Source organism: Pseudorca crassidens, chromosome 11 (genome assembly GCF_039906515.1).
Source record: "Pseudorca crassidens isolate mPseCra1 chromosome 11, mPseCra1.hap1, whole genome shotgun sequence".
Classification (NCBI taxonomy): domain Eukaryota; kingdom Metazoa; phylum Chordata; class Mammalia; order Artiodactyla; family Delphinidae; genus Pseudorca; species Pseudorca crassidens.
The window spans coordinates 30,838,610-30,978,561 of record NC_090306.1 but is presented as its reverse complement, the minus strand read 5'-3'; positions in this window follow the sequence as shown (position 1 = coordinate 30,978,561).

Genomic DNA, 139,952 nt, shown 5'->3' with positions numbered 1-139,952 from the left:
GAACAGCCTCAGGACAGCATTTCGGGTGAGTCCGACTTTGTCATGGCCCTTGTGTGAGCTGCCGTGGGAAAGCACTGTGCTTTGAATACTTCGAGGACCTCGTACCTGAAGTCACTCTGCCCGAGGAGAAAGTCAGCATCTTACCACGCCGTGTCGCTAACGGCAGGCCCAGCACGAACACAGGCCTGGAAGTAAGGCCCCGAGTGGCGGTGCAGAAGCGGAGGCGTGCAGCAGTTTCCATGAGGCGGTGGCCTCGGCTCTGGGCACCTTCAACGGCAGCAGGGTTTTCTGGACACCTAGGAGGCTGGCGCGGGCCCCCTGTTCCCGGCAGGAACACTGAGTACCGCCAGGCCCACCTGGGTCTGCTAAGCATCATCCAGGCCCGTAGCCCTTTAGAGCCCCTCTGTGTATGCCGATCGTAGGGAAACGCGCTGCACTCCCCTTGGGAGCAGCGTAAGGTACTCAGCACTCGCACACGTTCACGGACACCGTTCTGGCACGTCCCACATGGCGTCGAAGTCTTACGCATTACCCTAGGCTGAGCTGAACTCAGAGAAACCCTCGGCTTCGCAGTCCACCTAGGACCTCCTGCCTGAAGTCACCGTGCCTCCCAGAGAGAGTCGGCTTGCATTCTTAGTGCCATGTACGTCCCCTTCCTCCTGTGGCACTGCAGGCTTTGAATAGCCACAGGCCCAGAGGAGCAGCTACGGCGTTCCTTGGTTGAAGCAGTTCGCTTGATGCAGAACACCCTACTTCGAGAAGTTGATTCAGGGAAGGAAACTCAGGGTGACGTGTGTCTCTTTGGGCTTGTGAGAAACCACGGGGATGTCTGCTGAGTGCGCCCACGGAAACGGGGGCCTGCTGCAAGTAGCCTTGCTTTCCCGTTTGGAAGGCTGCGTTCATGCTGCCTTGAAGCTACCTGACATTCCCTGCTCTCGACAGGCCTGTTAGCCCTGTCAGAGTGCTTCGGGGAACGTTATGAGTCTGCTCTGTCTAAACCAGGTGCTTCCATGGCCGCGGCTCTTGTCCGCCTGCCAAGCTCTAGAGCTAGAGGGAACCTCAACGTGACAAGTTGCCTCCAGCGTAGGCCCCTAGTAGCCGTGCAGAAAGGGAGGCAGGCAGCTGTCTCCATGAGTTCTCAGTCGCTTAGAGGCTTTATTTTAAAGGAAGTAGTACACTTTGGAGGACTCCTAGGCCCCTCGGGTATGCATCACTTTCCCTCCAAGTTCACCGAGTACCTCCAGACCCCTGTGGGGCGGCTGAGCACTTCGAGGCCCATTGGTTGAACCCCCCCACCCGCGGAGGCCCTCTGTGCGTGCCGCGCGATGGGCTACACACTGGACGTCCCGCGAGGAGCGCTACATTTCCAGAGCCCTTGAACAGCCTCAGGACAGCATTTCGGGTGAGTCCGACTTTGTCATGGCCCTTGTGTGAGCTGCCGTGGGAAAACACTGTGCTTTGAATACTTCGAGGACCTCGTACCTGAAGTCACTCTGCCCGAGGAGAAAGTCAGCATCTTACCACGCCGTGTCGCTAACGGCAGGCCCAGCACGAACACAGGCCTGGAAGTAAGGCCCCGAGTGGCGGTGCAGAAGCGGAGGCGTGCAGCAGTTTCCATGAGGCGGTGGCCTCGGCTCTGGGCACCTTCAACGGCAGCAGGGTTTCCTGGACACCTAGGAGGCTGGCGCGGGCCCCCTGTTCCCGGCAGGAACACTGAGTACCGCCAGGCCCACCTGGGTCTGCTAAGCATCATCCAGGCCCGTAGCCCTTTAGAGCCCCTCTGTGTATGCCGATCGTAGGGAAACGCGCTGCACTCCCCTTGGGAGCAGCGTAAGGTACTCAGCACTCGCACACGTTCACGGACACCGTTCTGGCACGTCCCACATGGCGTCGAAGTCTTACGCATTACCCTAGGCTGAGCTGAACTCAGAGAAACCCTCGGCTTCGCAGTCCACCTAGGACCTCCTGCCTGAAGTCACCGTGCCTCCCAGAGAGAGTCGGCTTGCGTTCTTACTGCCATGTACGTCCCCTTCCTCCTGTGGCACTGCAGGCTTTGAATAGCCACAGGCCCAGAGGAGCAGCTCCGGCGTTCCTTGGTTGAAGCAGTTCGCTTGATGCAGAACACCCTACTTCGAGAAGTTGATTCAGGGAAGGAAACTCAGGGTGACGTGTGTCTCTTTGGGCTTGTGAGAAACCACGGGGATGTCTGCTGAGTGCGCCCACGGAAACGGGGGCCTGCTGCAAGTAGCCTTGCTTTCCCGTTTGGAAGGCTGCGTTCATGCTGCCTTGAAGCTACCTGACATTCCCTGCTCTCGACAGGCCTGTTAGCCCTGTCAGAGTGCTTCGGGGAACGTTATGAGTCTGCTCTGTCTAAACCAGGTGCTTCCATGGCCGCGGCTCTGGTCCGCCTGCCAAGCTCTAGAGCTAGAGGGAACCTCAACGTGACAAGTTGCCTCCAGCGTAGGCCCCTAGTAGCCGTGCAGAAAAGGAGGCAGGCAGCTGTCTCCATGAGTTCTCAGTCGCTTAGAGGCTTTATTTTAAAGGAAGTAGTACACTTTGGAGGACTCCTAGGCCCCTCGGGTATGCATCACTTTCCCTCCAAGTTCACCGAGTACCTCCAGACCCCTGTGGGGCGGCTGAGCACTTCGAGGCCCATTGGTTGAACCCCCCCACCCGCGGAGGCCCTCTGTGCGTGCCGCGAGATGGGCTACACACTGGACGTCCCGCGAGGAGCGCTACATTTCCAGAACCCTCGAACAGCCTCAGGACAGCATTTCGGGTGAGTCCAACTTTGTCATGGCCCTTGTGTGAGCTGCCGTGGGAAAGCACTGTGCTTTGAATACTTCGAGGACCTCGTACCTGAAGTCACTCTGCCCGAGGAGAAAGTCAGCATCTTACCATGCCGTGTCGCTAACGGCAGGCCCAGCACGAACACAGGCCTGGAAGTAAGGCCCCGAGTGGCGGTGCAGAAGCGGAGGCGTGCAGCAGTTTCCATGAGGCGGTGGCCTCGGCTCTGGGCACCTTCAACGGCAGCAGGGTTTTCTGGACACCTAGGAGGCTGGCGCGGGCCCCCTGTTCCCGGCAGGAACACTGAGTACCGCCAGGCCCACCTGGGTCTGCTAAGCAACATCCAGGCCCGTAGCCCTTTAGAGCCCCTCTGTGTATGCCGATCGTAGGGAAACGCGCTGCACTCCCCTTGGGAGCAGCGTAAGGTACTCAGCACTCGCACACGTTCACGGACACCGTTCTGGCACGTCCCACATGGCGTCGAAGTCTTACGCATTACCCTAGGCTGAGCTGAACTCAGAGAAACCCTCGGCTTCGCAGTCCACCTAGGACCTCCTGCCTGAAGTCACCGTGCCTCCCAGAGAGAGTCGGCTTGCGTTCTTACTGCCATGTACGTCCCCTTCCTCCTGTGGCACTGCAGGCTTTGAATAGCCACAGGCCCAGAGGAGCAGCTACGGCGTTCCTTGGTTGAGGCAGTTCGCTTGATGCAGAACACCCTACTTCGAGAAGTTGATTCAGGGAAGGAAACTCAGGGTGACCTGTGTCTCTTTGGGCTTGTGAGAAACCACGGGGATGTCTGCTGAGTGCGCCCACGGAAACGGGGGCCTGCTGCAAGTAGCCTTGCTTTCCCGTTTGGAAGGCTGCGTTCATGCTGCCTTGAAGCTACCTGACATTCCCTGCTCTCGACAGGCCTGTTAGCCCTGTCAGAGTGCTTCGGGGAACGTTATGAGTCTGCTCTGTCTAAACCAGGTGCTTCCATGGCCGCGGCTCTTGTCCGCCTGCCAAGCTCTAGAGCTAGAGGGAACCTCAACGTGACAAGTTGCCTCCAGCGTAGGCCCCTAGTAGCCGTGCAGAAAGGGAGGCAGGCAGCTGTCTCCATGAGTTCTCAGTCGCTTAGAGGCTTTATTTTAAAGGAAGTAGTACACTTTGGAGGACTCCTAGGCCCCTTGGGTATGCATCACTTTCCCTCCAAGTTCACCGAGTACCTCCAGACCCCTGTGGGGCGGCTGAGCACTTCGAGGCCCATTGGTTGAACCCCCCCACCCGCGGAGGCCCTCTGTGCGTGCCGCGCGATGGGCTACACACTGGACGTCCCGCGAGGAGCGCTACATTTCCAGAACCCTCCAACAGCCTCAGGACAGCATTTCGGGTGAGTCCAACTTTGTCATGGCCCTTGTGTGAGCTGCCGTGGGAAAGCACTGTGCTTTGAATACTTCGAGGACCTCGTACCTGAAGTCACTCTGCCCGAGGAGAAAGTCAGCATCTTACCATGCCGTGTCGCTAACGGCAGGCCCAGCACGAACACAGGCCTGGAAGTAAGGCCCCGAGTGGCGGTGCAGAAGCGGAGGCGTGCAGCAGTTTCCATGAGGCGGTGGCCTCGGCTCTGGGCACCTTCAACGGCAGCAGGGTTTCCTGGACACCTAGGAGGCTGGCGCGGGCCCCCTGTTCCCGGCAGGAACACTGAGTACCGCCAGGCCCACCTGGGTCTGCTAAGCATCATCCAGGCCCGTAGCCCTTTAGAGCCCCTCTGTGTATGCCGATCGTAGGGAAACGCGCTGCACTCCCCTTGGGAGCAGCGTAAGGTACTCAGCACTCGCACACGTTCACGGACACCGTTCTGGCACGTCCCACATGGCGTCGAAGTCTTACGCATTACCCTAGGCTGAGCTGAACTCAGAGAAACCCTCGGCTTCGCAGTCCACCTAGGACCTCCTGCCTGAAGTCACCGTGCCTCCCAGAGAGAGTCGGCTTGCGTTCTTACTGCCATGTACGTCCCCTTCCTCCTGTGGCACTGCAGGCTTTGAATAGCCACAGGCCCAGAGGAGCAGCTCCGGCGTTCCTTGGTTGAAGCAGTTCGCTTGATGCAGAACACCCTACTTCGAGAAGTTGATTCAGGGAAGGAAACTCAGGGTGACGTGTGTCTCTTTGGGCTTGTGAGAAACCACGGGGATGTCTGCTGAGTGCGCCCACGGAAACGGGGGCCTGCTGCAAGTAGCCTTGCTTTCCCGTTTGGAAGGCTGCGTTCATGCTGCCTTGAAGCTACCTGACATTCCCTGCTCTCGACAGGCCTGTTAGCCCTGTCAGAGTGCTTCGGGGAACGTTATGAGTCTGCTCTGTCTAAACCAGGTGCTTCCATGGCCGCAGCTCTTGTCCGCCTGCCAAGCTCTAGAGCTAGAGGGAACCTCAACGTGACAAGTTGCCTCCAGCGTAGGCCCCTAGTAGCCGTGCAGAAAGGGAGGCAGGCAGCTGTCTCCATGAGTTCTCAGTCGCTTAGAGGCTTTATTTTAAAGGAAGTAGTACACTTTGGAGGACTCCTAGGCCCCTCGGGTATGCATCACTTTCCCTCCAAGTTCACCGAGTACCTCCAGACACCTGTGGGGCGGCTGAGCAACTTCGAGGCCTATTGGTTGACCACACCCACCACCCCCGGAGGCCCTCTGTGCGTGCCGCGCGATGGGCTACACACTGGACGTCCCGCGAGGAGCGCTACATTTCCAGAGCCCTCGAACAGCCTCAGGACAGCATTTCGGGTGAGTCCGACTTTGTCATGGCCCTTGTGTGAGCTGCCGTGGGAAAACACTGTGCTTTGAATACTTCGAGGACCTCGTACCTGAAGTCACTCTGCCCGAGGAGAAAGTCAGCATCTTACCACGCCGTGTCGCTAACGGCACGCCCAGCACGAACACAGGCCTGGAAGTAAGGCCCCGAGTGGCGGTGCAGAAGCGGAGGCGTGCAGCAGTTTCCATGAGGCGGTGGCCTCGGCTCTGGGCACCTTCAACGGCAGCAGGGTTTCCTGGACACCTAGGAGGCTGGCGCGGGCCCCCTGTTCCCGGCAGGAACACTGAGTACCGCCAGGCCCACCTGGGTCTGCTAAGCATCATCCAGGCCCGTAGCCCTTTAGAGCCCCTCTGTGTATGCCGATCGTAGGGAAACGCGCTGCACTCCCCTTGGGAGCAGCGTAAGGTACTCAGCACTCGCACACGTTCACGGACACCGTTCTGGCACGTCCCACATGGCGTCGAAGTCTTACGCATTACCCTAGGCTGAGCTGAACTCAGAGAAACCCTCGGCTTCGCAGTCCACCTAGGACCTCCTGCCTGAAGTCACCGTGCCTCCCAGAGAGAGTCGGCTTGCGTTCTTACTGCCATGTACGTCCCCTTCCTCCTGTGGCACTGCAGGCTTTGAATAGCCACAGGCCCAGAGGAGCAGCTCCGGCGTTCCTTGGTTGAAGCAGTTCGCTTGATGCAGAACACCCTACTTCGAGAAGTTGATTCAGGGAAGGAAACTCAGGGTGACCTGTGTCTCTTTGGGCTTGTGAGAAACCACGGGGATGTCTGCTGAGTGCGCCCACGGAAACGGGGGCCTGCTGCAAGTAGCCTTGCTTTCCCGTTTGGAAGGCTGCGTTCATGCTGCCTTGAAGCTACCTGACATTCCCTGCTCTCGACAGGCCTGTTAGCCCTGTCAGAGTGCTTCGGGGAACGTTATGAGTCTGCTCTGTCTAAACCAGGTGCTTCCATGGCCGCAGCTCTTGTCCGCCTGCCAAGCTCTAGAGCTAGAGGGAACCTCAACGTGACAAGTTGCCTCCAGCGTAGGCCCCTAGTAGCCGTGCAGAAAGGGAGGCAGGCAGCTGTCTCCATGAGTTCTCAGTCGCTTAGAGGCTTTATTTTAAAGGAAGTAGTACACTTTGGAGGACTCCTAGGCCCCTCGGGTATGCATCACTTTCCCTCCAAGTTCACCGAGTACCTCCAGACACCTGTGGGGCGGCTGAGCAACTTCGAGGCCTATTGGTTGACCACACCCACCACCCCCGGAGGCCCTCTGTGCGTGCCGCGCGATGGGCTACACACTGGACGTCCCGCGAGGAGCGCTACATTTCCAGAGCCCTCGAACAGCCTCAGGACAGCATTTCGGGTGAGTCCGACTTTGTCATGGCCCTTGTGTGAGCTGCCGTGGGAAAACACTGTGCTTTGAATACTTCGAGGACCTCGTACCTGAAGTCACTCTGCCCGAGGAGAAAGTCAGCATCTTACCACGCCGTGTCGCTAACGGCACGCCCAGCACGAACACAGGCCTGGAAGTAAGGCCCCGAGTGGCGGTGCAGAAGCGGAGGCGTGCAGCAGTTTCCATGAGGCGGTGGCCTCGGCTCTGGGCACCTTCAACGGCAGCAGGGTTTCCTGGACACCTAGGAGGCTGGCGCGGGCCCCCTGTTCCCGGCAGGAACACTGAGTACCGCCAGGCCCACCTGGGTCTGCTAAGCATCATCCAGGCCCGTAGCCCTTTAGAGCCCCTCTGTGTATGCCGATCGTAGGGAAACGCGCTGCACTCCCCTTGGGAGCAGCGTAAGGTACTCAGCACTCGCACACGTTCACGGACACCGTTCTGGCACGTCCCACATGGCGTCGAAGTCTTACGCATTACCCTAGGCTGAGCTGAACTCAGAGAAACCCTCGGCTTCGCAGTCCACCTAGGACCTCCTGCCTGAAGTCACCGTGCCTCCCAGAGAGAGTCGGCTTGCGTTCTTACTGCCATGTACGTCCCCTTCCTCCTGTGGCACTGCAGGCTTTGAATAGCCACAGGCCCAGAGGAGCAGCTCCGGCGTTCCTTGGTTGAAGCAGTTCGCTTGATGCAGAACACCCTACTTCGAGAAGTTGATTCAGGGAAGGAAACTCAGGGTGACCTGTGTCTCTTTGGGCTTGTTAGAAACCACGGGGATGTCTGCTGAGTGCGCCCACGGAAACGGGGGCCTGCTGCAAGTAGCCTTGCTTTCCCGTTTGGAAGGCTGCGTTCATGCTGCCTTGAAGCTACCTGACATTCCCTGCTCTCGACAGGCCTGTTAGCCCTGTCAGAGTGCTTCGGGGAACGTTATGAGTCTGCTCTGTCTAAACCAGGTGCTTCCATGGCCGCGGCTCTGGTCCGCCTGCCAAGCTCTAGAGCTAGAGGGAACCTCAACGTGACAAGTTGCCTCCAGCGTAGGCCCCTAGTAGCCGTGCAGAAAGGGAGGCAGGCAGCTGTCTCCATGAGTTCTCAGTTGCTTAGAGGCTTTATTTTAAAGGAAGTAGTACACTTTGGAGGACTCCTAGGCCCCTCGGGTATGCATCACTTTCCCTCCAAGTTCACCGAGTACCTCCAGACCCCTGTGGGGCGGCTGAGCACTTCGAGGCCCATTGGTTGAACCCCCCCACCCGCGGAGGCCCTCTGTGCGTGCCGCGCGATGGGCTACACACTGGACGTCCCGCGAGGAGCGCTACATTTCCAGAGCCCTCGAACAGCCTCAGGACAGCATTTCGGGTGAGTCCGACTTTGTCATGGCCCTTGTGTGAGCTGCCGTGGGAAAACACTGTGCTTTGAATACTTCGAGGACCTCGTACCTGAAGTCACTCTGCCCGAGGAGAAAGTCAGCATCTTACCACGCCGTGTCGCTAACGGCACGCCCAGCACGAACACAGGCCTGGAAGTAAGGCCCCGAGTGGCGGTGCAGAAGCGGAGGCGTGCAGCAGTTTCCATGAGGCGGTGGCCTCGGCTCTGGGCACCTTCAACGGCAGCAGGGTTTCCTGGACACCTAGGAGGCTGGCGCGGGCCCCCTGTTCCCGGCAGGAACACTGAGTACCGCCAGGCCCACCTGGGTCTGCTAAGCATCATCCAGGCCCGTAGCCCTTTAGAGCCCCTCTGTGTATGCCGATCGTAGGGAAACGCGCTGCACTCCCCTTGGGAGCAGCGTAAGGTACTCAGCACTCGCACACGTTCACGGACACCGTTCTGGCACGTCCCACATGGCGTCGAAGTCTTACGCATTACCCTAGGCTGAGCTGAACTCAGAGAAACCCTCGGCTTCGCAGTCCACCTAGGACCTCCTGCCTGAAGTCACCGTGCCTCCCAGAGAGAGTCGGCTTGCGTTCTTACTGCCATGTACGTCCCCTTCCTCCTGTGGCACTGCAGGCTTTGAATAGCCACAGGCCCAGAGGAGCAGCTCCGGCGTTCCTTGGTTGAAGCAGTTCGCTTGATGCAGAACACCCTACTTCGAGAAGTTGATTCAGGGAAGGAAACTCAGGGTGACGTGTGTCTCTTTGGGCTTGTGAGAAACCACGGGGATGTCTGCTGAGTGCGCCCACGGAAACGGGGGCCTGCTGCAAGTAGCCTTGCTTTCCCGTTTGGAAGGCTGCGTTCATGCTGCCTTGAAGCTACCTGACATTCCCTGCTCTCGACAGGCCTGTTAGCCCTGTCAGAGTGCTTCGGGGAACGTTATGAGTCTGCTCTGTCTAAACCAGGTGCTTCCATGGCCGCGGCTCTTGTCCGCCTGCCAAGCTCTAGAGCTAGAGGGAACCTCAACGTGACAAGTTGCCTCCAGCGTAGGCCCCTAGTAGCCGTGCAGAAAGGGAGGCAGGCAGCTGTCTCCATGAGTTCTCAGTCGCTTAGAGGCTTTATTTTAAAGGAAGTAGTACACTTTGGAGGACTCCTAGGCCCCTCGGGTATGCATCACTTTCCCTCCAAGTTCACCGAGTACCTCCAGACACCTGTGGGGCGGCTGAGCAACTTCGAGGCCCATTGGTTGACCACACCCACCACCCCCGGAGGCCCTCTGTGCGTGCCGCGCGATGGGCTACACACTGGACGTCCCGCGAGGAGCGCTACATTTCCAGAGCCCTCGAACAGCCTCAGGACAGCATTTCGGGTGAGTCCGACTTTGTCATGGCCCTTGTGTGAGCTGCCGTGGGAAAACACTGTGCTTTGAATACTTCGAGGACCTCGTACCTGAAGTCACTCTGCCCGAGGAGAAAGTCAGCATCTTACCATGCCGTGTCGCTAACGGCAGGCCCAGCACGAACACAGGCCTGGAAGTAAGGCCCCGAGTGGCGGTGCAGAAGCGGAGGCGTGCAGCAGTTTCCATGAGGCGGAGGCCTCGGCTCTGGGCACCTTCAACGGCAGCAGGGTTTTCTGGACACCTAGGAGGCTGGCGCGGGCCCCCTGTTCCCGGCAGGAACACTGAGTACCGCCAGGCCCACCTGGGTCTGCTAAGCAACATCCAGGCCCGTAGCCCTTTAGAGCCCCTCTGTGTATGCCGATCGTAGGGAAACGCGCTGCACTCCCCTTGGGAGCAGCGTAAGGTACTCAGCACTCGCACACGTTCTCGGACACCGTTCTGGCACGTCCCACATGGCGTCGAAGTCTTACGCATTACCCTAGGCTGAGCTGAACTCAGAGAAACCCTCGGCTTCGCAGTCCACCTAGGACCTCCTGCCTGAAGTCACCGTGCCTCCCAGAGAGAGTCGGCTTGCGTTCTTACTGCCATGTACGTCCCCTTCCTCCTGTGGCACTGCAGGCTTTGAATAGCCACAGGCCCAGAGGAGCAGCTACGGCGTTCCTTGGTTGAGGCAGTTCGCTTGATGCAGAACACCCTACTTCGAGAAGTTGATTCAGGGAAGGAAACTCAGGGTGACCTGTGTCTCTTTGGGCTTGTGAGAAACCACGGGGATGTCTGCTGAGTGCGCCCACGGAAACGGGGGCCTGCTGCAAGTAGCCTTGCTTTCCCGTTTGGAAGGCTGCGTTCATGCTGCCTTGAAGCTACCTGACATTCCCTGCTCTCGACAGGCCTGTTAGCCCTGTCAGAGTGCTTCGGGGAACGTTATGAGTCTGCTCTGTCTAAACCAGGTGCTTCCATGGCCGCAGCTCTTGTCCGCCTGCCAAGCTCTAGAGCTAGAGGGAACCTCAACGTGACAAGTTGCCTCCAGCGTAGGCCCCTAGTAGCCGTGCAGAAAGGGAGGCAGGCAGCTGTCTCCATGAGTTCTCAGTCGCTTAGAGGCTTTATTTTAAAGGAAGTAGTACACTTTGGAGGACTCCTAGGCCCCTCGGGTATGCATCACTTTCCCTCCAAGTTCACCGAGTACCTCCAGACACCTGTGGGGCGGCTGAGCAACTTCGAGGCCTATTGGTTGACCACACCCACCACCCCCGGAGGCCCTCTGTGCGTGCCGCGCGATGGGCTACACACTGGACGTCCCGCGAGGAGCGCTACATTTCCAGAGCCCTCGAACAGCCTCAGGACAGCATTTCGGGTGAGTCCGACTTTGTCATGGCCCTTGTGTGAGCTGCCGTGGGAAAACACTGTGCTTTGAATACTTCGAGGACCTCGTACCTGAAGTCACTCTGCCCGAGGAGAAAGTCAGCATCTTACCACGCCGTGTCGCTAACGGCACGCCCAGCACGAACACAGGCCTGGAAGTAAGGCCCCGAGTGGCGGTGCAGAAGCGGAGGCGTGCAGCAGTTTCCATGAGGCGGTGGCCTCGGCTCTGGGCACCTTCAACGGCAGCAGGGTTTTCTGGACACCTAGGAGGCTGGCGCGGGCCCCCGTTCCCGGCAGGAACACTGAGTACCGCCAGGCCCACCTGGGTCTGCTAAGCATCATCCAGGCCCGTAGCCCTTTAGAGCCCCTCTGTGTATGCCGATCGTAGGGAAACGCGCTGCACTCCCCTTGGGAGCAGCGTAAGGTACTCAGCACTCGCACACGTTCACGGACACCGTTCTGGCACGTCCCACATGGCGTCGAAGTCTTACGCATTACCCTAGGCTGAGCTGAACTCAGAGAAACCCTCGGCTTCGCAGTCCACCTAGGACCTCCTGCCTGAAGTCACCGTGCCTCCCAGAGAGAGTCGGCTTGCGTTCTTACTGCCATGTACGTCCCCTTCCTCCTGTGGCACTGCAGGCTTTGAATAGCCACAGGCCCAGAGGAGCAGCTCCGGCGTTCCTTGGTTGAAGCAGTTCGCTTGATGCAGAACACCCTACTTCGAGAAGTTGATTCAGGGAAGGAAACTCAGGGTGACCTGTGTCTCTTTGGGCTTGTGAGAAACCACGGGGATGTCTGCTGAGTGCGCCCACGGAAACGGGGGCCTGCTGCAAGTAGCCTTGCTTTCCCGTTTGGAAGGCTGCGTTCATGCTGCCTTGAAGCTACCTGACATTCCCTGCTCTCGACAGGCCTGTTAGCCCTGTCAGAGTGCTTCGGGGAACGTTATGAGTCTGCTCTGTCTAAACTAGGTGCTTCCATGGCCGCAGCTCTTGTCCGCCTGCCAAGCTCTAGAGCTAGAGGGAACCTCAACGTGACAAGTTGCCTCCAGCGTAGGCCCCTAGTAGCCGTGCAGAAAGGGAGGCAGGCAGCTGTCTCCATGAGTTCTCAGTCGCTTAGAGGCTTTATTTTAAAGGAAGTAGTACACTTTGGAGGACTCCTAGGCCCCTCGGGTATGCATCACTTTCCCTCCAAGTTCACCGAGTACCTCCAGACACCTGTGGGGCGGCTGAGCAACTTCGAGGCCTATTGGTTGACCACACCCACCACCCCCGGAGGCCCTCTGTGCGTGCCGCGCGATGGGCTACACACTGGACGTCTCGCGAGGAGCGCTACATTTCCAGAGCCCTCGAACAGCCTCAGGACAGCATTTCGGGTGAGTCCGACTTTGTCATGGCCCTTGTGTGAGCTGCCGTGGGAAAACACTGTGCTTTGAATACTTCGAGGACCTCGTACCTGAAGTCACTCTGCCCGAGGAGAAAGTCAGCATCTTACCACGCCGTGTCGCTAACGGCACGCCCAGCACGAACACAGGCCTGGAAGTAAGGCCCCAAGTGGCGGTGCAGAAGCGGAGGCGTGCAGCAGTTTCCATGAGGCGGTGGCCTCGGCTCTGGGCACCTTCAACGGCAGCAGGGTTTCCTGGACACCTAGGAGGCTGGCGCGGGCCCCCTGTTCCCGGCAGGAACACTGAGTACCGCCAGGCCCACCTGGGTCTGCTAAGCATCATCCAGGCCCGTAGCCCTTTAGAGCCCCTCTGTGTATGCCGATCGTAGGGAAACGCGCTGCACTCCCCTTGGGAGCAGCGTAAGGTACTCAGCACTCGCACACGTTCACGGACACCGTTCTGGCACGTCCCACATGGCGTCGAAGTCTTACGCATTACCCTAGGCTGAGCTGAACTCAGAGAAACCCTCAGCTTCGCAGTCCACCTAGGACCTCCTGCCTGAAGTCACCGTGCCTCCCAGAGAGAGTCGGCTTGCGTTCTTACTGCCATGTACGTCCCCTTCCTCCTGTGGCACTGCAGGCTTTGAATAGCCACAGGCCCAGAGGAGCAGCTCCGGCGTTCCTTGGTTGAAGCAGTTCGCTTGATGCAGAACACCCTACTTCGAGAAGTTGATTCAGGGAAGGAAACTCAGGGTGACCTGTGTCTCTTTGGGCTTGTGAGAAACCACGGGGATGTCTGCTGAGTGCGCCCACGGAAACGGGGGCCTGCTGCAAGTAGCCTTGCTTTCCCGTTTGGAAGGCTGCGTTCATGCTGCCTTGAAGCTACCTGACATTCCCTGCTCTCGACAGGCCTGTTAGCCCTGTCAGAGTGCTTCGGGGAACGTTATGAGTCTGCTCTGTCTAAACCAGGTGCTTCCATGGCCGCGGCTCTGGTCCGCCTGCCAAGCTCTAGAGCTAGAGCGAACCTCAACGTGACAAGTTGCCTCCAGCGTAGGCCCCTAGTAGCCGTGCAGAAAGGGAGGCAGGCAGCTGTCTCCATGAGTTCTCAGTCGCTTAGAGGCATTATTTTAAAGGAAGTAGTACACTTTGGAGGACTCCTAGGCCCCTCGGGTATGCATCACTTTCCCTCCAAGTTCACCGAGTACCTCCAGACCCCTGTGGGGCGGCTGAGCACTTCGAGGCCCATTGGTTGAACCCCCCCACCCGCGGAGGCCCTCTGTGCGTGCCGCGCGATGGGCTACACACTGGACGTCCCGCGAGGAGCGCTACATTTCCAGAGCCCTCGAACAGCCTCAGGACAGCATTTCGGGTGAGTCCGACTTTGTCATGGCCCTTGTGTGAGCTGCCGTGGGAAAACACTGTGCTTTGAATACTTCGAGGACCTCGTACCTGAAGTCACTCTGCCCGAGGAGAAAGTCAGCATCTTACCATGCCGTGTCGCTAACGGCAGGCCCAGCACGAACACAGGCCTGGAAGTAAGGCCCCGAGTGGCGGTGCAGAAGCGGAGGCGTGCAGCAGTTTCCATGAGGCGGTGGCCTCGGCTCTGGGCACCTTCAACGGCAGCAGGGTTTTCTGGACACCTAGGAGGCTGGCGCGGGCCCCCTGTTCCCGGCAGGAACACTGAGTACCGCCAGGCCCACCTGGGTCTGCTAAGCAACATCCAGGCCCGTAGCCCTTTAGAGCCCCTCTGTGTATGCCGATCGTAGGGAAACGCGCTGCACTCCCCTTGGGAGCAGCGTAAGGTACTCAGCACTCGCACACGTTCTCGGACACCGTTCTGGCACGTCCCACATGGCGTCGAAGTCTTACGCATTACCCTAGGCTGAGCTGAACTCAGAGAAACCCTCGGCTTCGCAGTCCACCTAGGACCTCCTGCCTGAAGTCACCGTGCCTCCCAGAGAGAGTCGGCTTGCGTTCTTACTGCCATGTACGTCCCCTTCCTCCTGTGGCACTGCAGGCTTTGAATAGCCACAGGCCCAGAGGAGCAGCTACGGCGTTCCTTGGTTGAGGCAGTTCGCTTGATGCAGAACACCCTACTTCGAGAAGTTGATTCAGGGAAGGAAACTCAGGGTGACCTGTGTCTCTTTGGGCTTGTGAGAAACCACGGGGATGTCTGCTGAGTGCGCCCACGGAAACGGGGGCCTGCTGCAAGTAGCCTTGCTTTCCCGTTTGGAAGGCTGCGTTCATGCTGCCTTGAAGCTACCTGACATTCCCTGCTCTCGACAGGCCTGTTAGCCCTGTCAGAGTGCTTCGGGGAACGTTATGAGTCTGCTCTGTCTAAACCAGGTGCTTCCATGGCCGCAGCTCTTGTCCGCCTGCCAAGCTCTAGAGCTAGAGGGAACCTCAACGTGACAAGTTGCCTCCAGCGTAGGCCCCTAGTAGCCGTGCAGAAAGGGAGGCAGGCAGCTGTCTCCATGAGTTCTCAGTCGCTTAGAGGCTTTATTTTAAAGGAAGTAGTACACTTTGGAGGACTCCTAGGCCCCTCGGGTATGCATCACTTTCCCTCCAAGTTCACCGAGTACCTCCAGACACCTGTGGGGCGGCTGAGCAACTTCGAGGCCTATTGGTTGACCACACCCACCACCCCCGGAGGCCCTCTGTGCGTGCCGCGCGATGGGCTACACACTGGACGTCCCGCGAGGAGCGCTACATTTCCAGAGCCCTCGAACAGCCTCAGGACAGCATTTCGGGTGAGTCCGACTTTGTCATGGCCCTTGTGTGAGCTGCCGTGGGAAAACACTGTGCTTTGAATACTTCGAGGACCTCGTACCTGAAGTCACTCTGCCCGAGGAGAAAGTCAGCATCTTACCACGCCGTGTCGCTAACGGCACGCCCAGCACGAACACAGGCCTGGAAGTAAGGCCCCGAGTGGCGGTGCAGAAGCGGAGGCGTGCAGCAGTTTCCATGAGGCGGTGGCCTCGGCTCTGGGCACCTTCAACGGCAGCAGGGTTTTCTGGACACCTAGGAGGCTGGCGCGGGCCCCCGTTCCCGGCAGGAACACTGAGTACCGCCAGGCCCACCTGGGTCTGCTAAGCATCATCCAGGCCCGTAGCCCTTTAGAGCCCCTCTGTGTATGCCGATCGTAGGGAAACGCGCTGCACTCCCCTTGGGAGCAGCGTAAGGTACTCAGCACTCGCACACGTTCACGGACACCGTTCTGGCACGTCCCACATGGCGTCGAAGTCTTACGCATTACCCTAGGCTGAGCTGAACTCAGAGAAACCCTCGGCTTCGCAGTCCACCTAGGACCTCCTGCCTGAAGTCACCGTGCCTCCCAGAGAGAGTCGGCTTGCGTTCTTACTGCCATGTACGTCCCCTTCCTCCTGTGGCACTGCAGGCTTTGAATAGCCACAGGCCCAGAGGAGCAGCTCCGGCGTTCCTTGGTTGAAGCAGTTCGCTTGATGCAGAACACCCTACTTCGAGAAGTTGATTCAGGGAAGGAAACTCAGGGTGACCTGTGTCTCTTTGGGCTTGTGAGAAACCACGGGGATGTCTGCTGAGTGCGCCCACGGAAACGGGGGCCTGCTGCAAGTAGCCTTGCTTTCCCGTTTGGAAGGCTGCGTTCATGCTGCCTTGAAGCTACCTGACATTCCCTGCTCTCGACAGGCCTGTTAGCCCTGTCAGAGTGCTTCGGGGAACGTTATGAGTCTGCTCTGTCTAAACTAGGTGCTTCCATGGCCGCAGCTCTTGTCCGCCTGCCAAGCTCTAGAGCTAGAGGGAACCTCAACGTGACAAGTTGCCTCCAGCGTAGGCCCCTAGTAGCCGTGCAGAAAGGGAGGCAGGCAGCTGTCTCCATGAGTTCTCAGTCGCTTAGAGGCTTTATTTTAAAGGAAGTAGTACACTTTGGAGGACTCCTAGGCCCCTCGGGTATGCATCACTTTCCCTCCAAGTTCACCGAGTACCTCCAGACACCTGTGGGGCGGCTGAGCAACTTCGAGGCCTATTGGTTGACCACACCCACCACCCCCGGAGGCCCTCTGTGCGTGCCGCGCGATGGGCTACACACTGGACGTCTCGCGAGGAGCGCTACATTTCCAGAGCCCTCGAACAGCCTCAGGACAGCATTTCGGGTGAGTCCGACTTTGTCATGGCCCTTGTGTGAGCTGCCGTGGGAAAACACTGTGCTTTGAATACTTCGAGGACCTCGTACCTGAAGTCACTCTGCCCGAGGAGAAAGTCAGCATCTTACCACGCCGTGTCGCTAACGGCACGCCCAGCACGAACACAGGCCTGGAAGTAAGGCCCCAAGTGGCGGTGCAGAAGCGGAGGCGTGCAGCAGTTTCCATGAGGCGGTGGCCTCGGCTCTGGGCACCTTCAACGGCAGCAGGGTTTCCTGGACACCTAGGAGGCTGGCGCGGGCCCCCTGTTCCCGGCAGGAACACTGAGTACCGCCAGGCCCACCTGGGTCTGCTAAGCATCATCCAGGCCCGTAGCCCTTTAGAGCCCCTCTGTGTATGCCGATCGTAGGGAAACGCGCTGCACTCCCCTTGGGAGCAGCGTAAGGTACTCAGCACTCGCACACGTTCACGGACACCGTTCTGGCACGTCCCACATGGCGTCGAAGTCTTACGCATTACCCTAGGCTGAGCTGAACTCAGAGAAACCCTCAGCTTCGCAGTCCACCTAGGACCTCCTGCCTGAAGTCACCGTGCCTCCCAGAGAGAGTCGGCTTGCGTTCTTACTGCCATGTACGTCCCCTTCCTCCTGTGGCACTGCAGGCTTTGAATAGCCACAGGCCCAGAGGAGCAGCTCCGGCGTTCCTTGGTTGAAGCAGTTCGCTTGATGCAGAACACCCTACTTCGAGAAGTTGATTCAGGGAAGGAAACTCAGGGTGACCTGTGTCTCTTTGGGCTTGTGAGAAACCACGGGGATGTCTGCTGAGTGCGCCCACGGAAACGGGGGCCTGCTGCAAGTAGCCTTGCTTTCCCGTTTGGAAGGCTGCGTTCATGCTGCCTTGAAGCTACCTGACATTCCCTGCTCTCGACAGGCCTGTTAGCCCTGTCAGAGTGCTTCGGGGAACGTTATGAGTCTGCTCTGTCTAAACCAGGTGCTTCCATGGCCGCGGCTCTGGTCCGCCTGCCAAGCTCTAGAGCTAGAGCGAACCTCAACGTGACAAGTTGCCTCCAGCGTAGGCCCCTAGTAGCCGTGCAGAAAGGGAGGCAGGCAGCTGTCTCCATGAGTTCTCAGTCGCTTAGAGGCATTATTTTAAAGGAAGTAGTACACTTTGGAGGACTCCTAGGCCCCTCGGGTATGCATCACTTTCCCTCCAAGTTCACCGAGTACCTCCAGACCCCTGTGGGGCGGCTGAGCACTTCGAGGCCCATTGGTTGAACCCCCCCACCCGCGGAGGCCCTCTGTGCGTGCCGCGCGATGGGCTACACACTGGACGTCCCGCGAGGAGCGCTACATTTCCAGAGCCCTCGAACAGCCTCAGGACAGCATTTCGGGTGAGTCCGACTTTGTCATGGCCCTTGTGTGAGCTGCCGTGGGAAAGCACTGTGCTTTGAATACTTCGAGGACCTCGTACCTGAAGTCACTCTGCCCGAGGAGAAAGTCAGCATCTTACCATGCCGTGTCGCTAACGGCAGGCCCAGCACGAACACAGGCCTGGAAGTAAGGCCCCGAGTGGCGGTGCAGAAGCGGAGGCGTGCAGCAGTTTCCATGAGGCGGTGGCCTCGGCTCTGGGCACCTTCAACGGCAGCAGGGTTTTCTGGACACCTAGGAGGCTGGCGCGGGCCCCCTGTTCCCGGCAGGAACACTGAGTACCGCCAGGCCCACCTGGGTCTGCTAAGCAACATCCAGGCCCGTAGCCCTTTAGAGCCCCTCTGTGTATGCCGATCGTAGGGAAACGCGCTGCACTCCCCTTGGGAGCAGCGTAAGGTACTCAGCACTCGCACACGTTCACGGACACCGTTCTGGCACGTCCCACATGGCGTCGAAGTCTTACGCATTACCCTAGGCTGAGCTGAACTCAGAGAAACCCTCGGCTTCGCAGTCCACCTAGGACCTCCTGCCTGAAGTCACCGTGCCTCCCAGAGAGAGTCGGCTTGCGTTCTTACTGCCATGTACGTCCCCTTCCTCCTGTGGCACTGCAGGCTTTGAATAGCCACAGGCCCAGAGGAGCAGCTACGGCGTTCCTTGGTTGAGGCAGTTCGCTTGATGCAGAACACCCTACTTCGAGAAGTTGATTCAGGGAAGGAAACTCAGGGTGACCTGTGTCTCTTTGGGCTTGTGAGAAACCACGGGGATGTCTGCTGAGTGCGCCCACGGAAACGGGGGCCTGCTGCAAGTAGCCTTGCTTTCCCGTTTGGAAGGCTGCGTTCATGCTGCCTTGAAGCTACCTGACATTCCCTGCTCTCGACAGGCCTGTTAGCCCTGTCAGAGTGCTTCGGGGAACGTTATGAGTCTGCTCTGTCTAAACCAGGTGCTTCCATGGCCGCGGCTCTGGTCCGCCTGCCAAGCTCTAGAGCTAGAGGGAACCTCAACGTGACAAGTTGCCTCCAGCGTAGGCCCCTAGTAGCCGTGCAGAAAGGGAGGCAGGCAGCTGTCTCCATGAGTTCTCAGTCGCTTAGAGGCTTTATTTTAAAGGAAGTAGTACACTTTGGAGGACTCCTAGGCCCCTCGGGTATACATCACTTTCCCTCCAAGTTCACCGAGTACCTCCAGACCCCTGTGGGGCGGCTGAGCACTTCGAGGCCCATTGGTTGAACCCCCCCACCCGCGGAGTCCCTCTGTGCGTGCCGCGCGATGGGCTACACACTGGACGTCCCGCGAGGAGCGCTACATTTCCAGAGCCCTCGAACAGCCTCAGGACAGCATTTCGGGTGAGTCCGACTTTGTCATGGCCCTTGTGTGAGCTGCCGTGGGAAAGCACTGTGCTTTGAATACTTCGAGGACCTCGTACCTGAAGTCACTCTGCCCGAGGAGAAAGTCAGCATCTTACCATGCCGTGTCGCTAACGGCAGGCCCAGCACGAACACAGGCCTGGAAGTAAGGCCCCGAGTGGCGGTGCAGAAGCGGAGGCGTGCAGCAGTTTCCATGAGGCGGAGGCCTCGGCTCTGGGCACCTTCAACGGCAGCAGGGTTTTCTGGACACCTAGGAGGCTGGCGCGGGCCCCCTGTTCCCGGCAGGAACGCTGAGTACCGCCAGGCCCACCTGGGTCTGCTAAGCAACATCCAGGCCCGTAGCCCTTTAGAGCCCCTCTGTGTATGCCGATCGTAGGGAAACGCGCTGCACTCCCCTTGGGAGCAGCGTCAGGTACTCAGCACTCGCACACGTTCACGGACACCGTTCTGGCACGTCCCACATGGCGTCGAAGTCTTACGCATTACCCTAGGCTGAGCTGAACTCAGAGAAACCCTCGGCTTCGCAGTCCACCTAGGACCTCCTGCCTGAAGTCACCGTGCCTCCCAGAGAGAGTCGGCTTTCGTTCTTACTGCCATGTACGTCCCCTTCCTCCTGTGGCACTGCAGGCTTTGAATAGCCACAGGCCCAGAGGAGCAGCTACGGCGTTCCTTGGTTGAGGCAGTTCGCTTGATGCAGAACACCCTACTTCGAGAAGTTGATTCAGGGAAGGAAACTCAGGGTGACGTGTGTCTCTTTGGGCTTGTGAGAAACCACGGGGATGTCTGCTGAGTGCGCCCACGGAAACGGGGGCCTGCTGCAAGTAGCCTTGCTTTCCCGTTTGGAAGGCTGCGTTCATGCTGCCTTGAAGCTACCTGACATTCCCTGCTCTCGACAGGCCTGTTAGCCCTGTCAGAGTGCTTCGGGGAACGTTATGAGTCTGCTCTGTCTAAACCAGGTGCTTCCATGGCCGCGGCTCTGGTCCGCCTGCCAAGCTCTAGAGCTAGAGGGAACCTCAACGTGACAAGTTGCCTCCAGCGTAGGCCCCTAGTAGCCGTGCAGAAAGGGAGGCAGGCAGCTGTCTCCATGAGTTCTCAGTCGCTTAGAGGCTTTATTTTAAAGGAAGTAGTACACTTTGGAGGACTCCTAGGCCCCTCGGGTATGCATCACTTTCCCTCCAAGTTCACCGAGTACCTCCAGACACCTGTGGGGCGGCTGAGCAACTTCGAGGCCCATTGGTTGACCACACCCACCACCCCCGGAGGCCCTCTGTGCGTGCCGCGCGATGGGCTACACACTGGACGTCCCGCGAGGAGCGCTACATTTCCAGAGCCCTCGAACAGCCTCAGGACAGCATTTCGGGTGAGTCCGACTTTGTCATGGCCCTTGTGTGAGCTGCCGTGGGAAAGCACTGTGCTTTGAATACTTCGAGGACCTCGTACCTGAAGTCACTCTGCCCGAGGAGAAAGTCAGCATCTTACCACGCCGTGTCGCTAACGGCACGCCCAGCACGAACACAGGCCTGGAAGTAAGGCCCCGAGTGGCGGTGCAGAAGCGGAGGCGTGCAGCAGTTTCCATGAGGCGGTGGCCTCGGCTCTGGGCACCTTCAACGGCAGCAGGGTTTTCTGGACACCTAGGAGGCTGGCGCGGGCCCCCTGTTCCCGGCAGGAACACTGAGTACCGCCAGGCCCACCTGGGTCTGCTAAGCAACATCCAGGCCCGTAGCCCTTTAGAGCCCCTCTGTGTATGCCGATCGTAGGGAAACGCGCTGCACTCCCCTTGGGAGCAGCGTAAGGTACTCAGCACTCGCACACGTTCACGGACACCGTTCTGGCACGTCCCACATGGCGTCGAAGTCTTACGCATTACCCTAGGCTGAGCTGAACTCAGAGAAACCCTCGGCTTCGCAGTCCACCTAGGACCTCCTGCCTGAAATCACCGTGCCTCCCAGAGAGAGTCGGCTTGCGTTCTTACTGCCATGTACGTCCCCTTCCTCCTGTGGCACTGCAGGCTTTGAATAGCCACAGGCCCAGAGGAGCAGCTACGGCGTTCCTTGGTTGAGGCAGTTCGCTTGATGCAGAACACCCTACTTCGAGAAGTTGATTCAGGGAAGGAAACTCAGGGTGACCTGTGTCTCTTTGGGCTTGTTAGAAACCACGGGGATGTCTGCTGAGTGCGCCCACGGAAACGGGGGCCTGCTGCAAGTAGCCTTGCTTTCCCGTTTGGAAGGCTGCGTTCATGCTGCCTTGAAGCTACCTGACATTCCCTGCTCTCGACAGGCCTGTTAGCCCTGTCAGAGTGCTTCGGGGAACGTTATGAGTCTGCTCTGTCTAAACCAGGTGCTTCCATGGCCGCGGCTCTGGTCCGCCTGCCAAGCTCTAGAGCTAGAGGGAACCTCAACGTGACAAGTTGCCTCCAGCGTAGGCCCCTAGTAGCCGTGCAGAAAGGGAGGCAGGCAGCTGTCTCCATGAGTTCTCAGTCGCTTAGAGGCTTTATTTTAAAGGAAGTAGTACACTTTGGAGGACTCCTAGGCCCCTCGGGTATGCATCACTTTCCCTCCAAGTTCACCGAGTACCTCCAGACCCGTGTGGGGCGGCTGAGCACTTCGAGGCCCATTGGTTGAACCCCCCCACCCGCGGAGGCCCTCTGTGCGTGCCGCGAGATGGGCTACACACTGGACGTCCCGCGAGGAGCGCTACATTTCCAGAGCCCTCGAACAGCCTCAGGACAGCATTTCGGGTGAGTCCGACTTTGTCATGGCCCTTGTGTGAGCTGCCGTGGGAAAGCACTGTGCTTTGAATACTTCGAGGACCTCGTACCTGAAGTCACTCTGCCCGAGGAGAAAGTCAGCATCTTACCATGCCGTGTCGCTAACGGCAGGCCCAGCACGAACACAGGCCTGGAAGTAAGGCCCCGAGTGGCGGTGCAGAAGCGGAGGCGTGCAGCAGTTTCCATGAGGCGGTGGCCTCGGCTCTGGGCACCTTCAACGGCAGCAGGGTTTTCTGGACACCTAGGAGGCTGGCGCGGGCCCCCTGTTCCCGGCAGGAACACTGAGTACCGCCAGGCCCACCTGGGTCTGCTAAGCAACATCCAGGCCCGTAGCCCTTTAGAGCCCCTCTGTGTATGCCGATCGTAGGGAAACGCGCTGCACTCCCCTTGGGAGCAGCGTAAGGTACTCAGCACTCGCACACGTTCACGGACACCGTTCTGGCACGTCCCACATGGCGTCGAAGTCTTACGCATTACCCTAGGCTGAGCTGAACTCAGAGAAACCCTCGGCTTCGCAGTCCACCTAGGACCTCCTGCCTGAAGTCACCGTGCCTCCCAGAGAGAGTCGGCTTGCGTTCTTACTGCCATGTACGTCCCCTTCCTCCTGTGGCACTGCAGGCTTTGAATAGCCACAGGCCCAGAGGAGCAGCTACGGCGTTCCTTGGTTGAGGCAGTTCGCTTGATGCAGAACACCCTACTTCGAGAAGTTGATTAAGGGAAGGAAACTCAGGGTGACCTGTGTCTCTTTGGGCTTGTGAGAAACCACGGGGATGTCTGCTGAGTGCGCCCACGGAAACGGGGGCCTGCTGCAAGTAGCCTTGCTTTCCCGTTTGGAAGGCTGCGTTCATGCTGCCTTGAAGCTACCTGACATTCCCTGCTCTCGACAGGCCTGTTAGCCCTGTCAGAGTGCTTCGGGGAACGTTATGAGTCTGCTCTGTCTAAACCAGGTGCTTCCATGGCCGCGGCTCTGGTCCGCCTGCCAAGCTCTAGAGCTAGAGGGAACCTCAACGTGACAAGTTGCCTCCAGCGTAGGCCCCTAGTAGCCGTGCAGAAAGGGAGGCAGGCAGCTGTCTCCATGAGTTCTCAGTCGCTTAGAGGCTTTATTTTAAAGGAAGTAGTACACTTTGGAGGACTCCTAGGCCCCTCGGGTATGCATCACTTTCCCTCCAAGTTCACCGAGTACCTCCAGACCCCTGTGGGGCGGCTGAGCACTTCGAGGCCCATTGGTTGAACCCCCCCACCCGCGGAGTCCCTCTGTGCGTGCCGCGAGATGGGCTACACACTGGACGTCCCGCGAGGAGCGCTACATTTCCAGAGCCCTCGAACAGCCTCAGGACAGCATTTCGGGTGAGTCCGACTTTGTCATGGCCCTTGTGTGAGCTGCCGTGGGAAAGCACTGTGCTTTGAATACTTCGAGGACCTCGTACCTGAAGTCACTCTGCCCGAGGAGAAAGTCAGCATCTTACCATGCCGTGTCGCTAACGGCAGGCCCAGCACGAACACAGGCCTGGAAGTAAGGCCCCGAGTGGCGGTGCAGAAGCGGAGGCGTGCAGCAGTTTCCATGAGGCGGAGGCCTCGGCTCTGGGCACCTTCAACGGCAGCAGGGTTTTCTGGACACCTAGGAGGCTGGCGCGGGACCCCTGTTCCCGGCAGGAACACTGAGTACCGCCAGGCCCACCTGGGTCTGCTAAGCAACATCCAGGCCCGTAGCCCTTTAGAGCCCCTCTGTGTATGCCGATCGTAGGGAAACGCGCTGCACTCCCCTTGGGAGCAGCGTAAGGTACTCAGCACTCGCACACGTTCACGGACACCGTTCTGGCACGTCCCACATGGCGTCGAAGTCTTACGCATTACCCTAGGCTGAGCTGAACTCAGAGAAACCCTCGGCTTCGCAGTCCACCTAGGACCTCCTGCCTGAAGTCACCGTGCCTCCCAGAGAGAGTCGGCTTGCGTTCTTACTGCCATGTACGTCCCCTTCCTCCTGTGGCACTGCAGGCTTTGAATAGCCACAGGCCCAGAGGAGCAGCTACGGCGTTCCTTGGTTGAGGCAGTTCGCTTGATGCAGAACACCCTACTTCAAGAAGTTGATTCAGGGAAGGAAACTCAGGGTGACCTGTGTCTCTTTGGGCTTGTGAGAAACCACGGGGATGTCTGCTGAGTGCGCCCACGGAAACGGGGGCCTGCTGCAAGTAGCCTTGCTTTCCTGTTTGGAAGGCTGCGTTCATGCTGCCTTGAAGCTACCTGACATTCCCTGCTCTCGACAGGCCTGTTAGCCCTGTCAGAGTGCTTCGGGGAACGTTATGAGTCTGCTCTGTCTAAACCAGGTGCTTCCATGGCCGCGGCTCTGGTCTGCCTGCCAAGCTCTAGAGCTAGAGGGAACCTCAACGTGACAAGTTGCCTCCAGCGTAGGCCCCTAGTAGCCGTGCAGAAAGGGAGGCAGGCAGCTGTCTCCATGAGTTCTCAGTCGCTTAGAGGCTTTATTTTAAAGGAAGTAGTACACTTTGGAGGACTCCTAGGCCCCTCGGGTATGCATCACTTTCCCTCCAAGTTCACCGAGTACCTCCAGACACCTGTGGGGCGGCTGAGCAACTTCGAGGCCCATTGGTTGACCACACCCACCACCCCCGGAGGCCCTCTGTGCGTGCCGCGCGATGGGCTACACACTGGACGTCCCGCGAGGAGCGCTACATTTCCAGAGCCCTCGAACAGCCTCAGGACAGCATTTCGGGTGAGTCCGACTTTGTCATGGCCCTTGTGTGAGCTGCCGTGGGAAAACACTGTGCTTTGAATACTTCGAGGACCTCGTACCTGAAGTCACTCTGCCCGAGGAGAAAGTCAGCATCTTACCACGCCGTGTCGCTAACGGCACGCCCAGCACGAACACAGGCCTGGAAGTAAGGCCCCGAGTGGCGGTGCAGAAGCGGAGGCGTGCAGCAGTTTCCATGAGGCGGTGGCCTCGGCTCTGGGCACCTTCAACGGCAGCAGGGTTTCCTGGACACCTAGGAGGCTGGCGCGGGCCCCTTGTTCCCGGCAGGAACACTGAGTACCGCCAGGCCCACCTGGGTCTGCTAAGCATCATCCAGGCCCGTAGCCCTTTAGAGCCCCTCTGTGTATGCCGATCGTAGGGAAACGCGCTGCACTCCCCTTGGGAGCAGCGTAAGGTACTCAGCACTCGCACACGTTCACGGACACCGTTCTGGCACGTCCCACATGGCGTCGAAGTCTTACGCATTACCCTAGGCTGAGCTGAACTCAGAGAAACCCTCGGCTTCGCAGTCCACCTAGGACCTCCTGCCTGAAGTCACCGTGCCTCCCAGAGAGTCGGCTTGCGTTCTTACTGCCATGTACGTCCCCTTCCTCCTGTGGCACTGCAGGCTTTGAATAGCCACAGGCCCAGAGGAGCAGCTACGGCGTTCCTTGGTTGAGGCAGTTCGCTTGATGCAGAACATCCTACTTCGAGAAGTTGATTCAGGGAAGGAAACTCAGGGTGACCTGTGTCTCTTTGGGCTTGTTAGAAACCACGGGGATGTCTGCTGAGTGCGCCCACGGAAACGGGGGCCTGCTGCAAGTAGCCTTGCTTTCCTGTTTGGAAGGCTGCGTTCATGCTGCCTTGAAGCTACCTGACATTCCCTGCTCTCGACAGGCCTGTTAGCCCTGTCAGAGTGCTTCGGGGAACGTTATGAGTCTGCTCTGTCTAAACCAGGTGCTTCCATGGCCGCGGCTCTGGTCCGCCTGCCAAGCTCTAGAGCTAGAGGGAACCTCAACGTGACAAGTTGCCTCCAGCGTAGGCCCCTAGTAGCCGTGCAGAAAGGGAGGCAGGCAGCTGTCTCCATGAGTTCTCAGTCGCTTAGAGGCTTTATTTTAAAGGAAGTAGTACACTTTGGAGGACTCCTAGGCCCCTCGGGTTTGCATCACTTTCCCTCCAAGTTCACCGAGTACCTCCAGACCCCTGTGGGGCGGCTGAGCACTTCGAGGCCCATTGGTTGAACCCCCCCACCCGCGGAGGCCCTCTGTGCGTGCCGCGCGATGGGCTACACACTGGACGTCCCGCGAGGAGCGCTACATTTCCAGAGCCCTCGAACAGCCTCACGACAGCATTTCGGGTGAGTCCGACTTTGTCATGGCCCTTGTGTGAGCTGCCGTGGGAAAGCACTGTGCTTTGAATACTTCGAGGACCTCGTACCTGAAGTCACTGTGCCCGAGGAGAAAGTCAGCATCTTACCACGCCGTGTCGCTAACGGCACGCCCAGCACGTACACAAGCCTGGAAGTAAGGCCCCGAGTGGCGGTGCAGAAGCGGAGGCGTGCAGCAGTTTCCATGAGGCGGTGGCCTCGGCTCTGGGCACCTTCAACGGCAGCAGGGTTTCCTGGACACCTAGGAGGCTGGCGCGGGCCCCCTGTTCCCGGCAGGAACACTGAGTACCGCCAGGCCCACCTGGGTCTGCTAAGCATCATCCAGGCCCGTAGCCCTTTAGAGCCCCTCTGTGTATGCCGATCGTAGGGAAACGCGCTGCACTCCCCTTGGGAGCAGAGTAAGGTACTCAGCACTCGCACACGTTCACGGACACCGTTCTGGCACGTCCCACATGGCGTCGAAGTCTTACGCATTACCCTAGGCTGAGCTGAACTCAGAGAAACCCTCGGCTTCGCAGTCCACCTAGGACCTCCTGCCTGAAGTCACCGTGCCTCCCAGAGAGAGTCGGCTTGCGTTCTTACTGCCATGTACGTCCCCTTCCTCCTGTGGCACTGCAGGCTTTGAATAGCCACAGGCCCAGAGGAGCAGCTCCGACGTTCCTTGGTTGAAGCAGTTCGCTTGATGCAGAACACCCTACTTCGAGAAGTTGATTCAGGGAAGGAAACTCAGGGTGACCTGTGTCTCTTTGGGCTTGTTAGAAACCACGGGGATGTCTGCTGAGTGCGCCCACGGAAACGGGGGCCTACTGCAAGTAGCCTTGCTTTCCCGTTTGGAAGGCTGCGTTCATGCTGCCTTGAAGCTACCTGACATTCCCTGCTCTCGACAGGCCTGTTAGCCCTGTCAGAGTGCTTCGGGGAACGTTATGAGTCTGCTCTGTCTAAACCAGGTGCTTCCATGGCCGCGGCTCTTGTCCGCCTGCCAAGCTCTAGAGCTAGAGGGAACCTCAACGTGACAAGTTGCCTCCAGCGTAGGCCCCTAGTAGCCGTGCAGAAAGGGAGGCAGGCAGCTGTCTCCATGAGTTCTCAGTCGCTTAGAGGCTTTATTTTAAAGGAAGTAGTACACTTTGGAGGACTCCTAGGCCCCTCGGGTATGCATCACTTTCCCTCCAAGTTCACCGAGTACCTCCAGACCCCTGTGGGGCGGCTGAGCACTTCGAGGCCCATTGGTTGAACCCCCCCACCCGCGGAGGCCCTCTGTGCGTGCCGCGCGATGGGCTACACACTGGACGTCCCGCGAGGAGCGCTACATTTCCAGAGCCCTCGAACAGCCTCAGGACAGCATTTCGGGTGAGTCCGACTTTGTCATGGCCCTTGTGTGAGCTGCCGTGGGAAAACACTGTGCTTTGAATACTTCGAGGACCTCGTACCTGAAGTCACTCTGCCCGAGGAGAAAGTCAGCATCTTACCACGCCGTGTCGCTAACGGCACGCCCAGCACGAACACAGGCCTGGAAGTAAGGCCCCGAGTGGCGGTGCAGAAGCGGAGGCGTGCAGCAGTTTCCATGAGGCGGTGGCCTCGGCTCTGGGCACCTTCAACGGCAGCAGGGTTTCCTGGACACCTAGGAGGCTGGCGCGGGCCCCCTGTTCCCGGCAGGAACACTGAGTACCGCCAGGCCCACCTGGGTCTGCTAAGCATCATCCAGGCCCGTAGCCCTTTAGAGCCCCTCTGTGTATGCCGATCGTAGGGAAACGCGCTGCACTCCCCTTGGGAGCAGCGTAAGGTACTCAGCACTCGCACACGTTCACGGACACCGTTCTGGCACGTCCCACATGGCGTCGAAGTCTTACGCATTACCCTAGGCTGAGCTGAATTCAGAGAAACCCTCGGCTTCGCAGTCCACCTAGGACCTCCTGCCTGAAGTCACCGTGCCTCCCAGAGAGAGTCGGCTTGCGTTCTTACTGCCATGTACGTCCCCTTCCTCCTGTGGCACTGCAGGCTTTGAATAGCCACAGGCCCAGAGGAGCAGCTCCGGCGTTCCTTGGTTGAAGCAGTTCGCTTGATGCAGAACACCCTACTTCGAGAAGTTGATTCAGGGAAGGAAACTCAGGGTGACGTGTGTCTCTTTGGGCTTGTGAGAAACCACGGGGATGTCTGCTGAGTGCGCCCACGGAAACGGGGGCCTGCTGCAAGTAGCCTTGCTTTCCCGTTTGGAAGGCTGCGTTCATGCTGCCTTGAAGCTACCTGACATTCCCTGCTCTCGACAGGCCTGTTAGCCCTGTCAGAGTGCTTCGGGGAACGTTATGAGTCTGCTCTGACTAAACCAGGTGCTTCCATGGCCGCGGCTCTTGTCCGCCTGCCAAGCTCTAGAGCTAGAGGGAACCTCAACGTGACAAGTTGCCTCCAGCGTAGGCCCCTAGTAGCCGTGCAGAAAGGGAGGCAGGCAGCTGTCTCCATGAGTTCTCAGTCGCTTAGAGGCTTTATTTTAAAGGAAGTAGTACACTTTGGAGGACTCCTAGGCCCCTCGGGTATGCATCACTTTCCCTCCAAGTTCACCGAGTACCTCCAGACACCTGTGGGGCGGCTGAGCAACTTCGAGGCCCATTGGTTGACCACACCCACCACCCCCGGAGGCCCTCTGTGCGTGCCGCGCGATGGGCTACACACTGGACGTCCCGCGAGGAGCGCTACATTTCCAGAGCCCTCGAACAGCCTCAGGACAGCATTTCGGGTGAGTCCGACTTTGTCATGGCCCTTGTGTGAGCTGCCGTGGGAAAACACTGTGCTTTGAATACTTCGAGGACCTCGTACCTGAAGTCACTCTGCCCGAGGAGAAAGTCAGCATCTTACCACGCCGTGTCGCTAACGGCAGGCCCAGCACGAACACAGGCCTGGAAGTAAGGCCCCGAGTGGCGGTGCAGAAGCGGAGGCGTGCAGCAGTTTCCATGAGGCGGTGGCCTCGGCTCTGGGCACCTTCAACGGCAGCAGGGTTTCCTGGACACCTAGGAGGCTGGCGCGGGCCCCCGTTCCCGGCAGGAACACTGAGTACCGCCAGGCCCACCTGGGTCTGCTAAGCATCATCCAGGCCCGTAGCCCTTTAGAGCCCCTCTGTGTATGCCGATCGTAGGGAAACGCGCTGCACTCCCCTTGGGAGCAGCGTAAGGTACTCAGCACTCGCACACGTTCACGGACACCGTTCTGGCACGTCCCACATGGCGTCGAAGTCTTACGCATTACCCTAGGCTGAGCTGAACTCAGAGAAACCCTCGGCTTCGCAGTCCACCTAGGACCTCCTGCCTGAAGTCACCGTGCCTCCCAGAGAGAGTCGGCTTGCGTTCTTACTGCCATGTACGTCCCCTTCCTCCTGTGGCACTGCAGGCTTTGAATAGCCACAGGCCCAGAGGAGCAGCTCCGGCGTTCCTTGGTTGAAGCAGTTCGCTTGATGCAGAACACCCTACTTCGAGAAGTTGATTCAGGGAAGGAAACTCAGGGTGACCTGTGTCTCTTTGGGCTTGTGAGAAACCACGGGGATGTCTGCTGAGTGCGCCCACGGAAACGGGGGCCTGCTGCAAGTAGCCTTGCTTTCCCGTTTGGAAGGCTGCGTTCATGCTGCCTTGAAGCTACCTGACATTCCCTGCTCTCGACAGGCCTGTTAGCCCTGTCAGAGTGCTTCGGGGAACGTTATGAGTCTGCTCTGTCTAAACCAGGTGCTTCCATGGCCGCGGCTCTGGTCCGCCTGCCAAGCTCTAGAGCTAGAGGGAACCTCAACGTGACAAGTTGCCTCCAGCGTAGGCCCCTAGTAGCCGTGCAGAAAGGGAGGCAGGCAGCTGTCTCCATGAGTTCTCAGTCGCTTAGAGGCTTTATTTTAAAGGAAGTAGTACACTTTGGAGGACTCCTAGGCCCCTCGGGTATGCATCACTTTCCCTCCAAGTTCACCGAGTACCTCCAGACACCTGTGGGGCGGCTGAGCAACTTCGAGGCCTATTGGTTGACCACACCCACCACCCCCGGAGGCCCTCTGTGCGTGCCGCGCGATGGGCTACACACTGGATGTCCCGCGAGGAGCGCTACATTTCCAGAGCCCTCGAACAGCCTCAGGACAGCATTTCGGGTGAGTCCGACTTTGTCATGGCCCTTGTGTGAGCTGCCGTGGGAAAACACTGTGCTTTGAATACTTCGAGGACCTCGTACCTGAAGTCACTCTGCCCGAGGAGAAAGTCAGCATCTTACCACGCCGTGTCGCTAACGGCACGCCCAGCACGAACACAGGCCTGGAAGTAAGGCCCCGAGTGGCGGTGCAGAAGCGGAGGCGTGCAGCAGTTTCCATGAGGCGGTGGCCTCGGCTCTGGGCACCTTCAACGGCAGCAGGGTTTCCTGGACACCTAGGAGGCTGGCGCGGGCCCCCTGTTCCCGGCAGGAACACTGAGTACCGCCAGGCCCACCTGGGTCTGCTAAGCATCATCCAGGCCCGTAGCCCTTTAGAGCCCCTCTGTGTATGCCGATCGTAGGGAAACGCGCTGCACTCCCCTTGGGAGCAGCGTAAGGTACTCAGCACTCGCACACGTTCACGGACACCGTTCTGGCACGTCCCACATGGCGTCGAAGTCTTACGCATTACCCTAGGCTGAGCTGAACTCAGAGAAACCCTCGGCTTCGCAGTCCACCTAGGACCTCCTGCCTGAAGTCACCGTGCCTCCCAGAGAGAGTCGGCTTGCGTTCTTACTGCCATGTACGTCCCCTTCCTCCTGTGGCACTGCAGGCTTTGAATAGCCACAGGCCCAGAGGAGCAGCTACGGCGTTCCTTGGTTGAAGCAGTTCGCTTGATGCAGAACACCCTACTTCGAGAAGTTGATTCAGGGAAGGAAACTCAGGGTGACCTGTGTCTCTTTGGGCTTGTGAGAAACCACGGGGATGTCTGCTGAGTGCGCCCACGGAAACGGGGGCCTGCTGCAAGTAGCCTTGCTTTCCCGTTTGGAAGGCTGCGTTCATGCTGCCTTGAAGCTACCTGACATTCCCTGCTCTCGACAGGCCTGTTAGCCCTGTCAGAGTGCTTCGGGGAACGTTATGAGTCTGCTCTGTCTAAACCAGGTGCTTCCATGGCCGCGGCTCTGGTCCGCCTGCCAAGCTCTAGAGCTAGAGGGAACCTCAACGTGACAAGTTGCCTCCAGCGTAGGCCCCTAGTAGCCGTGCAGAAAGGGAGGCAGGCAGCTGTCTCCATGAGTTCTCAGTCGCTTAGAGGCTTTATTTTAAAGGAAGTAGTACACTTTGGAGGACTCCTAGGCCCCTCGGGTATGCATCACTTTCCCTCCAAGTTCACCGAGTACCTCCAGACCCCTGTGGGGCGGCTGAGCACTTCGAGGCCCATTGGTTGAACCCCCCCACCCGCGGAGGCCCTCTGTGCGTGCCGCGCGATGGGCTACACACTGGACGTCCCGCGAGGAGCGCTACATTTCCAGAGCCCTCGAACAGCCTCAGGACAGCATTTCGGGTGAGTCCGACTTTGTCATGGCCCTTGTGTGAGCTGCCGTGGGAAAACACTGTGCTTTGAATACTTCGAGGACCTCGTACCTGAAGTCACTCTGCCCGAGGAGAAAGTCAGCATCTTACCACGCCGTGTCGCTAACGGCACGCCCAGCACGAACACAGGCCTGGAAGTAAGGCCCCGAGTGGCGGTGCAGAAGCGGAGGCGTGCAGCAGTTTCCATGAGGCGGTGGCCTCGGCTCTGGGCACCTTCAACGGCAGCAGGGTTTCCTGGACACCTAGGAGGCTGGCGCGGGCCCCCTGTTCCCGGCAGGAACACTGAGTACCGCCAGGCCCACCTGGGTCTGCTAAGCATCATCCAGGCCCGTAGCCCTTTAGAGCCCCTCTGTGTATGCCGATCGTAGGGAAACGCGCTGCACTCCCCTTGGGAGCAGCGTAAGGTACTCAGCACTCGCACACGTTCACGGACACCGTTCTGGCACGTCCCACATGGCGTCGAAGTCTTACGCATTACCCTAGGCTGAGCTGAACTCAGAGAAACCCTCGGCTTCGCAGTCCACCTAGGACCTCCTGCCTGAAGTCACCGTGCCTCCCAGAGAGAGTCGGCTTGCGTTCTTACTGCCATGTACGTCCCCTTCCTCCTGTGGCACTGCAGGCTTTGAATAGCCACAGGCCCAGAGGAGCAGCTCCGGCGTTCCTTGGTTGAAGCAGTTCGCTTGATGCAGAACACCCTACTTCGAGAAGTTGATTCAGGGAAGGAAACTCAGGGTGACGTGTGTCTCTTTGGGCTTGTGAGAAACCACGGGGATGTCTGCTGAGTGCGCCCACGGAAACGGGGGCCTGCTGCAAGTAGCCTTGCTTTCCCGTTTGGAAGGCTGCGTTCATGCTGCCTTGAAGCTACCTGACATTCCCTGCTCTCGACAGGCCTGTTAGCCCTGTCAGAGTGCTTCGGGGAACGTTATGAGTCTGCTCTGTCTAAACCAGGTGCTTCCATGGCCGCGGCTCTTGTCCGCCTGCCAAGCTCTAGAGCTAGAGGGAACCTCAACGTGACAAGTTGCCTCCAGCGTAGGCCCCTAGTAGCCGTGCAGAAAGGGAGGCAGGCAGCTGTCTCCATGAGTTCTCAGTCGCTTAGAGGCTTTATTTTAAAGGAAGTAGTACACTTTGGAGGACTCCTAGGCCCCTCGGGTATGCATCACTTTCCCTCCAAGTTCACCGAGTACCTCCAGACACCTGTGGGGCGGCTGAGCAACTTCGAGGCCCATTGGTTGACCACACCCACCACCCCCGGAGGCCCTCTGTGCGTGCCGCGCGATGGGCTACACACTGGACGTCCCGCGAGGAGCGCTACATTTCCAGAGCCCTCGAACAGCCTCAGGACAGCATTTCGGGTGAGTCCGACTTTGTCATGGCCCTTGTGTGAGCTGCCGTGGGAAAACACTGTGCTTTGAATACTTCGAGGACCTCGTACCTGAAGTCACTCTGCCCGAGGAGAAAGTCAGCATCTTACCACGCCGTGTCGCTAACGGCAGGCCCAGCACGAACACAGGCCTGGAAGTAAGGCCCCGAGTGGCGGTGCAGAAGCGGAGGCGTGCAGCAGTTTCCATGAGGCGGTGGCCTCGGCTCTGGGCACCTTCAACGGCAGCAGGGTTTCCTGGACACCTAGGAGGCTGGCGCGGGCCCCCGTTCCCGGCAGGAACACTGAGTACCGCCAGGCCCACCTGGGTCTGCTAAGCATCATCCAGGCCCGTAGCCCTTTAGAGCCCCTCTGTGTATGCCGATCGTAGGGAAACGCGCTGCACTCCCCTTGGGAGCAGCGTAAGGTACTCAGCACTCGCACACGTTCACGGACACCGTTCTGGCACGTCCCACATGGCGTCGAAGTCTTACGCATTACCCTAGGCTGAGCTGAACTCAGAGAAACCCTCGGCTTCGCAGTCCACCTAGGACCTCCTGCCTGAAGTCACCGTGCCTCCCAGAGAGAGTCGGCTTGCGTTCTTACTGCCATGTACGTCCCCTTCCTCCTGTGGCACTGCAGGCTTTGAATAGCCACAGGCCCAGAGGAGCAGCTCCGGCGTTCCTTGGTTGAAGCAGTTCGCTTGATGCAGAACACCCTACTTCGAGAAGTTGATTCAGGGAAGGAAACTCAGGGTGACCTGTGTCTCTTTGGGCTTGTGAGAAACCACGGGGATGTCTGCTGAGTGCGCCCACGGAAACGGGGGCCTGCTGCAAGTAGCCTTGCTTTCCCGTTTGGAAGGCTGCGTTCATGCTGCCTTGAAGCTACCTGACATTCCCTGCTCTCGACAGGCCTGTTAGCCCTGTCAGAGTGCTTCGGGGAACGTTATGAGTCTGCTCTGTCTAAACCAGGTGCTTCCATGGCCGCGGCTCTGGTCCGCCTGCCAAGCTCTAGAGCTAGAGGGAACCTCAACGTGACAAGTTGCCTCCAGCGTAGGCCCCTAGTAGCCGTGCAGAAAGGGAGGCAGGCAGCTGTCTCCATGAGTTCTCAGTCGCTTAGAGGCTTTATTTTAAAGGAAGTAGTACACTTTGGAGGACTCCTAGGCCCCTCGGGTATGCATCACTTTCCCTCCAAGTTCACCGAGTACCTCCAGACCCCTGTGGGGCGGCTGAGCACTTCGAGGCCCATTGGTTGAACCCCCCCACCCGCGGAGGCCCTCTGTGCGTGCCGCGCGATGGGCTACACACTGGACGTCCCGCGAGGAGCGCTACATTTCCAGAGCCCTCGAACAGCCTCAGGACAGCATTTCGGGTGAGTCCGACTTTGTCATGGCCCTTGTGTGAGCTGCCGTGGGAAAGCACTGTGCTTTGAATACTTCGAGGACCTCGTACCTGAAGTCACTCTGCCCGAGGAGAAAGTCAGCATCTTACCATGCCGTGTCGCTAACGGCAGGCCCAGCACGAACACAGGCCTGGAAGTAAGGCCCCGAGTGGCGGTGCAGAAGCGGAGGCGTGCAGCAGTTTCCATGAGGCGGAGGCCTCGGCTCTGGGCACCTTCAACGGCAGCAGGGTTTTCTGGACACCTAGGAGGCTGGCGCGGGCCCCCTGTTCCCGGCAGGAACACTGAGTACCGCCAGGCCCACCTGGGTCTGCTAAGCAACATCCAGGCCCGTAGCCCTTTAGAGCCCCTCTGTGTATGCCGATCGTAGGGAAACGCGCTGCACTCCCCTTGGGAGCAGCGTAAGGTACTCAGCACTCGCACACGTTCACGGACACCGTTCTGGCACGTCCCACATGGCGTCGAAGTCTTACGCATTACCCTAGGCTGAGCTGAACTCAGAGAAACCCTCGGCTTCGCAGTCCACCTAGGACCTCCTGCCTGAAGTCACCGTGCCTCCCAGAGAGAGTCGGCTTGCGTTCTTACTGCCATGTACGTCCCCTTCCTCCTGTGGCACTGCAGGCTTTGAATAGCCACAGGCCCAGAGGAGCAGCTACGGCGTTCCTTGGTTGAGGCGGTTCGCTTGATGCAGAACACCCTACTTCGAGAAGTTGATTCAGGGAAGGAAACTCAGGGTGACGTGTGTCTCTTTGGGCTTGTGAGAAACCACGGGGATGTCTGCTGAGTGCGCCCACGGAAACGGGGGCCTGCTGCAAGTAGCCTTGCTTTCCCGTTTGGAAGGCTGCGTTCATGCTGCCTTGAAGCTACCTGACATTCCCTGCTCTCGACAGGCCTGTTAGCCCTGTCAGAGTGCTTCGGGGAACGTTATGAGTCTGCTCTGTCTAAACCAGGTGCTTCCATGGCCGCGGCTCTTGTCCGCCTGCCAAGCTCTAGAGCTAGAGGGAACCTCAACGTGACAAGTTGCCTCCAGCGTAGGCCCCTAGTAGCCGTGCAGAAAGGGAGGCAGGCAGCTGTCTCCATGAGTTCTCAGTCGCTTAGAGGCTTTATTTTAAAGGAAGTAGTACACTTTGGAGGACTCCTAGGCCCCTCGGGTATGCATCACTTTCCCTCCAAGTTCACCGAGTACCTCCAGACACCTGTGGGGCGGCTGAGCAACTTCGAGGCCCATTGGTTGACCACACCCACCACCCCCGGAGGCCCTCTGTGCGTGCCGCGCGATGGGCTACACACTGGACGTCCCGCGAGGAGCGCTACATTTCCAGAGCCCTCGAACAGCCTCAGGACAGCATTTCGGGTGAGTCCGACTTTGTCATGGCCCTTGTGTGAGCTGCCGTGGGAAAACACTGTGCTTTGAATACTTCGAGGACCTCGTACCTGAAGTCACTCTGCCCGAGGAGAAAGTCAGCATCTTACCACGCCGTGTCGCTAACGGCACGCCCAGCACGAACACAGGCCTGGAAGTAAGGCCCCGAGTGGCGGTGCAGAAGCGGAGGCGTGCAGCAGTTTCCATGAGGCGGAGGCCTCGGCTCTGGGCACCTTCAACGGCAGCAGGGTTTTCTGGACACCTAGGAGGCTGGCGCGGGCCCCCTGTTCCCGGCAGGAACACTGAGTACCGCCAGGCCCACCTGGGTCTGCTAAGAAACATCCAGGCCCGTAGCCCTTTAGAGCCCCTCTGTGTATGCCGATCGTAGGGAAACGCGCTGCACTCCCCTTGGGAGCAGCGTAAGGTACGCAGCACTCGCACACGTTCACGGACACCGTTCTGGCACGTCCCACATGGCGTCGAAGTCTTACGCATTACCCTAGGCTGAGCTGAACTCAGAGAAACCCTCGGCTTCGCAGTCCACCTAGGACCTCCTGCCTGAAGTCACCGTGCCTCCCAGAGAGAGTCGGCTTGCGTTCTTACTGCCATGTACGTCCCCTTCCTCCTGTGGCACTGCAGGCTTTGAATAGCCACAGGCCCAGAGGAGCAGCTACGGCGTTCCTTGGTTGAAGCAGTTCGCTTGATGCAGAACACCCTACTTCGAGAAGTTGATTCAGGGAAGGAAACTCAGGGTGACCTGTGTCTCTTTGGGCTTGTGAGAAACCACGGGGATGTCTGCTGAGTGCGCCCACGGAAACGGGGGCCTGCTGCAAGTAGCCTTGCTTTCCCGTTTGGAAGGCTGCGTTCATGCTGCCTTGAAGCTACCTGACATTCCCTGCTCTCGACAGGCCTGTTAGCCCTGTCAGAGTGCTTCGGGGAACGTTATGAGTCTGCTCTGTCTAAACCAGGTGCTTCCATGGCCGCGGCTCTGGTCCGCCTGCCAAGCTCTAGAGCTAGAGGGAACCTCAACGTGACAAGTTGCCTCCAGCGTAGGCCCCTAGTAGCCGTGCAGAAAGGGAGGCAGGCAGCTGTCTCCATGAGTTCTCAGTCGCTTAGAGGCTTTATTTTAAAGGAAGTAGTACACTTTGGAGGACTCCTAGGCCCCTCGGGTATGCATCACTTTCCCTCCAAGTTCACCGAGTACCTCCAGACCCCTGTGGGGCGGCTGAGCACTTCGAGGCCCATTGGTTGAACCCCCCCACCCGCGGAGGCCCTCTGTGCGTGCCGCGCGATGGGCTACACACTGGACGTCCCGCGAGGAGCGCTACATTTCCAGAGCCCTCGAACAGCCTCAGGACAGCATTTCGGGTGAGTCCGACTTTGTCATGGCCCTTGTGTGAGCTGCCGTGGGAAAGCACTGTGCTTTGAATACTTCGAGGACCTCGTACCTGAAGTCACTCTGCCCGAGGAGAAAGTCAGCATCTTACCATGCCGTGTCGCTAACGGCAGGCCCAGCACGAACACAGGCCTGGAAGTAAGGCCCCGAGTGGCGGTGCAGAAGCGGAGGCGTGCAGCAGTTTCCATGAGGCGGAGGCCTCGGCTCTGGGCACCTTCAACGGCAGCAGGGTTTTCTGGACACCTAGGAGGCTGGCGCGGGCCCCCTGTTCCCGGCAGGAACACTGAGTACCGCCAGGCCCACCTGGGTCTGCTAAGCAACATCCAGGCCCGTAGCCCTTTAGAGCCCCTCTGTGTATGCCGATCGTAGGGAAACGCGCTGCACTCCCCTTGGGAGCAGCGTAAGGTACTCAGCACTCGCACACGTTCACGGACACCGTTCTGGCACGTCCCACATGGCGTCGAAGTCTTACGCATTACCCTAGGCTGAGCTGAACTCAGAGAAACCCTCGGCTTCGCAGTCCACCTAGGACCTCCTGCCTGAAGTCACCGTGCCTCCCAGAGAGAGTCGGCTTGCGTTCTTACTGCCATGTACGTCCCCTTCCTCCTGTGGCACTGCAGGCTTTGAATAGCCACAGGCCCAGAGGAGCAGCTACGGCGTTCCTTGGTTGAGGCGGTTCGCTTGATGCAGAACACCCTACTTCGAGAAGTTGATTCAGGGAAGGAAACTCAGGGTGACGTGTGTCTCTTTGGGCTTGTGAGAAACCACGGGGATGTCTGCTGAGTGCGCCCACGGAAACGGGGGCCTGCTGCAAGTAGCCTTGCTTTCCCGTTTGGAAGGCTGCGTTCATGCTGCCTTGAAGCTACCTGACATTCCCTGCTCTCGACAGGCCTGTTAGCCCTGTCAGAGTGCTTCGGGGAACGTTATGAGTCTGCTCTGTCTAAACCAGGTGCTTCCATGGCCGCGGCTCTTGTCCGCCTGCCAAGCTCTAGAGCTAGAGGGAACCTCAACGTGACAAGTTGCCTCCAGCGTAGGCCCCTAGTAGCCGTGCAGAAAGGGAGGCAGGCAGCTGTCTCCATGAGTTCTCAGTCGCTTAGAGGCTTTATTTTAAAGGAAGTAGTACACTTTGGAGGACTCCTAGGCCCCTCGGGTATGCATCACTTTCCCTCCAAGTTCACCGAGTACCTCCAGACACCTGTGGGGCGGCTGAGCAACTTCGAGGCCCATTGGTTGACCACACCCACCACCCCCGGAGGCCCTCTGTGCGTGCCGCGCGATGGGCTACACACTGGACGTCCCGCGAGGAGCGCTACATTTCCAGAGCCCTCGAACAGCCTCAGGACAGCATTTCGGGTGAGTCCGACTTTGTCATGGCCCTTGTGTGAGCTGCCGTGGGAAAACACTGTGCTTTGAATACTTCGAGGACCTCGTACCTGAAGTCACTCTGCCCGAGGAGAAAGTCAGCATCTTACCACGCCGTGTCGCTAACGGCACGCCCAGCACGAACACAGGCCTGGAAGTAAGGCCCCGAGTGGCGGTGCAGAAGCGGAGGCGTGCAGCAGTTTCCATGAGGCGGAGGCCTCGGCTCTGGGCACCTTCAACGGCAGCAGGGTTTTCTGGACACCTAGGAGGCTGGCGCGGGCCCCCTGTTCCCGGCAGGAACACTGAGTACCGCCAGGCCCACCTGGGTCTGCTAAGAAACATCCAGGCCCGTAGCCCTTTAGAGCCCCTCTGTGTATGCCGATCGTAGGGAAACGCGCTGCACTCCCCTTGGGAGCAGCGTAAGGTACGCAGCACTCGCACACGTTCACGGACACCGTTCTGGCACGTCCCACATGGCGTCGAAGTCTTACGCATTACCCTAGGCTGAGCTGAACTCAGAGAAACCCTCGGCTTCGCAGTCCACCTAGGACCTCCTGCCTGAAGTCACCGTGCCTCCCAGAGAGAGTCGGCTTGCGTTCTTACTGCCATGTACGTCCCCTTCCTCCTGTGGCACTGCAGGCTTTGAATAGCCACAGGCCCAGAGGAGCAGCTACGGCGTTCCTTGGTTGAGGCGGTTCGCTTGATGCAGAACACCCTACTTCGAGAAGTTGATTCAGGGAAGGAAACTCAGGGTGACCTGTGTCTCTTTGGACTTGTTAGAAACCACGGGGATGTCTGCTGAGTGCGCCCACGGAAACGGGGGCCTGCTGCAAGTAGCCTTGCTTTCCCGTTTGGAAGGCTGCGTTCATGCTGCCTTGAAGCTACCTGACATTCCCTGCTCTCGACAGGCCTGTTAGCCCTGTCAGAGTGCTTCGGGGAACGTTATGAGTCTGCTCTGTCTAAACCAGGTGCTTCCATGGCCGCGGCTCTGGTCCGCCTGCCAAGCTCTAGAGCTAGAGGGAACCTCAACGTGACAAGTTGCCTCCAGCGTAGGCCCCTAGTAGCCGTGCAGAAAGGGAGGCAGGCAGCTGTCTCCATGAGTTCTCAGTCGCTTAGAGGCTTTATTTTAAAGGAAGTAGTACACTTTGGAGGACTCCTAGGCCCCTCGGGTATGCATCACTTTCCCTCCAAGTTCACCGAGTACCTCCAGACCCCTGTGGGGCGGCTGAGCACTTCGAGGCCCATTGGTTGAACCCCCCCACCCGCGGAGGCCCTCTGTGCGTGCCGCGAGATGGGCTACACACTGGACGTCCCGCGAGGAGCGCTACATTTCCAGAACCCTCGAACAGCCTCAGGACAGCATTTCGGGTGAGTCCGACTTTGTCATGGCCCTTGTGTGAGCTGCCGTGGGAAAGCACTGTGCTTTGAATACTTCGAGGACCTCGTACCTGAAGTCACTCTGCCCGAGGAGAAAGTCAGCATCTTACCATGCCGTGTCGCTAACGGCAGGCCCAGCACGAACACAGGCCTGGAAGTAAGGCCCCGAGTGGCGGTGCAGAAGCGGAGGCGTGCAGCAGTTTCCATGAGGCGGTGGCCTCGGCTCTGGGCACCTTCAACGGCAGCAGGGTTTTCTGGACACCTAGGAGGCTGGCGCGGGCCCCCTGTTCCCGGCAGGAACACTGAGTACCGCCAGGCCCACCTGGGTCTGCTAAGCAACATCCAGGCCCGTAGCCCTTTAGAGCCCCTCTGTGTATGCCGATCGTAGGGAAACGCGCTGCACTCCCCTTGGGAGCAGCGTAAGGTACTCAGCACTCGCACACGTTCACGGACACCGTTCTGGCACGTCCCACATGGCGTCGAAGTCTTACGCATTACCCTAGGCTGAGCTGAACTCAGAGAAACCCTCGGCTTCGCAGTCCACCTAGGACCTCCTGCCTGAAGTCACCGTGCCTCCCAGAGAGAGTCGGCTTGCGTTCTTACTGCCATGTACGTCCCCTTCCTCCTGTGGCACTGCAGGCTTTGAATAGCCACAGGCCCAGAGGAGCAGCTACGGCGTTCCTTGGTTGAGGCAGTTCGCTTGATGCAGAACACCCTACTTCGAGAAGTTGATTCAGGGAAGGAAACTCAGGGTGACCTGTGTCTCTTTGGGCTTGTGAGAAACCACGGGGATGTCTGCTGAGTGCGCCCACGGAAACGGGGGCCTGCTGCAAGTAGCCTTGCTTTCCCGTTTGGAAGGCTGCGTTCATGCTGCCTTGAAGCTACCTGACATTCCCTGCTCTCGACAGGCCTGTTAGCCCTGTCAGAGTGCTTCGGGGAACGTTATGAGTCTGCTCTGTCTAAACCAGGTGCTTCCATGGCCGCGGCTCTGGTCCGCCTGCCAAGCTCTAGAGCTAGAGGGAACCTCAACGTGACAAGTTGCCTCCAGCGTAGGCCCCTAGTAGCCGTGCAGAAAGGGAGGCAGGCAGCTGTCTCCATGAGTTCTCAGTCGCTTAGAGGCTTTATTTTAAAGGAAGTAGTACACTTTGGAGGACTCCTAGGCCCCTCGGGTATACATCACTTTCCCTCCAAGTTCACCGAGTACCTCCAGACCCCTGTGGGGCGGCTGAGCACTTCGAGGCCCATTGGTTGAACCCCCCCACCCGCGGAGTCCCTCTGTGCGTGCCGCGCGATGGGCTACACACTGGACGTCCCGCGAGGAGCGCTACATTTCCAGAGCCCTCGAACAGCCTCAGGACAGCATTTCGGGTGAGTCCGACTTTGTCATGGCCCTTGTGTGAGCTGCCGTGGGAAAGCACTGTGCTTTGAATACTTCGAGGACCTCGTACCTGAAGTCACTCTGCCCGAGGAGAAAGTCAGCATCTTACCATGCCGTGTCGCTAACGGCAGGCCCAGCACGAACACAGGCCTGGAAGTAAGGCCCCGAGTGGCGGTGCAGAAGCGGAGGCGTGCAGCAGTTTCCATGAGGCGGAGGCCTCGGCTCTGGGCACCTTCAACGGCAGCAGGGTTTTCTGGACACCTAGGAGGCTGGCGCGGGCCCCCTGTTCCCGGCAGGAACACTGAGTACCGCCAGGCCCACCTGGGTCTGCTAAGCAACATCCAGGCCCGTAGCCCTTTAGAGCCCCTCTGTGTATGCCGATCGTAGGGAAACGCGCTGCACTCCCCTTGGGAGCAGCGTCAGGTACTCAGCACTCGCACACGTTCACGGACACCGTTCTGGCACGTCCCACATGGCGTCGAAGTCTTACGCATTACCCTAGGCTGAGCTGAACTCAGAGAAACCCTCGGCTTCGCAGTCCACCTAGGACCTCCTGCCTGAAGTCACCGTGCCTCCCAGAGAGAGTCGGCTTGCGTTCTTACTGCCATGTACGTCCCCTTCCTCCTGTGGCACTGCAGGCTTTGAATAGCCACAGGCCCAGAGGAGCAGCTACGGCGTTCCTTGGTTGAGGCAGTTCGCTTGATGCAGAACACCCTACTTCGAGAAGTTGATTCAGGGAAGGAAACTCAGGGTGACGTGTGTCTCTTTGGGCTTGTGAGAAACCACGGGGATGTCTGCTGAGTGCGCCCACGGAAACGGGGGCCTGCTGCAAGTAGCCTTGCTTTCCCGTTTGGAAGGCTGCGTTCATGCTGCCTTGAAGCTACCTGACATTCCCTGCTCTCGACAGGCCTGTTAGCCCTGTCAGAGTGCTTCGGGGAACGTTATGAGTCTGCTCTGTCTAAACCAGGTGCTTCCATGGCCGCGGCTCTGGTCCGCCTGCCAAGCTCTAGAGCTAGAGGGAACCTCAACGTGACAAGTTGCCTCCAGCGTAGGCCCCTAGTAGCCGTGCAGAAAGGGAGGCAGGCAGCTGTCTCCATGAGTTCTCAGTCGCTTAGAGGCTTTATTTTAAAGGAAGTAGTACACTTTGGAGGACTCCTAGGCCCCTCGGGTATGCATCACTTTCCCTCCAAGTTCACCGAGTACCTCCAGACACCTGTGGGGCGGCTGAGCAACTTCGAGGCCCATTGGTTGACCACACCCACCACCCCCGGAGGCCCTCTGTGCGTGCCGCGCGATGGGCTACACACTGGACGTCCCGCGAGGAGCGCTACATTTCCAGAGCCCTCGAACAGCCTCAGGACAGCATTTCGGGTGAGTCCGACTTTGTCATGGCCCTTGTGTGAGCTGCCGTGGGAAAGCACTGTGCTTTGAATACTTCGAGGACCTCGTACCTGAAGTCACTCTGCCCGAGGAGAAAGTCAGCATCTTACCACGCCGTGTCGCTAACGGCACGCCCAGCACGAACACAGGCCTGGAAGTAAGGCCCCGAGTGGCGGTGCAGAAGCGGAGGCGTGCAGCAGTTTCCATGAGGCGGTGGCCTCGGCTCTGGGCACCTTCAACGGCAGCAGGGTTTTCTGGACACCTAGGAGGCTGGCGCGGGCCCCCTGTTCCCGGCAGGAACACTGAGTACCGCCAGGCCCACCTGGGTCTGCTAAGCAACATCCAGGCCCGTAGCCCTTTAGAGCCCCTCTGTGTATGCCGATCGTAGGGAAACGCGCTGCACTCCCCTTGGGAGCAGCGTAAGGTACTCAGCACTCGCACACGTTCACGGACACCGTTCTGGCACGTCCCACATGGCGTCGAAGTCTTACGCATTACCCTAGGCTGAGCTGAACTCAGAGAAACCCTCGGCTTCGCAGTCCACCTAGGACCTCCTGCCTGAAGTCACCGTGCCTCCCAGAGAGAGTCGGCTTGCGTTCTTACTGCCATGTACGTCCCCTTCCTCCTGTGGCACTGCAGGCTTTGAATAGCCACAGGCCCAGAGGAGCAGCTACGGCGTTCCTTGGTTGAGGCAGTTCGCTTGATGCAGAACACCCTACTTCGAGAAGTTGATTCAGGGAAGGAAACTCAGGGTGACCTGTGTCTCTTTGGGCTTGTTAGAAACCACGGGGATGTCTGCTGAGTGCGCCCACGGAAACGGGGGCCTGCTGCAAGTAGCCTTGCTTTCCCGTTTGGAAGGCTGCGTTCATGCTGCCTTGAAGCTACCTGACATTCCCTGCTCTCGACAGGCCTGTTAGCCCTGTCAGAGTGCTTCGGGGAACGTTATGAGTCTGCTCTGTCTAAACCAGGTGCTTCCATGGCCGCGGCTCTGGTCCGCCTGCCAAGCTCTAGAGCTAGAGGGAACCTCAACGTGACAAGTTGCCTCCAGCGTAGGCCCCTAGTAGCCGTGCAGAAAGGGAGGCAGGCAGCTGTCTCCATGAGTTCTCAGTCGCTTAGAGGCTTTATTTTAAAGGAAGTAGTACACTTTGGAGGACTCCTAGGCCCCTCGGGTATGCATCACTTTCCCTCCAAGTTCACCGAGTACCTCCAGACCCGTGTGGGGCGGCTGAGCACTTCGAGGCCCATTGGTTGAACCCCCCCACCCGCGGAGGCCCTCTGTGCGTGCCGCGAGATGGGCTACACACTGGACGTCCCTCGAGGAGCGCTACATTTCCAGAACCCTCGAACAGCCTCAGGACAGCATTTCGGGTGAGTCCGACTTTGTCATGGCCCTTGTGTGAGCTGCCGTGGGAAAGCACTGTGCTTTGAATACTTCGAGGACCTCGTACCTGAAGTCACTCTGCCCGAGGAGAAAGTCAGCATCTTACCATGCCGTGTCGCTAACGGCAGGCCCAGCACGAACACAGGCCTGGAAGTAAGGCCCCGAGTGGCGGTGCAGAAGCGGAGGCGTGCAGCAGTTTCCATGAGGCGGTGGCCTCGGCTCTGGGCACCTTCAACGGCAGCAGGGTTTTCTGGACACCTAGGAGGCTGGCGCGGGCCCCCTGTTCCCGGCAGGAACACTGAGTACCGCCAGGCCCACCTGGGTCTGCTAAGCAACATCCAGGCCCGTAGCCCTTTAGAGCCCCTCTGTGTATGCCGATCGTAGGGAAACGCGCTGCACTCCCCTTGGGAGCAGCGTAAGGTACTCAGCACTCGCACACGTTCACGGACACCGTTCTGGCACGTCCCACATGGCGTCGAAGTCTTACGCATTACCCTAGGCTGAGCTGAACTCAGAGAAACCCTCTGCTTCGCAGTCCACCTAGGACCTCCTGCCTGAAGTCACCGTGCCTCCCAGAGAGAGTCGGCTTGCGTTCTTACTGCCATGTACGTCCCCTTCCTCCTGTGGCACTGCAGGCTTTGAATAGCCACAGGCCCAGAGGAGCAGCTACGGCGTTCCTTGGTTGAGGCAGTTCGCTTGATGCAGAACACCCTACTTCGAGAAGTTGATTAAGGGAAGGAAACTCAGGGTGACCTGTGTCTCTTTGGGCTTGTGAGAAACCACGGGGATGTCTGCTGAGTGCGCCCACGGAAACGGGGGCCTGCTGCAAGTAGCCTTGCTTTCCCGTTTGGAAGGCTGCGTTCATGCTGCCTTGAAGCTACCTGACATTCCCTGCTCTCGACAGGCCTGTTAGCCCTGTCAGAGTGCTTCGGGGAACGTTATGAGTCTGCTCTGTCTAAACCAGGTGCTTCCATGGCCGCGGCTCTGGTCCGCCTGCCAAGCTCTAGAGCTAGAGGGAACCTCAACGTGACAAGTTGCCTCCAGCGTAGGCCCCTAGTAGCCGTGCAGAAAGGGAGGCAGGCAGCTGTCTCCATGAGTTCTCAGTCGCTTAGAGGCTTTATTTTAAAGGAAGTAGTACACTTTGGAGGACTCCTAGGCCCCTCGGGTATGCATCACTTTCCCTCCAAGTTCACCGAGTACCTCCAGACCCCTGTGGGGCGGCTGAGCACTTCGAGGCCCATTGGTTGAACCCCCCCACCCGCGGAGTCCCTCTGTGCGTGCCGCGAGATGGGCTACACACTGGACGTCCCGCGAGGAGCGCTACATTTCCAGAGCCCTCGAACAGCCTCAGGACAGCATTTCGGGTGAGTCCGACTTTGTCATGGCCCTTGTGTGAGCTGCCGTGGGAAAGCACTGTGCTTTGAATACTTCGAGGACCTCGTACCTGAAGTCACTCTGCCCGAGGAGAAAGTCAGCATCTTACCATGCCGTGTCGCTAACGGCAGGCCCAGCACGAACACAGGCCTGGAAGTAAGGCCCCGAGTGGCGGTGCAGAAGCGGAGGCGTGCAGCAGTTTCCATGAGGCGGAGGCCTCGGCTCTGGGCACCTTCAACGGCAGCAGGGTTTTCTGGACACCTAGGAGGCTGGCGCGGGCCCCCTGTTCCCGGCAGGAACACTGAGTACCGCCAGGCCCACCTGGGTCTGCTAAGCAACATCCAGGCCCGTAGCCCTTTAGAGCCCCTCTGTGTATGCCGATCGTAGGGAAACGCGCTGCACTCCCCTTGGGAGCAGCGTAAGGTACTCAGCACTCGCACACGTTCACGGACACCGTTCTGGCACGTCCCACATGGCGTCGAAGTCTTACGCATTACCCTAGGCTGAGCTGAACTCAGAGAAACCCTCGGCTTCGCAGTCCACCTAGGACTTCCTGCCTGAAGTCACCGTGCCTCCCAGAGAGAGTCGGCTTGCGTTCTTACTGCCATGTACGTCCCCTTCCTCCTGTGGCACTGCAGGCTTTGAATAGCCACAGGCCCAGAGGAGCAGCTACGGCGTTCCTTGGTTGAGGCAGTTCGCTTGATGCAGAACACCCTACTTCAAGAAGTTGATTCAGGGAAGGAAACTCAGGGTGACCTGTGTCTCTTTGGGCTTGTGAGAAACCACGGGGATGTCTGCTGAGTGCGCCCACGGAAACGGGGGCCTGCTGCAAGTAGCCTTGCTTTCCCGTTTGGAAGGCTGCGTTCATGCTGCCTTGAAGCTACCTGACATTCCCTGCTCTCGACAGGCCTGTTAGCCCTGTCAGAGTGCTTCGGGGAACGTTATGAGTCTGCTCTGTCTAAACCAGGTGCTTCCATGGCCGCGGCTCTGGTCTGCCTGCCAAGCTCTAGAGCTAGAGGGAACCTCAACGTGACAAGTTGCCTCCAGCGTAGGCCCCTAGTAGCCGTGCAGAAAGGGAGGCAGGCAGCTGTCTCCATGAGTTCTCAGTCGCTTAGAGGCTTTATTTTAAAGGAAGTAGTACACTTTGGAGGACTCCTAGGCCCCTCGGGTATGCATCACTTTCCCTCCAAGTTCACCGAGTACCTCCAGACACCTGTGGGGCGGCTGAGCAACTTCGAGGCCCATTGGTTGACCACACCCACCACCACCGGAGGCCCTCTGTGCGTGCCGCGCGATGGGCTACACACTGGACGTCCCGCGAGGAGCGCTACATTTCCAGAGCCCTCGAACAGCCTCAGGACAGCATTTCGGGTGAGTCCGACTTTGTCATGGCCCTTGTGTGAGCTGCCGTGGGAAAACACTGTGCTTTGAATACTTCGAGGACCTCGTACCTGAAGTCACTCTGCCCGAGGAGAAAGTCAGCATCTTACCACGCCGTGTCGCTAACGGCACGCCCAGCACGAACACAGGCCTGGAAGTAAGGCCCCGAGTGGCGGTGCAGAAGCGGAGGCGTGCAGCAGTTTCCATGAGGCGGTGGCCTCGGCTCTGGGCACCTTCAACGGCAGCAGGGTTTCCTGGACACCTAGGAGGCTGGCGCGGGCCCCTTGTTCCCGGCAGGAACACTGAGTACCGCCAGGCCCACCTGGGTCTGCTAAGCATCATCCAGGCCCGTAGCCCTTTAGAGCCCCTCTGTGTATGCCGATCGTAGGGAAACGCGCTGCACTCCCCTTGGGAGCAGCGTAAGGTACTCAGCACTCGCACACGTTCACGGACACCGTTCTGGCACGTCCCACATGGCGTCGAAGTCTTACGCATTACCCTAGGCTGAGCTGAACTCAGAGAAACCCTCGGCTTCGCAGTCCACCTAGGACCTCCTGCCTGAAGTCACCGTGCCTCCCAGAGAGTCGGCTTGCGTTCTTACTGCCATGTACGTCCCCTTCCTCCTGTGGCACTGCAGGCTTTGAATAGCCACAGGCCCAGAGGAGCAGCTACGGCGTTCCTTGGTTGAGGCAGTTCGCTTGATGCAGAACATCCTACTTCGAGAAGTTGATTCAGGGAAGGAAACTCAGGGTGACCTGTGTCTCTTTGGGCTTGTTAGAAACCACGGGGATGTCTGCTGAGTGCACCCACGGAAACGGGGGCCTGCTGCAAGTAGCCTTGCTTTCCTGTTTGGAAGGCTGCATTCATGCTGCCTTGAAGCTACCTGACATTCCCTGCTCTCGACAGGCCTGTTAGCCCTGTCAGAGTGCTTCGGGGAACGTTATGAGTCTGCTCTGTCTAAACCAGGTGCTTCCATGGCCGCGGCTCTGGTCCGCCTGCCAAGCTCTAGAGCTAGAGGGAACCTCAACGTGACAAGTTGCCTCCAGCGTAGGCCCCTAGTAGCCGTGCAGAAAGGGAGGCAGGCAGCTGTCTCCATGAGTTCTCAGTCGCTTAGAGGCTTTATTTTAAAGGAAGTAGTACACTTTGGAGGACTCCTAGGCCCCTCGGGTTTGCATCACTTTCCCTCCAAGTTCACCGAGTACCTCCAGACCCCTGTGGGGCGGCTGAGCACTTCGAGGCCCATTGGTTGAACCCCCCCACCCGCGGAGGCCCTCTGTGCGTGCCGCGCGATGGGCTACACACTGGACGTCCCGCGAGGAGCGCTACATTTCCAGAGCCCTCGAACAGCCTCAGGACAGCATTTCGGGTGAGTCCGACTTTGTCATGGCCCTTGTGTGAGCTGCCGTGGGAAAGCACTGTGCTTTGAATACTTCGAGGACCTCGTACCTGAAGTCACTGTGCCCGAGGAGAAAGTCAGCATCTTACCACGCCGTGTCGCTAACGGCACGCCCAGCACGTACACAAGCCTGGAAGTAAGGCCCCGAGTGGCGGTGCAGAAGCGGAGGCGTGCAGCAGTTTCCATGAGGCGGTGGCCTCGGCTCTGGGCACCTTCAACGGCAGCAGGGTTTCCTGGACACCTAGGAGGCTGGCGCGGGCCCCCTGTTCCCGGCAGGAACACTGAGTACCGCCAGGCCCACCTGGGTCTGCTAAGCATCATCCAGGCCCGTAGCCCTTTAGAGCCCCTCTGTGTATGCCGATCGTAGGGAAACGCGCTGCACTCCCCTTGGGAGCAGAGTAAGGTACTCAGCACTCGCACACGTTCACGGACACCGTTCTGGCACGTCCCACATGGCGTCGAAGTCTTACGCATTACCCTAGGCTGAGCTGAACTCAGAGAAACCCTCGGCTTCGCAGTCCACCTAGGACCTCCTGCCTGAAGTCACCGTGCCTCCCAGAGAGAGTCGGCTTGCGTTCTTACTGCCATGTACGTCCCCTTCCTCCTGTGGCACTGCAGGCTTTGAATAGCCACAGGCCCAGAGGAGCAGCTCCGACGTTCCTTGGTTGAAGCAGTTCGCTTGATGCAGAACACCCTACTTCGAGAAGTTGATTCAGGGAAGGAAACTCAGGGTGACCTGTGTCTCTTTGGGCTTGTTAGAAACCACGGGGATGTCTGCTGAGTGCGCCCACGGAAACGGGGGCCTACTGCAAGTAGCCTTGCTTTCCCGTTTGGAAGGCTGCGTTCATGCTGCCTTGAAGCTACCTGACATTCCCTGCTCTCGACAGGCCTGTTAGCCCTGTCAGAGTGCTTCGGGGAACGTTATGAGTCTGCTCTGTCTAAACCAGGTGCTTCCATGGCCGCGGCTCTGGTCCGCCTGCCAAGCTCTAGAGCTAGAGGGAACCTCAACGTGACAAGTTGCCTCCAGCGTAGGCCCCTAGTAGCCGTGCAGAAAGGGAGGCAGGCAGCTGTCTCCATGAGTTCTCAGTCGCTTAGAGGCTTTATTTTAAAGGAAGTAGTACACTTTGGAGGACCACTAGGCCCCTCGGGTATGCATCACTTTCCCTCCAAGTTCACCGAGTACCTCCAGACACCTGTGGGGCGGCTGAGCAACTTCGAGGCCTATTGGTTGACCACACCCACCACCCCCGGAGGCCCTCTGTGCGTGCCGCGCGATGGGCTACACACTGGACGTCCCGCGAGGAGCGCTACATTTCCAGAGCCCTCGAACAGCCTCAGGACAGCATTTCGGGTGAGTCCGACTTTGTCATGGCCCTTGTGTGAGCTGCCGTGGGAAAACACTGTGCTTTGAATACTTCGAGGACCTCGTACCTGAAGTCACTCTGCCCGAGGAGAAAGTCAGCATCTTACCACGCCGTGTCGCTAACGGCACGCCCAGCACGAACACAGGCCTGGAATTAAGGCCCCGAGTGGCGGTGCAGAAGCGGAGGCGTGCAGCAGTTTCCATGAGGCGGTGGCCTCGGCTCTGGGCACCTTCAACGGCAGCAGGGTTTCCTGGACACCTAGGAGGCTGGCGCGGGCCCCCTGTTCCCGGCAGGAACACTGAGTACCGCCAGGCCCACCTGGGTCTGCTAAGCATCATCCAGGCCCGTAGCCCTTTAGAGCCCCTCTGTGTATGCCGATCGTAGGGAAACGCGCTGCACTCCCCTTGGGAGCAGCGTAAGGTACTCAGCACTCGCACACGTTCACGGACACCGTTCTGGCACGTCCCACATGGCGTCGAAGTCTTACGCATTACCCTAGGCTGAGCTGAACTCAGAGAAACCCTCGGCTTCGCAGTCCACCTAGGACCTCCTGCCTGAAGTCACCGTGCCTCCCAGAGAGAGTCGGCTTGCGTTCTTACTGCCATGTACGTCCCCTTCCTCCTGTGGCACTGCAGGCTTTGAATAGCCACAGGCCCAGAGGAGCAGCTCCGGCGTTCCTTGGTTGAAGCAGTTCGCTTGATGCAGAACACCCTACTTCGAGAAGTTGATTCAGGGAAGGAAACTCAGGGTGACCTGTGTCTCTTTGGGCTTGTGAGAAACCACGGGGATGTCTGCTGAGTGCGCCCACGGAAACGGGGGCCTGCTGCAAGTAGCCTTGCTTTCCCGTTTGGAAGGCTGCGTTCATGCTGCCTTGAAGCTACCTGACATTCCCTGCTCTCGACAGGCCTGTTAGCCCTGTCAGAGTGCTTCGGGGAACGTTATGAGTCTGCTCTGTCTAAACCAGGTGCTTCCATGGCCGCGGCTCTGGTCCGCCTGCCAAGCTCTAGAGCTAGAGGGAACCTCAACGTGACAAGTTGCCTCCAGCGTAGGCCCCTAGTAGCCGTGCAGAAAGGGAGGCAGGCAGCTGTCTCCATGAGTTCTCAGTCGCTTAGAGGCTTTATTTTAAAGGAAGTAGTACACTTTGGAGGACTCCTAGGCCCCTCGGGTATGCATCACTTTCCCTCCAAGTTCACCGAGTACCTCCAGACCCCTGTGGGGCGGCTGAGCACTTCGAGGCCCATTGGTTGAACCCCCCCAACCGCGGAGGCCCTCTGTGCGTGCCGCGCGATGGGCTACACACTGGACGTCCCGCGAGGAGCGCTACATTTCCAGAGCCCTCGAACAGCCTCAGGACAGCATTTCGGGTGAGTCCGACTTTGTCATGGCCCTTGTGTGAGCTGCCGTGGGAAAGCACTGTGCTTTGAATACTTTGAGGACCTCGTACCTGAAGTCACTCTGCCCGAGGAGAAAGTCAGCATCTTACCATGCCGTGTCGCTAACGGCAGGCCCAGCACGAACACAGGCCTGGAAGTAAGGCCCCGAGTGGCGGTGCAGAAGCGGAGGCGTGCAGCAGTTTCCATGAGGCGGAGGCCTCGGCTCTGGGCACCTTCAACGGCAGCAGGGTTTTCTGGACACCTAGGAGGCTGGCGCGGGCCCCCTGTTCCCGGCAGGAACACTGAGTACCGCCAGGCCCACCTGGGTCTGCTAAGCAACATCCAGGCCCGTAGCCCTTTAGAGCCCCTCTGTGTATGCCGATCGTAGGGAAACGCGCTGCACTCCCCTTGGGAGCAGCGTAAGGTACTCAGCACTCGCACACGTTCACGGACACCGTTCTGGCACGTCCCACATGGCGTCGAAGTCTTACGCATTACCCTAGGCTGAGCTGAACTCAGAGAAACCCTCGGCTTCGCAGTCCACCTAGGACCTCCTGCCTGAAGTCACCGTGCCTCCCAGAGAGAGTCGGCTTGCGTTCTTACTGCCATGTACGTCCCCTTCCTCCTGTGGCACTGCAGGCTTTGAATAGCCACAGGCCCAGAGGAGCAGCTCCGGCGTTCCTTGGTTGAAGCAGTTCGCTTGATGCAGAACACCCTACTTCGAGAAGTTGATTCAGGGAAGGAAACTCAGGGTGACGTGTGTCTCTTTGGGCTTGTGAGAAACCACGGGGATGTCTGCTGAGTGCGCCCACGGAAACGGGGGCCTGCTGCAAGTAGCCTTGCTTTCCCGTTTGGAAGGCTGCGTTCATGCTGCCTTGAAGCTACCTGACATTCCCTGCTCTCGACAGGCCTGTTAGCCCTGTCAGAGTGCTTCGGGGAACGTTATGAGTCTGCTCTGTCTAAACCAGGTGCTTCCATGGCCGCGGCTCTGGTCCGCCTGCCAAGCTCTAGAGCTAGAGGGAACCTCAATGTGACAAGTTGCCTCCAGCGTAGGCCCCTAGTAGCCGTGCAGAAAGGGAGGCAGGCAGCTGTCTCCATGAGTTCTCAGTCGCTTAGAGGCATTATTTTAAAGGAAGTAGTACACTTTGGAGGACTCCTAGGCCCCTCGGGTATGCATCACTTTCCCTCCAAGTTCACCGAGTACCTCCAGACCCCTGTGGGGCGGCTGAGCACTTCGAGGCCCATTGGTTGAACCCCCCCACCCGCGGAGGCCCTCTGTGCGTGCCGCGCGATGGGCTACACACTGGACGTCCCGCGAGGAGCGCTACATTTCCAGAGCTCTCGAACAGCCTCAGGACAGCATTTCGGGTGAGTCCGACTTTGTCATGGCCCTTGTGTGAGCTGCCGTGGGAAAACACTGTGCTTTGAATACTTCGAGGACCTCGTACCTGAAGTCACTCTGCCCGAGGAGAAAGTCAGCATCTTACCACGCCGTGTCGCTAACGGCACGCCCAGCACGAACACAGGCCTGGAAGTAAGGCCCCGAGTGGCGGTGCAGAAGCGGAGGCGTGCAGCAGTTTCCATGAGGCGGTGGCCTCGGCTCTGGGCACCTTCAACGGCAGCAGGATTTCCTGGACACCTAGGAGGCTGGCGCGGGCCCCCTGTTCCCGGCAGGAACACTGAGTACCGCCAGGCCCACCTGGGTCTGCTAAGCATCATCCAGGCCCGTAGCCCTTTAGAGCCCCTCTGTGTATGCCGATCGTAGGGAAACGCGCTGCACTCCCCTTGGGAGCAGCGTAAGGTACTCAGCACTCGCACACGTTCACGGACACCGTTCTGGCACGTCCCACATGGCGTCGAAGTCTTACGCATTACCCTAGGCTGAGCTGAACTCAGAGAAACCCTCGGCTTCGCAGTCCACCTAGGACCTCCTGCCTGAAGTCACCGTGCCTCCCAGAGAGAGTCGGCTTGCGTTCTTACTGCCATGTACGTCCCCTTCCTCCTGTGGCACTGCAGGCTTTGAATAGCCACAGGCCCAGAGGAGCAGCTCCGGCGTTCCTTGGTTGAAGCAGTTCGCTTGATGCAGAACACCCTACTTCGAGAAGTTGATTCAGGGAAGGAAACTCAGGGTGACCTGTGTCTCTTTGGGCTTGTGAGAAACCACGGGGATGTCTGCTGAGTGCGCCCACGGAAACGGGGGCCTGCTGCAAGTAGCCTTGCTTTCCCGTTTGGAAGGCTGCGTTCATGCTGCCTTGAAGCTACCTGACATTCCCTGCTCTCGACAGGCCTGTTAGCCCTGTCAGAGTGCTTCGGGGAACGTTATGAGTCTGCTCTGTCTAAACCAGGTGCTTCCATGGCCGCGGCTCTGGTCCGCCTGCCAAGCTCTAGAGCTAGAGGGAACCTCAACGTGACAAGTTGCCTCCAGCGTAGGCCCCTAGTAGCCGTGCAGAAAGGGAGGCAGGCAGCTGTCTCCATGAGTTCTCAGTCGCTTAGAGGCTTTATTTTAAAGGAAGTAGTACACTTTGGAGGACTCCTAGGCCCCTCGGGTATGCATCACTTTCCCTCCAAGTTCACCGAGTACCTCCAGACCCCTGTGGGGCGGCTGAGCACTTCGAGGCCCATTGGTTGAACCCCCCCAACCGCGGAGGCCCTCTGTGCGTGCCGCGCGATGGGCTACACACTGGACGTCCCGCGAGGAGCGCTACATTTCCAGAGCCCTCGAACAGCCTCAGGACAGCATTTCGGGTGAGTCCGACTTTGTCATGGCCCTTGTGTGAGCTGCCGTGGGAAAGCACTGTGCTTTGAATACTTTGAGGACCTCGTACCTGAAGTCACTCTGCCCGAGGAGAAAGTCAGCATCTTACCATGCCGTGTCGCTAACGGCAGGCCCAGCACGAACACAGGCCTGGAAGTAAGGCCCCGAGTGGCGGTGCAGAAGCGGAGGCGTGCAGCAGTTTCCATGAGGCGGAGGCCTCGGCTCTGGGCACCTTCAACGGCAGCAGGGTTTTCTGGACACCTAGGAGGCTGGCGCGGGCCCCCTGTTCCCGGCAGGAACACTGAGTACCGCCAGGCCCACCTGGGTCTGCTAAGCAACATCCAGGCCCGTAGCCCTTTAGAGCCCCTCTGTGTATGCCGATCGTAGGGAAACGCGCTGCACTCCCCTTGGGAGCAGCGTAAGGTACTCAGCACTCGCACACGTTCACGGACACCGTTCTGGCACGTCCCACATGGCGTCGAAGTCTTACGCATTACCCTAGGCTGAGCTGAACTCAGAGAAACCCTCGGCTTCGCAGTCCACCTAGGACCTCCTGCCTGAAGTCACCGTGCCTCCCAGAGAGAGTCGGCTTGCGTTCTTACTGCCATGTACGTCCCCTTCCTCCTGTGGCACTGCAGGCTTTGAATAGCCACAGGCCCAGAGGAGCAGCTCCGGCGTTCCTTGGTTGAAGCAGTTCGCTTGATGCAGAACACCCTACTTCGAGAAGTTGATTCAGGGAAGGAAACTCAGGGTGACGTGTGTCTCTTTGGGCTTGTGAGAAACCACGGGGATGTCTGCTGAGTGCGCCCACGGAAACGGGGGCCTGCTGCAAGTAGCCTTGCTTTCCCGTTTGGAAGGCTGCGTTCATGCTGCCTTGAAGCTACCTGACATTCCCTGCTCTCGACAGGCCTGTTAGCCCTGTCAGAGTGCTTCGGGGAACGTTATGAGTCTGCTCTGTCTAAACCAGGTGCTTCCATGGCCGCGGCTCTGGTCCGCCTGCCAAGCTCTAGAGCTAGAGGGAACCTCAATGTGACAAGTTGCCTCCAGCGTAGGCCCCTAGTAGCCGTGCAGAAAGGGAGGCAGGCAGCTGTCTCCATGAGTTCTCAGTCGCTTAGAGGCATTATTTTAAAGGAAGTAGTACACTTTGGAGGACTCCTAGGCCCCTCGGGTATGCATCACTTTCCCTCCAAGTTCACCGAGTACCTCCAGACCCCTGTGGGGCGGCTGAGCACTTCGAGGCCCATTGGTTGAACCCCCCCACCCGCGGAGGCCCTCTGTGCGTGCCGCGCGATGGGCTACACACTGGACGTCCCGCGAGGAGCGCTACATTTCCAGAGCCCTCGAACAGCCTCAGGACAGCATTTCGGGTGAGTCCGACTTTGTCATGGCCCTTGTGTGAGCTGCCGTGGGAAAACACTGTGCTTTGAATACTTCGAGGACCTCGTACCTGAAGTCACTCTGCCCGAGGAGAAAGTCAGCATCTTACCACGCCGTGTCGCTAACGGCACGCCCAGCACGAACACAGGCCTGGAAGTAAGGCCCCGAGTGGCGGTGCAGAAGCGGAGGCGTGCAGCAGTTTCCATGAGGCGGTGGCCTCGGCTCTGGGCACCTTCAACGGCAGCAGGATTTCCTGGACACCTAGGAGGCTGGCGCGGGCCCCCTGTTCCCGGCAGGAACACTGAGTACCGCCAGGCCCACCTGGGTCTGCTAAGCATCATCCAGGCCCGTAGCCCTTTAGAGCCCCTCTGTGTATGCCGATCGTAGGGAAACGCGCTGCACTCCCCTTGGGAGCAGCGTAAGGTACTCAGCACTCGCACACGTTCACGGACACCGTTCTGGCACGTCCCACATGGCGTCGAAGTCTTACGCATTACCCTAGGCTGAGCTGAACTCAGAGAAACCCTCGGCTTCGCAGTCCACCTAGGACCTCCTGCCTGAAGTCACCGTGCCTCCCAGAGAGAGTCGGCTTGCGTTCTTACTGCCATGTACGTCCCCTTCCTCCTGTGGCACTGCAGGCTTTGAATAGCCACAGGCCCAGAGGAGCAGCTCCGGCGTTCCTTGGTTGAAGCAGTTCGCTTGATGCAGAACACCCTACTTCGAGAAGTTGATTCAGGGAAGGAAACTCAGGGTGACCTGTGTCTCTTTGGGCTTGTGAGAAACCACGGGGATGTCTGCTGAGTGCGCCCACGGAAACGGGGGCCTGCTGCAAGTAGCATTGCTTTCCCGTTTGGAAGGCTGCGTTCATGCTGCCTTGAAGCTACCTGACATTCCCTGCTCTCGACAGGCCTGTTAGCCCTGTCAGAGTGCTTCGGGGAACGTTATGAGTCTGCTCTGTCTAAACCAGGTGCTTCCATGGCCGCGGCTCTGGTCCGCCTGCCAAGCTCTAGAGCTAGAGGGAACCTCAACGTGACAAGTTGCCTCCAGCGTAGGCCCCTAGTAGCCGTGCAGAAAGGGAGGCAGGCAGCTGTCTCCATGAGTTCTCAGTCGCTTAGAGGCTTTATTTTAAAGGAAGTAGTACACTTTGGAGGACTCCTAGGCCCCTCGGGTATGCATCACTTTCCCTCCAAGTTCACCGAGTACCTCCAGACCCCTGTGGGGCGGCTGAGCACTTCGAGGCCCATTGGTTGAACCCCCCCAACCGCGGAGGCCCTCTGTGCGTGCCGCGCGATGGGCTACACACTGGACGTCCCGCGAGGAGCGCTACATTTCCAGAGCCCTCGAACAGCCTCAGGACAGCATTTCGGGTGAGTCCGACTTTGTCATGGCCCTTGTGTGAGCTGCCGTGGGAAAGCACTGTGCTTTGAATACTTCGAGGACCTCGTACCTGAAGTCACTCTGCCCGAGGAGAAAGTCAGCATCTTACCATGCCGTGTCGCTAACGGCAGGCCCAGCACGAACACAGGCCTGGAAGTAAGGCCCCGAGTGGCGGTGCAGAAGCGGAGGCGTGCAGCAGTTTCCATGAGGCGGAGGCCTCGGCTCTGGGCACCTTCAACGGCAGCAGGGTTTTCTGGACACCTAGGAGGCTGGCGCGGGCCCCCTGTTCCCGGCAGGAACACTGAGTACCGCCAGGCCCACCTGGGTCTGCTAAGCAACATCCAGGCCCGTAGCCCTTTAGAGCCCCTCTGTGTATGCCGATCGTAGGGAAACGCGCTGCACTCCCCTTGGGAGCAGCGTAAGGTACTCAGCACTCGCACACGTTCACGGACACCGTTCTGGCACGTCCCACATGGCGTCGAAGTCTTACGCATTACCCTAGGCTGAGCTGAACTCAGAGAAACCCTCGGCTTCGCAGTCCACCTAGGACCTCCTGCCTGAAGTCACCGTGCCTCCCAGAGAGAGTCGGCTTGCGTTCTTACTGCCATGTACGTCCCCTTCCTCCTGTGGCACTGCAGGCTTTGAATAGCCACAGGCCCAGAGGAGCAGCTACGGCGTTCCTTGGTTGAGGCAGTTCGCTTGATGCAGAACACCCTACTTCGAGAAGTTGATTCAGGGAAGGAAACTCAGGGTGACGTGTGTCTCTTTGGGCTTGTGAGAAACCACGGGGATGTCTGCTGAGTGCGCCCACGGAAACGGGGGCCTGCTGCAAGTAGCCTTGCTTTCCCGTTTGGAAGGCTGCGTTCATGCTGCCTTGAAGCTACCTGACATTCCCTGCTCTCGACAGGCCTGTTAGCCCTGTCAGAGTGCTTCGGGGAACGTTATGAGTCTGCTCTGTCTAAACCAGGTGCTTCCATGGCCGCGGCTCTTGTCCGCCTGCCAAGCTCTAGAGCTAGAGGGAACCTCAACGTGACAAGTTGCCTCCAGCGTAGGCCCCTAGTAGCCGTGCAGAAAGGGAGGCAGGCAGCTGTCTCCATGAGTTCTCAGTCGCTTAGAGGCTTTATTTTAAAGGAAGTAGTACACTTTGGAGGACTCCTAGGCCCCTCGGGTATGCATCACTTTCCCTCCAAGTTCACCGAGTACCTCCAGACACCTGTGGGGCGGCTGAGCAACTTCGAGGCCCATTGGTTGACCACACCCACCACCCCCGGAGGCCCTCTGTGCGTGCCGCGCGATGGGCTACACACTGGACGTCCCGCGAGGAGCGCTACATTTCCAGAGCCCTCGAACAGCCTCAGGACAGCATTTCGGGTGAGTCCGACTTTGTCATGGCCCTTGTGTGAGCTGCCGTGGGAAAACACTGTGCTTTGAATACTTCGAGGACCTCGTACCTGAAGTCACTCTGCCCGAGGAGAAAGTCAGCATCTTACCACGCCGTGTCGCTAACGGCACGCCCAGCACGAACACAGGCCTGGAAGTAAGGCCCCGAGTGGCGGTGCAGAAGCGGAGGCGTGCAGCAGTTTCCATGAGGCGGTGGCCTCGGCTCTGGGCACCTTCAACGGCAGCAGGGTTTCCTGGACACCTAGGAGGCTGGCGCGGGCCCCCTGTTCCCGGCAGGAACACTGAGTACCGCCAGGCCCACCTGGGTCTGCTAAGCATCATCCAGGCCCGTAGCCCTTTAGAGCCCCTCTGTGTATGCCGATCGTAGGGAAACGTGCTGCACTCCCCTTGGGAGCAGCGTAAGGTACTCAGCACTCGCACACGTTCACGGACACCGTTCTGGCACGTCCCACATGGCGTCGAAGTCTTACGCATTACCCTAGGCTGAGCTGAACTCAGAGAAACCCTCGGCTTCGCAGTCCACCTAGGACCTCCTGCCTGAAGTCACCGTGCCTCCCAGAGAGAGTCGGCTTGCGTTCTTACTGCCATGTACGTCCCCTTCCTCCTGTGGCACTGCAGGCTTTGAATAGCCACAGGCCCAGAGGAGCAGCTCCGGCGTTCCTTGGTTGAAGCAGTTCGCTTGATGCAGAACACCCTACTTCGAGAAGTTGATTCAGGGAAGGAAACTCAGGGTGACGTGTGTCTCTTTGGGCTTGTGAGAAACCACGGGAATGTCTGCTGAGTGCGCCCACGGAAACGGGGGCCTGCTGCAAGTAGCCTTGCTTTCCCGTTTGGAAGGCTGCGTTCATGCTGCCTTGAAGCTACCTGACATTCCCTGCTCTCGACAGGCCTGTTAGCCCTGTCAGAGTGCTTCGGGGAACGTTATGAGTCTGCTCTGTCTAAACCAGGTGCTTCCATGGCCGCGGCTCTGGTCCGCCTGCCAAGCTCTAGAGCTAGAGGGAACCTCAACGTGACAAGTTGCCTCCAGCGTAGGCCCCTAGTAGCCGTGCAGAAAGGGAGGCAGGCAGCTGTCTCCATGAGTTCTCAGTCGCTTAGAGGCTTTATTTTAAAGGAAGTAGTACACTTTGGAGGACTCCTAGGCCCCTCGGGTATGCATCACTTTCCCTCCAAGTTCACCGAGTACCTCCAGACCCCTGTGGGGCGGCTGAGCACTTCGAGGCCCATTGGTTGAACCCCCCCACCCGCGGAGGCCCTCTGTGCGTGCCGCGAGATGGGCTACACACTGGACGTCCCGCGAGGAGCGCTACATTTCCAGAACCCTCGAACAGCCTCAGGACAGCATTTCGGGTGAGTCCAACTTTGTCATGGCCCTTGTGTGAGCTGCCGTGGGAAAGCACTGTGCTTTGAATACTTCGAGGACCTCGTACCTGAAGTCACTCTGCCCGAGGAGAAAGTCAGCATCTTACCATGCCGTGTCGCTAACGGCAGGCCCAGCACGAACACAGGCCTGGAAGTAAGGCCCCGAGTGGCGGTGCAGAAGCGGAGGCGTGCAGCAGTTTCCATGAGGCGGTGGCCTCGGCTCTGGGCACCTTCAACGGCAGCAGGGTTTTCTGGACACCTAGGAGGCTGGCGCGGGCCCCCTGTTCCCGGCAGGAACACTGAGTACCGCCAGGCCCACCTGGGTCTGCTAAGCAACATCCAGGCCCGTAGCCCTTTAGAGCCCCTCTGTGTATGCCGATCGTAGGGAAACGCGCTGCACTCCCCTTGGGAGCAGCGTAAGGTACTCAGCACTCGCACACGTTCACGGACACCGTTCTGGCACGTCCCACATGGCGTCGAAGTCTTACGCATTACCCTAGGCTGAGCTGAACTCAGAGAAACCCTCGGCTTCGCAGTCCACCTAGGACCTCCTGCCTGAAGTCACCGTGCCTCCCAGAGAGAGTCGGCTTGCGTTCTTACTGCCATGTACGTCCCCTTCCTCCTGTGGCACTGCAGGCTTTGAATAGCCACAGGCCCAGAGGAGCAGCTCCGGCGTTCCTTGGTTGAAGCAGTTCGCTTGATGCAGAACACCCTACTTCGAGAAGTTGATTCAGGGAAGGAAACTCAGGGTGACGTGTGTCTCTTTGGGCTTGTGAGAAACCACGGGGATGTCTGCTGAGTGCGCCCACGGAAACGGGGGCCTGCTGCAAGTAGCCTTGCTTTCCCGTTTGGAAGGCTGCGTTCATGCTGCCTTGAAGCTACCTGACATTCCCTGCTCTCGACAGGCCTGTTAGCCCTGTCAGAGTGCTTCGGGGAACGTTATGAGTCTGCTCTGTCTAAACCAGGTGCTTCCATGGCCGCGGCTCTGGTCCGCCTGCCAAGCTCTAGAGCTAGAGGGAACCTCAACGTGACAAGTTGCCTCCAGCGTAGGCCCCTAGTAGCCGTGCAGAAAGGGAGGCAGGCAGCTGTCTCCATGAGTTCTCAGTCGCTTAGAGGCTTTATTTTAAAGGAAGTAGTACACTTTGGAGGACTCCTAGGCCCCTCGGGTATGCATCACTTTCCCTCCAAGTTCACCGAGTACCTCCAGACCCCTGTGGGGCGGCTGAGCACTTCGAGGCCCATTGGTTGAACCCCCCCACCCGCGGAGGCCCTCTGTGCGTGCCGCGCGATGGGCTACACACTGGACGTCCCGCGAGGAGCGCTACATTTCCAGAGCCCTCGAACAGCCTCAGGACAGCATTTCGGGTGAGTCCGACTTTGTCATGGCCCTTGTGTGAGCTGCCGTGGGAAAACACTGTGCTTTGAATACTTCGAGGACCTCGTACCTGAAGTCACTCTGCCCGAGGAGAAAGTCAGCATCTTACCACGCCGTGTCGCTAACGGCACGCCCAGCACGAACACAGGCCTGGAAGTAAGGCCCCGAGTGGCGGTGCAGAAGCGGAGGCGTGCAGCAGTTTCCATGAGGCGGTGGCCTCGGCTCTGGGCACCTTCAACGGCAGCAGGGTTTCCTGGACACCTAGGAGGCTGGCGCGGGCCCCCTGTTCCCGGCAGGAACACTGAGTACCGCCAGGCCCACCTGGGTCTGCTAAGCATCATCCAGGCCCGTAGCCCTTTAGAGCCCCTCTGTGTATGCCGATCGTAGGGAAACGCGCTGCACTCCCCTTGGGAGCAGCGTAAGGTACTCAGCACTCGCACACGTTCACGGACACCGTTCTGGCACGTCCCACATGGCGTCGAAGTCTTACGCATTACCCTAGGCTGAGCTGAACTCAGAGAAACCCTCGGCTTCGCAGTCCACCTAGGACCTCCTGCCTGAAGTCACCGTGCCTCCCAGAGAGAGTCGGCTTGCGTTCTTACTGCCATGTACGTCCCCTTCCTCCTGTGGCACTGCAGGCTTTGAATAGCCACAGGCCCAGAGGAGCAGCTACGGCGTTCCTTGGTTGAGGCAGTTCGCTTGATGCAGAACACCCTACTTCGAGAAGTTGATTCAGGGAAGGAAACTCAGGGTGACCTGTGTCTCTTTGGGCTTGTGAGAAACCACGGGGATGTCTGCTGAGTGCGCCCACGGAAACGGGGGCCTGCTGCAAGTAGCCTTGCTTTCCCGTTTGGAAGGCTGCGTTCATGCTGCCTTGAAGCTACCTGACATTCCCTGCTCTCGACAGGCCTGTTAGCCCTGTCAGAGTGCTTCGGGGAACGTTATGAGTCTGCTCTGTCTAAACCAGGTGCTTCCATGGCCGCGGCTCTTGTCCGCCTGCCAAGCTCTAGAGCTAGAGGGAACCTCAACGTGACAAGTTGCCTCCAGCGTAGGCCCCTAGTAGCCGTGCAGAAAGGGAGGCAGGCAGCTGTCTCCATGAGTTCTCAGTCGCTTAGAGGCTTTATTTTAAAGGAAGTAGTACACTTTGGAGGACTCCTAGGCCCCTCGGGTATGCATCACTTTCCCTCCAAGTTCACCGAGTACCTCCAGACCCGTGTGGGGCGGCTGAGCACTTCGAGGCCCATTGGTTGAACCCCCCCACCCGCGGAGGCCCTCTGTGCGTGCCGCGAGATGGGCTACACACTGGACGTCCCGCGAGGAGCGCTACATTTCCAGAACCCTCGAACAGCCTCAGGACAGCATTTCGGGTGAGTCCAACTTTGTCATGGCCCTTGTGTGAGCTGCCGTGGGAAAGCACTGTGCTTTGAATACTTCGAGGACCTCGTACCTGAAGTCACTCTGCCCGAGGAGAAAGTCAGCATCTTACCATGCCGTGTCGCTAACGGCAGGCCCAGCACGAACACAGGCCTGGAAGTAAGGCCCCGAGTGGCGGTGCAGAAGCGGAGGCGTGCAGCAGTTTCCATGAGGCGGTGGCCTCGGCTCTGGGCACCTTCAACGGCAGCAGGGTTTTCTGGACACCTAGGAGGCTGGCGCGGGCCCCCTGTTCCCGGCAGGAACACTGAGTACCGCCAGGCCCACCTGGGTCTGCTAAGCAACATCCAGGCCCGTAGCCCTTTAGAGCCCCTCTGTGTATGCCGATCGTAGGGAAACGCGCTGCACTCCCCTTGGGAGCAGCGTAAGGTACTCAGCACTCGCACACGTTCACGGACACCGTTCTGGCACGTCCCACATGGCGTCGAAGTCTTACGCATTACCCTAGGCTGAGCTGAACTCAGAGAAACCCTCGGCTTCGCAGTCCACCTAGGACCTCCTGCCTGAAGTCACCGTGCCTCCCAGAGAGAGTCGGCTTGCGTTCTTACTGCCATGTACGTCCCCTTCCTCCTGTGGCACTGCAGGCTTTGAATAGCCACAGGCCCAGAGGAGCAGCTCCGGCGTTCCTTGGTTGAGGCAGTTCGCTTGATGCAGAACACCCTACTTCGAGAAGTTGATTCAGGGAAGGAAACTCAGGGTGACCTGTGTCTCTTTGGGCTTGTTAGAAACCACGGGGATGTCTGCTGAGTGCGCCCACGGAAACGGGGGCCTGCTGCAAGTAGCCTTGCTTTCCCGTTTGGAAGGCTGCGTTCATGCTGCCTTGAAGCTACCTGACATTCCCTGCTCTCGACAGGCCTGTTAGCCCTGTCAGAGTGCTTCGGGGAACGTTATGAGTCTGCTCTGTCTAAACCAGGTGCTTCCATGGCCGCGGCTCTGGTCCGCCTGCCAAGCTCTAGAGCTAGAGGGAACCTCAACGTGACAAGTTGCCTCCAGCGTAGGCCCCTAGTAGCCGTGCAGAAAGGGAGGCAGGCAGCTGTCTCCATGAGTTCTCAGTCGCTTAGAGGCTTTATTTTAAAGGAAGTAGTACACTTTGGAGGACTCCTAGGCCCCTCGGGTATGCATCACTTTCCCTCCAAGTTCACCGAGTACCTCCAGACCCCTGTGGGGCGGCTGAGCACTTCGAGGCCCATTGGTTGAACCCCCCCACCCGCGGAGGCCCTCTGTGCGTGCCGCGAGATGGGCTACACACTGGACGTCCCGCGAGGAGCGCTACATTTCCAGAACCCTCGAACAGCCTCAGGACAGCATTTCGGGTGAGTCCAACTTTGTCATGGCCCTTGTGTGAGCTGCCGTGGGAAAGCACTGTGCTTTGAATACTTCGAGGACCTCGTACCTGAAGTCACTCTGCCCGAGGAGAAAGTCAGCATCTTACCATGCCGTGTCGCTAACGGCAGGCCCAGCACGAACACAGGCCTGGAAGTAAGGCCCCGAGTGGCGGTGCAGAAGCGGAGGCGTGCAGCAGTTTCCATGAGGCGGTGGCCTCGGCTCTGGGCACCTTCAACGGCAGCAGGGTTTTCTGGACACCTAGGAGGCTGGCGCGGGCCCCCTGTTCCCGGCAGGAACACTGAGTACCGCCAGGCCCACCTGGGTCTGCTAAGCAACATCCAGGCCCGTAGCCCTTTAGAGCCCCTCTGTGTATGCCGATCGTAGGGAAACGCGCTGCACTCCCCTTGGGAGCAGCGTAAGGTACTCAGCACTCGCACACGTTCACGGACACCGTTCTGGCACGTCCCACATGGCGTCGAAGTCTTACGCATTACCCTAGGCTGAGCTGAACTCAGAGAAACCCTCGGCTTCGCAGTCCACCTAGGACCTCCTGCCTGAAGTCACCGTGCCTCCCAGAGAGAGTCGGCTTGCGTTCTTACTGCCATGTACGTCCCCTTCCTCCTGTGGCACTGCAGGCTTTGAATAGCCACAGGCCCAGAGGAGCAGCTCCGGCGTTCCTTGGTTGAAGCAGTTCGCTTGATGCAGAACACCCTACTTCGAGAAGTTGATTCAGGGAAGGAAACTCAGGGTGACGTGTGTCTCTTTGGGCTTGTGAGAAACCACGGGGATGTCTGCTGAGTGCGCCCACGGAAACGGGGGCCTGCTGCAAGTAGCCTTGCTTTCCCGTTTGGAAGGCTGCGTTCATGCTGCCTTGAAGCTACCTGACATTCCCTGCTCTCGACAGGCCTGTTAGCCCTGTCAGAGTGCTTCGGGGAACGTTATGAGTCTGCTCTGTCTAAACCAGGTGCTTCCATGGCCGCGGCTCTGGTCCGCCTGCCAAGCTCTAGAGCTAGAGGGAACCTCAACGTGACAAGTTGCCTCCAGCGTAGGCCCCTAGTAGCCGTGCAGAAAGGGAGGCAGGCAGCTGTCTCCATGAGTTCTCAGTCGCTTAGAGGCTTTATTTTAAAGGAAGTAGTACACTTTGGAGGACTCCTAGGCCCCTCGGGTATGCATCACTTTCCCTCCAAGTTCACCGAGTACCTCCAGACCCCTGTGGGGCGGCTGAGCACTTCGAGGCCCATTGGTTGAACCCCCCCACCCGCGGAGGCCCTCTGTGCGTGCCGCGCGATGGGCTACACACTGGACGTCCCGCGAGGAGCGCTACATTTCCAGAGCCCTCGAACAGCCTCAGGACAGCATTTCGGGTGAGTCCGACTTTGTCATGGCCCTTGTGTGAGCTGCCGTGGGAAAACACTGTGCTTTGAATACTTCGAGGACCTCGTACCTGAAGTCACTCTGCCCGAGGAGAAAGTCAGCATCTTACCACGCCGTGTCGCTAACGGCACGCCCAGCACGAACACAGGCCTGGAAGTAAGGCCCCGAGTGGCGGTGCAGAAGCGGAGGCGTGCAGCAGTTTCCATGAGGCGGTGGCCTCGGCTCTGGGCACCTTCAACGGCAGCAGGGTTTCCTGGACACCTAGGAGGCTGGCGCGGGCCCCCTGTTCCCGGCAGGAACACTGAGTACCGCCAGGCCCACCTGGGTCTGCTAAGCATCATCCAGGCCCGTAGCCCTTTAGAGCCCCTCTGTGTATGCCGATCGTAGGGAAACGCGCTGCACTCCCCTTGGGAGCAGCGTAAGGTACTCAGCACTCGCACACGTTCACGGACACCGTTCTGGCACGTCCCACATGGCGTCGAAGTCTTACGCATTACCCTAGGCTGAGCTGAACTCAGAGAAACCCTCGGCTTCGCAGTCCACCTAGGACCTCCTGCCTGAAGTCACCGTGCCTCCCAGAGAGAGTCGGCTTGCGTTCTTACTGCCATGTACGTCCCCTTCCTCCTGTGGCACTGCAGGCTTTGAATAGCCACAGGCCCAGAGGAGCAGCTACGGCGTTCCTTGGTTGAGGCAGTTCGCTTGATGCAGAACACCCTACTTCGAGAAGTTGATTCAGGGAAGGAAACTCAGGGTGACCTGTGTCTCTTTGGGCTTGTGAGAAACCACGGGGATGTCTGCTGAGTGCGCCCACGGAAACGGGGGCCTGCTGCAAGTAGCCTTGCTTTCCCGTTTGGAAGGCTGCGTTCATGCTGCCTTGAAGCTACCTGACATTCCCTGCTCTCGACAGGCCTGTTAGCCCTGTCAGAGTGCTTCGGGGAACGTTATGAGTCTGCTCTGTCTAAACCAGGTGCTTCCATGGCCGCGGCTCTTGTCCGCCTGCCAAGCTCTAGAGCTAGAGGGAACCTCAACGTGACAAGTTGCCTCCAGCGTAGGCCCCTAGTAGCCGTGCAGAAAGGGAGGCAGGCAGCTGTCTCCATGAGTTCTCAGTCGCTTAGAGGCTTTATTTTAAAGGAAGTAGTACACTTTGGAGGACTCCTAGGCCCCTCGGGTATGCATCACTTTCCCTCCAAGTTCACCGAGTACCTCCAGACCCGTGTGGGGCGGCTGAGCACTTCGAGGCCCATTGGTTGAACCCCCCCACCCGCGGAGGCCCTCTGTGCGTGCCGCGAGATGGGCTACACACTGGACGTCCCGCGAGGAGCGCTACATTTCCAGAACCCTCGAACAGCCTCAGGACAGCATTTCGGGTGAGTCCAACTTTGTCATGGCCCTTGTGTGAGCTGCCGTGGGAAAGCACTGTGCTTTGAATACTTCGAGGACCTCGTACCTGAAGTCACTCTGCCCGAGGAGAAAGTCAGCATCTTACCATGCCGTGTCGCTAACGGCAGGCCCAGCACGAACACAGGCCTGGAAGTAAGGCCCCGAGTGGCGGTGCAGAAGCGGAGGCGTGCAGCAGTTTCCATGAGGCGGTGGCCTCGGCTCTGGGCACCTTCAACGGCAGCAGGGTTTTCTGGACACCTAGGAGGCTGGCGCGGGCCCCCTGTTCCCGGCAGGAACACTGAGTACCGCCAGGCCCACCTGGGTCTGCTAAGCAACATCCAGGCCCGTAGCCCTTTAGAGCCCCTCTGTGTATGCCGATCGTAGGGAAACGCGCTGCACTCCCCTTGGGAGCAGCGTAAGGTACTCAGCACTCGCACACGTTCACGGACACCGTTCTGGCACGTCCCACATGGCGTCGAAGTCTTACGCATTACCCTAGGCTGAGCTGAACTCAGAGAAACCCTCGGCTTCGCAGTCCACCTAGGACCTCCTGCCTGAAGTCACCGTGCCTCCCAGAGAGAGTCGGCTTGCGTTCTTACTGCCATGTACGTCCCCTTCCTCCTGTGGCACTGCAGGCTTTGAATAGCCACAGGCCCAGAGGAGCAGCTCCGGCGTTCCTTGGTTGAGGCAGTTCGCTTGATGCAGAACACCCTACTTCGAGAAGTTGATTCAGGGAAGGAAACTCAGGGTGACCTGTGTCTCTTTGGGCTTGTTAGAAACCACGGGGATGTCTGCTGAGTGCGCCCACGGAAACGGGGGCCTGCTGCAAGTAGCCTTGCTTTCCCGTTTGGAAGGCTGCGTTCATGCTGCCTTGAAGCTACCTGACATTCCCTGCTCTCGACAGGCCTGTTAGCCCTGTCAGAGTGCTTCGGGGAACGTTATGAGTCTGCTCTGTCTAAACCAGGTGCTTCCATGGCCGCGGCTCTGGTCCGCCTGCCAAGCTCTAGAGCTAGAGGGAACCTCAACGTGACAAGTTGCCTCCAGCGTAGGCCCCTAGTAGCCGTGCAGAAAGGGAGGCAGGCAGCTGTCTCCATGAGTTCTCAGTCGCTTAGAGGCTTTATTTTAAAGGAAGTAGTACACTTTGGAGGACTCCTAGGCCCCTCGGGTATGCATCACTTTCCCTCCAAGTTCACCGAGTACCTCCAGACCCCTGTGGGGCGGCTGAGCACTTCGAGGCCCATTGGTTGAACCCCCCCAACCGCGGAGGCCCTCTGTGCGTGCCGCGCGATGGGCTACACACTGGACGTCCCGCGAGGAGCGCTACATTTCCAGAGCCCTCGAACAGCCTCAGGACAGCATTTCGGGTGAGTCCGACTTTGTCATGGCCCTTGTGTGAGCTGCCGTGGGAAAGCACTGTGCTTTGAATACTTCGAGGACCTCGTACCTGAAGTCACTCTGCCCGAGGAGAAAGTCAGCATCTTACCATGCCGTGTCGCTAACGGCAGGCCCAGCACGAACACAGGCCTGGAAGTAAGGCCCCGAGTGGCGGTGCAGAAGCGGAGGAGTGCAGCAGTTTCCATGAGGCGGAGGCCTCGGCTCTGGGCACCTTCAACGGCAGCAGGGTTTTCTGGACACCTAGGAGGCTGGCGCGGGCCCCCTTTTCCCGGCAGGAACACTGAGTACCGCCAGGCCCACCTGGGTCTGCTAAGCAACATCCAGGCCCGTAGCCCTTTAGAGCCCCTCTGTGTATGCCGATCGTAGGGAAACGCGCTGCACTCCCCTTGGGAGCAGCGTAAGGTACTCAGCACTCGCACACGTTCACGGACACCGTTCTGGCACGTCCCACATGGCGTCGAAGTCTTACGCATTACCCTAGGCTGAGCTGAACTCAGAGAAACCCTCGGCTTCGCAGTCCACCTAGGACCTCCTGCCTGAAGTCACCGTGCCTCCCAGAGAGAGTCGGCTTGCGTTCTTACTGCCATGTACGTCCCCTTCCTCCTGTGGCACTGCAGGCTTTGAATAGCCACAGGCCCAGAGGAGCAGCTACGGCGTTCCTTGGTTGAGGCAGTTCGCTTGATGCAGAACACCCTACTTCGAGAAGTTGATTCAGGGAAGGAAACTCAGGGTGACGTGTGTCTCGTTGGGCTTGTGAGAAACCACGGGGATGTCTGCTGAGTGCGCCCACGGAAACGGGGGCCTGCTGCAAGTAGCCTTGCTTTCCCGTTTGGAAGGCTGCGTTCATGCTGCCTTGAAGCTACCTGACATTCCCTGCTCTCGACAGGCCTGTTAGCCCTGTCAGAGTGCTTCGGGGAACGTTATGAGTCTGCTCTGTCTAAACCAGGTGCTTCCATGGCCGCGGCTCTGGTCCGCCTGCCAAGCTCTAGAGCTAGAGGGACCCTCAACGTGACAAGTTGCCTCCAGCGTAGGCCCCTAGTAGCCGTGCAGAAAGGGAGGCAGGCAGCTGTCTCCATGAGTTCTCAGTCGCTTAGAGGCTTTATTTTAAAGGAAGTAGTACACTTTGGAGGACTCCTAGGCCCCTCGGGTATGCATCACTTTCCCTCCAAGTTCACCGAGTACCTCCAGACACCTGTGGGGCGGCTGAGCAACTTCGAGGCCCATTGGTTGACCACACCCACCACCCCCGGAGGCCCTCTGTGCGTGCCGCGCGATGGGCTACACACTGGACGTCCCGCGAGGAGCGCTACATTTCCAGAGCCCTCGAACAGCCTCAGGACAGCATTTCGGGTGAGTCCGACTTTGTCATGGCCCTTGTGTGAGCTGCCGTGGGAAAACACTGTGCTTTGAATACTTCGAGGACCTCGTACCTGAAGTCACTCTGCCCGAGGAGAAAGTCAGCATCTTACCACGCCGTGTCGCTAACGGCACGCCCAGCACGAACACAGGCCTGGAAGTAAGGCCCCGAGTGGCGGTGCAGAAGCGGAGGCGTGCAGCAGTTTCCATGAGGCGGTGGCCTCGGCTCTGGGCACCTTCAACGGCAGCAGGGTTTCCTGGACACCTAGGAGGCTGGCGCGGGCCCCCTGTTCCCGGCAGGAACACTGAGTACCGCCAGGCCCACCTGGGTCTGCTAAGCATCATCCAGGCCCGTAGCCCTTTAGAGCCCCTCTGTGTATGCCGATCGTAGGGAAACGTGCTGCACTCCCCTTGGGAGCAGCGTAAGGTACTCAGCACTCGCACACGTTCACGGACACCGTTCTGGCACGTCCCACATGGCGTCGAAGTCTTACGCATTACCCTAGGCTGAGCTGAACTCAGAGAAACCCTCGGCTTCGCAGTCCACCTAGGACCTCCTGCCTGAAGTCACCGTGCCTCCCAGAGAGAGTCGGCTTGCGTTCTTACTGCCATGTACGTCCCCTTCCTCCTGTGGCACTGCAGGCTTTGAATAGCCACAGGCCCAGAGGAGCAGCTCCGGCGTTCCTTGGTTGAAGCAGTTCGCTTGATGCAGAACACCCTACTTCGAGAAGTTGATTCAGGGAAGGAAACTCAGGGTGACGTGTGTCTCTTTGGGCTTGTGAGAAACCACGGGAATGTCTGCTGAGTGCGCCCACGGAAACGGGGGCCTGCTGCAAGTAGCCTTGCTTTCCCGTTTGGAAGGCTGCGTTCATGCTGCCTTGAAGCTACCTGACATTCCCTGCTCTCGACAGGCCTGTTAGCCCTGTCAGAGTGCTTCGGGGAACGTTATGAGTCTGCTCTGTCTAAACCAGGTGCTTCCATGGCCGCGGCTCTGGTCCGCCTGCCAAGCTCTAGAGCTAGAGGGAACCTCAACGTGACAAGTTGCCTCCAGCGTAGGCCCCTAGTAGCCGTGCAGAAAGGGAGGCAGGCAGCTGTCTCCATGAGTTCTCAGTCGCTTAGAGGCTTTATTTTAAAGGAAGTAGTACACTTTGGAGGACTCCTAGGCCCCTCGGGTATGCATCACTTTCCCTCCAAGTTCACCGAGTACCTCCAGACCCCTGTGGGGCGGCTGAGCACTTCGAGGCCCATTGGTTGAACCCCCCCACCCGCGGAGGCCCTCTGTGCGTGCCGCGAGATGGGCTACACACTGGACGTCCCGCGAGGAGCGCTACATTTCCAGAACCCTCGAACAGCCTCAGGACAGCATTTCGGGTGAGTCCAACTTTGTCATGGCCCTTGTGTGAGCTGCCGTGGGAAAGCACTGTGCTTTGAATACTTCGAGGACCTCGTACCTGAAGTCACTCTGCCCGAGGAGAAAGTCAGCATCTTACCATGCCGTGTCGCTAACGGCAGGCCCAGCACGAACACAGGCCTGGAAGTAAGGCCCCGAGTGGCGGTGCAGAAGCGGAGGCGTGCAGCAGTTTCCATGAGGCGGTGGCCTCGGCTCTGGGCACCTTCAACGGCAGCAGGGTTTTCTGGACACCTAGGAGGCTGGCGCGGGCCCCCTGTTCCCGGCAGGAACACTGAGTACCGCCAGGCCCACCTGGGTCTGCTAAGCAACATCCAGGCCCGTAGCCCTTTAGAGCCCCTCTGTGTATGCCGATCGTAGGGAAACGCGCTGCACTCCCCTTGGGAGCAGCGTAAGGTACTCAGCACTCGCACACGTTCACGGACACCGTTCTGGCACGTCCCACATGGCGTCGAAGTCTTACGCATTACCCTAGGCTGAGCTGAACTCAGAGAAACCCTCGGCTTCGCAGTCCACCTAGGACCTCCTGCCTGAAGTCACCGTGCCTCCCAGAGAGAGTCGGCTTGCGTTCTTACTGCCATGTACGTCCCCTTCCTCCTGTGGCACTGCAGGCTTTGAATAGCCACAGGCCCAGAGGAGCAGCTCCGGCGTTCCTTGGTTGAAGCAGTTCGCTTGATGCAGAACACCCTACTTCGAGAAGTTGATTCAGGGAAGGAAACTCAGGGTGACGTGTGTCTCTTTGGGCTTGTGAGAAACCACGGGGATGTCTGCTGAGTGCGCCCACGGAAACGGGGGCCTGCTGCAAGTAGCCTTGCTTTCCCGTTTGGAAGGCTGCGTTCATGCTGCCTTGAAGCTACCTGACATTCCCTGCTCTCGACAGGCCTGTTAGCCCTGTCAGAGTGCTTCGGGGAACGTTATGAGTCTGCTCTGTCTAAACCAGGTGCTTCCATGGCCGCGGCTCTGGTCCGCCTGCCAAGCTCTAGAGCTAGAGGGAACCTCAACGTGACAAGTTGCCTCCAGCGTAGGCCCCTAGTAGCCGTGCAGAAAGGGAGGCAGGCAGCTGTCTCCATGAGTTCTCAGTCGCTTAGAGGCTTTATTTTAAAGGAAGTAGTACACTTTGGAGGACTCCTAGGCCCCTCGGGTATGCATCACTTTCCCTCCAAGTTCACCGAGTACCTCCAGACCCCTGTGGGGCGGCTGAGCACTTCGAGGCCCATTGGTTGAACCCCCCCACCCGCGGAGGCCCTCTGTGCGTGCCGCGCGATGGGCTACACACTGGACGTCCCGCGAGGAGCGCTACATTTCCAGAGCCCTCGAACAGCCTCAGGACAGCATTTCGGGTGAGTCCGACTTTGTCATGGCCCTTGTGTGAGCTGCCGTGGGAAAACACTGTGCTTTGAATACTTCGAGGACCTCGTACCTGAAGTCACTCTGCCCGAGGAGAAAGTCAGCATCTTACCACGCCGTGTCGCTAACGGCACGCCCAGCACGAACACAGGCCTGGAAGTAAGGCCCCGAGTGGCGGTGCAGAAGCGGAGGCGTGCAGCAGTTTCCATGAGGCGGTGGCCTCGGCTCTGGGCACCTTCAACGGCAGCAGGGTTTCCTGGACACCTAGGAGGCTGGCGCGGGCCCCCTGTTCCCGGCAGGAACACTGAGTACCGCCAGGCCCACCTGGGTCTGCTAAGCATCATCCAGGCCCGTAGCCCTTTAGAGCCCCTCTGTGTATGCCGATCGTAGGGAAACGCGCTGCACTCCCCTTGGGAGCAGCGTAAGGTACTCAGCACTCGCACACGTTCACGGACACCGTTCTGGCACGTCCCACATGGCGTCGAAGTCTTACGCATTACCCTAGGCTGAGCTGAACTCAGAGAAACCCTCGGCTTCGCAGTCCACCTAGGACCTCCTGCCTGAAGTCACCGTGCCTCCCAGAGAGAGTCGGCTTGCGTTCTTACTGCCATGTACGTCCCCTTCCTCCTGTGGCACTGCAGGCTTTGAATAGCCACAGGCCCAGAGGAGCAGCTACGGCGTTCCTTGGTTGAGGCAGTTCGCTTGATGCAGAACACCCTACTTCGAGAAGTTGATTCAGGGAAGGAAACTCAGGGTGACCTGTGTCTCTTTGGGCTTGTGAGAAACCACGGGGATGTCTGCTGAGTGCGCCCACGGAAACGGGGGCCTGCTGCAAGTAGCCTTGCTTTCCCGTTTGGAAGGCTGCGTTCATGCTGCCTTGAAGCTACCTGACATTCCCTGCTCTCGACAGGCCTGTTAGCCCTGTCAGAGTGCTTCGGGGAACGTTATGAGTCTGCTCTGTCTAAACCAGGTGCTTCCATGGCCGCGGCTCTTGTCCGCCTGCCAAGCTCTAGAGCTAGAGGGAACCTCAACGTGACAAGTTGCCTCCAGCGTAGGCCCCTAGTAGCCGTGCAGAAAGGGAGGCAGGCAGCTGTCTCCATGAGTTCTCAGTCGCTTAGAGGCTTTATTTTAAAGGAAGTAGTACACTTTGGAGGACTCCTAGGCCCCTCGGGTATGCATCACTTTCCCTCCAAGTTCACCGAGTACCTCCAGACCCGTGTGGGGCGGCTGAGCACTTCGAGGCCCATTGGTTGAACCCCCCCACCCGCGGAGGCCCTCTGTGCGTGCCGCGAGATGGGCTACACACTGGACGTCCCGCGAGGAGCGCTACATTTCCAGAACCCTCGAACAGCCTCAGGACAGCATTTCGGGTGAGTCCAACTTTGTCATGGCCCTTGTGTGAGCTGCCGTGGGAAAGCACTGTGCTTTGAATACTTCGAGGACCTCGTACCTGAAGTCACTCTGCCCGAGGAGAAAGTCAGCATCTTACCATGCCGTGTCGCTAACGGCAGGCCCAGCACGAACACAGGCCTGGAAGTAAGGCCCCGAGTGGCGGTGCAGAAGCGGAGGCGTGCAGCAGTTTCCATGAGGCGGTGGCCTCGGCTCTGGGCACCTTCAACGGCAGCAGGGTTTTCTGGACACCTAGGAGGCTGGCGCGGGCCCCCTGTTCCCGGCAGGAACACTGAGTACCGCCAGGCCCACCTGGGTCTGCTAAGCAACATCCAGGCCCGTAGCCCTTTAGAGCCCCTCTGTGTATGCCGATCGTAGGGAAACGCGCTGCACTCCCCTTGGGAGCAGCGTAAGGTACTCAGCACTCGCACACGTTCACGGACACCGTTCTGGCACGTCCCACATGGCGTCGAAGTCTTACGCATTACCCTAGGCTGAGCTGAACTCAGAGAAACCCTCGGCTTCGCAGTCCACCTAGGACCTCCTGCCTGAAGTCACCGTGCCTCCCAGAGAGAGTCGGCTTGCGTTCTTACTGCCATGTACGTCCCCTTCCTCCTGTGGCACTGCAGGCTTTGAATAGCCACAGGCCCAGAGGAGCAGCTCCGGCGTTCCTTGGTTGAGGCAGTTCGCTTGATGCAGAACACCCTACTTCGAGAAGTTGATTCAGGGAAGGAAACTCAGGGTGACCTGTGTCTCTTTGGGCTTGTTAGAAACCACGGGGATGTCTGCTGAGTGCGCCCACGGAAACGGGGGCCTGCTGCAAGTAGCCTTGCTTTCCCGTTTGGAAGGCTGCGTTCATGCTGCCTTGAAGCTACCTGACATTCCCTGCTCTCGACAGGCCTGTTAGCCCTGTCAGAGTGCTTCGGGGAACGTTATGAGTCTGCTCTGTCTAAACCAGGTGCTTCCATGGCCGCGGCTCTGGTCCGCCTGCCAAGCTCTAGAGCTAGAGGGAACCTCAACGTGACAAGTTGCCTCCAGCGTAGGCCCCTAGTAGCCGTGCAGAAAGGGAGGCAGGCAGCTGTCTCCATGAGTTCTCAGTCGCTTAGAGGCTTTATTTTAAAGGAAGTAGTACACTTTGGAGGACTCCTAGGCCCCTCGGGTATGCATCACTTTCCCTCCAAGTTCACCGAGTACCTCCAGACCCCTGTGGGGCGGCTGAGCACTTCGAGGCCCATTGGTTGAACCCCCCCAACCGCGGAGGCCCTCTGTGCGTGCCGCGCGATGGGCTACACACTGGACGTCCCGCGAGGAGCGCTACATTTCCAGAGCCCTCGAACAGCCTCAGGACAGCATTTCGGGTGAGTCCGACTTTGTCATGGCCCTTGTGTGAGCTGCCGTGGGAAAGCACTGTGCTTTGAATACTTCGAGGACCTCGTACCTGAAGTCACTCTGCCCGAGGAGAAAGTCAGCATCTTACCATGCCGTGTCGCTAACGGCAGGCCCAGCACGAACACAGGCCTGGAAGTAAGGCCCCGAGTGGCGGTGCAGAAGCGGAGGAGTGCAGCAGTTTCCATGAGGCGGAGGCCTCGGCTCTGGGCACCTTCAACGGCAGCAGGGTTTTCTGGACACCTAGGAGGCTGGCGCGGGCCCCCTTTTCCCGGCAGGAACACTGAGTACCGCCAGGCCCACCTGGGTCTGCTAAGCAACATCCAGGCCCGTAGCCCTTTAGAGCCCCTCTGTGTATGCCGATCGTAGGGAAACGCGCTGCACTCCCCTTGGGAGCAGCGTAAGGTACTCAGCACTCGCACACGTTCACGGACACCGTTCTGGCACGTCCCACATGGCGTCGAAGTCTTACGCATTACCCTAGGCTGAGCTGAACTCAGAGAAACCCTCGGCTTCGCAGTCCACCTAGGACCTCCTGCCTGAAGTCACCGTGCCTCCCAGAGAGAGTCGGCTTGCGTTCTTACTGCCATGTACGTCCCCTTCCTCCTGTGGCACTGCAGGCTTTGAATAGCCACAGGCCCAGAGGAGCAGCTACGGCGTTCCTTGGTTGAGGCAGTTCGCTTGATGCAGAACACCCTACTTCGAGAAGTTGATTCAGGGAAGGAAACTCAGGGTGACGTGTGTCTCGTTGGGCTTGTGAGAAACCACGGGGATGTCTGCTGAGTGCGCCCACGGAAACGGGGGCCTGCTGCAAGTAGCCTTGCTTTCCCGTTTGGAAGGCTGCGTTCATGCTGCCTTGAAGCTACCTGACATTCCCTGCTCTCGACAGGCCTGTTAGCCCTGTCAGAGTGCTTCGGGGAACGTTATGAGTCTGCTCTGTCTAAACCAGGTGCTTCCATGGCCGCGGCTCTGGTCCGCCTGCCAAGCTCTAGAGCTAGAGGGACCCTCAACGTGACAAGTTGCCTCCAGCGTAGGCCCCTAGTAGCCGTGCAGAAAGGGAGGCAGGCAGCTGTCTCCATGAGTTCTCAGTCGCTTAGAGGCTTTATTTTAAAGGAAGTAGTACACTTTGGAGGACTCCTAGGCCCCTCGGGTATGCATCACTTTCCCTCCAAGTTCACCGAGTACCTCCAGACACCTGTGGGGCGGCTGAGCCACTTCGAGGCCCATTGGTTGACCACACCCACCACCCCCGGAGGCCCTCTGTGCGTGCCGCGCGATGGGCGACACACTGGATGTCCCGCGAGGAGCGCTACATTTCCAGAGCCCTCGAACAGCCTCAGGACAGCATTTCGGATGAGTCCGACTTTGTCATGGCCCTTGTGTGAGCTGCCGTGGGAAAACACTGTGCTTTGAATACTTCGAGGACCTCGTACCTGAAGTCACTCTGCCCGAGGAGAAAGTCAGCATCTTACCACGCCGTGTCGCTAACGGCACGCCCAGCACGAACACAGGCCTGGAAGTAAGGCCCCGAGTGGCGGTGCAGAAGCGGAGGCGTGCAGCAGTTTCCATGAGGCGGTGGCCTCGGCTCTGGGCACCTTCAACGGCAGCAGGGTTTTCTGGACACCTAGGAGGCTGGCGCGGGCCCCCTGTTCCCGGCAGGAACACTGAGTACCGCCAGGCCCACCTGGGTCTGCTAAGCAACATCCAGGCCCGTAGCCCTTTAGAGCCCCTCTGTGTATGCCGATCGTAGAGAAACGCGCTGCACTCCCCTTGGGAGCAGCGTAAGGTACTCAGCACTCGCACACGTTCACGGACACCGTTCTGGCACGTCCCACATGGCGTCGAAGTCTTACGCATTACCCTAGGCTGAGCTGAACTCAGAGAAACCCTCGGCTTCGCAGTCCACCTAGGACCTCCTGCCTGAAGTCACCGTGCCTCCCAGAGAGAGTCGGCTTGCGTTCTTACTGCCATGTACGTCCCCTTCCTCCTGTGGCACTGCAGGCTTTGAATAGCCACAGGCCCAGAGGAGCAGCTACGGCGTTCCTTGGTTGAGGCAGTTCGCTTGATGCAGAACACCCTACATTGAGAAGTTGATTCAGGGAAGGAAACTCAGGGTGACGTGTGTCTCTTTGGCCTTGTTAGAAACCACGGGGATGTCTGCTGAGTGCGCCCACGGAAACGGGGGCCTGCTGCAAGTAGCCTTGCTTTCCCGTTTGGAAGGCTGCGTTCATGCTGCCTTGAAGCTACCTGACATTCCCTGCTCTCGACAGGCCTGTTAGCCCTGTCAGAGTGCTTCGGGGAACGTTATGAGTCTGCTCTGTCTAAACCAGGTGCTTCCATGGCCGCGGCTCTGGTCCGCCTGCCAAGCTCTAGAGCTAGAGGGAACCTCAACGTGACAAGTTGCCTCCAGCGTAGGCCCCTAGTAGCCGTGCAGAAAGGGAGGCAGGCAGCTGTCTCCATGAGTTCTCAGTCGCTTAGAGGCTTTATTTTAAAGGAAGTAGTACACTTTGGAGGACTCCTAGGCCCCTCGGGTATGCATCACTTTCCCTCCAAGTTCAACGAGTACCTCCAGACACCTGTGGGGCGGCTGAGCAACTTCGAGGCCCATTGGTTGACCACACCCACCACCCCCGGAGGCCCTCTGTGCGTGCCGCCCGATGGGCTACACACTGGACGTCCCGCGAGGAGCGCTACATTTCCAGAGCCCTCGAACAGCCTCAGGACAGCATTTCGGGTGAGTCCGACTTTGTCATGGCCCTTGTGTGAGCTGCCGTGGGAAAACACTGTGTTTTGAATACTTCGAGGACCTCGTACCTGAAGTCACTCTGCCCGAGGAGAAAGTCAGCATCTTACCATGCCGTGTCGCTAACGGCACTCCCAGCACGAACACAGGCCTGGAAGTAAGGCCCCGAGTGGCGGTGCAGAAGCGGAGGCGTGCAGCAGTTTCCATGAGGTGGTGGCCTCGGCTCTGGGCACCTTCAACGGCAGCAGGGTTTTCTGGACACCTAGGAGGCTGGCGCGGGCCCCCTGTTCCCGGCAGGAACACTGAGTACCGCCAGGCCCACCTGGGTCTGCTAAGCAACATCCAGGCCCGTAGCCCTTTAGAGCCCCTCTGTGTATGCCGATCGTAGGGAAACGCGCTGCACTCCCCTTGGGAGCAGCGTAAGGTACTCAGCACTCGCACACGTTCACGGACACCGTTCTGGCACCTCCCACATGGCGTCGAAGTCTTACGCATTACCCTAGGCTGAGCTGAACTCAGAGAAACCCTCGGCTTCGCAGTCCACCTAGGACCTCCTGCCTGAAGTCACCGTGCCTCCCAGAGAGAGTCGGCTTGCGTTCTTACTGCCATGTACGTCCCCTTCCTCCTGTGGCACTGCAGGCTTTGAATAGCCACAGGCCCAGAGGAGCAGCTACGGCGTTCCTTGGTTGAAGCAGTTCGCTTGATGCAGAACACCCTACTTCGAGAAGTTGATTCAGGGAAGGAAACTCAGGGTGACGTGTGTCTCTTTGGGCTTGTGAGAAACCACGGGGATGTCTGCTGAGTGCGCCCACGGAAACGGGGGCCTGCTGCAAGTAGCCTTGCTTTCCCGTTTGGAAGGCTGCGTTCATGCTGCCTTGAAGCTACCTGACATTCCCTGCTCTCGACAGGCCTGTTAGCCCTGTCAGAGTGCTTCGGGGAACGTTATGAGTCTGCTCTGTCTAAACCAGGTGCTTCCATGGCCGCGGCTCTGGTCCACCTGCCAAGCTCTAGAGCTAGAGGGAACCTCAACGTGACAAGTTGCCTCCAGCGTAGGCCCCTAGTAGCCGTACAGAAAGGGAGGCAGGCAGCTGTCTCCATGAGTTCTCAGTAGCTTAGAGGCTTTATTTTAAAGGAAGTAGTACACTTTGGAGGACTCCTAGGCCTCTCGGGTATGCACCACTTTCCCTCCAAGTTCACCGAGTACCTCCAGACCCCTGTGGGGCGGCTGAGCAACTTCGAGGGCCATTGGTTGACCACACCCACCACCCCCGGAGGCCCTCTGTGCGTGCCGCCCGATGGGCTACACACTGGACGTCCCGCGAGGAGCGCTACATTTCCAGAGCCCTCGAACAGCCTCAGGACAGCATTTCGGGTGAGTCCGACTTTGTCATGGCCCTTGTGTGAGCTGCCGTGGGAAAGCACTGTGCTTTGAATACTTCGAGGACCTCGTACCTGAAGTCACTCTGCCCGAGGAGAAAGTCAGCATCTTACCATGCCGTGTCGCTAACGGCAGGCCCAGCACGAACACAGGCCTGGAAGTAAGGCCCCGAGTGGCGGTGCAGAAGCGGAGGCGTGCAGCAGTTTCCATGAGGCGGTGGCCTCGGCTCTGGGCACCTTCAACGGCAGCAGGGTTTTCTGGACACCTAGGAGGCTGGCGCGGGCCCCCTGTTCCCGGCAGGAACACTGAGTACCGCCAGGCCCACCTGGGTCTGCTAAGCAACATCCAGGCCCTTAGCCCTTTAGAGCTCCTCTGTGTATGGGCAGCGAAGGGAAACGCGCTGCACTCTCCTTGGGAGCAGCTTAAGGTACTCAGCACTCGCACACGTTCACGGACACCGTTCTGGCACGTCCCACATGGCGTCGAAGTCTTACGCATTACCCTAGGCTGAGCTGAACTCAGAGAAACCCTCTGCTGCGCAGTCCACCTAGGACCTCCTGCCTGAAGTCACCGAGCCTCCCAGAGAGAGTCGGCTTGCCTTCTTACTGCCATGTACGTCCCCTTCCTCCTGTGGCACTGCAGGCTTTGAATAGCCACAGGCCCATAGGAGCAGCTACGGCGTTCCTTGGTTGAAGCAGTTCGCTTGACGCAGAACACCCTACTTCGAGAAGTTGATTCAGGGAAGGAAACTCAGGGTGACCTGTGTCTCTTTGGGCTTGTGAGAAACCACGGGGATGTCTGCTGAGTGCGCCCACGGAAACGGGGGACTGCTGCAAGTAGCCTTGCTTTCCCGTTTGGAAGGCTGCGTTCATGCTGCCTTGAAGCTACCTGACATTCCCTGCTCTCGACAGGCCTGTTAGCCCTGTCAGAGTGCTTCGGGGAACGTTATGAGTCTGCTCTGTCTAAACCAGGTGCTTCCATGGCCGCGGCTCTGGTCCGCCTGCCAAGCTCTAGAGCTAGAGGGAACCTCAACGTGACAAGTTGCCTCCAGCGTAGGCCCCTAGTAGCCGTGCAGAAAGGGAGGCAGGCAGCTGTCTCCATGAGTTCTCAGTCGCTTAGAGGCTTTATTTTAAAGGAAGTAGTACACTTTGGAGGACTCCTAGGCCCCTCGGGTATGCATCACTTTCCCTCCAAGTTCACCGAGTACCTCCAGACCCCTGTGGGGCGGCTGAGCACTTCGAGGCCCATTGGTTGAACCCCCCCACCCGCGGAGGCCCTCTGTGCGTGCCGCGCGATGGGCTACACACTGGACGTCCCGCGAGGAGCGCTACATTTCCAGAGCCCTCGAACAGCCTCAGGACAGCATTTCGGGTGAGTCCGACTTTGTCATGGCCCTTGTGTGAGCTGCCGTGGGAAAGCACTGTGCTTTGAATACTTCGAGGACCTCGTACCTGAAGTCACTCTGCCCGAGGAGAAAGTCAGCATCTTACCATGCCGTGTCGCTAACGGCACGCCCAGCACGAACACAGGCCTGGAAGTAAGGCCCCGAGTGGCGGTGCAGAAGCGGAGGCGTGCAGCAGTTTCCATGAGGCGGTGGCCTCGGCTCTGGGCACCTTCAACGGCAGCAGGGTTTTCTGGACACCTAGGAGGCTGACGCGGGCCCCCTGTTCCCGGCAGGAACACTGAGTACCGCCAGGCCCACCTGGGTCTGCTAAGCAACATCCAGGCCCGTAGCCCTTTAGAGCTCCTCTGTGTATGCGCAGCGTAGGGAAACGCGCTGCACTCCCCTTGGGAGCAGCGTAAGGTACTCAGCACTCGCACACGTTCACGGACACCGTTCTGGCACCTCCCACATGGCGTCGAAGTCTTACGCATTACCCTAGGCTGAGCTGAACTCAGAGAAACCCTCTGCTTCGCAGTCCACCTAGGACCTCCTGCCTGAAGTCACCGAGCCTCCCAGAGAGAGTCGGCTTGCCTTCTTACTGCCATGTACGTCCCCTTCCTCCTGTGGCACTGCAGGCTTTGAATAGCCACAGGCCCAGAGGAGCAGCTACGGCGTTCCTTGGTTGAAGCAGTTCGCTTGACGCAGAACACCCTACTTCGAGAAGTTGATTCAGGGAAGGAAACTCAGGGTGACCTGTGTCTCTTTGGGCTTGTGAGAAACCACGGGGATGTCTGCTGAGTGCGCCCACGGAAACGGGGGCCTGCTGCAAGTAGCCTTGCTTTCCCGTTTGGAAGGCTGCGTTCATGCTGCCTTGAAGCTACCTGACATTCCCTGCTCTCGACAGGCCTGTTAGCCCTGTCAGAGTGCTTCGGGGAACGTTATGAGTCTGCTCTGTCTAAACCAGGTGCTTCCATGGCCGCGGCTCTGGTCCGCCTGCCAAGCTCTAGAGCTAGAGGGAACCTCAACGTGACAAGTTGCCTCCAGCGTAGGCCCTTAGTAGCCGTGCAGAAAGGGAGGCAGGCAGCTGTCTCCATGAGTTCTCAGTCGCTTAGAGGCTTTATTTTAAAGGAAGTAGTACACTTTGGAGGACTCCTAGGCCCCTCGGGTATGCATCACTTTCCCTCCAAGTTCACCGAGTACCTCCAGACCCCTGTGGGGCGGCTGAGCACTTCGAGGCCCATTGGTTGAACCCCCCCACCCGCGGAGGCCCTCTGTGCGTGCCGCGCGATGGGCTACACACTGGACGTCCCGCGAGGAGCGCTACATTTCCAGAGCCCTCGAACAGCCTCAGGACAGCATTTCGGGTGAGTCCGACTTTGTCATGGCCCTTGTGTGAGCTGCCGTGGGAAAGCACTGTGCTTTGAATACTTCGAGGACCTCGTACCTGAAGTCACTCTGCCCGAGGAGAAAGTCAGCATCTTACCATGCCGTGTCGCTAACGGCACGCCCAGCACGAACACAGGCCTGGAAGTAAGGCCCCGAGTGGCGGTGCAGAAGCGGAGGCGTGCAGCAGTTTCCATGAGGCGGTGGCCTCGGCTCTGGGCACCTTCAACGGCAGCAGGGTTTTCTGGACACCTAGGAGGCTGGCGCGGGCCCCCTGTTCCCGGCAGGAACACTGAGTACCGCCAGGCCCACCTGGGTCTGCTAAGCAACATCCAGGCCCTTAGCCCTTTAGAGCTCCTCTGTGTATGGGCAGCGAAGGGAAACGCGCTGCACTCTCCTTGGGAGCAGCTTAAGGTACTCAGCACTCGCACACGTTCACGGACACCGTTCTGGCACGTCCCACATGGCGTCGAAGTCTTACGCATTACCCTAGGCTGAGCTGAACTCAGAGAAACCCTCTGCTGCGCAGTCCACCTAGGACCTCCTGCCTGAAGTCACCGAGCCTCCCAGAGAGAGTCGGCTTGCCTTCTTACTGCCATGTACGTCCCCTTCCTCCTGTGGCACTGCAGGCTTTGAATAGCCACAGGCCCATAGGAGCAGCTACGGCGTTCCTTGGTTGAAGCAGTTCGCTTGACGCAGAACACCCTACTTCGAGAAGTTGATTCAGGGAAGGAAACTCAGGGTGACCTGTGTCTCTTTGGGCTTGTGAGAAACCACGGGGATGTCTGCTGAGTGCGCCCACGGAAACGGGGGACTGCTGCAAGTAGCCTTGCTTTCCCGTTTGGAAGGCTGCGTTCATGCTGCCTTGAAGCTACCTGACATTCCCTGCTCTCGACAGGCCTGTTAGCCCTGTCAGAGTGCTTCGGGGAACGTTATGAGTCTGCTCTGTCTAAACCAGGTGCTTCCATGGCCGCGGCTCTGGTCCGCCTGCCAAGCTCTAGAGCTAGAGGGAACCTCAACGTGACAAGTTGCCTCCAGCGTAGGCCCCTAGTAGCCGTGCAGAAAGGGAGGCAGGCAGCTGTCTCCATGAGTTCTCAGTCGCTTAGAGGCTTTATTTTAAAGGAAGTAGTACACTTTGGAGGACTCCTAGGCCCCTCGGGTATGCATCACTTTCCCTCCAAGTTCACCGAGTACCTCCAGACCCCTGTGGGGCGGCTGAGCACTTCGAGGCCCATTGGTTGAACCCCCCCACCCGCGGAGGCCCTCTGTGCGTGCCGCGCGATGGGCTACACACTGGACGTCCCGCGAGGAGCGCTACATTTCCAGAGCCCTCGAACAGCCTCAGGACAGCATTTCGGGTGAGTCCGACTTTGTCATGGCCCTTGTGTGAGCTGCCGTGGGAAAGCACTGTGCTTTGAATACTTCGAGGACCTCGTACCTGAAGTCACTCTGCCCGAGGAGAAAGTCAGCATCTTACCATGCCGTGTCGCTAACGGCACGCCCAGCACGAACACAGGCCTGGAAGTAAGGCCCCGAGTGGCGGTGCAGAAGCGGAGGCGTGCAGCAGTTTCCATGAGGCGGTGGCCTCGGCTCTGGGCACCTTCAACGGCAGCAGGGTTTTCTGGACACCTAGGAGGCTGGCGCGGGCCCCCTGTTCCCGGCAGGAACACTGAGTACCGCCAGGCCCACCTGGGTCTGCTAAGCAACATCCAGGCCCGTAGCCCTTTAGAGCTCCTCTGTGTATGCGCAGCGTAGGGAAACGCGCTGCACTCTCCTTGGGAGCAGCTTAAGGTACTCAGCACTCGCACACGTTCACGGACACCGTTCTGGCACGTCCCACATGGCGTCGAAGTCTTACGCATTACCCTAGGCTGAGCTGAACTCAGAGAAACCCTCTGCTTCGCAGTCCACCTAGGACCTCCTGCCTGAAGTCACCGAGCCTCCCAGAGAGAGTCGGCTTGCCTTCTTACTGCCATGTACGTCCCCTTCCTCCTGTGGCACTGCAGGCTTTGAATAGCCACAGGCCCAGAGGAGCAGCTACGGCGTTCCTTGGTTGAAGCAGTTCGCTTGACGCAGAACACCCTACTTCGAGAAGTTGATTCAGGGAAGGAAACTCAGGGTGACCTGTGTCTCTTTGGGCTTGTGAGAAACCACGGGGATGTCTGCTGAGTGCGCCCACGGAAACGGGGGCCTGCTGCAAGTAGCCTTGCTTTCCCGTTTGGAAGGCTGCGTTCATGCTGCCTTGAAGCTACCTGACATTCCCTGCTCTCGACAGGCCTGTTAGCCCTGTCAGAGTGCTTCGGGGAACGTTATGAGTCTGCTCTGTCTAAACCAGGTGCTTCCATGGCCGCGGCTCTGGTCCGCCTGCCAAGCTCTAGAGCTAGAGGGAACCTCAACGTGACAAGTTGCCTCCAGCGTAGGCCCTTAGTAGCCGTGCAGAAAGGGAGGCAGGCAGCTGTCTCCATGAGTTCTCAGTCGCTTAGAGGCTTTATTTTAAAGGAAGTAGTACACTTTGGAGGACTCCTAGGCCCCTCGGGTATGCATCACTTTCCCTCCAAGTTCACCGAGTACCTCCAGACCCCTGTGGGGCGGCTGAGCACTTCGAGGCCCATTGGTTGAACCCCCCCACCCGCGGAGGCCCTCTGTGCGTGCCGCGCGATGGGCTACACACTGGACGTCCCGCGAGGAGCGCTACATTTCCAGAGCCCTCGAACAGCCTCAGGACAGCATTTCGGGTGAGTCCGACTTTGTCATGGCCCTTGTGTGAGCTGCCGTGGGAAAGCACTGTGCTTTGAATACTTCGAGGACCTCGTACCTGAAGTCACTCTGCCCGAGGAGAAAGTCAGCATCTTACCATGCCGTGTCGCTAACGGCAGGCCCAGCACGAACACAGGCCTGGAAGTAAGGCCCCGAGTGGCGGTGCAGAAGCGGAGGCGTGCAGCAGTTTCCATGAGGCGGTGGCCTCGGCTCTGGGCACCTTCAACGGCAGCAGGGTTTTCTGGACACCTAGGAGGCTGGCGCGGGCCCCCTGTTCCCGGCAGGAACACTGAGTACCGCCAGGCCCACCTGGGTCTGCTAAGCAACATCCAGGCCCGTAGCCCTTTAGAGCTCCTCTGTGTATGCGCAGCGTAGGGAAACGCGCTGCACTCTCCTTGGGAGCAGCTTAAGGTACTCAGCACTCGCACACGTTCACGGACACCGTTCTGGCACGTCCCACATGGCGTCGAAGTCTTACGCATTACCCTAGGCTGAGCTGAACTCAGAGAACCCCTCTGCTTCGCAGTCCACCTAGGACCTCCTGCCTGAAGTCACCGAGCCTCCCAGAGAGAGTCGGCTTGCCTTCTTACTGCCATGTACGTCCCCTTCCTCCTGTGGCACTGCAGGCTTTGAATAGCCACAGGCCCAGAGGAGCAGCTACGGCGTTCCTTGGTTGAAGCAGTTCGCTTGACGCAGAACACCCTACTTCGAGAAGTTGATTCAGGGAAGGAAACTCAGGGTGACCTGTGTCTCTTTGGGCTTGTGAGAAACCACGGGGATGTCTGCTGAGTGCGCCCACGGAAACGGGGGCCTGCTGCAAGTAGCCTTGCTTTCCCGTTTGGAAGGCTGCGTTCATGCTGCCTTGAAGCTACCTGACATTCCCTGCTCTCGACAGGCCTGTTAGCCCTGTCAGAGTGCTTCGGGGAACGTTATGAGTCTGCTCTGTCTAAACCAGGTGCTTCCATGGCCGCGGCTCTGGTCCGCCTGCCAAGCTCTAGAGCTAGAGGGAACCTCAACGTGACAAGTTGCCTCCAGCGTAGGCCCCTAGTAGCCGTGCAGAAAGGGAGGCAGGCAGCTGTCTCCATGAGTTCTCAGTCGCTTAGAGGCTTTATTTTAAAGGAAGTAGTACACTTTGGAGGACTCCTAGGCCCCTCGGGTATGCATCACTTTCCCTCCAAGTTCACCGAGTACCTCCAGACCCCTGTGGGGCGGCTGAGCACTTCGAGGCACATTGGTTGAACACCCCCACCCGCGGAGGCCCTCTGTGCGTGCCGCGCGATGGGCTACACACTGGACGTCCCGCGAGGAGCGCTACATTTCCAGAGCCCTCGAACAGCCTCAGGACAGCATTTCGGGTGAGTCCGACTTTGTCATGGCCCTTGTGTGAGCTGCCGTGGGAAAGCACTGTGCTTTGAATACTTCGAGGACCTCGTACCTGAAGTCACTCTGCCCGAGGAGAAAGTCAGCATCTTACCATGCCGTGTCGCTAACGGCACGCCCAGCACGAACACAGGCCTGGAAGTAAGGCCCCGAGTGGCGGTGCAGAAGCGGAGGCGTGCAGCAGTTTCCATGAGGCGGTGGCCTCGGCTCTGGGCACCTTCAACGGCAGCAGGGTTTTCTGGACACCTAGGAGGCTGGCGCGGGCCCCCTGTTCCCGGCAGGAACACTGAGTACCGCCAGGCCCACCTGGGTCTGCTAAGCAACATCCAGGCCCGTAGCCCTTTAGAGCTCCTCTGTGTATGCGCAGCGTAGGGAAACGCGCTGCACTCTCCTTGGGAGCAGCTTAAGGTACTCAGCACTCGCACACGTTCACGGACACCGTTCTGGCACGTCCCACATGGCGTCGAAGTCTTACGCATTACCCTAGGCTGAGCTGAACTCAGAGAAACCCTCTGCTTCGCAGTCCACCTAGGACCTCCTGCCTGAAGTCACCGTGCCTCCCAGAGAGAGAGAGAGTAGGCTTGCGTTCTTACTGCCATGTACGTCCCCTTCCTCCTGTGGCACTGCAGGCTTTGAATAGCCACAGGCCCAGAGGAGCAGCTACGGCGTTCCTTGGTTGAAGCAGTTCGCTTGATGCAGAACACCCTACTTCGAGAAGTTGATTCAGGGAAGGAAACTCAGGGTGACCTGTGTCTCTTTGGGCTTGTGAGAAACCACGGGGATGTCTGCTGAGTGCGCCCACGGAAACGGGGGCCTGCTGCAAGTAGCCTTGCTTTCCCGTTTGGAGGCTGCGTTCATGCTGCCTTGAAGCTACCTGACATTCCCTGCTCTCGACAGGCCTGTTAGCCCTGTCAGAGTGCTTCGGGGAACGTTATGAGTCTGCTCTGTCTAAACCAGGTGCTTCCATGGCCGCGGCTCTGGTCCGCCTGCCAAGCTCTAGAGCTAGAGGGAACCTCAACGTGACAAGTTGCCTCCAGCGTAGGCCCCTAGTAGCCGTGCAGAAAGGGAGGCAGGCAGCTGTCTCCATGAGTTCTCAGTCGCTTAGAGGCTTTATTTTAAAGGAAGTAGTACACTTTGGAGGACTCCTAGGCCCCTCGGGTATGCATCACTTTCCCTCCAAGTTCACCGAGTACCTCCAGACCCCTGTGGGGCAGCTGAGCACTTCGAGGCCCATTGGTTGAACCCCCCCACCCGCGGAGGCCCTCTGTGCGTGCCGCGCGATGGGCTACACACTGGACGTCCCGCGAGGAGCGCTACATTTCCAGAGCCCTCGAACAGCCTCAGGACAGCATTTCGGGTGAGTCCGACTTTGTCATGGCCCTTGTGTGAGCTGCCGTGGGAAAACACTGTGCTTTGAATACTTCGAGGACCTCGTACCTGAAGTCACTCTGCCCGAGGAGAAAGTCAGCATCTTACCATGCCGTGTCGCTAACGGCACGCCCAGCACGAACACAGGCCTGGAAGTAAGGCCCCGAGTGGCGGTGCAGAAGCGGAGGCGTGCAGCAGTTTCCATGAGGCGGTGGCCTCGGCTCTGGGCACCTTCAACGGCAGCAGGGTTTTCTGGACACCTAGGAGGCTGGCGCGGGCCCCCTGTTCCCGGCAGGATCACTGAGTACCGGCAGGCAACACTGGGTCTGCTAAGCAACATCCAGGCCCGTAGCCCTTTAGAGCTCCTCTGTGTATGCGCAGCGTAGGGAAACGCGCTGCACTCTCCTTGGGAGCAGCTTAAGGTACTCAGCACTCGCACACGTTCACGGACACCGTTCTGGCACGTCCCACATGGCGTCGAAGTCTTACGCATTACCCTAGGCTGAGCTGAACTCAGAGAAACCCTCTGCTTCGCAGTCCACCTAGGACCTCCTGCCTGAAGTCACCGAGCCTCCCAGAGAGAGTCGGCTTGCGTTCTTACTGCCATGTACGTCCCCTTCCTCCTGTGGCACTGCAGGCTTTGAATAGCCACAGGCCCAGAGGAGCAGCTACGGCGTTCCTTGGTTGAAGCAGTTCGCTTGACGCAGAACACCCTACTTCGAGAAGTTGATTCAGGGAAGGAAACTCAGGGTGACCTGTGTCTCTTTGGGCTTGTGAGAAACCACGGGGATGTCTGCTGAGTGCGCCCACGGAAACGGTGGCCTGCTGCAAGTAGCCTTGCTTTCCCGTTTGGAAGGCTGCGTTCATGCTGCCTTGAAGCTACCTGACATTCCCTGCTCTCGACAGGCCTGTTAGCCCTGTCAGAGTGCTTCGGGGAACGTTATGAGTCTGCTCTGTCTAAACCAGGTGCTTCCATGGCCGCGGCTCTGGTCCGCCTGCCAAGCTCTAGAGCTAGAGGGAACCTCAACGTGACAAGTTGCCTCCAGCGTAGGCCCCTAGTAGCCGTGCAGAAAGGGAGGCAGGCAGCTGTCTCCATGAGTTCTCAGTCGCTTAGAGGCTTTATTTTAAAGGAAGTAGTACACTTTGGAGAACCCTAGGCCCCTCGGGTATGCATCACTTTCCCTCCAAGTTCACCGAGTACCTCCAGACCCCTGTGGGGCAGCTGAGCACTTCGAGGCCCATTGGTTGAACCCCCCCACCCGCGGAGGCCCTCTGTGCGTGCCGCGCGATGGGCTACACACTGGACGTCCCGCGAGGAGCGCTACATTTCCAGAGCCCTCGAACAGCCTCAGGACAGCATTTCGGGTGAGTCCGACTTTGTCATGGCCCTTGTGTGAGCTGCCGTGGGAAAGCACTGTGCTTTGAATACTTCGAGGACCTCGTACCTGAAGTCACTCTGCCCGAGGAGAAAGTCAGCATCTTACCATGCCGTGTCGCTAACGGCACGCCCAGCACGAACACAGGCCTGGAAGTAAGGCCCCGAGTGGCGGTGCAGAAGCGGAGGCGTGCAGCAGTTTCCATGAGGCGGTGGCCTCGGCTCTGGGCACCTTCAACGGCAGCAGGGTTTTCTGGACACCTAGGAGGCTGGCGCGGGCCCCCTGTTCCCGGCAGGAACACTGAGTACCGCCAGGCCCACCTGGGTCTGCTAAGCAACATCCAGGCCCGTAGCACTTTAGAGCCCCTCTGTGTATGCGCAGCGTAGGGAAACGCGCTGCACTCTCCTTGGGAGCAGCGTAAGGTACTCAGCACTCGCACACGTTCACGGACACCGTTCTGGCACGTCCCACATGGCGTCGAAGTCTTACGCATTACCCTAGGCTGAGCTGAACTCAGAGAACCCCTCTGCTTCGCAGTCCACCTAGGACCTCCTGCCTGAAGTCACCGAGCCTCCCAGAGAGAGTCGGCTTGCCTTCTTACTGCCATGTACGTCCCCTTCCTCCTGTGGCACTGCAGGCTTTGAATAGCCACAGGCCCAGAGGAGCAGCTACGGCGTTCCTTGGTTGAAGCAGTTCGCTTGACGCAGAACACCCTACTTCGAGAAGTTGATTCAGGGAAGGAAACTCAGGGTGACCTGTGTCTCTTTGGGCTTGTGAGAAACCACGGGGATGTCTGCTGAGTGCGCCCACGGAAACGGTGGCCTGCTGCAAGTAGCCTTGCTTTCCCGTTTGGAAGGCTGCGTTCATGCTGCCTTGAAGCTACCTGACATTCCCTGCTCTCGACAGGCCTGTTAGCCCTGTCAGAGTGCTTCGGGGAACGTTATGAGTCTGCTCTGTCTAAACCAGGTGCTTCCATGGCCGCGGCTCTGGTCCGCCTGCCAAGCTCTAGAGCTAGAGGGAACCTCAACGTGACAAGTTGCCTCCAGCGTAGGCCCCTAGTAGCCGTGCAGAAAGGGAGGCAGGCAGCTGTCTCCATGAGTTCTCAGTCGCTTAGAGGCTTTATTTTAAAGGAAGTAGTACACTTTGGAGGACTCCTAGGCCCCTCGGGTATGCATCACTTTCCCTCCAAGTTCACCGAGTACCTCCAGACCCCTGTGGGGCGGCTGAGCACTTCGAGGCCCATTGGTTGAACCCCCTACCCGCGGAGGCCCTCTGTGCGTGCCGCGCGATGGGCTACACACTGGACGTCCCGCGAGGAGCGCTACATTTCCAGAGCCCTCGAACAGCCTCAGGACAGCATTTCGGGTGAGTCCGACTTTGTCATGGCCCTTGTGTGAGCTGCCGTGGGAAAGCACTGTGCTTTGAATACTTCGAGGACCTCGTACCTGAAGTCACTCTGCCCGAGGAGAAAGTCAGCATCTTACAATGCCGTGTCGCTAACGGCACGCCCAGCACGAACACAGGCCTGGAAGTAAGGCCCCGAGTGGCGGTGCAGAAGCGGAGGCGTGCAGCAGTTTCCATGAGGCGGTGGCCTCGGCTCTGGGCACCTTCAACGGCAGCAGGGTTTTCTGGACACCTAGGAGGCTGGCGCGGGCCCACTGTTCCCGGCAGGAACACTGAGTACCGCCAGGCCCACCTGGGTCTGCTAAGCAACATCCAGGCCCGTAGCCCTTTAGAGCCCCTCTGTGTATGCCGATCGTAGGGAAACGCGCTGCACTCCCCTTGGGAGCAGCGTAAGGTACTCAGCACTCGCACACGTTCACGGACATCGTTCTGGCACGTCCCACATGGCGTCGAAGTCTTACGCATTACCCTAGGCTGAGCTGAACTCAGAGAAACCCTCTGCTTCGCAGTCCACCTAGGACCTCCTGCCTGAAGTCACCGTGCCTCCCAGAGAGAGTCGGCTTGCGTTCTTACTGCCATGTACGTCCCCTTCCTCCTGTGGCACTGCAGGCTTTGAATAGCCACAGGCCCAGAGGAGCAGCTACGGCGTTCCTTGGTTGAGGCAGTTCGCTTGATGCAGAACACCCTACTTCGAGAAGTTGATTCAGGGAAGGAAACTCAGGGTGACCTGTGTCTCTTTGGGCTTGTTAGAAACCACGGGGATGTCTGCTGAGTGCGCCCACGGAAACGGGGGCCTGCTGCAAGTAGCCTTGCTTTCCCGTTTGGAAGGCTGCGTTCATGCTGCCTTGAAGCTACCTGACATTCCCTGCTCTCGACAGGCCTGTTAGCCCTGTCAGAGTGCTTCGGGGAACGTTATGAGTCTGCTCTGTCTAAACCAGGTGCTTCCATGGCCGCGGCTCTGGTCCGCCTGCCAAGCTCTAGAGCTAGAGGGAACCTCAACGTGACAAGTTGCCTCCAGCGTAGGCCCCTAGTAGCCGTGCAGAAAGGGAGGCAGGCAGCTGTCTCCATGAGTTCTCAGTCGCTTAGAGGCTTTATTTTAAAGGAAGTAGTACACTTTGGAGGACTCCTAGGCCTCTCGGGTATGCACCACTTTCCCTCCAAGTTCACCGAGTACCTCCAGACCTCTGTGGGGCGGCTGAGCAACTTCGAGGCCCATTGGTTGACCACACCCACCACCCCCGGAGGCCCTCTGTGCGTGCCGCGCGATGGGCTACACACTGGACGTCCCGCGAGGAGCGCTACATTTCCAGAGCCCTCGAACAGCCTCAGGACAGCATTTCGGGTGAGTCCGACTTTGTCATGGCCCTTGTGTGAGCTGCCGTGGGAAAACACTGTGCTTTGAATACTTCGAGGACCTCGTACCTGAAGTCACTCTGCCCGAGGAGAAAGTCAGCATCTTACCATGCCGTGTCGCTAACGGCACGCCCAGCACGAACACAGGCCTGGAAGTAAGGCCCCGAGTGGCGGTGCAGAAGCGGAGGCGTGCAGCAGTTTCCATGAGGCGGTGGCCTCGGCTCTGGGCACCTTCAACGGCAGCAGGGTTTTCTGGACACCTAGGAGGCTGGCGCGGGCCCCCTGTTCCCGGCAGGATCACTGAGTACCGGCAGGCAACACTGGGTCTGCTAAGCAACATCCAGGCCCGTAGCCCTTTAGAGCTCCTCTGTGTATGCGCAGCGTAGGGAAACGCGCTGCACTCTCCTTGGGAGCAGCTTAAGGTACTCAGCACTCGCACACGTTCACGGACACCGTTCTGGCACGTCCCACATGGCGTCGAAGTCTTACGCATTACCCTAGGCTGAGCTGAACTCAGAGAAACCCTCTGCTTCGCAGTCCACCTAGGACCTCCTGCCTGAAGTCACCGAGCCTCCCAGAGAGAGTCGGCTTGCGTTCTTACTGCCATGTACGTCCCCTTCCTCCTGTGGCACTGCAGGCTTTGAATAGCCACAGGCCCAGAGGAGCAGCTACGGCGTTCCTTGGTTGAAGCAGTTCGCTTGACGCAGAACACCCTACTTCGAGAAGTTGATTCAGGGAAGGAAACTCAGGGTGACCTGTGTCTCTTTGGGCTTGTGAGAAACCACGGGGATGTCTGCTGAGTGCGCCCACGGAAACGGTGGCCTGCTGCAAGTAGCCTTGCTTTCCCGTTTGGAAGGCTGCGTTCATGCTGCCTTGAAGCTACCTGACATTCCCTGCTCTCGACAGGCCTGTTAGCCCTGTCAGAGTGCTTCGGGGAACGTTATGAGTCTGCTCTGTCTAAACCAGGTGCTTCCATGGCCGCGGCTCTGGTCCGCCTGCCAAGCTCTAGAGCTAGAGGGAACCTCAACGTGACAAGTTGCCTCCAGCGTAGGCCCCTAGTAGCCGTGCAGAAAGGGAGGCAGGCAGCTGTCTCCATGAGTTCTCAGTCGCTTAGAGGCTTTATTTTAAAGGAAGTAGTACACTTTGGAGAACCCTAGGCCCCTCGGGTATGCATCACTTTCCCTCCAAGTTCACCGAGTACCTCCAGACCCCTGTGGGGCAGCTGAGCACTTCGAGGCCCATTGGTTGAACCCCCCCACCCGCGGAGGCCCTCTGTGCGTGCCGCGCGATGGGCTACACACTGGACGTCCCGCGAGGAGCGCTACATTTCCAGAGCCCTCGAACAGCCTCAGGACAGCATTTCGGGTGAGTCCGACTTTGTCATGGCCCTTGTGTGAGCTGCCGTGGGAAAACACTGTGCTTTGAATACTTCGAGGACCTCGTACCTGAAGTCACTCTGCCCGAGGAGAAAGTCAGCATCTTACCATGCCGTGTCGCTAACGGCACGCCCAGCACGAACACAGGCCTGGAAGTAAGGCCCCGAGTGGCGGTGCAGAAGCGGAGGCGTGCAGCAGTTTCCATGAGGCGGTGGCCTCGGCTCTGGGCACCTTCAACGGCAGCAGGGTTTTCTGGACACCTAGGAGGCTGGCGCGGGCCCCCTGTTCCCGGCAGGATCACTGAGTACCGGCAGGCAACACTGGGTCTGCTAAGCAACATCCAGGCCCGTAGCCCTTTAGAGCTCCTCTGTGTATGCGCAGCGTAGGGAAACGCGCTGCACTCTCCTTGGGAGCAGCTTAAGGTACTCAGCACTCGCACACGTTCACGGACACCGTTCTGGCACGTCCCACATGGCGTCGAAGTCTTACGCATTACCCTAGGCTGAGCTGAACTCAGAGAAACCCTCTGCTTCGCAGTCCACCTAGGACCTCCTGCCTGAAGTCACCGAGCCTCCCAGAGAGAGTCGGCTTGCGTTCTTACTGCCATGTACGTCCCCTTCCTCCTGTGGCACTGCAGGCTTTGAATAGCCACAGGCCCAGAGGAGCAGCTACGGCGTTCCTTGGTTGAAGCAGTTCGCTTGACGCAGAACACCCTACTTCGAGAAGTTGATTCAGGGAAGGAAACTCAGGGTGACCTGTGTCTCTTTGGGCTTGTGAGAAACCACGGGGATGTCTGCTGAGTGCGCCCACGGAAACGGTGGCCTGCTGCAAGTAGCCTTGCTTTCCCGTTTGGAAGGCTGCGTTCATGCTGCCTTGAAGCTACCTGACATTCCCTGCTCTCGACAGGCCTGTTAGCCCTGTCAGAGTGCTTCGGGGAACGTTATGAGTCTGCTCTGTCTAAACCAGGTGCTTCCATGGCCGCGGCTCTGGTCCGCCTGCCAAGCTCTAGAGCTAGAGGGAACCTCAACGTGACAAGTTGCCTCCAGCGTAGGCCCCTAGTAGCCGTGCAGAAAGGGAGGCAGGCAGCTGTCTCCATGAGTTCTCAGTCGCTTAGAGGCTTTATTTTAAAGGAAGTAGTACACTTTGGAGAACCCTAGGCCCCTCGGGTATGCATCACTTTCCCTCCAAGTTCACCGAGTACCTCCAGACCCCTGTGGGGCAGCTGAGCACTTCGAGGCCCATTGGTTGAACCCCCCCACCCGCGGAGGCCCTCTGTGCGTGCCGCGCGATGGGCTACACACTGGACGTCCCGCGAGGAGCGCTACATTTCCAGAGCCCTCGAACAGCCTCAGGACAGCATTTCGGGTGAGTCCGACTTTGTCATGGCCCTTGTGTGAGCTGCCGTGGGAAAGCACTGTGCTTTGAATACTTCGAGGACCTCGTACCTGAAGTCACTCTGCCCGAGGAGAAAGTCAGCATCTTACCATGCCGTGTCGCTAACGGCACGCCCAGCACGAACACAGGCCTGGAAGTAAGGCCCCGAGTGGCGGTGCAGAAGCGGAGGCGTGCAGCAGTTTCCATGAGGCGGTGGCCTCGGCTCTGGGCACCTTCAACGGCAGCAGGGTTTTCTGGACACCTAGGAGGCTGGCGCGGGCCCACTGTTCCCGGCAGGAACACTGAGTACCGCCAGGCCCACCTGGGTCTGCTAAGCAACATCCAGGCCCGTAGCCCTTTAGATCTCCTCTGTGTATGCGCAGCGTAGGGAAACGCGCTGCACTCTCCTTGGGAGCAGCTTAAGGTACTCAGCACTCGCACACGTTCACGGACACCGTTCTGGCACGTCCCACATGGCGTCGAAGTCTTACGCATTACCCTAGGCTGAGCTGAACTCAGAGAAACCCTCTGCTTCGCAGTCCACCTAGGACCTCCTGCCTGAAGTCACCGAGCCTCCCAGAGAGAGTCGGCTTGCGTTCTTACTGCCATGTACGTCCCCTTCCTCCTGTGGCACTGCAGGCTTTGAATAGCCACAGGCCCAGAGGAGCAGCTACGGCGTTCCTTGGTTGAAGCAGTTCGCTTGACGCAGAACACCCTACTTCGAGAAGTTGATTCAGGGAAGGAAACTCAGGGTGACCTGTGTCTCTTTGGGCTTGTGAGAAACCACGGGGATGTCTGCTGAGTGCGCCCACGGAAACGGGGGCCTGCTGCAAGTAGCCTTGCTTTCCCGTTTGGAAGGCTGCGTTCATGCTGCCTTGAAGCTACCTGACATTCCCTGCTCTCGACAGGCCTGTTAGCCCTGTCAGAGTGCTTCGGGGAACGTTATGAGTCTGCTCTGTCTAAACCAGGTGCTTCCATGGCCGCGGCTCTGGTCCGCCTGCCAAGCTCTAGAGCTAGAGGGAACCTCAACGTGACAAGTTGCCTCCAGCGTAGGCCCCTAGTAGCCGTGCAGAAAGGGAGGCAGGCAGCTGTCTCCATGAGTTCTCAGTCGCTTAGAGGCTTTATTTTAAAGGAAGTAGTACACTTTGGAGGACTCCTAGGCCCCTCGGGTATGCATCACTTTCCCTCCAAGTTCACCGAGTACCTCCAGACCCCTGTGGGGCAGCTGAGCACTTCGAGGCCCATTGGTTGAACCCCCCCACCCGCGAAGGCCCTCTGTGCGTGCCGCGCGATGGGCTACACACTGGACGTCCCGCGAGGAGCGCTACATTTCCAGAGCCCTCGAACAGCCTCAGGACAGCATTTCGGGTGAGTCCGACTTTGTCATGGCCCTTGTGTGAGCTGCCGTGGGAAAGCACTGTGCTTTGAATACTTCGAGGACCTCGTACCTGAAGTCACTCTGCCCGAGGAGAAAGTCAGCATCTTACAATGCCGTGTCGCTAACGGCACGCCCAGCACGAACACAGGCCTGGAAGTAAGGCCCCGAGTGGCGGTGCAGAAGCGGAGGCGTGCAGCAGTTTCCATGAGGCGGTGGCCTCGGCTCTGGGCACCTTCAACGGCAGCAGGGTTTTCTGGACACCTAGGAGGCTGGCGCGGGCCCCCTGTTCCCGGCAGGAACACTGAGTACCGCCAGGCCCACCTGGGTCTGCTAAGCAACATCCAGGCCCGTAGCACTTTAGAGCCCCTCTGTGTATGCGCAGCGTAGGGAAACGCGCTGCACTCTCCTTGGGAGCAGCGTAAGGTACTCAGCACTCGCACACGTTCACGGACACCGTTCTGGCACGTCCCACATGGCGTCGAAGTCTTACGCATTACCCTAGGCTGAGCTGAACTCAGAGAACCCCTCTGCTTCGCAGTCCACCTAGGACCTCCTGCCTGAAGTCACCGAGCCTCCCAGAGAGAGTCGGCTTGCCTTCTTACTGCCATGTACGTCCCCTTCCTCCTGTGGCACTGCAGGCTTTGAATAGCCACAGGCCCAGAGGAGCAGCTACGGCGTTCCTTGGTTGAAGCAGTTCGCTTGACGCAGAACACCCTACTTCGAGAAGTTGATTCAGGGAAGGAAACTCAGGGTGACCTGTGTCTCTTTGGGCTTGTGAGAAACCACGGGGATGTCTGCTGAGTGCGCCCACGGAAACGGTGGCCTGCTGCAAGTAGCCTTGCTTTCCCGTTTGGAAGGCTGCGTTCATGCTGCCTTGAAGCTACCTGACATTCCCTGCTCTCGACAGGCCTGTTAGCCCTGTCAGAGTGCTTCGGGGAACGTTATGAGTCTGCTCTGTCTAAACCAGGTGCTTCCATGGCCGCGGCTCTGGTCCGCCTGCCAAGCTCTAGAGCTAGAGGGAACCTCAACGTGACAAGTTGCCTCCAGCGTAGGCCCCTAGTAGCCGTGCAGAAAGGGAGGCAGGCAGCTGTCTCCATGAGTTCTCAGTCGCTTAGAGGCTTTATTTTAAAGGAAGTAGTACACTTTGGAGGACTCCTAGGCCCCTCGGGTATGCATCACTTTCCCTCCAAGTTCACCGAGTACCTCCAGACCCCTGTGGGGCGGCTGAGCACTTCGAGGCCCATTGGTTGAACCCCCTACCCGCGGAGGCCCTCTGTGCGTGCCGCGCGATGGGCTACACACTGGACGTCCCGCGAGGAGCGCTACATTTCCAGAGCCCTCGAACAGCCTCAGGACAGCATTTCGGGTGAGTCCGACTTTGTCATGGCCCTTGTGTGAGCTGCCGTGGGAAAGCACTGTGCTTTGAATACTTCGAGGACCTCGTACCTGAAGTCACTCTGCCCGAGGAGAAAGTCAGCATCTTACAATGCCGTGTCGCTAACGGCACGCCCAGCACGAACACAGGCCTGGAAGTAAGGCCCCGAGTGGCGGTGCAGAAGCGGAGGCGTGCAGCAGTTTCCATGAGGCGGTGGCCTCGGCTCTGGGCACCTTCAACGGCAGCAGGGTTTTCTGGACACCTAGGAGGCTGGCGCGGGCCCACTGTTCCCGGCAGGAACACTGAGTACCGCCAGGCCCACCTGGGTCTGCTAAGCAACATCCAGGCCCGTAGCCCTTTAGAGCCCCTCTGTGTATGCCGATCGTAGGGAAACGCGCTGCACTCCCCTTGGGAGCAGCGTAAGGTACTCAGCACTCGCACACGTTCACGGACATCGTTCTGGCACGTCCCACATGGCGTCGAAGTCTTACGCATTACCCTAGGCTGAGCTGAACTCAGAGAAACCCTCTGCTTCGCAGTCCACCTAGGACCTCCTGCCTGAAGTCACCGTGCCTCCCAGAGAGAGTCGGCTTGCGTTCTTACTGCCATGTACGTCCCCTTCCTCCTGTGGCACTGCAGGCTTTGAATAGCCACAGGCCCAGAGGAGCAGCTACGGCGTTCCTTGGTTGAGGCAGTTCGCTTGATGCAGAACACCCTACTTCGAGAAGTTGATTCAGGGAAGGAAACTCAGGGTGACCTGTGTCTCTTTGGGCTTGTTAGAAACCACGGGGATGTCTGCTGAGTGCGCCCACGGAAACGGGGGCCTGCTGCAAGTAGCCTTGCTTTCCCGTTTGGAAGGCTGCGTTCATGCTGCCTTGAAGCTACCTGACATTCCCTGCTCTCGACAGGCCTGTTAGCCCTGTCAGAGTGCTTCGGGGAACGTTATGAGTCTGCTCTGTCTAAACCAGGTGCTTCCATGGCCGCGGCTCTGGTCCGCCTGCCAAGCTCTAGAGCTAGAGGGAACCTCAACGTGACAAGTTGCCTCCAGCGTAGGCCCCTAGTAGCCGTGCAGAAAGGGAGGCAGGCAGCTGTCTCCATGAGTTCTCAGTCGCTTAGAGGCTTTATTTTAAAGGAAGTAGTACACTTTGGAGGATTCCTAGGCCTCTCGGGTATGCACCACTTTCCCTCCAAGTTCACCGAGTACCTCCAGACCTCTGTGGGGCGGCTGAGCAACTTCGAGGCCCATTGGTTGACCACACCCACCACCCCCGGAGGCCCTCTGTGCGTGCCGCGCGATGGGCTACACACTGGACGTCCCGCGAGGAGCGCTACATTTCCAGAGCCCTCGAACAGCCTCAGGACAGCATTTCGGGTGAGTCCGACTTTGTCATGGCCCTTGTGTGAGCTGCCGTGGGAAAGCACTGTGCTTTGAATACTTCGAGGACCTCGTACCTGAAGTCACTCTGCCCGAGGAGAAAGTCAGCATCTTACCATGCCGTGTCGCTAACGGCACGCCCAGCACGAACACAGGCCTGGAAGTAAGGCCCCGAGTGGCGGTGCAGAAGCGGAGGCGTGCAGCAGTTTCCATGAGGCGGTGGCCTCGGCTCTGGGCACCTTCAACGGCAGCAGGGTTTTCTGGACACCTAGGAGGCTGGCGCGGGCCCCCTGTTCCCGGCAGGAACACTGAGTACCGCCAGGCCCACCTGGGTCTGCTAAGCAACATCCAGGCCCGTAGCCCTTTAGAGCTCCTCTGTGTATGCGCAGCGTAGGGAAACGCGCTGCACTCTCCTTGGGAGCAGCTTAAGGTACTCAGCACTCGCACACGTTCACGGACACCGTTCTGGCACGTCCCACATGGCGTCGAAGTCTTACGCATTACCCTAGGCTGAGCTGAACTCAGAGAAACCCTCTGCTTCGCAGTCCACCTAGGACCTCCTGCCTGAAGTCACCGAGCCTCCCAGAGAGAGTCGGCTTGCGTTCTTACTGCCATGTACGTCCCCTTCCTCCTGTGGCACTGCAGGCTTTGAATAGCCACAGGCCCAGAGGAGCAGCTACGGCGTTCCTTGGTTGAGGCAGTTCGCTTGATGCAGAACACCCTACTTCGAGAAGTTGATTCAGGGAAGGAAACTCAGGGTGACCTGTGTCTCTTTGGGCTTGTTAGAAACCACGGGGATATCTGCTGAGTGCGCCCACGGAAACGGGGGCCTGCTGCAAGTAGCCTTGCTTTCCCGTTTGGAAGGCTGCGTTCATGCTGCCTTGAAGCTACCTGACATTCCCTGCTCTCGACAGGCCTGTTAGCCCTGTCAGAGTGCTTCGGGGAACGTTATGAGTCTGCTCTGTCTAAACCAGGTGCTTCCATGGCCGCGGCTCTGGTCCGCCTGCCAAGCTCTAGAGCTAGAGGGAACCTCAACGTGACAAGTTGCCTCCAGCGTAGGCCCCTAGTAGCCGTGCAGAAAGGGAGGCAGGCAGCTGTCTCCATGAGTTCTCAGTAGCTTAGAGGCTTTATTTTAAAGGAAGTAGTACACTTTGGAGGACTCCTAGGCCTCTCGGGTATGCACCACTTTCCCTCCAAGTTCACCGAGTACCTCCAGACCCCTGTGGGGCGGCTGAGCAACTTCGAGGCCCATTGGTTGACCACACCCACCACCCCCGGAGGCCCTCTGTGCGTGCCGCGCGATGGGCTACACACTGGACGTCCCGCGAGGAGCGCTACATTTCCAGAGCCCTCGAACAGCCTCAGGACAGCATTTCGGGTGAGTCCGACTTTGTCATGGCCCTTGTGTGAGCTGCCGTGGGAAAGCACTGTGCTTTGAATACTTCGAGGACCTCGTACCTGAAGTCACTCTGCCCGAGGAGAAAGTCAGCATCTTACCATGCCGTGTCGCTAACGGCACGCCCAGCACGAACACAGGCCTGGAAGTAAGGCCCCGAGTGGCGGTGCAGAAGCGGAGGCGTGCAGCAGTTTCCATGAGGCGGTGGCCTCGGCTCTGGGCACCTTCAACGGCAGCAGGGTTTTCTGGACACCTAGGAGGCTGGCGCGGGCCCCCTGTTCCCGGCAGGAACACTGAGTACCGCCAGGCCCACCTGGGTCTGCTAAGCAACATCCAGGCCCGTAGCCCTTTAGAGCTCCTCTGTGTATGCGCAGCGTAGGGAAACGCGCTGCACTCTCCTTGGGAGCAGCTTAAGGTACTCAGCACTCGCACACGTTCACGGACACCGTTCTGGCACGTCCCACATGGCGTCGAAGTCTTACGCATTACCCTAGGCTGAGCTGAACTCAGAGAAACCCTCGGCTTCGCAGTCCACCTAGGACCTCCTGCCTGAAGTCACCGAGCCTCCCAGAGAGAGTCGGCTTGCCTTCTTACTGCCATGTACGTCCCCTTCCTCCTGTGGCACTGCAGGCTTTGAATAGCCACAGGCCCAGAGGAGCAGCTACGGCGTTCCTTGGTTGAAGCAGTTCGCTTGACGCAGAACACCCTACTTCGAGAAGTTGATTCAGGGAAGGAAACTCAGGGTGACCTGTGTCTCTTTGGGCTTGTTAGAAACCACGGGGATGTCTGCTGAGTGCGCCCACGGAAACGGGGGCCTGCTGCAAGTAGCCTTGCTTTCCCGTTTGGAAGGCTGCGTTCATGCTGCCTTGAAGCTACCTGACATTCCCTGCTCTCGACAGGCCTGTTAGCCCTGTCAGAGTGCTTCGGGGAACGTTATGAGTCTGCTCTGTCTAAACCAGGTGCTTCCATGGCCGCGGCTCTGGTCCGCCTGCCAAGCTCTAGAGCTAGAGGGAACCTCAACGTGACAAGTTGCCTCCAGCGTAGGCCCCTAGTAGCCGTGCAGAAAGGGAGGCAGGCAGCTGTCTCCATGAGTTCTCAGTCGCTTAGAGGCTTTATTTTAAAGGAAGTAGTACACTTTGGAGGACTCCTAGGCCCCTCGGGTATGCATCACTTTCCCTCCAAGTTCACCGAGTACCTCCAGACCCCTGTGGGGCGGCTGAGCACTTCGAGGCCCATTGGTTGAACACCCCCACCCGCGGAGGCCCTCTGTGCGTGCCGCGCGATGGGCTACACACTGGACGTCCCGCGAGGAGCGCTACATTTCCAGAGCCCTCGAACAGCCTCAGGACAGCATTTCGGGTGAGTCCGACTTTGTCATGGCCCTTGTGTGAGCTGCCGTGGGAAAGCACTGTGCTTTGAATACTTCGAGGACCTCGTACCTGAAGTCACTCTGCCCGAGGAGAAAGTCAGCATCTTACCATGCCGTGTCGCTAACGGCACGCCCAGCACGAACACAGGCCTGGAAGTAAGGCCCCGAGTGGCGGTGCAGAAGCGGAGGCGTGCAGCAGTTTCCATGAGGCGGTGGCCTCGGCTCTGGGCACCTTCAACGGCAGCAGGGTTTTCTGGACACCTAGGAGGCTGGCGCAGGCCCCCTGTTCCCGGCAGGAACACTGAGTACCGCCAGGCCCACCTGGGTCTGCTAAGCAACATCCAGGCCCGTAGCCCTTTAGAGCTCCTCTGTGTATGCGCAGAGTAGGGAAACGCGCTGCACTCTCCTTGGGAGCAGCTTAAGGTACTCAGCACTCGCACACGTTCACGGACACCGTTCTGGCACGTCCCACATGGCGTCGAAGTCTTACGCATTACCCTAGGCTGAGCTGAACTCAGAGAAACCCTCTGCTTCGCAGTCCACCTAGGACCTCCTGCCTGAAGTCACCGAGCCTCCCAGAGAGAGTCGGCTTGCCTTCTTACTGCCATGTACGTCCCCTTCCTCCTGTGGCACTGCAGGCTTTGAATAGCCACAGGCCCAGAGGAGCAGCTACGGCGTTCCTTGGTTGAAGCAGTTCGCTTGACGCAGAACACCCTACTTCGAGAAGTTGATTCAGGGAAGGAAACTCAGGGTGACCTGTGTCTCTTTGGGCTTGTGAGAAACCACGGGGATGTCTGCTGAGTGCGCCCACGGAAACGGGGGCCTGCTGCAAGTAGCCTTGCTTTCCCGTTTGGAAGGCTGCGTTCATGCTGCCTTGAAGCTACCTGACATTCCCTGCTCTCGACAGGCCTGTTAGCCCTGTCAGAGTGCTTCGGGGAACGTTATGAGTCTGCTCTGTCTAAACCAGGTGCTTCCATGGCCGCGGCTCTGGTCCGCCTGCCAAGCTCTAGAGCTAGAGGGAACCTCAACGTGACAAGTTGCCTCCAGCGTAGGCCCCTAGTAGCCGTGCAGAAAGGGAGGCAGGCAGCTGTCTCCATGAGTTCTCAGTCGCTTAGAGGCTTTATTTTAAAGGAAGTAGTACACTTTGGAGGACTCCTAGGCCTCTCGGGTATGCACCACTTTCCCTCCAAGTTCACCGAGTACCTCCAGACCCCTGTGGGGCGGCTGAGCAACTTCGAGGGCCATTGGTTGACCACACCCACCACCCCCGGAGGCCCTCTGTGCGTGCCGCCCGATGGGCTACACACTGGACGTCCCGCGAGGAGCGCTACATTTCCAGAGCCCTCGAACAGCCTCAGGACAGCATTTCGGGTGAGTCCGACTTTGTCATGGCACTTGTGTGAGCTGCCGTGGGAAAACACTTTGCTTTGAATACTTCGAGGACCTCGTACCTGAAGTCACTCTGCCCGAGGAGAAAGTCAGCATCTTACCATGCCGTGTCGCTAACGGCACGCCCAGCACGAACACAGGCCTGGAAGTAAGGCCCCGAGTGGCGGTGCAGAAGCGGAGGCGTGCAGCAGTTTCCATGAGGCGGTGGCCTCGGCTCTGGGCACCTTCAACGGCAGCAGGGTTTTCTGGACACCTAGGAGGCTGGCGCGGGCCCCCTGTTCCCGGCAGGAACACTGAGTACCGCCAGGCCCACCTGGGTCTGCTAAGCAACATCCAGGCCCGTAGCCCTTTAGAGCCCCTCTGTGTATGCCGATCGTAGGGAAACGCGCTGCACTCCCCTTGGGAGCAGCGTAAGGTACTCAGCACTCGCACACGTTCACGGACATCGTTCTGGCACGTCCCACATGGCGTCGAAGTCTTACGCATTACCCTAGGCTGAGCTGAACTCAGAGAAACCCTCTGCTTCGCAGTCCACCTAGGACCTCCTGCCTGAAGTCACCGTGCCTCCCAGAGAGAGTCGGCTTGCGTTCTTACTGCCATGTACGTCCCCTTCCTCCTGTGGCACTGCAGGCTTTGAATAGCCACAGGCCCAGAGGAGCAGCTACGGCGTTCCTTGGTTGAGGCAGTTCGCTTGATGCAGAACACCCTACTTCGAGAAGTTGATTCAGGGAAGGAAACTCAGGGTGACCTGTGTCTCTTTGGGCTTTTGAGAAACCACGGGGATGTCTGCTGAGTGCGCCCACGGAAACGGGGGCCTGCTGCAAGTAGCCTTGCTTTCCCGTTTGGAAGGCTGCGTTCATGCTGCCTTGAAGCTACCTGACATTCCCTGCTCTCGACAGGCCTGTTAGCCCTGTCAGAGTGCTTCGGGGAACGTTATGAGTCTGCTCTGTCTAAACCAGGTGCTTCCATGGCCGCGGCTCTGGTCCGCCTGCCAAGCTCTAGAGCTAGAGGGAACCTCAACGTGACAAGTTGCCTCCAGCGTAGGCCCCTAGTAGCCGTGCAGAAAGGGAGGCAGGCAGCTGTCTCCATGAGTTCTCAGTCGCTTAGAGGCTTTATTTTAAAGGAAGTAGTACACTTTGGAGGATTCCTAGGCCTCTCGGGTATGCATCACTTTCCCTCCAAGTTCACCGAGTACCTCCAGACCCCTGTGGGGCGGCTGAGCAACTTCGAGGGCCATTGGTTGACCACACCCACCACCCCCGGAGGCCCTCTGTGCGTGCCGCGCGATGGGCTACACACTGGACGTCCCGCGAGGAGCGCTACATTTCCAGAGCCCTCGAACAGCCTCAGGACAGCATTTCGGGTGAGTCCGACTTTGTCATGGCCCTTGTGTGAGCTGCCGTGGGAAAGCACTGTGCTTTGAATACTTCGAGGACCTCGTACCTGAAGTCACTCTGCCCGAGGAGAAAGTCAGCATCTTACCATGCCGTGTCGCTAACGGCACGCCCAGCACGAACACAGGCCTGGAAGTAAGGCCCCGAGTGGCGGTGCAGAAGCGGAGGCGTGCAGCAGTTTCCATGAGGCGGTGGCCTCGGCTCTGGGCACCTTCAACGGCAGCAGGGTTTTCTGGACACCTAGGAGGCTGGCGCGGACCCCCTGTTCCCGGCAGGAACACTGAGTACCGCCAGGCCCACCTGGGTCTGCTAAGCAACATCCAGGCCCGTAGCCCTTTAGAGCTCCTCTGTGTATGCGCAGCGTAGGGAAACGCGCTGCACTCTCCTTGGGAGCAGCTTAAGGTACTCAGCACTCGCACACGTTCACGGACACCGTTCTGGCACGTCCCACATGGCGTCGAAGTCTTACGCATTACCCTAGGCTGAGCTGAACTCAGAGAAACCCTCTGCTTCGCAGTCCACCTAGGACCTCCTGCCTGAAGTCACCGAGCCTCCCAGAGAGAGTCGGCTTGCCTTCTTACTGCCATGTACGTCCCCTTCCTCCTGTGGCACTGCAGGCTTTGAATAGCCACAGGCCCAGAGGAGCAGCTACGGCGTTCCTTGGTTGAAGCAGTTCGCTTGACGCAGAACACCCTACTTCGAGAAGTTGATTCAGGGAAGGAAACTCAGGGTGACGTGTGTCTCTTTGGGCTTGTGAGAAACCACGGGGATGTCTGCTGAGTGCGCCCACGGAAACGGGGGCCTGCTGCAAGTAGCCTTGCTTTCCCGTTTGGAAGGCTGCGTTCATGCTGCCTTGAAGCTACCTGACATTCCCTGCTCTCGACAGGCCTGTTAGCCCTGTCAGAGTGCTTCGGGGAACGTTATGAGTCTGCTCTGTCTAAACCAGGTGCTTCCATGGCCGCGGCTCTGGTCCACCTGCCAAGCTCTAGAGCTAGAGGGAACCTCAACGTGACAAGTTGCCTCCAGCGTAGGCCCCTAGTAGCCGTACAGAAAGGGAGGCAGGCAGCTGTCTCCATGAGTTCTCAGTAGCTTAGAGGCTTTATTTTAAAGGAAGTAGTACACTTTGGAGGACTCCTAGGCCTCTCGGGTATGCACCACTTTCCCTCCAAGTTCACCGAGTACCTCCAGACCCCTGTGGGGCGGCTGAGCACTTCGAGGCCCATTGGTTGAACACCCCCACCCGCGGAGGCCCTCTGTGCGTGCCGCGCGATGGGCTACACACTGGACGTCCCGCGAGGAGCGCTACATTTCCAGAGCCCTCGAACAGCCTCAGGACAGCATTTCGGGTGAGTCCGACTTTGTCATGGCCCTTGTGTGAGCTGCCGTGGGAAAGCACTGTGCTTTGAATACTTCGAGGACCTCGTACCTGAAGTCACTCTGCCCGAGGAGAAAGTCAGCATCTTACCATGCCGTGTCGCTAACGGCACGCCCAGCACGAACACAGGCCTGGAAGTAAGGCCCCGAGTGGCGGTGCAGAAGCGGAGGCGTGCAGCAGTTTCCATGAGGCGGTGGCCTCGGCTCTGGGCACCTTCAACGGCAGCAGGGTTTTCTGGACACCTAGGAGGCTGGCGCAGGCCCCCTGTTCCCGGCAGGAACACTGAGTACCGCCAGGCCCACCTGGGTCTGCTAAGCAACATCCAGGCCCGTAGCCCTTTAGAGCTCCTCTGTGTATGCGCAGAGTAGGGAAACGCGCTGCACTCTCCTTGGGAGCAGCTTAAGGTACTCAGCACTCGCACACGTTCACGGACACCGTTCTGGCACGTCCCACATGGCGTCGAAGTCTTACGCATTACCCTAGGCTGAGCTGAACTCAGAGAAACCCTCTGCTTCGCAGTCCACCTAGGACCTCCTGCCTGAAGTCACCGAGCCTCCCAGAGAGAGTCGGCTTGCCTTCTTACTGCCATGTACGTCCCCTTCCTCCTGTGGCACTGCAGGCTTTGAATAGCCACAGGCCCAGAGGAGCAGCTACGGCGTTCCTTGGTTGAAGCAGTTCGCTTGACGCAGAACACCCTACTTCGAGAAGTTGATTCAGGGAAGGAAACTCAGGGTGACCTGTGTCTCTTTGGGCTTGTGAGAAACCACGGGGATGTCTGCTGAGTGCGCCCACGGAAACGGGGGCCTGCTGCAAGTAGCCTTGCTTTCCCGTTTGGAAGGCTGCGTTCATGCTGCCTTGAAGCTACCTGACATTCCCTGCTCTCGACAGGCCTGTTAGCCCTGTCAGAGTGCTTCGGGGAACGTTATGAGTCTGCTCTGTCTAAACCAGGTGCTTCCATGGCCGCGGCTCTGGTCCGCCTGCCAAGCTCTAGAGCTAGAGGGAACCTCAACGTGACAAGTTGCCTCCAGCGTAGGCCCCTAGTAGCCGTGCAGAAAGGGAGGCAGGCAGCTGTCTCCATGAGTTCTCAGTCGCTTAGAGGCTTTATTTTAAAGGAAGTAGTACACTTTGGAGGACTCCTAGGCCTCTCGGGTATGCACCACTTTCCCTCCAAGTTCACCGAGTACCTCCAGACCCCTGTGGGGCGGCTGAGCAACTTCGAGGGCCATTGGTTGACCACACCCACCACCCCCGGAGGCCCTCTGTGCGTGCCGCCCGATGGGCTACACACTGGACGTCCCGCGAGGAGCGCTACATTTCCAGAGCCCTCGAACAGCCTCAGGACAGCATTTCGGGTGAGTCCGACTTTGTCATGGCACTTGTGTGAGCTGCCGTGGGAAAACACTGTGCTTTGAATACTTCGAGGACCTCGTACCTGAAGTCACTCTGCCCGAGGAGAAAGTCAGCATCTTACCATGCCGTGTCGCTAACGGCACGCCCAGCACGAACACAGGCCTGGAAGTAAGGCCCCGAGTGGCGGTGCAGAAGCGGAGGCGTGCAGCAGTTTCCATGAGGCGGTGGCCTCGGCTCTGGGCACCTTCAACGGCAGCAGGGTTTTCTGGACACCTAGGAGGCTGGCGCGGGCCCCCTGTTCCCGGCAGGAACACTGAGTACCGCCAGGCCCACCTGGGTCTGCTAAGCAACATCCAGGCCCGTAGCCCTTTAGAGCCCCTCTGTGTATGCCGATCGTAGGGAAACGCGCTGCACTCCCCTTGGGAGCAGCGTAAGGTACTCAGCACTCGCACACGTTCACGGACATCGTTCTGGCACGTCCCACATGGCGTCGAAGTCTTACGCATTACCCTAGGCTGAGCTGAACTCAGAGAAACCCTCTGCTTCGCAGTCCACCTAGGACCTCCTGCCTGAAGTCACCGTGCCTCCCAGAGAGAGTCGGCTTGCGTTCTTACTGCCATGTACGTCCCCTTCCTCCTGTGGCACTGCAGGCTTTGAATAGCCACAGGCCCAGAGGAGCAGCTACGGCGTTCCTTGGTTGAGGCAGTTCGCTTGATGCAGAACACCCTACTTCGAGAAGTTGATTCAGGGAAGGAAACTCAGGGTGACCTGTGTCTCTTTGGGCTTTTGAGAAACCACGGGGATGTCTGCTGAGTGCGCCCACGGAAACGGGGGCCTGCTGCAAGTAGCCTTGCTTTCCCGTTTGGAAGGCTGCGTTCATGCTGCCTTGAAGCTACCTGACATTCCCTGCTCTCGACAGGCCTGTTAGCCCTGTCAGAGTGCTTCGGGGAACGTTATGAGTCTGCTCTGTCTAAACCAGGTGCTTCCATGGCCGCGGCTCTGGTCCGCCTGCCAAGCTCTAGAGCTAGAGGGAACCTCAACGTGACAAGTTGCCTCCAGCGTAGGCCCCTAGTAGCCGTGCAGAAAGGGAGGCAGGCAGCTGTCTCCATGAGTTCTCAGTCGCTTAGAGGCTTTATTTTAAAGGAAGTAGTACACTTTGGAGGATTCCTAGGCCTCTCGGGTATGCATCACTTTCCCTCCAAGTTCACCGAGTACCTCCAGACCCCTGTGGGGCGGCTGAGCAACTTCGAGGGCCATTGGTTGACCACACCCACCACCCCCGGAGGCCCTCTGTGCGTGCCGCGCGATGGGCTACACACTGGACGTCCCGCGAGGAGCGCTACATTTCCAGAGCCCTCGAACAGCCTCAGGACAGCATTTCGGGTGAGTCCGACTTTGTCATGGCCCTTGTGTGAGCTGCCGTGGGAAAGCACTGTGCTTTGAATACTTCGAGGACCTCGTACCTGAAGTCACTCTGCCCGAGGAGAAAGTCAGCATCTTACCATGCCGTGTCGCTAACGGCACGCCCAGCACGAACACAGGCCTGGAAGTAAGGCCCCGAGTGGCGGTGCAGAAGCGGAGGCGTGCAGCAGTTTCCATGAGGCGGTGGCCTCGGCTCTGGGCACCTTCAACGGCAGCAGGGTTTTCTGGACACCTAGGAGGCTGGCGCGGACCCCCTGTTCCCGGCAGGAACACTGAGTACCGCCAGGCCCACCTGGGTCTGCTAAGCAACATCCAGGCCCGTAGCCCTTTAGAGCTCCTCTGTGTATGCGCAGCGTAGGGAAACGCGCTGCACTCTCCTTGGGAGCAGCTTAAGGTACTCAGCACTCGCACACGTTCACGGACACCGTTCTGGCACGTCCCACATGGCGTCGAAGTCTTACGCATTACCCTAGGCTGAGCTGAACTCAGAGAAACCCTCTGCTTCGCAGTCCACCTAGGACCTCCTGCCTGAAGTCACCGAGCCTCCCAGAGAGAGTCGGCTTGCCTTCTTACTGCCATGTACGTCCCCTTCCTCCTGTGGCACTGCAGGCTTTGAATAGCCACAGGCCCAGAGGAGCAGCTACGGCGTTCCTTGGTTGAAGCAGTTCGCTTGACGCAGAACACCCTACTTCGAGAAGTTGATTCAGGGAAGGAAACTCAGGGTGACCTGTGTCTCTTTGGGCTTGTGAGAAACCACGGGGATGTCTGCTGAGTGCGCCCACGGAAACGGGGGCCTGCTGCAAGTAGCCTTGCTTTCCCGTTTGGAAGGCTGCGTTCATGCTGCCTTGAAGCTACCTGACATTCCCTGCTCTCGACAGGCCTGTTAGCCCTGTCAGAGTGCTTCGGGGAACGTTATGAGTCTGCTCTGTCTAAACCAGGTGCTTCCATGGCCGCGGCTCTGGTCCGCCTGCCAAGCTCTAGAGCTAGAGGGAACCTCAACGTGACAAGTTGCCTCCAGCGTAGGCCCCTAGTAGCCGTGCAGAAAGGGAGGCAGGCAGCTGTCTCCATGAGTTCTCAGTCGCTTAGAGGCTTTATTTTAAAGGAAGTAGTACACTTTGGAGGACTCCTAGGCCTCTCGGGTATGCACCACTTTCCCTCCAAGTTCACCGAGTACCTCCAGACCCCTGTGGGGCGGCTGAGCAACTTCGAGGGCCATTGGTTGACCACACCCACCACCCCCGGAGGCCCTCTGTGCGTGCCGCCCGATGGGCTACACACTGGACGTCCCGCGAGGAGCGCTACATTTCCAGAGCCCTCGAACAGCCTCAGGACAGCATTTCGGGTGAGTCCGACTTTGTCATGGCACTTGTGTGAGCTGCCGTGGGAAAACACTTTGCTTTGAATACTTCGAGGACCTCGTACCTGAAGTCACTCTGCCCGAGGAGAAAGTCAGCATCTTACCATGCCGTGTCGCTAACGGCACGCCCAGCACGAACACAGGCCTGGAAGTAAGGCCCCGAGTGGCGGTGCAGAAGCGGAGGCGTGCAGCAGTTTCCATGAGGCGGTGGCCTCGGCTCTGGGCACCTTCAACGGCAGCAGGGTTTTCTGGACACCTAGGAGGCTGGCGCGGGCCCCCTGTTCCCGGCAGGAACACTGAGTACCGCCAGGCCCACCTGGGTCTGCTAAGCAACATCCAGGCCCGTAGCCCTTTAGAGCCCCTCTGTGTATGCCGATCGTAGGGAAACGCGCTGCACTCCCCTTGGGAGCAGCGTAAGGTACTCAGCACTCGCACACGTTCACGGACATCGTTCTGGCACGTCCCACATGGCGTCGAAGTCTTACGCATTACCCTAGGCTGAGCTGAACTCAGAGAAACCCTCTGCTTCGCAGTCCACCTAGGACCTCCTGCCTGAAGTCACCGTGCCTCCCAGAGAGAGTCGGCTTGCGTTCTTACTGCCATGTACGTCCCCTTCCTCCTGTGGCACTGCAGGCTTTGAATAGCCACAGGCCCAGAGGAGCAGCTACGGCGTTCCTTGGTTGAGGCAGTTCGCTTGATGCAGAACACCCTACTTCGAGAAGTTGATTCAGGGAAGGAAACTCAGGGTGACCTGTGTCTCTTTGGGCTTTTGAGAAACCACGGGGATGTCTGCTGAGTGCGCCCACGGAAACGGGGGCCTGCTGCAAGTAGCCTTGCTTTCCCGTTTGGAAGGCTGCGTTCATGCTGCCTTGAAGCTACCTGACATTCCCTGCTCTCGACAGGCCTGTTAGCCCTGTCAGAGTGCTTCGGGGAACGTTATGAGTCTGCTCTGTCTAAACCAGGTGCTTCCATGGCCGCGGCTCTGGTCCGCCTGCCAAGCTCTAGAGCTAGAGGGAACCTCAACGTGACAAGTTGCCTCCAGCGTAGGCCCCTAGTAGCCGTGCAGAAAGGGAGGCAGGCAGCTGTCTCCATGAGTTCTCAGTCGCTTAGAGGCTTTATTTTAAAGGAAGTAGTACACTTTGGAGGATTCCTAGGCCTCTCGGGTATGCATCACTTTCCCTCCAAGTTCACCGAGTACCTCCAGACCCCTGTGGGGCGGCTGAGCACTTCGAGGCCCATTGGTTGAACCCCCCCACCCGCGGAGGCCCTCTGTGCGTGCCGCGCGATGGGCTACACACTGGACGTCCCGCGAGGAGCGCTACATTTCCAGAGCCCTCGAACAGCCTCAGGACAGCATTTCGGGTGAGTCCGACTTTGTCATGGCCCTTGTGTGAGCTGCCGTGGGAAAACACTGTGCTTTGAATACTTCGAGGACCTCGTACCTGAAGTCACTCTGCCCGAGGAGAAAGTCAGCATCTTACCACGCCGTGTCGCTAACGGCACGCCCAGCACGAACACAGGCCTGGAAGTAAGGCCCCGAGTGGCGGTGCAGAAGCGGAGGCGTGCAGCAGTTTCCATGAGGCGGTGGCCTCGGCTCTGGGCACCTTCAACGGCAGCAGGATTTCCTGGACACCTAGGAGGCTGGCGCGGGCCCCCTGTTCCCGGCAGGAACACTGAGTACCGCCAGGCCCACCTGGGTCTGCTAAGCATCATCCAGGCCCGTAGCCCTTTAGAGCCCCTCTGTGTATGCCGATCGTAGGGAAACGCGCTGCACTCCCCTTGGGAGCAGCGTAAGGTACTCAGCACTCGCACACGTTCACGGACACCGTTCTGGCACGTCCCACATGGCGTCGAAGTCTTACGCATTACCCTAGGCTGAGCTGAACTCAGAGAAACCCTCGGCTTCGCAGTCCACCTAGGACCTCCTGCCTGAAGTCACCGTGCCTCCCAGAGAGAGTCGGCTTGCGTTCTTACTGCCATGTACGTCCCCTTCCTCCTGTGGCACTGCAGGCTTTGAATAGCCACAGGCCCAGAGGAGCAGCTCCGGCGTTCCTTGGTTGAAGCAGTTCGCTTGATGCAGAACACCCTACTTCGAGAAGTTGATTCAGGGAAGGAAACTCAGGGTGACCTGTGTCTCTTTGGGCTTGTGAGAAACCACGGGGATGTCTGCTGAGTGCGCCCACGGAAACGGGGGCCTGCTGCAAGTAGCATTGCTTTCCCGTTTGGAAGGCTGCGTTCATGCTGCCTTGAAGCTACCTGACATTCCCTGCTCTCGACAGGCCTGTTAGCCCTGTCAGAGTGCTTCGGGGAACGTTATGAGTCTGCTCTGTCTAAACCAGGTGCTTCCATGGCCGCGGCTCTGGTCCGCCTGCCAAGCTCTAGAGCTAGAGGGAACCTCAACGTGACAAGTTGCCTCCAGCGTAGGCCCCTAGTAGCCGTGCAGAAAGGGAGGCAGGCAGCTGTCTCCATGAGTTCTCAGTCGCTTAGAGGCTTTATTTTAAAGGAAGTAGTACACTTTGGAGGACTCCTAGGCCCCTCGGGTATGCATCACTTTCCCTCCAAGTTCACCGAGTACCTCCAGACCCCTGTGGGGCGGCTGAGCACTTCGAGGCCCATTGGTTGAACCCCCCCAACCGCGGAGGCCCTCTGTGCGTGCCGCGCGATGGGCTACACACTGGACGTCCCGCGAGGAGCGCTACATTTCCAGAGCCCTCGAACAGCCTCAGGACAGCATTTCGGGTGAGTCCGACTTTGTCATGGCCCTTGTGTGAGCTGCCGTGGGAAAGCACTGTGCTTTGAATACTTCGAGGACCTCGTACCTGAAGTCACTCTGCCCGAGGAGAAAGTCAGCATCTTACCATGCCGTGTCGCTAACGGCAGGCCCAGCACGAACACAGGCCTGGAAGTAAGGCCCCGAGTGGCGGTGCAGAAGCGGAGGCGTGCAGCAGTTTCCATGAGGCGGAGGCCTCGGCTCTGGGCACCTTCAACGGCAGCAGGGTTTTCTGGACACCTAGGAGGCTGGCGCGGGCCCCCTGTTCCCGGCAGGAACACTGAGTACCGCCAGGCCCACCTGGGTCTGCTAAGCAACATCCAGGCCCGTAGCCCTTTAGAGCCCCTCTGTGTATGCCGATCGTAGGGAAACGCGCTGCACTCCCCTTGGGAGCAGCGTAAGGTACTCAGCACTCGCACACGTTCACGGACACCGTTCTGGCACGTCCCACATGGCGTCGAAGTCTTACGCATTACCCTAGGCTGAGCTGAACTCAGAGAAACCCTCGGCTTCGCAGTCCACCTAGGACCTCCTGCCTGAAGTCACCGTGCCTCCCAGAGAGAGTCGGCTTGCGTTCTTACTGCCATGTACGTCCCCTTCCTCCTGTGGCACTGCAGGCTTTGAATAGCCACAGGCCCAGAGGAGCAGCTACGGCGTTCCTTGGTTGAGGCAGTTCGCTTGATGCAGAACACCCTACTTCGAGAAGTTGATTCAGGGAAGGAAACTCAGGGTGACGTGTGTCTCTTTGGGCTTGTGAGAAACCACGGGGATGTCTGCTGAGTGCGCCCACGGAAACGGGGGCCTGCTGCAAGTAGCCTTGCTTTCCCGTTTGGAAGGCTGCGTTCATGCTGCCTTGAAGCTACCTGACATTCCCTGCTCTCGACAGGCCTGTTAGCCCTGTCAGAGTGCTTCGGGGAACGTTATGAGTCTGCTCTGTCTAAACCAGGTGCTTCCATGGCCGCGGCTCTTGTCCGCCTGCCAAGCTCTAGAGCTAGAGGGAACCTCAACGTGACAAGTTGCCTCCAGCGTAGGCCCCTAGTAGCCGTGCAGAAAGGGAGGCAGGCAGCTGTCTCCATGAGTTCTCAGTCGCTTAGAGGCTTTATTTTAAAGGAAGTAGTACACTTTGGAGGACTCCTAGGCCCCTCGGGTATGCATCACTTTCCCTCCAAGTTCACCGAGTACCTCCAGACACCTGTGGGGCGGCTGAGCAACTTCGAGGCCCATTGGTTGACCACACCCACCACCCCCGGAGGCCCTCTGTGCGTGCCGCGCGATGGGCTACACACTGGACGTCCCGCGAGGAGCGCTACATTTCCAGAGCCCTCGAACAGCCTCAGGACAGCATTTCGGGTGAGTCCGACTTTGTCATGGCCCTTGTGTGAGCTGCCGTGGGAAAACACTGTGCTTTGAATACTTCGAGGACCTCGTACCTGAAGTCACTCTGCCCGAGGAGAAAGTCAGCATCTTACCACGCCGTGTCGCTAACGGCACGCCCAGCACGAACACAGGCCTGGAAGTAAGGCCCCGAGTGGCGGTGCAGAAGCGGAGGCGTGCAGCAGTTTCCATGAGGCGGTGGCCTCGGCTCTGGGCACCTTCAACGGCAGCAGGGTTTCCTGGACACCTAGGAGGCTGGCGCGGGCCCCCTGTTCCCGGCAGGAACACTGAGTACCGCCAGGCCCACCTGGGTCTGCTAAGCATCATCCAGGCCCGTAGCCCTTTAGAGCCCCTCTGTGTATGCCGATCGTAGGGAAACGTGCTGCACTCCCCTTGGGAGCAGCGTAAGGTACTCAGCACTCGCACACGTTCACGGACACCGTTCTGGCACGTCCCACATGGCGTCGAAGTCTTACGCATTACCCTAGGCTGAGCTGAACTCAGAGAAACCCTCGGCTTCGCAGTCCACCTAGGACCTCCTGCCTGAAGTCACCGTGCCTCCCAGAGAGAGTCGGCTTGCGTTCTTACTGCCATGTACGTCCCCTTCCTCCTGTGGCACTGCAGGCTTTGAATAGCCACAGGCCCAGAGGAGCAGCTCCGGCGTTCCTTGGTTGAAGCAGTTCGCTTGATGCAGAACACCCTACTTCGAGAAGTTGATTCAGGGAAGGAAACTCAGGGTGACGTGTGTCTCTTTGGGCTTGTGAGAAACCACGGGAATGTCTGCTGAGTGCGCCCACGGAAACGGGGGCCTGCTGCAAGTAGCCTTGCTTTCCCGTTTGGAAGGCTGCGTTCATGCTGCCTTGAAGCTACCTGACATTCCCTGCTCTCGACAGGCCTGTTAGCCCTGTCAGAGTGCTTCGGGGAACGTTATGAGTCTGCTCTGTCTAAACCAGGTGCTTCCATGGCCGCGGCTCTGGTCCGCCTGCCAAGCTCTAGAGCTAGAGGGAACCTCAACGTGACAAGTTGCCTCCAGCGTAGGCCCCTAGTAGCCGTGCAGAAAGGGAGGCAGGCAGCTGTCTCCATGAGTTCTCAGTCGCTTAGAGGCTTTATTTTAAAGGAAGTAGTACACTTTGGAGGACTCCTAGGCCCCTCGGGTATGCATCACTTTCCCTCCAAGTTCACCGAGTACCTCCAGACCCCTGTGGGGCGGCTGAGCACTTCGAGGCCCATTGGTTGAACCCCCCCACCCGCGGAGGCCCTCTGTGCGTGCCGCGAGATGGGCTACACACTGGACGTCCCGCGAGGAGCGCTACATTTCCAGAACCCTCGAACAGCCTCAGGACAGCATTTCGGGTGAGTCCAACTTTGTCATGGCCCTTGTGTGAGCTGCCGTGGGAAAGCACTGTGCTTTGAATACTTCGAGGACCTCGTACCTGAAGTCACTCTGCCCGAGGAGAAAGTCAGCATCTTACCATGCCGTGTCGCTAACGGCAGGCCCAGCACGAACACAGGCCTGGAAGTAAGGCCCCGAGTGGCGGTGCAGAAGCGGAGGCGTGCAGCAGTTTCCATGAGGCGGTGGCCTCGGCTCTGGGCACCTTCAACGGCAGCAGGGTTTTCTGGACACCTAGGAGGCTGGCGCGGGCCCCCTGTTCCCGGCAGGAACACTGAGTACCGCCAGGCCCACCTGGGTCTGCTAAGCAACATCCAGGCCCGTAGCCCTTTAGAGCCCCTCTGTGTATGCCGATCGTAGGGAAACGCGCTGCACTCCCCTTGGGAGCAGCGTAAGGTACTCAGCACTCGCACACGTTCACGGACACCGTTCTGGCACGTCCCACATGGCGTCGAAGTCTTACGCATTACCCTAGGCTGAGCTGAACTCAGAGAAACCCTCGGCTTCGCAGTCCACCTAGGACCTCCTGCCTGAAGTCACCGTGCCTCCCAGAGAGAGTCGGCTTGCGTTCTTACTGCCATGTACGTCCCCTTCCTCCTGTGGCACTGCAGGCTTTGAATAGCCACAGGCCCAGAGGAGCAGCTCCGGCGTTCCTTGGTTGAAGCAGTTCGCTTGATGCAGAACACCCTACTTCGAGAAGTTGATTCAGGGAAGGAAACTCAGGGTGACGTGTGTCTCTTTGGGCTTGTGAGAAACCACGGGGATGTCTGCTGAGTGCGCCCACGGAAACGGGGGCCTGCTGCAAGTAGCCTTGCTTTCCCGTTTGGAAGGCTGCGTTCATGCTGCCTTGAAGCTACCTGACATTCCCTGCTCTCGACAGGCCTGTTAGCCCTGTCAGAGTGCTTCGGGGAACGTTATGAGTCTGCTCTGTCTAAACCAGGTGCTTCCATGGCCGCGGCTCTGGTCCGCCTGCCAAGCTCTAGAGCTAGAGGGAACCTCAACGTGACAAGTTGCCTCCAGCGTAGGCCCCTAGTAGCCGTGCAGAAAGGGAGGCAGGCAGCTGTCTCCATGAGTTCTCAGTCGCTTAGAGGCTTTATTTTAAAGGAAGTAGTACACTTTGGAGGACTCCTAGGCCCCTCGGGTATGCATCACTTTCCCTCCAAGTTCACCGAGTACCTCCAGACCCCTGTGGGGCGGCTGAGCACTTCGAGGCCCATTGGTTGAACCCCCCCACCCGCGGAGGCCCTCTGTGCGTGCCGCGCGATGGGCTACACACTGGACGTCCCGCGAGGAGCGCTACATTTCCAGAGCCCTCGAACAGCCTCAGGACAGCATTTCGGGTGAGTCCGACTTTGTCATGGCCCTTGTGTGAGCTGCCGTGGGAAAACACTGTGCTTTGAATACTTCGAGGACCTCGTACCTGAAGTCACTCTGCCCGAGGAGAAAGTCAGCATCTTACCACGCCGTGTCGCTAACGGCACGCCCAGCACGAACACAGGCCTGGAAGTAAGGCCCCGAGTGGCGGTGCAGAAGCGGAGGCGTGCAGCAGTTTCCATGAGGCGGTGGCCTCGGCTCTGGGCACCTTCAACGGCAGCAGGGTTTCCTGGACACCTAGGAGGCTGGCGCGGGCCCCCTGTTCCCGGCAGGAACACTGAGTACCGCCAGGCCCACCTGGGTCTGCTAAGCATCATCCAGGCCCGTAGCCCTTTAGAGCCCCTCTGTGTATGCCGATCGTAGGGAAACGCGCTGCACTCCCCTTGGGAGCAGCGTAAGGTACTCAGCACTCGCACACGTTCACGGACACCGTTCTGGCACGTCCCACATGGCGTCGAAGTCTTACGCATTACCCTAGGCTGAGCTGAACTCAGAGAAACCCTCGGCTTCGCAGTCCACCTAGGACCTCCTGCCTGAAGTCACCGTGCCTCCCAGAGAGAGTCGGCTTGCGTTCTTACTGCCATGTACGTCCCCTTCCTCCTGTGGCACTGCAGGCTTTGAATAGCCACAGGCCCAGAGGAGCAGCTACGGCGTTCCTTGGTTGAGGCAGTTCGCTTGATGCAGAACACCCTACTTCGAGAAGTTGATTCAGGGAAGGAAACTCAGGGTGACCTGTGTCTCTTTGGGCTTGTGAGAAACCACGGGGATGTCTGCTGAGTGCGCCCACGGAAACGGGGGCCTGCTGCAAGTAGCCTTGCTTTCCCGTTTGGAAGGCTGCGTTCATGCTGCCTTGAAGCTACCTGACATTCCCTGCTCTCGACAGGCCTGTTAGCCCTGTCAGAGTGCTTCGGGGAACGTTATGAGTCTGCTCTGTCTAAACCAGGTGCTTCCATGGCCGCGGCTCTTGTCCGCCTGCCAAGCTCTAGAGCTAGAGGGAACCTCAACGTGACAAGTTGCCTCCAGCGTAGGCCCCTAGTAGCCGTGCAGAAAGGGAGGCAGGCAGCTGTCTCCATGAGTTCTCAGTCGCTTAGAGGCTTTATTTTAAAGGAAGTAGTACACTTTGGAGGACTCCTAGGCCCCTCGGGTATGCATCACTTTCCCTCCAAGTTCACCGAGTACCTCCAGACCCGTGTGGGGCGGCTGAGCACTTCGAGGCCCATTGGTTGAACCCCCCCACCCGCGGAGGCCCTCTGTGCGTGCCGCGAGATGGGCTACACACTGGACGTCCCGCGAGGAGCGCTACATTTCCAGAACCCTCGAACAGCCTCAGGACAGCATTTCGGGTGAGTCCAACTTTGTCATGGCCCTTGTGTGAGCTGCCGTGGGAAAGCACTGTGCTTTGAATACTTCGAGGACCTCGTACCTGAAGTCACTCTGCCCGAGGAGAAAGTCAGCATCTTACCATGCCGTGTCGCTAACGGCAGGCCCAGCACGAACACAGGCCTGGAAGTAAGGCCCCGAGTGGCGGTGCAGAAGCGGAGGCGTGCAGCAGTTTCCATGAGGCGGTGGCCTCGGCTCTGGGCACCTTCAACGGCAGCAGGGTTTTCTGGACACCTAGGAGGCTGGCGCGGGCCCCCTGTTCCCGGCAGGAACACTGAGTACCGCCAGGCCCACCTGGGTCTGCTAAGCAACATCCAGGCCCGTAGCCCTTTAGAGCCCCTCTGTGTATGCCGATCGTAGGGAAACGCGCTGCACTCCCCTTGGGAGCAGCGTAAGGTACTCAGCACTCGCACACGTTCACGGACACCGTTCTGGCACGTCCCACATGGCGTCGAAGTCTTACGCATTACCCTAGGCTGAGCTGAACTCAGAGAAACCCTCGGCTTCGCAGTCCACCTAGGACCTCCTGCCTGAAGTCACCGTGCCTCCCAGAGAGAGTCGGCTTGCGTTCTTACTGCCATGTACGTCCCCTTCCTCCTGTGGCACTGCAGGCTTTGAATAGCCACAGGCCCAGAGGAGCAGCTCCGGCGTTCCTTGGTTGAGGCAGTTCGCTTGATGCAGAACACCCTACTTCGAGAAGTTGATTCAGGGAAGGAAACTCAGGGTGACCTGTGTCTCTTTGGGCTTGTTAGAAACCACGGGGATGTCTGCTGAGTGCGCCCACGGAAACGGGGGCCTGCTGCAAGTAGCCTTGCTTTCCCGTTTGGAAGGCTGCGTTCATGCTGCCTTGAAGCTACCTGACATTCCCTGCTCTCGACAGGCCTGTTAGCCCTGTCAGAGTGCTTCGGGGAACGTTATGAGTCTGCTCTGTCTAAACCAGGTGCTTCCATGGCCGCGGCTCTGGTCCGCCTGCCAAGCTCTAGAGCTAGAGGGAACCTCAACGTGACAAGTTGCCTCCAGCGTAGGCCCCTAGTAGCCGTGCAGAAAGGGAGGCAGGCAGCTGTCTCCATGAGTTCTCAGTCGCTTAGAGGCTTTATTTTAAAGGAAGTAGTACACTTTGGAGGACTCCTAGGCCCCTCGGGTATGCATCACTTTCCCTCCAAGTTCACCGAGTACCTCCAGACCCCTGTGGGGCGGCTGAGCACTTCGAGGCCCATTGGTTGAACCCCCCCACCCGCGGAGGCCCTCTGTGCGTGCCGCGAGATGGGCTACACACTGGACGTCCCGCGAGGAGCGCTACATTTCCAGAACCCTCGAACAGCCTCAGGACAGCATTTCGGGTGAGTCCAACTTTGTCATGGCCCTTGTGTGAGCTGCCGTGGGAAAGCACTGTGCTTTGAATACTTCGAGGACCTCGTACCTGAAGTCACTCTGCCCGAGGAGAAAGTCAGCATCTTACCATGCCGTGTCGCTAACGGCAGGCCCAGCACGAACACAGGCCTGGAAGTAAGGCCCCGAGTGGCGGTGCAGAAGCGGAGGCGTGCAGCAGTTTCCATGAGGCGGTGGCCTCGGCTCTGGGCACCTTCAACGGCAGCAGGGTTTTCTGGACACCTAGGAGGCTGGCGCGGGCCCCCTGTTCCCGGCAGGAACACTGAGTACCGCCAGGCCCACCTGGGTCTGCTAAGCAACATCCAGGCCCGTAGCCCTTTAGAGCCCCTCTGTGTATGCCGATCGTAGGGAAACGCGCTGCACTCCCCTTGGGAGCAGCGTAAGGTACTCAGCACTCGCACACGTTCACGGACACCGTTCTGGCACGTCCCACATGGCGTCGAAGTCTTACGCATTACCCTAGGCTGAGCTGAACTCAGAGAAACCCTCGGCTTCGCAGTCCACCTAGGACCTCCTGCCTGAAGTCACCGTGCCTCCCAGAGAGAGTCGGCTTGCGTTCTTACTGCCATGTACGTCCCCTTCCTCCTGTGGCACTGCAGGCTTTGAATAGCCACAGGCCCAGAGGAGCAGCTCCGGCGTTCCTTGGTTGAAGCAGTTCGCTTGATGCAGAACACCCTACTTCGAGAAGTTGATTCAGGGAAGGAAACTCAGGGTGACGTGTGTCTCTTTGGGCTTGTGAGAAACCACGGGGATGTCTGCTGAGTGCGCCCACGGAAACGGGGGCCTGCTGCAAGTAGCCTTGCTTTCCCGTTTGGAAGGCTGCGTTCATGCTGCCTTGAAGCTACCTGACATTCCCTGCTCTCGACAGGCCTGTTAGCCCTGTCAGAGTGCTTCGGGGAACGTTATGAGTCTGCTCTGTCTAAACCAGGTGCTTCCATGGCCGCGGCTCTGGTCCGCCTGCCAAGCTCTAGAGCTAGAGGGAACCTCAACGTGACAAGTTGCCTCCAGCGTAGGCCCCTAGTAGCCGTGCAGAAAGGGAGGCAGGCAGCTGTCTCCATGAGTTCTCAGTCGCTTAGAGGCTTTATTTTAAAGGAAGTAGTACACTTTGGAGGACTCCTAGGCCCCTCGGGTATGCATCACTTTCCCTCCAAGTTCACCGAGTACCTCCAGACCCCTGTGGGGCGGCTGAGCACTTCGAGGCCCATTGGTTGAACCCCCCCACCCGCGGAGGCCCTCTGTGCGTGCCGCGCGATGGGCTACACACTGGACGTCCCGCGAGGAGCGCTACATTTCCAGAGCCCTCGAACAGCCTCAGGACAGCATTTCGGGTGAGTCCGACTTTGTCATGGCCCTTGTGTGAGCTGCCGTGGGAAAACACTGTGCTTTGAATACTTCGAGGACCTCGTACCTGAAGTCACTCTGCCCGAGGAGAAAGTCAGCATCTTACCACGCCGTGTCGCTAACGGCACGCCCAGCACGAACACAGGCCTGGAAGTAAGGCCCCGAGTGGCGGTGCAGAAGCGGAGGCGTGCAGCAGTTTCCATGAGGCGGTGGCCTCGGCTCTGGGCACCTTCAACGGCAGCAGGGTTTCCTGGACACCTAGGAGGCTGGCGCGGGCCCCCTGTTCCCGGCAGGAACACTGAGTACCGCCAGGCCCACCTGGGTCTGCTAAGCATCATCCAGGCCCGTAGCCCTTTAGAGCCCCTCTGTGTATGCCGATCGTAGGGAAACGCGCTGCACTCCCCTTGGGAGCAGCGTAAGGTACTCAGCACTCGCACACGTTCACGGACACCGTTCTGGCACGTCCCACATGGCGTCGAAGTCTTACGCATTACCCTAGGCTGAGCTGAACTCAGAGAAACCCTCGGCTTCGCAGTCCACCTAGGACCTCCTGCCTGAAGTCACCGTGCCTCCCAGAGAGAGTCGGCTTGCGTTCTTACTGCCATGTACGTCCCCTTCCTCCTGTGGCACTGCAGGCTTTGAATAGCCACAGGCCCAGAGGAGCAGCTACGGCGTTCCTTGGTTGAGGCAGTTCGCTTGATGCAGAACACCCTACTTCGAGAAGTTGATTCAGGGAAGGAAACTCAGGGTGACCTGTGTCTCTTTGGGCTTGTGAGAAACCACGGGGATGTCTGCTGAGTGCGCCCACGGAAACGGGGGCCTGCTGCAAGTAGCCTTGCTTTCCCGTTTGGAAGGCTGCGTTCATGCTGCCTTGAAGCTACCTGACATTCCCTGCTCTCGACAGGCCTGTTAGCCCTGTCAGAGTGCTTCGGGGAACGTTATGAGTCTGCTCTGTCTAAACCAGGTGCTTCCATGGCCGCGGCTCTTGTCCGCCTGCCAAGCTCTAGAGCTAGAGGGAACCTCAACGTGACAAGTTGCCTCCAGCGTAGGCCCCTAGTAGCCGTGCAGAAAGGGAGGCAGGCAGCTGTCTCCATGAGTTCTCAGTCGCTTAGAGGCTTTATTTTAAAGGAAGTAGTACACTTTGGAGGACTCCTAGGCCCCTCGGGTATGCATCACTTTCCCTCCAAGTTCACCGAGTACCTCCAGACCCGTGTGGGGCGGCTGAGCACTTCGAGGCCCATTGGTTGAACCCCCCCACCCGCGGAGGCCCTCTGTGCGTGCCGCGAGATGGGCTACACACTGGACGTCCCGCGAGGAGCGCTACATTTCCAGAACCCTCGAACAGCCTCAGGACAGCATTTCGGGTGAGTCCAACTTTGTCATGGCCCTTGTGTGAGCTGCCGTGGGAAAGCACTGTGCTTTGAATACTTCGAGGACCTCGTACCTGAAGTCACTCTGCCCGAGGAGAAAGTCAGCATCTTACCATGCCGTGTCGCTAACGGCAGGCCCAGCACGAACACAGGCCTGGAAGTAAGGCCCCGAGTGGCGGTGCAGAAGCGGAGGCGTGCAGCAGTTTCCATGAGGCGGTGGCCTCGGCTCTGGGCACCTTCAACGGCAGCAGGGTTTTCTGGACACCTAGGAGGCTGGCGCGGGCCCCCTGTTCCCGGCAGGAACACTGAGTACCGCCAGGCCCACCTGGGTCTGCTAAGCAACATCCAGGCCCGTAGCCCTTTAGAGCCCCTCTGTGTATGCCGATCGTAGGGAAACGCGCTGCACTCCCCTTGGGAGCAGCGTAAGGTACTCAGCACTCGCACACGTTCACGGACACCGTTCTGGCACGTCCCACATGGCGTCGAAGTCTTACGCATTACCCTAGGCTGAGCTGAACTCAGAGAAACCCTCGGCTTCGCAGTCCACCTAGGACCTCCTGCCTGAAGTCACCGTGCCTCCCAGAGAGAGTCGGCTTGCGTTCTTACTGCCATGTACGTCCCCTTCCTCCTGTGGCACTGCAGGCTTTGAATAGCCACAGGCCCAGAGGAGCAGCTCCGGCGTTCCTTGGTTGAGGCAGTTCGCTTGATGCAGAACACCCTACTTCGAGAAGTTGATTCAGGGAAGGAAACTCAGGGTGACCTGTGTCTCTTTGGGCTTGTTAGAAACCACGGGGATGTCTGCTGAGTGCGCCCACGGAAACGGGGGCCTGCTGCAAGTAGCCTTGCTTTCCCGTTTGGAAGGCTGCGTTCATGCTGCCTTGAAGCTACCTGACATTCCCTGCTCTCGACAGGCCTGTTAGCCCTGTCAGAGTGCTTCGGGGAACGTTATGAGTCTGCTCTGTCTAAACCAGGTGCTTCCATGGCCGCGGCTCTGGTCCGCCTGCCAAGCTCTAGAGCTAGAGGGAACCTCAACGTGACAAGTTGCCTCCAGCGTAGGCCCCTAGTAGCCGTGCAGAAAGGGAGGCAGGCAGCTGTCTCCATGAGTTCTCAGTCGCTTAGAGGCTTTATTTTAAAGGAAGTAGTACACTTTGGAGGACTCCTAGGCCCCTCGGGTATGCATCACTTTCCCTCCAAGTTCACCGAGTACCTCCAGACCCCTGTGGGGCGGCTGAGCACTTCGAGGCCCATTGGTTGAACCCCCCCAACCGCGGAGGCCCTCTGTGCGTGCCGCGCGATGGGCTACACACTGGACGTCCCGCGAGGAGCGCTACATTTCCAGAGCCCTCGAACAGCCTCAGGACAGCATTTCGGGTGAGTCCGACTTTGTCATGGCCCTTGTGTGAGCTGCCGTGGGAAAGCACTGTGCTTTGAATACTTCGAGGACCTCGTACCTGAAGTCACTCTGCCCGAGGAGAAAGTCAGCATCTTACCATGCCGTGTCGCTAACGGCAGGCCCAGCACGAACACAGGCCTGGAAGTAAGGCCCCGAGTGGCGGTGCAGAAGCGGAGGAGTGCAGCAGTTTCCATGAGGCGGAGGCCTCGGCTCTGGGCACCTTCAACGGCAGCAGGGTTTTCTGGACACCTAGGAGGCTGGCGCGGGCCCCCTTTTCCCGGCAGGAACACTGAGTACCGCCAGGCCCACCTGGGTCTGCTAAGCAACATCCAGGCCCGTAGCCCTTTAGAGCCCCTCTGTGTATGCCGATCGTAGGGAAACGCGCTGCACTCCCCTTGGGAGCAGCGTAAGGTACTCAGCACTCGCACACGTTCACGGACACCGTTCTGGCACGTCCCACATGGCGTCGAAGTCTTACGCATTACCCTAGGCTGAGCTGAACTCAGAGAAACCCTCGGCTTCGCAGTCCACCTAGGACCTCCTGCCTGAAGTCACCGTGCCTCCCAGAGAGAGTCGGCTTGCGTTCTTACTGCCATGTACGTCCCCTTCCTCCTGTGGCACTGCAGGCTTTGAATAGCCACAGGCCCAGAGGAGCAGCTACGGCGTTCCTTGGTTGAGGCAGTTCGCTTGATGCAGAACACCCTACTTCGAGAAGTTGATTCAGGGAAGGAAACTCAGGGTGACGTGTGTCTCGTTGGGCTTGTGAGAAACCACGGGGATGTCTGCTGAGTGCGCCCACGGAAACGGGGGCCTGCTGCAAGTAGCCTTGCTTTCCCGTTTGGAAGGCTGCGTTCATGCTGCCTTGAAGCTACCTGACATTCCCTGCTCTCGACAGGCCTGTTAGCCCTGTCAGAGTGCTTCGGGGAACGTTATGAGTCTGCTCTGTCTAAACCAGGTGCTTCCATGGCCGCGGCTCTGGTCCGCCTGCCAAGCTCTAGAGCTAGAGGGACCCTCAACGTGACAAGTTGCCTCCAGCGTAGGCCCCTAGTAGCCGTGCAGAAAGGGAGGCAGGCAGCTGTCTCCATGAGTTCTCAGTCGCTTAGAGGCTTTATTTTAAAGGAAGTAGTACACTTTGGAGGACTCCTAGGCCCCTCGGGTATGCATCACTTTCCCTCCAAGTTCACCGAGTACCTCCAGACACCTGTGGGGCGGCTGAGCAACTTCGAGGCCCATTGGTTGACCACACCCACCACCCCCGGAGGCCCTCTGTGCGTGCCGCGCGATGGGCTACACACTGGACGTCCCGCGAGGAGCGCTACATTTCCAGAGCCCTCGAACAGCCTCAGGACAGCATTTCGGGTGAGTCCGACTTTGTCATGGCCCTTGTGTGAGCTGCCGTGGGAAAACACTGTGCTTTGAATACTTCGAGGACCTCGTACCTGAAGTCACTCTGCCCGAGGAGAAAGTCAGCATCTTACCACGCCGTGTCGCTAACGGCACGCCCAGCACGAACACAGGCCTGGAAGTAAGGCCCCGAGTGGCGGTGCAGAAGCGGAGGCGTGCAGCAGTTTCCATGAGGCGGTGGCCTCGGCTCTGGGCACCTTCAACGGCAGCAGGGTTTCCTGGACACCTAGGAGGCTGGCGCGGGCCCCCTGTTCCCGGCAGGAACACTGAGTACCGCCAGGCCCACCTGGGTCTGCTAAGCATCATCCAGGCCCGTAGCCCTTTAGAGCCCCTCTGTGTATGCCGATCGTAGGGAAACGTGCTGCACTCCCCTTGGGAGCAGCGTAAGGTACTCAGCACTCGCACACGTTCACGGACACCGTTCTGGCACGTCCCACATGGCGTCGAAGTCTTACGCATTACCCTAGGCTGAGCTGAACTCAGAGAAACCCTCGGCTTCGCAGTCCACCTAGGACCTCCTGCCTGAAGTCACCGTGCCTCCCAGAGAGAGTCGGCTTGCGTTCTTACTGCCATGTACGTCCCCTTCCTCCTGTGGCACTGCAGGCTTTGAATAGCCACAGGCCCAGAGGAGCAGCTCCGGCGTTCCTTGGTTGAAGCAGTTCGCTTGATGCAGAACACCCTACTTCGAGAAGTTGATTCAGGGAAGGAAACTCAGGGTGACGTGTGTCTCTTTGGGCTTGTGAGAAACCACGGGAATGTCTGCTGAGTGCGCCCACGGAAACGGGGGCCTGCTGCAAGTAGCCTTGCTTTCCCGTTTGGAAGGCTGCGTTCATGCTGCCTTGAAGCTACCTGACATTCCCTGCTCTCGACAGGCCTGTTAGCCCTGTCAGAGTGCTTCGGGGAACGTTATGAGTCTGCTCTGTCTAAACCAGGTGCTTCCATGGCCGCGGCTCTGGTCCGCCTGCCAAGCTCTAGAGCTAGAGGGAACCTCAACGTGACAAGTTGCCTCCAGCGTAGGCCCCTAGTAGCCGTGCAGAAAGGGAGGCAGGCAGCTGTCTCCATGAGTTCTCAGTCGCTTAGAGGCTTTATTTTAAAGGAAGTAGTACACTTTGGAGGACTCCTAGGCCCCTCGGGTATGCATCACTTTCCCTCCAAGTTCACCGAGTACCTCCAGACCCCTGTGGGGCGGCTGAGCACTTCGAGGCCCATTGGTTGAACCCCCCCACCCGCGGAGGCCCTCTGTGCGTGCCGCGAGATGGGCTACACACTGGACGTCCCGCGAGGAGCGCTACATTTCCAGAACCCTCGAACAGCCTCAGGACAGCATTTCGGGTGAGTCCAACTTTGTCATGGCCCTTGTGTGAGCTGCCGTGGGAAAGCACTGTGCTTTGAATACTTCGAGGACCTCGTACCTGAAGTCACTCTGCCCGAGGAGAAAGTCAGCATCTTACCATGCCGTGTCGCTAACGGCAGGCCCAGCACGAACACAGGCCTGGAAGTAAGGCCCCGAGTGGCGGTGCAGAAGCGGAGGCGTGCAGCAGTTTCCATGAGGCGGTGGCCTCGGCTCTGGGCACCTTCAACGGCAGCAGGGTTTTCTGGACACCTAGGAGGCTGGCGCGGGCCCCCTGTTCCCGGCAGGAACACTGAGTACCGCCAGGCCCACCTGGGTCTGCTAAGCAACATCCAGGCCCGTAGCCCTTTAGAGCCCCTCTGTGTATGCCGATCGTAGGGAAACGCGCTGCACTCCCCTTGGGAGCAGCGTAAGGTACTCAGCACTCGCACACGTTCACGGACACCGTTCTGGCACGTCCCACATGGCGTCGAAGTCTTACGCATTACCCTAGGCTGAGCTGAACTCAGAGAAACCCTCGGCTTCGCAGTCCACCTAGGACCTCCTGCCTGAAGTCACCGTGCCTCCCAGAGAGAGTCGGCTTGCGTTCTTACTGCCATGTACGTCCCCTTCCTCCTGTGGCACTGCAGGCTTTGAATAGCCACAGGCCCAGAGGAGCAGCTCCGGCGTTCCTTGGTTGAAGCAGTTCGCTTGATGCAGAACACCCTACTTCGAGAAGTTGATTCAGGGAAGGAAACTCAGGGTGACGTGTGTCTCTTTGGGCTTGTGAGAAACCACGGGGATGTCTGCTGAGTGCGCCCACGGAAACGGGGGCCTGCTGCAAGTAGCCTTGCTTTCCCGTTTGGAAGGCTGCGTTCATGCTGCCTTGAAGCTACCTGACATTCCCTGCTCTCGACAGGCCTGTTAGCCCTGTCAGAGTGCTTCGGGGAACGTTATGAGTCTGCTCTGTCTAAACCAGGTGCTTCCATGGCCGCGGCTCTGGTCCGCCTGCCAAGCTCTAGAGCTAGAGGGAACCTCAACGTGACAAGTTGCCTCCAGCGTAGGCCCCTAGTAGCCGTGCAGAAAGGGAGGCAGGCAGCTGTCTCCATGAGTTCTCAGTCGCTTAGAGGCTTTATTTTAAAGGAAGTAGTACACTTTGGAGGACTCCTAGGCCCCTCGGGTATGCATCACTTTCCCTCCAAGTTCACCGAGTACCTCCAGACCCCTGTGGGGCGGCTGAGCACTTCGAGGCCCATTGGTTGAACCCCCCCACCCGCGGAGGCCCTCTGTGCGTGCCGCGCGATGGGCTACACACTGGACGTCCCGCGAGGAGCGCTACATTTCCAGAGCCCTCGAACAGCCTCAGGACAGCATTTCGGGTGAGTCCGACTTTGTCATGGCCCTTGTGTGAGCTGCCGTGGGAAAACACTGTGCTTTGAATACTTCGAGGACCTCGTACCTGAAGTCACTCTGCCCGAGGAGAAAGTCAGCATCTTACCACGCCGTGTCGCTAACGGCACGCCCAGCACGAACACAGGCCTGGAAGTAAGGCCCCGAGTGGCGGTGCAGAAGCGGAGGCGTGCAGCAGTTTCCATGAGGCGGTGGCCTCGGCTCTGGGCACCTTCAACGGCAGCAGGGTTTCCTGGACACCTAGGAGGCTGGCGCGGGCCCCCTGTTCCCGGCAGGAACACTGAGTACCGCCAGGCCCACCTGGGTCTGCTAAGCATCATCCAGGCCCGTAGCCCTTTAGAGCCCCTCTGTGTATGCCGATCGTAGGGAAACGCGCTGCACTCCCCTTGGGAGCAGCGTAAGGTACTCAGCACTCGCACACGTTCACGGACACCGTTCTGGCACGTCCCACATGGCGTCGAAGTCTTACGCATTACCCTAGGCTGAGCTGAACTCAGAGAAACCCTCGGCTTCGCAGTCCACCTAGGACCTCCTGCCTGAAGTCACCGTGCCTCCCAGAGAGAGTCGGCTTGCGTTCTTACTGCCATGTACGTCCCCTTCCTCCTGTGGCACTGCAGGCTTTGAATAGCCACAGGCCCAGAGGAGCAGCTACGGCGTTCCTTGGTTGAGGCAGTTCGCTTGATGCAGAACACCCTACTTCGAGAAGTTGATTCAGGGAAGGAAACTCAGGGTGACCTGTGTCTCTTTGGGCTTGTGAGAAACCACGGGGATGTCTGCTGAGTGCGCCCACGGAAACGGGGGCCTGCTGCAAGTAGCCTTGCTTTCCCGTTTGGAAGGCTGCGTTCATGCTGCCTTGAAGCTACCTGACATTCCCTGCTCTCGACAGGCCTGTTAGCCCTGTCAGAGTGCTTCGGGGAACGTTATGAGTCTGCTCTGTCTAAACCAGGTGCTTCCATGGCCGCGGCTCTTGTCCGCCTGCCAAGCTCTAGAGCTAGAGGGAACCTCAACGTGACAAGTTGCCTCCAGCGTAGGCCCCTAGTAGCCGTGCAGAAAGGGAGGCAGGCAGCTGTCTCCATGAGTTCTCAGTCGCTTAGAGGCTTTATTTTAAAGGAAGTAGTACACTTTGGAGGACTCCTAGGCCCCTCGGGTATGCATCACTTTCCCTCCAAGTTCACCGAGTACCTCCAGACCCGTGTGGGGCGGCTGAGCACTTCGAGGCCCATTGGTTGAACCCCCCCACCCGCGGAGGCCCTCTGTGCGTGCCGCGAGATGGGCTACACACTGGACGTCCCGCGAGGAGCGCTACATTTCCAGAACCCTCGAACAGCCTCAGGACAGCATTTCGGGTGAGTCCAACTTTGTCATGGCCCTTGTGTGAGCTGCCGTGGGAAAGCACTGTGCTTTGAATACTTCGAGGACCTCGTACCTGAAGTCACTCTGCCCGAGGAGAAAGTCAGCATCTTACCATGCCGTGTCGCTAACGGCAGGCCCAGCACGAACACAGGCCTGGAAGTAAGGCCCCGAGTGGCGGTGCAGAAGCGGAGGCGTGCAGCAGTTTCCATGAGGCGGTGGCCTCGGCTCTGGGCACCTTCAACGGCAGCAGGGTTTTCTGGACACCTAGGAGGCTGGCGCGGGCCCCCTGTTCCCGGCAGGAACACTGAGTACCGCCAGGCCCACCTGGGTCTGCTAAGCAACATCCAGGCCCGTAGCCCTTTAGAGCCCCTCTGTGTATGCCGATCGTAGGGAAACGCGCTGCACTCCCCTTGGGAGCAGCGTAAGGTACTCAGCACTCGCACACGTTCACGGACACCGTTCTGGCACGTCCCACATGGCGTCGAAGTCTTACGCATTACCCTAGGCTGAGCTGAACTCAGAGAAACCCTCGGCTTCGCAGTCCACCTAGGACCTCCTGCCTGAAGTCACCGTGCCTCCCAGAGAGAGTCGGCTTGCGTTCTTACTGCCATGTACGTCCCCTTCCTCCTGTGGCACTGCAGGCTTTGAATAGCCACAGGCCCAGAGGAGCAGCTCCGGCGTTCCTTGGTTGAGGCAGTTCGCTTGATGCAGAACACCCTACTTCGAGAAGTTGATTCAGGGAAGGAAACTCAGGGTGACCTGTGTCTCTTTGGGCTTGTTAGAAACCACGGGGATGTCTGCTGAGTGCGCCCACGGAAACGGGGGCCTGCTGCAAGTAGCCTTGCTTTCCCGTTTGGAAGGCTGCGTTCATGCTGCCTTGAAGCTACCTGACATTCCCTGCTCTCGACAGGCCTGTTAGCCCTGTCAGAGTGCTTCGGGGAACGTTATGAGTCTGCTCTGTCTAAACCAGGTGCTTCCATGGCCGCGGCTCTGGTCCGCCTGCCAAGCTCTAGAGCTAGAGGGAACCTCAACGTGACAAGTTGCCTCCAGCGTAGGCCCCTAGTAGCCGTGCAGAAAGGGAGGCAGGCAGCTGTCTCCATGAGTTCTCAGTCGCTTAGAGGCTTTATTTTAAAGGAAGTAGTACACTTTGGAGGACTCCTAGGCCCCTCGGGTATGCATCACTTTCCCTCCAAGTTCACCGAGTACCTCCAGACCCCTGTGGGGCGGCTGAGCACTTCGAGGCCCATTGGTTGAACCCCCCCAACCGCGGAGGCCCTCTGTGCGTGCCGCGCGATGGGCTACACACTGGACGTCCCGCGAGGAGCGCTACATTTCCAGAGCCCTCGAACAGCCTCAGGACAGCATTTCGGGTGAGTCCGACTTTGTCATGGCCCTTGTGTGAGCTGCCGTGGGAAAGCACTGTGCTTTGAATACTTCGAGGACCTCGTACCTGAAGTCACTCTGCCCGAGGAGAAAGTCAGCATCTTACCATGCCGTGTCGCTAACGGCAGGCCCAGCACGAACACAGGCCTGGAAGTAAGGCCCCGAGTGGCGGTGCAGAAGCGGAGGAGTGCAGCAGTTTCCATGAGGCGGAGGCCTCGGCTCTGGGCACCTTCAACGGCAGCAGGGTTTTCTGGACACCTAGGAGGCTGGCGCGGGCCCCCTTTTCCCGGCAGGAACACTGAGTACCGCCAGGCCCACCTGGGTCTGCTAAGCAACATCCAGGCCCGTAGCCCTTTAGAGCCCCTCTGTGTATGCCGATCGTAGGGAAACGCGCTGCACTCCCCTTGGGAGCAGCGTAAGGTACTCAGCACTCGCACACGTTCACGGACACCGTTCTGGCACGTCCCACATGGCGTCGAAGTCTTACGCATTACCCTAGGCTGAGCTGAACTCAGAGAAACCCTCGGCTTCGCAGTCCACCTAGGACCTCCTGCCTGAAGTCACCGTGCCTCCCAGAGAGAGTCGGCTTGCGTTCTTACTGCCATGTACGTCCCCTTCCTCCTGTGGCACTGCAGGCTTTGAATAGCCACAGGCCCAGAGGAGCAGCTACGGCGTTCCTTGGTTGAGGCAGTTCGCTTGATGCAGAACACCCTACTTCGAGAAGTTGATTCAGGGAAGGAAACTCAGGGTGACGTGTGTCTCGTTGGGCTTGTGAGAAACCACGGGGATGTCTGCTGAGTGCGCCCACGGAAACGGGGGCCTGCTGCAAGTAGCCTTGCTTTCCCGTTTGGAAGGCTGCGTTCATGCTGCCTTGAAGCTACCTGACATTCCCTGCTCTCGACAGGCCTGTTAGCCCTGTCAGAGTGCTTCGGGGAACGTTATGAGTCTGCTCTGTCTAAACCAGGTGCTTCCATGGCCGCGGCTCTGGTCCGCCTGCCAAGCTCTAGAGCTAGAGGGACCCTCAACGTGACAAGTTGCCTCCAGCGTAGGCCCCTAGTAGCCGTGCAGAAAGGGAGGCAGGCAGCTGTCTCCATGAGTTCTCAGTCGCTTAGAGGCTTTATTTTAAAGGAAGTAGTACACTTTGGAGGACTCCTAGGCCCCTCGGGTATGCATCACTTTCCCTCCAAGTTCACCGAGTACCTCCAGACACCTGTGGGGCGGCTGAGCCACTTCGAGGCCCATTGGTTGACCACACCCACCACCCCCGGAGGCCCTCTGTGCGTGCCGCGCGATGGGCGACACACTGGATGTCCCGCGAGGAGCGCTACATTTCCAGAGCCCTCGAACAGCCTCAGGACAGCATTTCGGATGAGTCCGACTTTGTCATGGCCCTTGTGTGAGCTGCCGTGGGAAAACACTGTGCTTTGAATACTTCGAGGACCTCGTACCTGAAGTCACTCTGCCCGAGGAGAAAGTCAGCATCTTACCACGCCGTGTCGCTAACGGCACGCCCAGCACGAACACAGGCCTGGAAGTAAGGCCCCGAGTGGCGGTGCAGAAGCGGAGGCGTGCAGCAGTTTCCATGAGGCGGTGGCCTCGGCTCTGGGCACCTTCAACGGCAGCAGGGTTTTCTGGACACCTAGGAGGCTGGCGCGGGCCCCCTGTTCCCGGCAGGAACACTGAGTACCGCCAGGCCCACCTGGGTCTGCTAAGCAACATCCAGGCCCGTAGCCCTTTAGAGCCCCTCTGTGTATGCCGATCGTAGAGAAACGCGCTGCACTCCCCTTGGGAGCAGCGTAAGGTACTCAGCACTCGCACACGTTCACGGACACCGTTCTGGCACGTCCCACATGGCGTCGAAGTCTTACGCATTACCCTAGGCTGAGCTGAACTCAGAGAAACCCTCGGCTTCGCAGTCCACCTAGGACCTCCTGCCTGAAGTCACCGTGCCTCCCAGAGAGAGTCGGCTTGCGTTCTTACTGCCATGTACGTCCCCTTCCTCCTGTGGCACTGCAGGCTTTGAATAGCCACAGGCCCAGAGGAGCAGCTACGGCGTTCCTTGGTTGAGGCAGTTCGCTTGATGCAGAACACCCTACATTGAGAAGTTGATTCAGGGAAGGAAACTCAGGGTGACGTGTGTCTCTTTGGCCTTGTTAGAAACCACGGGGATGTCTGCTGAGTGCGCCCACGGAAACGGGGGCCTGCTGCAAGTAGCCTTGCTTTCCCGTTTGGAAGGCTGCGTTCATGCTGCCTTGAAGCTACCTGACATTCCCTGCTCTCGACAGGCCTGTTAGCCCTGTCAGAGTGCTTCGGGGAACGTTATGAGTCTGCTCTGTCTAAACCAGGTGCTTCCATGGCCGCGGCTCTGGTCCGCCTGCCAAGCTCTAGAGCTAGAGGGAACCTCAACGTGACAAGTTGCCTCCAGCGTAGGCCCCTAGTAGCCGTGCAGAAAGGGAGGCAGGCAGCTGTCTCCATGAGTTCTCAGTCGCTTAGAGGCTTTATTTTAAAGGAAGTAGTACACTTTGGAGGACTCCTAGGCCCCTCGGGTATGCATCACTTTCCCTCCAAGTTCAACGAGTACCTCCAGACACCTGTGGGGCGGCTGAGCAACTTCGAGGCCCATTGGTTGACCACACCCACCACCCCCGGAGGCCCTCTGTGCGTGCCGCCCGATGGGCTACACACTGGACGTCCCGCGAGGAGCGCTACATTTCCAGAGCCCTCGAACAGCCTCAGGACAGCATTTCGGGTGAGTCCGACTTTGTCATGGCCCTTGTGTGAGCTGCCGTGGGAAAACACTGTGTTTTGAATACTTCGAGGACCTCGTACCTGAAGTCACTCTGCCCGAGGAGAAAGTCAGCATCTTACCATGCCGTGTCGCTAACGGCACTCCCAGCACGAACACAGGCCTGGAAGTAAGGCCCCGAGTGGCGGTGCAGAAGCGGAGGCGTGCAGCAGTTTCCATGAGGTGGTGGCCTCGGCTCTGGGCACCTTCAACGGCAGCAGGGTTTTCTGGACACCTAGGAGGCTGGCGCGGGCCCCCTGTTCCCGGCAGGAACACTGAGTACCGCCAGGCCCACCTGGGTCTGCTAAGCAACATCCAGGCCCGTAGCCCTTTAGAGCCCCTCTGTGTATGCCGATCGTAGGGAAACGCGCTGCACTCCCCTTGGGAGCAGCGTAAGGTACTCAGCACTCGCACACGTTCACGGACACCGTTCTGGCACCTCCCACATGGCGTCGAAGTCTTACGCATTACCCTAGGCTGAGCTGAACTCAGAGAAACCCTCGGCTTCGCAGTCCACCTAGGACCTCCTGCCTGAAGTCACCGTGCCTCCCAGAGAGAGTCGGCTTGCGTTCTTACTGCCATGTACGTCCCCTTCCTCCTGTGGCACTGCAGGCTTTGAATAGCCACAGGCCCAGAGGAGCAGCTACGGCGTTCCTTGGTTGAAGCAGTTCGCTTGATGCAGAACACCCTACTTCGAGAAGTTGATTCAGGGAAGGAAACTCAGGGTGACGTGTGTCTCTTTGGGCTTGTGAGAAACCACGGGGATGTCTGCTGAGTGCGCCCACGGAAACGGGGGCCTGCTGCAAGTAGCCTTGCTTTCCCGTTTGGAAGGCTGCGTTCATGCTGCCTTGAAGCTACCTGACATTCCCTGCTCTCGACAGGCCTGTTAGCCCTGTCAGAGTGCTTCGGGGAACGTTATGAGTCTGCTCTGTCTAAACCAGGTGCTTCCATGGCCGCGGCTCTGGTCCACCTGCCAAGCTCTAGAGCTAGAGGGAACCTCAACGTGACAAGTTGCCTCCAGCGTAGGCCCCTAGTAGCCGTACAGAAAGGGAGGCAGGCAGCTGTCTCCATGAGTTCTCAGTAGCTTAGAGGCTTTATTTTAAAGGAAGTAGTACACTTTGGAGGACTCCTAGGCCTCTCGGGTATGCACCACTTTCCCTCCAAGTTCACCGAGTACCTCCAGACCCCTGTGGGGCGGCTGAGCAACTTCGAGGGCCATTGGTTGACCACACCCACCACCCCCGGAGGCCCTCTGTGCGTGCCGCCCGATGGGCTACACACTGGACGTCCCGCGAGGAGCGCTACATTTCCAGAGCCCTCGAACAGCCTCAGGACAGCATTTCGGGTGAGTCCGACTTTGTCATGGCCCTTGTGTGAGCTGCCGTGGGAAAGCACTGTGCTTTGAATACTTCGAGGACCTCGTACCTGAAGTCACTCTGCCCGAGGAGAAAGTCAGCATCTTACCATGCCGTGTCGCTAACGGCAGGCCCAGCACGAACACAGGCCTGGAAGTAAGGCCCCGAGTGGCGGTGCAGAAGCGGAGGCGTGCAGCAGTTTCCATGAGGCGGTGGCCTCGGCTCTGGGCACCTTCAACGGCAGCAGGGTTTTCTGGACACCTAGGAGGCTGGCGCGGGCCCCCTGTTCCCGGCAGGAACACTGAGTACCGCCAGGCCCACCTGGGTCTGCTAAGCAACATCCAGGCCCTTAGCCCTTTAGAGCTCCTCTGTGTATGGGCAGCGAAGGGAAACGCGCTGCACTCTCCTTGGGAGCAGCTTAAGGTACTCAGCACTCGCACACGTTCACGGACACCGTTCTGGCACGTCCCACATGGCGTCGAAGTCTTACGCATTACCCTAGGCTGAGCTGAACTCAGAGAAACCCTCTGCTGCGCAGTCCACCTAGGACCTCCTGCCTGAAGTCACCGAGCCTCCCAGAGAGAGTCGGCTTGCCTTCTTACTGCCATGTACGTCCCCTTCCTCCTGTGGCACTGCAGGCTTTGAATAGCCACAGGCCCATAGGAGCAGCTACGGCGTTCCTTGGTTGAAGCAGTTCGCTTGACGCAGAACACCCTACTTCGAGAAGTTGATTCAGGGAAGGAAACTCAGGGTGACCTGTGTCTCTTTGGGCTTGTGAGAAACCACGGGGATGTCTGCTGAGTGCGCCCACGGAAACGGGGGACTGCTGCAAGTAGCCTTGCTTTCCCGTTTGGAAGGCTGCGTTCATGCTGCCTTGAAGCTACCTGACATTCCCTGCTCTCGACAGGCCTGTTAGCCCTGTCAGAGTGCTTCGGGGAACGTTATGAGTCTGCTCTGTCTAAACCAGGTGCTTCCATGGCCGCGGCTCTGGTCCGCCTGCCAAGCTCTAGAGCTAGAGGGAACCTCAACGTGACAAGTTGCCTCCAGCGTAGGCCCCTAGTAGCCGTGCAGAAAGGGAGGCAGGCAGCTGTCTCCATGAGTTCTCAGTCGCTTAGAGGCTTTATTTTAAAGGAAGTAGTACACTTTGGAGGACTCCTAGGCCCCTCGGGTATGCATCACTTTCCCTCCAAGTTCACCGAGTACCTCCAGACCCCTGTGGGGCGGCTGAGCACTTCGAGGCCCATTGGTTGAACCCCCCCACCCGCGGAGGCCCTCTGTGCGTGCCGCGCGATGGGCTACACACTGGACGTCCCGCGAGGAGCGCTACATTTCCAGAGCCCTCGAACAGCCTCAGGACAGCATTTCGGGTGAGTCCGACTTTGTCATGGCCCTTGTGTGAGCTGCCGTGGGAAAGCACTGTGCTTTGAATACTTCGAGGACCTCGTACCTGAAGTCACTCTGCCCGAGGAGAAAGTCAGCATCTTACCATGCCGTGTCGCTAACGGCACGCCCAGCACGAACACAGGCCTGGAAGTAAGGCCCCGAGTGGCGGTGCAGAAGCGGAGGCGTGCAGCAGTTTCCATGAGGCGGTGGCCTCGGCTCTGGGCACCTTCAACGGCAGCAGGGTTTTCTGGACACCTAGGAGGCTGACGCGGGCCCCCTGTTCCCGGCAGGAACACTGAGTACCGCCAGGCCCACCTGGGTCTGCTAAGCAACATCCAGGCCCGTAGCCCTTTAGAGCTCCTCTGTGTATGCGCAGCGTAGGGAAACGCGCTGCACTCCCCTTGGGAGCAGCGTAAGGTACTCAGCACTCGCACACGTTCACGGACACCGTTCTGGCACCTCCCACATGGCGTCGAAGTCTTACGCATTACCCTAGGCTGAGCTGAACTCAGAGAAACCCTCTGCTTCGCAGTCCACCTAGGACCTCCTGCCTGAAGTCACCGAGCCTCCCAGAGAGAGTCGGCTTGCCTTCTTACTGCCATGTACGTCCCCTTCCTCCTGTGGCACTGCAGGCTTTGAATAGCCACAGGCCCAGAGGAGCAGCTACGGCGTTCCTTGGTTGAAGCAGTTCGCTTGACGCAGAACACCCTACTTCGAGAAGTTGATTCAGGGAAGGAAACTCAGGGTGACCTGTGTCTCTTTGGGCTTGTGAGAAACCACGGGGATGTCTGCTGAGTGCGCCCACGGAAACGGGGGCCTGCTGCAAGTAGCCTTGCTTTCCCGTTTGGAAGGCTGCGTTCATGCTGCCTTGAAGCTACCTGACATTCCCTGCTCTCGACAGGCCTGTTAGCCCTGTCAGAGTGCTTCGGGGAACGTTATGAGTCTGCTCTGTCTAAACCAGGTGCTTCCATGGCCGCGGCTCTGGTCCGCCTGCCAAGCTCTAGAGCTAGAGGGAACCTCAACGTGACAAGTTGCCTCCAGCGTAGGCCCTTAGTAGCCGTGCAGAAAGGGAGGCAGGCAGCTGTCTCCATGAGTTCTCAGTCGCTTAGAGGCTTTATTTTAAAGGAAGTAGTACACTTTGGAGGACTCCTAGGCCCCTCGGGTATGCATCACTTTCCCTCCAAGTTCACCGAGTACCTCCAGACCCCTGTGGGGCGGCTGAGCACTTCGAGGCCCATTGGTTGAACCCCCCCACCCGCGGAGGCCCTCTGTGCGTGCCGCGCGATGGGCTACACACTGGACGTCCCGCGAGGAGCGCTACATTTCCAGAGCCCTCGAACAGCCTCAGGACAGCATTTCGGGTGAGTCCGACTTTGTCATGGCCCTTGTGTGAGCTGCCGTGGGAAAGCACTGTGCTTTGAATACTTCGAGGACCTCGTACCTGAAGTCACTCTGCCCGAGGAGAAAGTCAGCATCTTACCATGCCGTGTCGCTAACGGCACGCCCAGCACGAACACAGGCCTGGAAGTAAGGCCCCGAGTGGCGGTGCAGAAGCGGAGGCGTGCAGCAGTTTCCATGAGGCGGTGGCCTCGGCTCTGGGCACCTTCAACGGCAGCAGGGTTTTCTGGACACCTAGGAGGCTGGCGCGGGCCCCCTGTTCCCGGCAGGAACACTGAGTACCGCCAGGCCCACCTGGGTCTGCTAAGCAACATCCAGGCCCTTAGCCCTTTAGAGCTCCTCTGTGTATGGGCAGCGAAGGGAAACGCGCTGCACTCTCCTTGGGAGCAGCTTAAGGTACTCAGCACTCGCACACGTTCACGGACACCGTTCTGGCACGTCCCACATGGCGTCGAAGTCTTACGCATTACCCTAGGCTGAGCTGAACTCAGAGAAACCCTCTGCTGCGCAGTCCACCTAGGACCTCCTGCCTGAAGTCACCGAGCCTCCCAGAGAGAGTCGGCTTGCCTTCTTACTGCCATGTACGTCCCCTTCCTCCTGTGGCACTGCAGGCTTTGAATAGCCACAGGCCCATAGGAGCAGCTACGGCGTTCCTTGGTTGAAGCAGTTCGCTTGACGCAGAACACCCTACTTCGAGAAGTTGATTCAGGGAAGGAAACTCAGGGTGACCTGTGTCTCTTTGGGCTTGTGAGAAACCACGGGGATGTCTGCTGAGTGCGCCCACGGAAACGGGGGACTGCTGCAAGTAGCCTTGCTTTCCCGTTTGGAAGGCTGCGTTCATGCTGCCTTGAAGCTACCTGACATTCCCTGCTCTCGACAGGCCTGTTAGCCCTGTCAGAGTGCTTCGGGGAACGTTATGAGTCTGCTCTGTCTAAACCAGGTGCTTCCATGGCCGCGGCTCTGGTCCGCCTGCCAAGCTCTAGAGCTAGAGGGAACCTCAACGTGACAAGTTGCCTCCAGCGTAGGCCCCTAGTAGCCGTGCAGAAAGGGAGGCAGGCAGCTGTCTCCATGAGTTCTCAGTCGCTTAGAGGCTTTATTTTAAAGGAAGTAGTACACTTTGGAGGACTCCTAGGCCCCTCGGGTATGCATCACTTTCCCTCCAAGTTCACCGAGTACCTCCAGACCCCTGTGGGGCGGCTGAGCACTTCGAGGCCCATTGGTTGAACCCCCCCACCCGCGGAGGCCCTCTGTGCGTGCCGCGCGATGGGCTACACACTGGACGTCCCGCGAGGAGCGCTACATTTCCAGAGCCCTCGAACAGCCTCAGGACAGCATTTCGGGTGAGTCCGACTTTGTCATGGCCCTTGTGTGAGCTGCCGTGGGAAAGCACTGTGCTTTGAATACTTCGAGGACCTCGTACCTGAAGTCACTCTGCCCGAGGAGAAAGTCAGCATCTTACCATGCCGTGTCGCTAACGGCACGCCCAGCACGAACACAGGCCTGGAAGTAAGGCCCCGAGTGGCGGTGCAGAAGCGGAGGCGTGCAGCAGTTTCCATGAGGCGGTGGCCTCGGCTCTGGGCACCTTCAACGGCAGCAGGGTTTTCTGGACACCTAGGAGGCTGGCGCGGGCCCCCTGTTCCCGGCAGGAACACTGAGTACCGCCAGGCCCACCTGGGTCTGCTAAGCAACATCCAGGCCCGTAGCCCTTTAGAGCTCCTCTGTGTATGCGCAGCGTAGGGAAACGCGCTGCACTCTCCTTGGGAGCAGCTTAAGGTACTCAGCACTCGCACACGTTCACGGACACCGTTCTGGCACGTCCCACATGGCGTCGAAGTCTTACGCATTACCCTAGGCTGAGCTGAACTCAGAGAAACCCTCTGCTTCGCAGTCCACCTAGGACCTCCTGCCTGAAGTCACCGAGCCTCCCAGAGAGAGTCGGCTTGCCTTCTTACTGCCATGTACGTCCCCTTCCTCCTGTGGCACTGCAGGCTTTGAATAGCCACAGGCCCAGAGGAGCAGCTACGGCGTTCCTTGGTTGAAGCAGTTCGCTTGACGCAGAACACCCTACTTCGAGAAGTTGATTCAGGGAAGGAAACTCAGGGTGACCTGTGTCTCTTTGGGCTTGTGAGAAACCACGGGGATGTCTGCTGAGTGCGCCCACGGAAACGGGGGCCTGCTGCAAGTAGCCTTGCTTTCCCGTTTGGAAGGCTGCGTTCATGCTGCCTTGAAGCTACCTGACATTCCCTGCTCTCGACAGGCCTGTTAGCCCTGTCAGAGTGCTTCGGGGAACGTTATGAGTCTGCTCTGTCTAAACCAGGTGCTTCCATGGCCGCGGCTCTGGTCCGCCTGCCAAGCTCTAGAGCTAGAGGGAACCTCAACGTGACAAGTTGCCTCCAGCGTAGGCCCTTAGTAGCCGTGCAGAAAGGGAGGCAGGCAGCTGTCTCCATGAGTTCTCAGTCGCTTAGAGGCTTTATTTTAAAGGAAGTAGTACACTTTGGAGGACTCCTAGGCCCCTCGGGTATGCATCACTTTCCCTCCAAGTTCACCGAGTACCTCCAGACCCCTGTGGGGCGGCTGAGCACTTCGAGGCCCATTGGTTGAACCCCCCCACCCGCGGAGGCCCTCTGTGCGTGCCGCGCGATGGGCTACACACTGGACGTCCCGCGAGGAGCGCTACATTTCCAGAGCCCTCGAACAGCCTCAGGACAGCATTTCGGGTGAGTCCGACTTTGTCATGGCCCTTGTGTGAGCTGCCGTGGGAAAGCACTGTGCTTTGAATACTTCGAGGACCTCGTACCTGAAGTCACTCTGCCCGAGGAGAAAGTCAGCATCTTACCATGCCGTGTCGCTAACGGCAGGCCCAGCACGAACACAGGCCTGGAAGTAAGGCCCCGAGTGGCGGTGCAGAAGCGGAGGCGTGCAGCAGTTTCCATGAGGCGGTGGCCTCGGCTCTGGGCACCTTCAACGGCAGCAGGGTTTTCTGGACACCTAGGAGGCTGGCGCGGGCCCCCTGTTCCCGGCAGGAACACTGAGTACCGCCAGGCCCACCTGGGTCTGCTAAGCAACATCCAGGCCCGTAGCCCTTTAGAGCTCCTCTGTGTATGCGCAGCGTAGGGAAACGCGCTGCACTCTCCTTGGGAGCAGCTTAAGGTACTCAGCACTCGCACACGTTCACGGACACCGTTCTGGCACGTCCCACATGGCGTCGAAGTCTTACGCATTACCCTAGGCTGAGCTGAACTCAGAGAACCCCTCTGCTTCGCAGTCCACCTAGGACCTCCTGCCTGAAGTCACCGAGCCTCCCAGAGAGAGTCGGCTTGCCTTCTTACTGCCATGTACGTCCCCTTCCTCCTGTGGCACTGCAGGCTTTGAATAGCCACAGGCCCAGAGGAGCAGCTACGGCGTTCCTTGGTTGAAGCAGTTCGCTTGACGCAG